The 144,179-nt window shown below is 42.0% G+C and overlaps 5 protein-coding genes and 1 long non-coding RNA gene across 13 annotated transcripts; 4 read left to right on the top strand and 2 right to left on the bottom strand.

Moving 5' to 3' along the window:
• Window positions 1–3,050: 3,050 nt before the first annotated feature.
• Window positions 3,051–9,184, top strand: LOC133106268 (uncharacterized). Its single transcript, XR_009704441.1, has 6 exons — window positions 3,051–4,844; window positions 5,279–5,456; window positions 5,891–6,068; window positions 6,503–6,680; window positions 7,115–7,292; window positions 7,597–9,184. It is a non-coding gene; the product is annotated as an uncharacterized LOC133106268 (long non-coding RNA).
• A 5,987-nt stretch (window positions 9,185–15,171) lies between these two features.
• On the top strand, window positions 15,172–43,970 carry cep170ba (centrosomal protein 170Ba). Its single transcript, XM_061250357.1, has 19 exons — window positions 15,172–15,216; window positions 16,358–16,494; window positions 20,064–20,153; window positions 21,829–21,907; window positions 23,308–23,366; window positions 23,513–23,651; window positions 28,541–28,654; window positions 29,983–30,489; window positions 30,570–31,519; window positions 34,345–34,536; window positions 35,304–35,442; window positions 35,612–37,523; window positions 38,309–38,465; window positions 38,907–38,945; window positions 39,204–39,326; window positions 39,471–39,559; window positions 40,464–40,557; window positions 40,706–40,757; window positions 41,067–43,970. The coding sequence occupies exons 1-19, from the start codon at window positions 15,192–15,194 to the stop codon at window positions 41,318–41,320; spliced, it is 5,151 nt and encodes a 1,716-aa protein (XP_061106341.1). The 5' UTR covers window positions 15,172–15,191; the 3' UTR covers window positions 41,321–43,970.
• A 376-nt stretch (window positions 43,971–44,346) lies between these two features.
• Window positions 44,347–49,514, top strand: LOC133135273 (5'-3' exonuclease PLD4). Of its 3 annotated transcripts, XM_061252168.1 has the most exons (11): window positions 44,347–44,568; window positions 44,814–44,885; window positions 45,253–45,425; window positions 45,581–45,764; window positions 45,867–45,987; window positions 46,080–46,207; window positions 46,348–46,548; window positions 47,124–47,263; window positions 47,491–47,656; window positions 48,407–48,503; window positions 48,654–49,514. In XM_061252168.1, exons 2-11 carry the CDS (start codon window positions 44,835–44,837, stop codon window positions 48,866–48,868), a joined length of 1,476 nt encoding a protein of 491 aa, XP_061108152.1. In that variant the 5' UTR covers window positions 44,347–44,568; window positions 44,814–44,834; the 3' UTR covers window positions 48,869–49,514. The 3 variants fall into 3 exon arrangements, with proteins under 3 accessions (XP_061108152.1, XP_061108162.1, XP_061108144.1); XM_061252178.1 differs by lacking the exon at window positions 44,814–44,885 and having other exon boundaries at window positions 44,350–44,568; XM_061252160.1 differs by lacking the exon at window positions 44,347–44,568 and having other exon boundaries at window positions 44,579–44,885.
• A 611-nt stretch (window positions 49,515–50,125) lies between these two features.
• Window positions 50,126–54,143, top strand: srp14 (signal recognition particle 14). Its single transcript, XM_061217657.1, has 5 exons — window positions 50,126–50,334; window positions 51,330–51,402; window positions 51,591–51,703; window positions 51,818–51,850; window positions 52,818–54,143. The coding sequence occupies exons 1-5, from the start codon at window positions 50,311–50,313 to the stop codon at window positions 52,905–52,907; spliced, it is 333 nt and encodes a 110-aa protein (XP_061073641.1). The 5' UTR covers window positions 50,126–50,310; the 3' UTR covers window positions 52,908–54,143.
• A 154-nt stretch (window positions 54,144–54,297) lies between these two features.
• On the bottom strand, window positions 54,298–68,737 carry xgb (x globin). The gene is made up of 5 exons (XM_061217644.1): window positions 68,236–68,737; window positions 59,180–59,287; window positions 58,103–58,223; window positions 57,500–57,580; window positions 54,298–55,111 (listed from the first exon to the last, which is right to left on the bottom strand). The coding sequence occupies exons 1-5, from the start codon at window positions 68,403–68,405 to the stop codon at window positions 54,989–54,991; spliced, it is 603 nt and encodes a 200-aa protein (XP_061073628.1). The 5' UTR covers window positions 68,406–68,737; the 3' UTR covers window positions 54,298–54,988.
• A 2,664-nt stretch (window positions 68,738–71,401) lies between these two features.
• On the bottom strand, window positions 71,402–143,839 carry LOC133107932 (pleckstrin homology domain-containing family G member 3). Of its 6 annotated transcripts, none has more exons than XM_061217288.1 (20): window positions 143,587–143,839; window positions 140,459–140,517; window positions 123,895–125,154; window positions 100,257–100,705; window positions 89,178–89,278; window positions 86,826–86,895; window positions 86,640–86,686; window positions 85,182–85,332; window positions 84,925–85,056; window positions 84,378–84,560; window positions 84,190–84,282; window positions 83,763–83,849; window positions 83,614–83,647; window positions 83,173–83,271; window positions 82,361–82,393; window positions 80,708–80,718; window positions 78,986–79,357; window positions 77,130–77,243; window positions 74,873–76,415; window positions 71,402–74,123 (listed from the first exon to the last, which is right to left on the bottom strand). In XM_061217288.1, exons 4-20 carry the CDS (start codon window positions 100,656–100,658, stop codon window positions 73,135–73,137), a joined length of 4,461 nt encoding a protein of 1,486 aa, XP_061073272.1. In that variant the 5' UTR covers window positions 100,659–100,705; window positions 123,895–125,154; window positions 140,459–140,517; window positions 143,587–143,839; the 3' UTR covers window positions 71,402–73,134. The 6 variants fall into 6 exon arrangements, with proteins under 6 accessions (XP_061073272.1, XP_061073255.1, XP_061073263.1 ...); XM_061217271.1 differs by having other exon boundaries at window positions 125,087–125,154; XM_061217279.1 differs by lacking the exon at window positions 140,459–140,517.
• Between the last annotated feature and the right edge of the window lie 340 nt (window positions 143,840–144,179).

Raw genomic sequence — 144,179 nt, 5'->3', positions numbered from 1 at the left:
CGCTAACGTTAGCTACAACGTTAGCGGGGTGCTAACGTTACACTAGCTAGCTAGACCACATCGTATAAATCATATTTTTTTTTAAATTCGTTCAGTTTTCACAAATTGTTTTTATAGTCCAACATTGCCTTTTTAAAATGACACGGAAATACTGTCCGCTATTCATATTCCTCAACATCAGTAGGCAGCAAAGCCAGAGCCGTTATCCACCCGGAAGTAAGTTATTTGCTGTTGTGACGTCACGCTGATTCGTCCCATAGTGTTTTAAGGGTAACGTTACAACATCGCATAGGAACGGACGTTCTAATCCATTGTACCCAATGGGGGCGTGGCCCAGTGATAGGCCACTTCTGTTAACTTGCATGACGTAACAGTCGCGACAACTATAATATAAGCGCAGAATTATCTTCAATTCTCATATATCTTCTACATTGCGATAGGCGTACTTACAACGTTGACTTACATCATTTCATACCTCTGGCTGAAGACAGAAATGGCATCATTTGGAAGTGTGCAGAGCGGGGTAAATAAAGCAGTCCTGAATTGTTACAGAGAAGAGGCCATGGCCAAACTTGCAGAGCAGAAGTTCTATGAAAGTGACCGGGTTAAACAATTCCACAGCAAACTCATAGTGTCAGAGACCATGAAAGAAAGAGACCACCAGATCAGACAGAAACAGGTGAGAGCTGATCATGCTGAAGAAGAAAACAGGAAGTTCATGGAGGAGATCAGGGGTAGGAGAATTCAGCTCATGGTGCAGGAGAAAGAGAGAGCAATGCAACGAGAAATGCAGAAAAAAACAATTGCAGCTTTTGTCAAGCAACAGATGTGGGAGAATGAGCTTATTAAAAAACAAAAGAAGGTGGACAAAGAGAGAGACGTCAACAAGAGGCAGCAGATTGAACAGCAATATGAAAAGGAGATTGAGTTAAAGAGGCAAAAAGACCATGAACAGAAGACCACCGTTCAGAGAGGTTACACTGAGCAGATCTTGGCCAAGAAAGCCATGGGAGCTAAAGAAGCAAAACAAAAAGAAATGGAGGAGAAGTGCCGGAGGAAAATTGTAATGGAAAAAGACAACTGGAATGCAATGGGCAGAGTTCAAGTCGATAGGAACAATGAGCTGCAGAGGCGCAAGGATATTGTGGCACAGAAGCTGGCTTTGAAGATGCAGGAGACCAAGCAAAAACAGGAGCAGTATGCAGCCAATGTTCTGGCTGCAGCCCAGGCCAAGGAGAATGCGCGGTGGGAGCAGACTCTACATGAGAAGAACGAAAAAGGGAAGGCCATGAGGGATGCCATCGCAGCTCACCGGGAACACGAAAAGAAACAAAACCAGCAGATCAAAATGGAGGAGCAACAGAGGGCCTTGTCCATACAAGAAGCGTTGAGAGAGGAAGACAAAATATACTGGGAAAATGAAGAAATTTTGGCACAGAACAAAATGGAGGAACTTCGCTTTTTGGGCGAGGAACACAATCATCAAATGAATGTAAAACACGCCAATGAAAAACGACGGAGAGAACAAGAATTGGAATTTGATGCACAAAATGCTCAGATACTCTATGAAAAGGATGCACAGTTTCAAGCATACACAGCAGCGCTTATCAGTGCTGCAACAGCATCTAAGATGAACACATTCTCAGTGTGCAAGGCACGCAGAATGTGCATGGAGGGTGGCGTTACTCCTTTAACAGGAGGATTGAGAAGAGACTACTTGGTTCCTGGCACCACCTATACCAAAATTTCAGATGATACCAGAAGCGTGAGATTTTACAGACATCATGAGGATCTCCAGTCCACAAAATTCAGACTCGGATTTGCATGATGAAGGTATTACACACACATTTATTTGACAAATAGTGTGGCAGTATGCCAACGTTGGCCTTACTGTGCCTTGTATGTGGATGGTATTTAAAAGTTTACTATATTTCTTGTTCTCTACCTGACAGAATTCAAGCGGATGCAGAAAATGACAAAGAGGAAGGAGAAGACAGACAGACAGACGTTTCAGTGGTTTTTAATATACAGTCCCCTCCAAAAGTTTATTTTAATTTTATTATTATTATTTTATTATTTACTTTCTTTTTTCTATTTTTTATATAGATTTGTTAAACAACTTAATACACTGAGTGCATTTGGGGTTGAGATAAGAAGATGAACACAGGACAAGTTCCGAATTTCAGAATAGACAAACTACTTAGAACATAGCACCTTTGGTATCAGACAACCCAATTTTTAGGTGAGCAAAAGTATTGGAACAGAGAGTACAAAAGGTGATATGTTCTAAGTTGTTTAACAAATCTAAATAATAATACCAGGACCTCAAACTCAATTGTGTTCAGTGTATAGCAAAAACAAAGGGAATTGACCTTGCTGTTCCAATACTTTTGGAGGGGACTGTATTCTCTTCAACTATCTTCTCAAAATTGTCACTTTCCGTGCCCATTTCCATTATTCCTATCATCTCTTCTTTTCCCTGTTTTATGTATTCCTTAGTTCCATGTTCATGTCTTCCTTGTCATGTTCTGAGTCTCTATTAGTTGTTTTCCTTGTTTTCCCATTTCTATGTGTTCTCTGTCTTCATGCTCTGTTCCATGTTTTCTGTTTCTACCTGTTACATGTCTCGCCCCCCCACACCATGTATGTATTTCCTCTAGTAATCGTCTCACCTGTTTCTCGTGTGGCTTATAAGACTGCCTGTTTCGTTGTTCTGGGCTAGTTCGTTATGTCTCTTGCTTTTATGCTTGGTCATTTCAGTGGTTTCTAATATACAGTCCCCGCCAAAAGTATTGGAACAGAGAGTACAAAAGGTGATATGTTCTAAGTTGTTTAACAAATCTAGATAAAAATACCAGGACCTCAAACTCAATTGTGTTCAGTGTATAGCAAAAACAAAGGGAATTGACCTTGCTGTTCCAATACTTTTGGAGGGGACTGTATTCTCTTCAACTATCTTCTCAAAATTTTCACTTTCCGTGCCCTTTTCCATTATTCCTATCATCTCTTCTTTTCCCTGTTTTATGTATTCCTTAGTTCCATGTTCATGTCTTCCTTGTCATGTTCTGAGTCTCTTTTTGTTGTTTTCCTTGTTTTCCCATTTCTATGTGTTCTCTGTCTTCATGCTCTGTTCCACGTTTTCTATTTCTACCTGTTACATGTCTCCGCCCCCCCACACCATGTATGTATTTCCCCTAGTAATCGTCTCACCTGTTTCTCGTGTGGCTTATAAGACTGCCTGTTTCGTTGTTCTGGGCTAGTTCGTTATGTCTCTTGCTTCTATGCTTGGTCATTTCAGTGGTTTCTAATATACAGTCCCCTCCAAAAGTATTGGAACAGCAAGGCCAATTCCTTTGTTTTTGCTATTTTTATCTTGATTTGTTAAACAACCTAATACACTGAGTGCATTTGGGGTTGAGATAAAAAGATGAACACAGGACAAGTTCCGAATTTCAGAAAAGATAAACTACTTAGAACATAGCACCTTTGGTATCAGACCGCCCAATTTTTAGGTGATCAAAAGTATTGGAACAGAGAGTACAAAAGGTGATATGTTCTAAGTTGTTTAACAAATCTAAATAATAATACCAGGACCTCAAACTCAATTGTGTTCAGTGTATAGCAAAAACAAAGGGAATTGACCTTGCTGTTCCAATACTTTTGGAGGGGACTGTATTCTCTTCAACTATCTTCTCAAAATTGTCACTTTCCGTGCCCTTTTCCATTATTCCTATCATCTCTTCTTTTCCCTGTTTTATGTATTCCTTAGTTCCATGTTCATGTCTTCCTTGTCATGTTCTGAGTCTCTATTAGTTGTTTTCCTTGTTTTCCCATTTCTATGTGTTCTGTCTTCATGCTCTGTTCCATGTTTTCTATTTCTACCTGTTACATATCTCGCCCCCCCACACCATGTATGTATTTCCTCTAGTAATCGTCTCACCTGTTTCTCATGTGGCTTATACGACTGCCTGTTTCGTTGTTCTGGGCTAGTTCGTTTTGTCTCCTGCTTTTATGCTTGGTCGTTTCAGTGGTTTCTAATATACAGTCCCCTCCAAAAGTATTGGAACAGCAAGGCCAATTCCTTTGTTTTTGCTATTTTTATCTAGATTTGTTAAACAACTGAATACACTGAGTGTATTTGGGGTTGAGATAAAAAAAGATCTTGTGGGAGAATGAGCTTATTAAAAAACAAAAGAAGGTGGACAAAGAGAGAGACGTCAACAAGAGGCAGCAGATTGAACAGCAATATGAAAAGGAGATTGAGTTAAAGAGGCAAAAAGACCATGAACAGAAGACCAACGTTCAGAGAGGTTACACTGAGCAGATCTTGGCCAAGAAAGCCATGGGAGCTAAAGAAGCAAAACAAAAAGAAATGGAGGAGAAGTGCCGGAGGACAATTGTAATGGAAAAAGACAACTGGAATGCAATGGGCAGAGTTCAAGTCGATAGGAACAATGAGCTGCAGTGGCGCAAGGATATTGTGGCACAGAAGTTGGCTTTGAAGATGCAGGAGACCAAGCAAAAACAGGAGCAGTATGCTGCCAATGTTCTGGCTGCAGCCCAGGCCAAGGAGAATGCGCGGTGGGAGCAGACTCTACATGAGAAGAACGAAAAAGGGAAGGCCATGAGGGATGCCATCGCAGCTCACCGGGAACACCAGCAGATCAAAATGGAGGAGCAACAGAGGGCCTTGTCCACACACCAAGCGTTGAGAGAGGAAAACAAAATATACTGGGAAAATGAAGAAATGTTGGCACAGAAAAAAACGGAGGAACCTCGCTTTTTGGGCGAGATCATGAGGATCTCCAGTCCACAAAATTCAGACTCGGATTTGCATGATGAAGGTATTACACGAAAACATTTATTTGACAAATAGTGTGGCAGTATGCCAACGTTAGCCTTACTGTGCCTGACTATATAGCCTTAACTCCAAAGCTAAATTAAAGGGGCATCCTTTTGGAATGGCCCCAACATGAACAAAAGTAATGCAATGTTACAGGAAGAATAAGCAAAAGACTGCTCCAAATTAATGGTTAAATTGACAGCAGACCAGAAAACATTTGCCATGTTTCTTTCCGTTGCTCTCAAGTCATAGCTGGACATTATTTTGTTATTCACTCAGAGGAAAGTGAGACATGGAGAGAAGATATGTTCATACTGATAGACACAATAGATATGTATAAGAATCGGTTTGCATTCCTACAACATAGCATGTTTTAGGTTAAGTATGTGGATGGTATTTAAAAGTTTATTATATTTCTGGTTCTCTACCTGACAGGATTCAAGCGGATGCAGGATTTGACGGGAGGATTGAGAACAGACTACTTGGTTCCTGGCGCCACCAATGCCAAAATTCCAGATTATACCAGAAGCGTGACGCAGGATGTTCCAAGATTTTACAGAGATCATGAGGATCTCCAGTCCACAAAATTCAGACTAGGATTTGCATGATGAAGGTATTACACAAAAACATTTATTTGACAAATAGTGTGGCAGTATGCCAACGCTGGCCTTACTGTGCCCGACTATATAGCCTTAACTCCAAAGCTAAATTAAAGGGGCATCCTTTTGGAATGGCCCCAACATGAACAAAAGTAATGCAATGTTACAGGAAGAATAATCAAAAGACTGCTCCAAATTAATGGTTAAATTGACAGCAGACCAGAAAACTTTTGCCATGTTTCTTTCCGTTGCTCTCAAGTCATAGCTGGACATTATTTTGTTATTCACTCAGAGGAAAGTGAGACATGGAGAGAAGATATGTTCGTACTGATAAACACAATAGATATGTATAAGAATCGGTTTGCATTCCTACAACATAGCATGTTTTAGGTTAAGTATGTGGATGGTATTTAAAAGTTTATTATATTTCTGGTTCTCTACCTGACAGGAATCAAGCGGATGCAGGATTTGACGGGAGGATTGAGAACAGACTACTTGGTTCCTGGCGCCACCAATGCCAAAATTCCAGATTATACCAGAAGCGTGACGCAGGATGTTCCAAGATTTTACAGAGATCATGAGGATCTCCAGTCCACAAAATTCAGACTAGGATTTGCATGATGAAGGTATTACACAAAAACATTTTTTTGACAAATAGTGTGGCAGTATGCCAACGTTGGCCTTACTGTGCCCGACTATATAGCCTTAACTCCAAAGCTAAATTAAAGGGGCATCCTTTTGGAATGGCCCCAACATGAACAAAAGTAATGCAATGTTACAGGAAGAATAATCAAAAGACTGCTCCAAATTAATGGTTAAATTGACAGCAGACCAGAAAACTTTTGCCATGTTTCTTTCCATTGCTCTCAAGTCATAGCTGGACATTATTTTGTTATTCACTCAGAGGAAAGTGAGACATGGAGAGAAGATATGTTCATACTGATAGACACAATAGATATGTATAAGAATCGGTTTGCATTCCTACAACATAGCATGTTTTAGGTTTAGTATGTGGATGGTATTTAAAAGTTTATTATATTTCTGGTTCTCTACCTGACAGGATTCAAGCGGATGCAGGATTTGACGGGAGGATTGAGAACAGACTACTTGGTTCCTGGCGCCACCAATGCCAAAATTCCAGATTATACCAGAAGCGTGACGCAGGATGTTCCAAGATTTTACAGAGATCATGAGGATCTCCAGTCCACAAAATTCAGACTAGGATTTGCATGATGAAGGTATTACACAAAAACATTTTTTTGACAAATAGTGTGGCAGTATGCCAACGTTGGCCTTACTGTGCCCGACTATATAGCCTTAACTCCAAAGCTAAATTAAAGGGGCATCCTTTTGGAATGGCCCCAACATGAACAAAAGTAATGCAATGTTACAGGAAGAATAATCAAAAGACTGCTCCAAATTAATGGTTAAATTGACAGCAGACCAGAAAACTTTTGCCATGTTTCTTTCCGTTGATCTCAAGTCATAGCTGGACATTATTTTGTTATTCACTCAGAGGAAAGTGAGACATGGAGAGAAGATATGTTCATACTGATAGACACAATAGATATGTATAAGAATCGGTTTGCATTCCTACAACATAGCATATTTTAGGTTAAGTATGTGGATGGTATTTAAAAGTTTATTATATTTCTGGTTCTCTACCTGACAGGATTCAAGCGGATGCAGGATTTGACGGGAGGATTGAGAACAGACTACTTGGTTCCTGGCGCCACCAATGCCAAAATTCCAGATTATACCAGAAGCGTGACGCAGGATGTTCCAAGATTTTACAGAGATCATGAGGATCTCCAGTCCACAAACTTCAGACTAGGATTTGCATGATGAAGGTATTACACAAAAACATTTATTTGACAAATAGTGTGGCAGTATGCCAACGTTGGCCTTACTGTGCCGACTATATAGCCTTAACTCCGTAGCTAAATGAAAGGGGCATCCTTTTGGAATGGCCCCAACATGAACAAAAGTAATGCAATGTTACAGGAAGAATAATCAAAAGAGATATGTTCGTACTGATAAACACAATAGATATGTATAAGAATCGGTTTGCATTCCTATAACATAGCATGTTTTAGGTTTAGTATGTGGATGGTATTTAAAGGTTTATTATATTTCTGGTTCTCTACCTGACAGGATTCAAGCGGATGCAGAAAATGACAGAGAGGAAGGAGAAGACAGACAAGCAGATGTTTAAGTGGTTTCTAATATACTGTCCCCTCCTAAAGTATTGGAACAGCAAATCCAATTCCTTAATACACTGAGTGTATTTGGGGTTGAGATAAAAAGATGAACACAAGACGAGTTCTGAATTTCAGAATAGATAAACTACTGAGAACATAGCACCTTTGGTATCAGACAACCCAATTTTTAGGCAAAAGTATTGGAACAGAGAGTACAAAAGGTGATATGTTCTAAGTTGTTTCACAAATCTAGATAAAAATACCAGGACCTCAAACTCAATTGTATACTCAGTGTATAGCAAAAACAAAGGGAATTGACCTTGATGTTCCAATACTTTTGGAGGGGACTGTATTCTCTTCAACTATCTTCTCAAAATTGTCACTTTCCGTGCCCTTTTCCATTATTCCTATCATCTCTTCTTTTCCCTGTTTTATGTATTCCTTAGTTCCATGTTCATGTCTTCCTTGTCACGTTCTGAGTCTCTATTAGTTGTTTTCCTTGTTTTCACATTTCTATGTGTTCCCTGTCTTCATGCTCTGTTCCACGTTTTCTATTTCTACCTGTTACATGTCCCCCCCCCCCCCACACCATGTTTGTATTTCCTCTAGTAATCGTCTTACCTGTTTCTCGTGTGGCTTATAAGACTGCCTGTTTTGTTGTTCTGGGCTAGTTCGTTATGTCTCTTGCTTTTATGCTTGGTCATTTCAGTGGTTTCTAATATACAGTCCCCTCCAAAAGTATTGGAACAGCAAGGCCAATTCCTTTGTTTTTGCTATTTTTGTCTAGATTTGTTAAACAATTTAATACACTGAATATATTTGGGGTTGAGATAAAAAAAGATGAACACAAGACGAGTTCCGAATTTCAGAATAGATAAACTACTGAGAACATTGCACCTTTGGTATCAGACAACCCAATTTTTAGGCCAAAGTATTGGAACAGAGAGTACAAAAGGTGATATGTTCTAAGTTGTTTCACAAATCTAGATAAAAATACCAGGACCTCAAACTCAATTGTGTTCAGTGCATAGCAAAAAACAAAGGGAATTGACCTTGCTGTTCCAATACTTTTTGAGGGGACTGTATTCTCTTCAACTATCTTCTCAAAATTGTCAATTTCCATGCCCTTTTCCATTATTCCTATCATCTCTTCTTTTCCGTTTCTTTCTTAGTTCCATGTTCATGTCTTCCTTGTCATGTCCTGCATCTCTCTTAGTTCTGTTTGACCTTTTCCCCATTTCTATGTGTCTGTGTATAACCCTGCCTATTTCGTTCTTCTGAGATACTTTCTTTTGGTTCTTGCTTCTGAGCCCCTCCACGCTTCCCTGTCCTGCACGTTTTTGTTTCTGGTCCTGCCACCTGCCGGCTCCACCGACCTACCCCGGATGCGACCCTCGCTCACCCTGGACCTCATCCTCCGCCCGGACCGATCCTCCAGCATCCTTCTTCGCTCCGCCTGCCTTTCGACATCTACCTGCCTGATCCCCTGTTCACTTGGATCCTGACCCATTGCCCTGGACTTTACCACAAACTCTTTATTAAAGCCTACCATTTCACTTCACTCCCAAGTCTGCTCCTGGTTCTTCTGTCCACAACCCTGACAAAAAGAAAGCTGTATTATGAATCAAATCCTGTTATTAAGGGGGAGGTGTATTTTATTGATGCTTTTAAAGTCATCAAAGTCTTAGCAAAGTGCAATTAATTATTTCAGGTTCAGTTTGGCTCTGTAAATAGAACAATTGTTTGTTAAGGCTTGTTACGGGTGCAATCTGCTTGTATTCAGATTCTGTCTTTACTCTGTAAAAATGTATATATAAACATATGGTCTCCATTGGACTCAAATGAATTCAGCTGAATTAGCACTTGACATTTTACCATGTAGGGTATTATCTAGCATAGGTAGCTTGCATTGGTGCTTTAGTGATGTGACATATGTAGTTCCTGGTCTGGTACTAATGTGCATATTAATTGAGTGAATGCACTCATTTTTCCTCCATACACTGTGAATTACTCTGGATAAGAGGACCTACTAAATTCAACGACTGCATACTCTGGCTCAGTCATGGCCCTCCCTATATAGTAAAGGAGTAAAACTAAATAAAGTAGTAAAACCACTCGCCAGCTCTCTCAAATTCAACATCGTCCCTAATACAATTGAAAAATGTTTCTTGTTTCTGATCTTAAATAAGCCATTCTAACATATACAGGGCAATGTATGGGGTGACATGGCTCAGGCAGTAAGAGCAGTCGTCTGGCAGTTGGAAGGTTGCCGGTTCGATCCCCCGCCCGGGCTGTGTTGAAGTGTCCCTGAGCAAGACACCTAACCCCTAAATGCTTGTGTCTTGCCCTAAGTGCTCCTGACGAGGAGGTTGGTGGCTTGCATGGCAGCCAATCGCTGTTGGTGTGTGAGTGTGTGTATTAATGGGTGAATGAGAAGCATCGATTGCAGTTATTTGGATAAAGGCGCTATATAAATGTCAACCTTTTACCATTTATATACACAAGTAGGAGAAAAATGAGTTGACATAATTTAATATTAATTATATAATTGTCAACTTACATTTTATGATCCGATTCTTCTTAATGAGGAACCTGGGGCTTAATCATTTTAATAAGTCTGTCAAAATTTGGGGAAACCGAAGATAGTGGAATCCGGAGGTCATGTCCAACATTCAGTGTGTTTCTGATTTTGTTCTTTAGCTGGGTTAGAGCAGAGAAGCCAGCCTCGCATAAATATGTGGTAGGCTACTGAAAGGCAAAAGCACTCGGATTGCATGGTTAGCAAGAGCAGGATTCTTGCTTGCCACACTGCACCAGAACTGAGGGAGACTCAACTCTGGGAACTTCTTTTGAAGACCACGATCGCATGATAAGTCAACCAGTTGAGTTTCTTCGTCAGACTTCCACAGAGTCAACTTTTCATGAAGGAATTGATTCTGTCAGTTTGCATAGGTCATCGTTACAATATTCTACTATATCTGAATTCTTTTCTGAAAGAAAAGCTGCCAACTCGCTTCTAAGCTCGTAAACACGGGATAACACTTTGTCCCAGGAGAGCCAGCGAACCCCAGCGTGATAGAGCAGTTGTTCGCGCCCACTCCCCAACTCTTGACAAAAAGCTTACACCTTGCGCTATGCTTGATGTAGTGAACAACTTTCACCGCCTCTCACAGTGTTTCGTGAAACTCCCGGTACCATGTATTTAGCAGCAAAGCTTATCTGTGTAAAAAACAGTGCTTCCAAGTTGCGTTCAGTGCAGCTACATCCACATTTTGTTCTCACAACCCCTGAATGTTTGCTTGTCATCAAGGCTGCTCCGTCCGTTGCCACGCCAATAATCTGTCCAGCTCGGCCCCACTGAATTCAAGTATGTATCAAACGCAGAACAAATCTCAGCTGCAGTGGTGGCTTTCGGCAAATCAGTATTAAACAAAAACTGCTCTTCAAAGTCATCATTCCACACATGCCGGATATACACAGCAGAATTGCATAGCTAGCCACGTCGGTGGATTCATCGAGTTGGAAAGCGAAACAGTCGCTTGCTGAGAGAGGGTCGGCTATCTAGTGCTTAATGGCATCAGACATGTCACAGACCCTCCGATGAACTGTATCGTTTGACAAGGGAATTGGCTTTATTTTTTTAGCTTCTGACAAGGAAGAATACGCTCTTCTGCAGTAGTATGGTCCTTTTTGCACTAGCTGGCTGGTTTTAAAATGTTTCTCGGATTCGCCACCTGGCCACAACCCAACTTTGGTTCAGTGCGGTAAAGTCAGTTTTATGTTTGATATTTGATTTTCGGAATTCAATAACTCCTCAACAACACAGGTCACAGTGACGTGGGACCTTCCAACATCAAGGCACAACATTTCACTCATCCATTAAGCCCATAATTTATTTTTATAATATTTATATGTTCGCAACAAGTCAACATGCGTTTCTTTGTGTTTTAGCAAATATTTAAAAGGAAATAGTAACATAACATAAGGTAATGGCGCAAAGTAAAAGCTCACCCTTTCCTAACTCTAAGTGTACTACATACTGCTTAGTTTGCCTAAAAGCAAAATAGTATGTAGCACCGTATCAAGTCTGGACTTGAAAAACCTCCTAATGATTCCTTATTGGTTTGGAGTCTGTGGATCATGTGACCTGGAAGTTATTGAAAAAAAATCAATTATTATCCCACTGAAATAATATAAATCTATTATTTCCTTTAAAATATTTATTAAAACACAAATAAGCATATACTGACAATATCAATAGGTTTGCATCAGGAAGCATTAGTAGTAGAATTAAAAGGCATTGGTTTGGTGTCAGTAAGTCAAATGACCTGGAAGCTATTGAAATATTGATATAATAATTACAATATTTGCCAAAAATGAAACAGTCTTATCTCCATGTCCCCCTGATTATTTCCTATTGGTTTTCCTAATGAATCAATGTAAGACTACTCCTTACATTGAGAACACTTACATTGCAATTGCCATTCCTCATGCACTGTGGGTCTTCTGGCCTCTAATAACAGTATTTAATAGTCCAAGTGGCTTCTGCAGATTTCACGCATTTCATCTTTTTGTTTGTGTTGTTCTCCTTGTACCTCACAAACATGTCAAATAGCAACAAATAGATCAAGTAAAGAGTTACGCCCTCTGAAAGCACAACAGAAGAAAACAATTATTATTTTCAGTTGAGGCATTGTTGGATCCTTTTTGAATCTAAATGAATAAACAAAAATATGGGGATGGTCTTCTATATGGAGAAAACTTGCCTTCCTGAGTCAAAGTCGGGCAGGTGTAGAATGCAACAAGCTCGGCGTTTGGTTTGTGGGGCAATTGCGTCACTCACCTAGCGAAGTCTTCTGGAGGCGGTGCTGGGCTATGTTCTGTGACAATCAAGCGCAAAAAATGCCATAACAGTGTACTCTCTAACTGCTGATCGGGGTGTGTGTCATTCACCTGGACTTGCCACGGCTGCATTCTTTTTGTATTTGAAAAGGGGACCGTTGTACTCTTCCAACAGCTGGATATACAAGGGGAGGCAGCGTCTGACATTATTTTAATGGTGGCATCTTTGGCTGCTTTTCGGTGGGAAGCGGGATCCGGATTATAGGTAGGTTGCGGGAATGGGAATTGTAAAATGCTGGTTGCATACAAGGAAAAGCCTTACTGATTTCCTTGTTGGTGTTCGGCCTTCAGCAAAGCAGGTGGCTAGCTAACTTGTGGTAGTACCTACTAACGTTAGTTAGAACGGCGGAGTTGTCGATGTGTCTAGCTTTAACATTAGCTAAGTTAACGTCGTTAGTATGATTGGGTCGATCTTCAATAGACTGGCTGGCTATCACAAGCTAAATTAAACAGCTTGTTCATTTTAGCTGTTATATGCCTAATGATAGCTAATGTTTCTCTAGCGATATTTCCTGTTAATGTTGGCTAGAAATGCTAGCTAAGATAATTTTGATTATGCATTTAATGCGAAACCTGGCATGCTGAAATATCGATGTAGCAATCCCAGTGATTCCGGGAGAAAACGGGACATTTTATTACGTGTTGCTGAACAATTGATGGGTTGCTTTCTGGTTCGCTATAAATCATTTTATTTGAAATCGTGGAAGTTGGCTAAGTTAACTGTTAACTTGGCAATTTTATCACGCATGCCAAAACAACAGATGCACAGTTTTACCGACTCGCTAGCTATAATGTCATATTTCAAAATGTGCTTGTTTGCAGACGTTAACGGATTGGTTTATCTTGCTGGCAGTGTTCTTTGAAAATGAAACGGGTTAAGGTAGCCTATATGATGGCCAACGTTAGCCAAGTAATCTAACTTACTATCTGGACTTTAGACTGCAGTGAAAACTGTCTGGTCCAGCTGGTGTGTCTCTGCGCCCCCCCCCAAAAAAAAAATTAGTTCGCGTCGCACTCCTTCGATCCAAACTGAATAGTGCTGCACCGTATAAGGAATAGAACTAGCACCGGAATGGTGATTTAACGAGCTAATGTTGGAGAAATAAGAAAATACTTATATATAGAAAGCAAGCTAGTTAATGTATGCGTAAGTTCAGCTAACGTTAGGTTGCTGTTCGTGTTAGCTAGGCTCTCGCAATAATGTAGCAATGTCAATGTTGACTCGGGTGTACAATCAAGGAGATTTGTAAGACCTCATTGGCGTAAGATCTTTTAACCTACTTGCATAATCATGGTGGCGTGCTAACCGTGTAGAATTTTGTAATTAATCATACTTACAATCGAAGTGTTTATCCAACGTTATGCTTATGGGATGTAACTTACGCGTTCTGTATGAATGAACGTGCTTAGGCTATATATTCCTTAAAATTAGCCGTGCTCTGTAATGCTGGTGAACAGCATATTTACGATAACTTCCCAGGCGTGTTCTGTTTTGATTCTGTTTGGTGAGGCAGACCAGGGTTTTGAATTTTAGCTACAAATGGCTAACTTAAGTCCACGTAATTTGTATTGTGATTGTCTGGCCTGGGCTGCTGGCTGTCGACTGATCACACTTGTTTGAGCCGTGTTAGTATTTCCATATTGAAGGGGTGTTTTTCAAGTTAGCCAGCGTTATGAATTCCATGTATTGCTCACAGATATGGACAGAAACAGCCTATCACACGGTTGCCGCGATTTAGATTCAGAATGATATTGAAGCCGATTCGTTTTTCTCCATCATAGTACTAGATAGCTCGAGACCTCTGCACTTGGGACTTTGCAACGAAAGACAGTTGGGGATGTTGAGGGCAGGGAAACCAAAAATACACTAGACTACCTGATAGTGCCCTGCTTTGCCCTTTTGATACGCCGTTTGATCGTTTTGTAGATTCGGACAGAGGCAGACATTGTAGTGACTGTAGTCCTGTATTTGCAGTCAATTACTCATAATACCCGAGTTTGTGAATGTATAGGGTGTTGCATATCAGGTCTTATCTGGTTAAGGATCAATTGGTACGTTTCATGTTTAGTGGGATGTGTTTTCCTCTGAATTAAATAATCTATATTTGACCCTATTCGTGTATCGTTAAAACAATGAAACAAAGTCTGGCCACGGCACTGCTTGCATCCCTTGGTGTAAAGTAGGATGCAGGGCTTGTGGTCTGTGAAATTTTCTCTTGGGAACTAGTTTGGCAAAATGTAACTGAGTAGCCACAGCAAATGATCGCTGAAGTGACCTTAGGAGATAATGTGAATAAATGCTGGTTACAACAGTTACAAGCCTAAATTAGGCTACAACCCCATGGAGTGGCTTTTTTGGTATTGGAGGCACAGTAGCTAATGTCTCTTGGGTTCACATTATTTTAGAGCTGAGCAGTGTTCAGTAAGGTGGACAGCCCTCCATTAACAAATAATTTAACTGATTTTTCTGTCAATTGTCTGGGATTAACATTCCCAGACCCAATGTTATGCTGACTTTTGTGGCACTGGTGCAGCATTATATGTTGCCTAATTTGCACTGTGATTAGGAGAAACATGGTACAGACTAGCCATGCATACCAAATGGTTGTGTTCTGTGTATCGAGGTTACCAGCGAGGGAGTGGCGTATGGGTCTTCTTGTGACAGTGCTGGGTGAGTAGGCAGATTGAACTGTAGGCTATGCATTTATTGCTCAGAGACATTCTGTGGCTTCCGGAACTGATCATTTGAATACCAAAACCTTTTTATCAGCAAGAACTGCCTTTGTGAATCACTGAAACAGTAGGTTACGTGTCTTTGACTGAGCAATGAGAATGTGAGATGTCTTGTCTCCTGTTAATGTATTTTGGAAAGAACAGGAAAAACTAGCAGTATTATACAGTACTTCTGTATACAGTATCTTCCAGGAGAGGCTGACAATATTATTGTCACAATATTATTATTATTAATATTATTATTACAATATTTTTTAAAAAGAGGAATTTAATTTTGCAAGCAAAATGCTCAAATGTCTCAGAGAAGAGAAGCTATAATGTGACAACTGGGGAGCTGAATGTCTCTTAGAGTTCTGAGTCTATCTGCTAATATACCTGCTTGTCTGTGATGGAATCATTGTCTGTGATGGCCTCAAAGGACAAACCAATCATAAAACACATGCAAATCAGCATTTAAATTGTGATGGACATACAGGCTAGCTGTTCAGTTGGCATCTGCTGAGGCCATGAGCTCTGTCTTACAAACAGTATCCAGATCATTCTTAGAACAACATCCGCTCAGCATGACTAATTGAAATTGTCTCTGCACACAGACCCATTGTGATTACACTTGCATGAGCTAGCCTAGTCAATTGTACAGCCACCTCCATCAGTGAGATGACTATGTCAGGGGGGTAATGAAGGCTTGTGAATGCTACCTTTTTTGTGGAGAACTGTGGTTGCTGACCCGAACAGGTGAACGAGTAGCGCAGTAGCATTTCATATAAGGCTACTTTGTTACAAGAAGCAGCTGAATTAGCTGAGTAGCACAGCAATCTGCCAACATGTTTGATGTCATATTCTGTTACAAAGTACAGTTGAGCTTATATTGGTATTTAAGTCCTGGGTTGAAGTATGTAATTTATCAGTCACTGTCATTTTCATTTTGGCTGCTTTTTCTTTGCTGTTTCTTTGTATCCTGTTTGTCATTATAGAGAAAAGAAACCCCAATATGAAATGAAATGTACAAAATGCTCTCGATTACAGATGTGGAAAACCATGCAAGCTCTGTGTTGATATCCATTTGTCATGTTTCCCAGGATGCAAAGGGGGTTCTGACGAGCGTGTTAAGATGAGCGTGACATCATGGTTCCTGGTCAGCAGCTCTGGCACGCGTCACCGGCTCCCTCGGGAAATGATCTTTGTGGGCCGGGAGGACTGTGAACTCATGCTCCAGGTCGGTGAATATACTCCTGAAACTTGTGAATATGAGTTCATTTCTGAAACACTGCATGTTCATTCTCAGTCTTACATTTGGACATTGGTCACACGAGAGTGACTTGGACAGATGATCTAGTTGTATGCAATGTGTATAGCTGCATATTACTGATAACATTTAAGTTAAGCATCTTGTGCTTCCCCAGCTGGTGGTAGGGCCACTCCAGGAAAAGTAATCAGATTTCATCCTGAAAAAAATTAAATGTAGGGGGTTTTTCACTGCTGTTAAACTCAAGAAAGGGTCATTTTGACCATGAGGACAACAAGAGAGTTAAACCATTTGTAAAAGGTTTCATTACAGATGTAGTGAGAGCTAAAGTAACAGGGGAACTTCTCCTCTGGCTACCTGAGAAGCCAAATCCTGTTGATTCATGCTATACTCTACCCGGAGTTATACATTTGCGATCTCTGTGAAAAGCTCTCTCTCTCCCACTCTAGCTGTACACAGGTACCATAAATCCTCAAATTGTGGCCGGGGTCTTTTATTTACTTAGGCTGCACAAAGCACAGGCCTTTATTTGGGGCAGGCTTGTATTTGAGGCAGGCCTTTATTTCTTATTAGGCTTCTGTTGTAGAATTTTATTCTTAGAAATAAAGTAAAAGGCTACACTTAAAGTGGGCCAACACTGTTCAACACTTCCTGTAACCGTTCAGAAACGTTACTTGAGTAGCTAAACCATTAATGAAAGCCAAAACGGATGCGTCTTCATAAAATAACAACTTGCCAGAAACGCCTTAATGAACAATAACAAATTAGCGTAGATAACAGCAAGTTAAGGATCTTTTTTTATTATGAGACAGCATGGGTTATAGAGTGAAAATTGCAGGCCGTTTCTCAGAATAGGCCAAGCTACATTTTTTATGAAGCAAACAATATTTGTCACTGGCTTAAATCAGAGTCAAAGTATTTTTCTAAAAATACTTAACAGTCTGGCCAGTAGCAAAGACAGTGGGCGCTCAAACTGACGGTTTCACATGGATGAATGGGCCAGTCTGTGCCTTGGGAAATAAGTCTTCTTTCTTGTGTCATAATGTTTTTGACAGAGTGAAGCATAGAGTCCAATACAGTGCAATGGAGCCAACCAGCATCTTTCTCCCTCTCACAAGCTGTCCCTCCCTCAATAAAGGCTTTCATTTTCAGACCCTGGAAAAAAAGGCTGCTTAAAACTGTTTATATTCCGGTGTCAGTCCGTGGTTTTCTCTGAAAGCCCTGCCCACCCGCAATGAGGTGCATTGAATTCTAAAGATTCCCTTGTCAACATTCAAGTCTGCTGTCACTGGCCAAACCTCAGCCTCACCCATTTCTAGCTACGGTTAAGCACAACCTCTCTGTTTAGATGCAAGCTGTGTTCCTTAGCTTTGTTTGTATGTTCATCAGCATTGTACAGCTACGCTACTATGATACTATGCAAGCTACCCATACCTAGCTTTGTTCCTTTTTGTTTTATAAAACATTTGAGCCGTTTAATTAAGGCAGACGTTGTCAGAACCTCTGTGACGACTCTCTTCCAATCTGTTGCGTGTCTCAACAAGCCTTGCAAGTAGGTCCTTAGTTACCCATGTAAATGGTAACTCTAGTTGTTACTGTGTTGGGCTGGTTTATGCCTGGGTACACGTATTTCACTCTGGTCTGAACATGCGATGAAAAGGGTTCACCTGAAATGTAATTAATTCCCCTTCACCAATTGTAAATGGATTAGAATTTCCTCTGCCAGATGTTGGTAGGCAATTGGCCGATTGCCGGTGTTTTTCACAGTGCGCATATGTGATAAGCAGATAGATCTAAACAAGGCAATCCCATCATCAGTGCTGTGAACATTAAGCAAACAGAATTCATAAACTAATGAGATAAGCCTACAACCTGATCAGTAGTCCAACACGAGGATAGTGCTGTTTACAGAATACACCAGTTGCCTTGGAGGCTTGGAAAAAAGCCATTGGAATGAATGAATAAGCGATGGTAATAACTCTGCTCTGAGCGCGCTCTCCTTTTGATGCTGTGGTGCAGAGGGCTATAGTGGGTAATGAGGGGAAGAAGAGCTTACTCAGCCTCTGTTAATTGCTGGTCTTGTTTGGGGGATTAATTTAGGTCACGCTGAACAGGAATTCAGATCTGAAGGACAGTCAGTTTTATGCTGCGCTGAAGTCTTACTGAGGAAAAGGACCGTCATGTTGTCATGGTGCTGATTAACCTGGATTTTGGTGCTTCCTATTTAAGATGTGAATTGTGTGCACTCATCCCAGGGCTTTATAATTAAGATCATTAGAACACCTTATATAGCCTATTGTATACTATGTTTGATTATGTCTGTGTGCTGGGCTTTTTAGGGGGTGAAATACTAATTAAGCTGACTCAAGTTTGTGAAATTCAAGTACAGAAATGGCACATTCAAAACTGTGACCTTGCTTATTTTGAAATCTCTTCTCTTCCCTTCCCGGGAAAGGGGACATACGGAAAGCTAGCCTAACTGAATCAAGGGAGTGATTGTACTGTTTGTCATCTGGAGGCATTGATTGCGTTGTCTTGCGTAATGGGAGAATTACCTTGCTGCATTGCTTAGAGATTCTGGTGGTATTGATTTGTTAACTGAGAGATAGGCAGAATCTGCAGTGTAATTAAAGCTGAGAAATTAGTCCGCCATTTTTAACACTAGTGAGAGCCAGAAAATGAGGCTTCTGGACATATTTATTCACGCATCTGTTATTGCCATGTTTAAATCATTCTTATTTATGCACCACAGCAAAGTTATGTTTCAATACTGTAGTGCTGTAAGTACAATCAAAATGGTCTGCCTAAATTAAAAAGGAAATTACAAAATGGCGCCTCACAGCAAGGAGGTCCTGGGTTCGAATCCCCGTCGGCCGGGGCCTCTCTGTGCGGAGTTTGCATGTTCTCCCCGTGTCTGCGTGGGTTTCCTCCGGGTACTCCGGTTTTCTCCCACAGTCCAAAGACATGCAGGTTAGGCTGATTGGAGAGTCTAAATTGCCCGTAGGTATGAGTGTATGAGTGTATGAGTGTATGAGTGTATGAGTGTATGAGTGTATGAGTGTATGAGTGTATGAGTGTGTGAGTGAATGGTGTGTGTGCCCTGCGATGGACTGGCGACCAGGGTGTATTCCTGCCTTTCGCCCAATGTATGCTGGGATAGGCTCCAGCCCCCCTGCGACCCTGATCAGGATAAGCGGGTTCAGATAATGGATGGATGGATGGATGACAAAATGGCTGTTGTCCTGTTTTCAAGGAAATTCCTTGAAACAAATAGATATTCACACAAAGAGACTGGCTGTGTGCTGGCACTCCCTGTACAGGACTGGAGAAACCTGAGGGAGAGGTTAAACCCAGGACACGCCCGGGTCTAATTATATTCTCTCTGCCAATAAAGCTAGTGCAGACTGGTTGCATGTTACCATAATACCAATTTTCCTCACATTTGGAGGTTATTACAGGTGTGTGGTGACTAAGTAGGTGAAACCTCCTTAGTGGTGCCATGTGTCTGAGGGCCTCACCCCTGCTGTCCTGTCTTGCAGTCGCGCAGCGTGGACAAGCAGCATGCTGTCGTCAACTACGAGCCATCCACTGACGAGCACATGGTGAAGGACCTGGGCAGCTTGAACGGGGTGAGTCCTGACCGTTCGAGGGGGGCAAGCAGGGTGTCTGGGAGCAGATCCAGAGGAGGCCCAAAACTGAGGCCTTGAGCCCAAGGCACAAAAGAGCACTGTATGAGTGCCAGTTCAGGTTGACGGAGCAGAAGCAACGAGGGTGTAATTCTCTGCTGCATTTGGCCCTTTTCTCAAAGCAGTCTGCGAGGCCCGGGATAGAATGCGGCCCTTGTTCCCGTGCTGGTTTTGTTAAGGTCCTGCGGGATGAAGCTTGCTGCGTCCATCTTGTACATGGGCCAGAGAGGGAATCTATACTCTAAACCATGGATAATTGACCCGAAATGAGCTTGGAACCATTTCAGTGGTCCGTGTCCAACCACTGAAACGTTTCAGTGGTCCGTGTCCAACGCTTTCCTCAGCCGAAGCCCTTGTACGGGGCTGAACTTCAGTGCAAATGCAGTGCAAAACCCCAGAGTTCCTGTTTGCTTCCAATTTTAGTGGCAAAAGCAGCTGTGTGACATTCATTTCTTGCCTATTTCTGCTCCTCTGAAGAGGGAATTTATCACCATTGGTATTACTGTTCCAAAGGAAATCATGAACTAAAATAGCTTGTCCTGCATATTGAAATGACTGCTCTCTTATATATTTAAAAAATTAAAATGCAGCTATTTCATGATTTAATATTATCTAGTGTAAGAAATGTGTAGCAGATGCATGTTGAACCATTCCCTTTCTGGATTGGGCGCTGTTAGCTTTTCAGCTAATTATAGAAGTTCCTACTTTGGGAGCAGGTTATCATGTCAATTAGCATTCGGTGTCATTGCTCAGAGCCCTGAACCTTGGACCATATGACTGCCATTTTAGTTCTCCTGGTGGGACAACCGCAGTTTTTAATATATTGTGACTGACTGTGGCCTTAAGCCCAAAAAGGAATCCACCAAGTGAATGGTTTCATAACTAATAATTAAAAGGTTCCTGTGTTCTGTTTTCACTTTGGGAAATTAGGGGTTGTGAGAGTTCTGGAATTTTGCATAGTGCTTAGTCTTTCCTTCCCCAATCCCCAATCCCCAATTCTTCTGTAGCCGTTAATAACAAAATCCTAATCCTGTTGTGAATACAGTTACATCACTGTTTTGTTTTTCAAAGCTATCTGATGACCTTGTTACAGTGTAAGAGTGGCATTCACAATGAAAGGTGTGTCTTGTTAATGTTTTATTAGCTTATACACACAGTGCACTTGAACTTTCCAAAAGGTTTACAGAAAGGTTTCCAAGATCCTTGATTTAGGAAAAATCCTTGATTTTTGAAATACTGTCGCTGTATTGCTCCTTCACTCTGTTCTGAGCATTTGGGAATGGGAGAGTGATTCCACCTGGAGGCCATCCCATGATCTGCTCTGAGCTCTGAGATGCATTACATAACCAGCTCTGAAGGCTAATCTGCCATGCTAATGTTTTAACCCACGTACATGGGAAAGTGTTTGTGTTACTGAACAGCCTCTTTGACAAGACAAGGAAAAGGCTAATGGATGGCTTTGATAGCTCTCCGTTGATATTGGAATCCATTTATATGTAGCACATGTAATTCGGTTATTAAAAACCTGTAATTAATGAATAGTGCACTTTAGCCACCCTATCTTTGTTGTGTGTTTGTAACCTCCAATTAACAGATGTTCTATTCTTTCTCTCTGTAGACGTTTGTGAATGATCTAAGAATCCCTGACCAGACCTACATAACGCTCAAGCTTTCTGATGTCATTCGCTTTGGATATGATATCCTTTTATCGTGGTTTATTGCCGTAAACAGTAGCTGTATACAAATCGTATGAGAAATGCACTTTTTGTTCCTTTTTTTTTTTTTTGCTGAAATGTTACAAAATCCTTTTGATTGGGAATGTTTTGTCCTTCAGGATTTTTAAACCAGGTTCTAAATCTCTTGCAAAAATGTTAATCTCTTGTGGCTGAAGCTTGTGGGCTTTAGATTGCTCTGCCCACTGAACCAAATACCTTTGTTGCTCACAAACCCTTTAGCTAAAATCCATAACTAAATTTCCTGGGGCAAATCAGCTTTCTTGTTGGTTGGCTTGCCTTTCCAGGACCCAGCTAATTAATTTTGGTCTGTTGCTGGTAGACCAGAGAACGCATATTTCATCCTCCATCTCCCATTTACGTGTTTATGACTGAGGGCTGAGCGCGAGTTCGGTGCCCTGAGGCCTCCACTGTTGTGATTCATGGGATTGAATTGGCTTATTCCAAAATCGACAAATACAGTACATTTTTGAAGAAAATAGACGAATAGATTTCCCCTTCTTTTCCAAAACGTGTCACGTGGGTGTGCATTATTTTTGTATAACCTTGCTAAAAAGAACATATCAAACTGGTGTATAGAATTTTGTCTGTGATTCACTCTGTAAAACAACGGACAAAGCTGCAAGCGTAGAGGAATATACTTTGACATGGAACGCCCCGAGATGCTAAAATATAATGTTATTCAGTATTCTCTGATATTCTCTGTAAACTACATAAAGCGTGAAGTTTGTAATAATTTTATCTGTTGTTTTCTGGGACTGGCTGCAAGAACGAGACATGCCAGCTGATTTTGACAGTCTTTCTATGCTTCAGTTCGAAATGGGATAGGCTTCATTCAGTTGCATGACACTGAAGTCTGGAATTCAGCATCAAATTACTAGAAATGACTTACTATTATTTTGCGAGCTAACATTAGCTTAATAGCTTAACATATTATTTCTGGCAATGGTAAGCTTGTGAATTTTTCTTCAGTGATGATGCAGTTGGCTTTTAGTTGCAGGCAATTTTAGGCTGTGTGGATATTTTATTTTTCTCAGCAGCAGGGACTATTTTTTCTCCCGTTCCCATTGCGTTTCAATTCATAAGTTTCTAAAATAATTTTTTTTTTTTCCATAACTACAGTACTTTGGCAAGTTAGCCATGGTATAAGCGGGATAATACCCTGTGATCGAATCAGTTATGAGGAAATGATTGCCCTTCAGTGTAAACGGCCCTCCATGTCGGGAAATTATTTCCTCATAACTGACGGGTTCATAGGGTTTTATCCCTTAGTTATCCTTTATAGCAGATGCTAACTGTCTGTGGAGAGGTGTAGCCTACCTGAATTGGCCCATACCTTCATGGTTCCTTAACTCAGTTCTCACATTCTCACGTGTACACTCTGGAGAGGAGTCAACACAAAGTTCCAGAAGAGGCACTCAAAGTAAGGGGTCCTCCAATGTGTGTGTCCGCTCTTGTGTGTTTTCCCATTGCGTGTTTGTTCTTGACATTGCTGTGGGGAAATCTTGGTCGATCAGTGTCAGCGGTATCTGTAGAAGTATTTGACCACTTTCTTTGCTGCTCTTGTAGCATGAGAAGTACACCAGCCAACTCCAGATGGGATTGAAGGCGTCGGAGGGGAAGAGACGGGACCGATCACACGAGAAGGGTGGAAGTGGGGACTCCCCTCGATCCAAAGTGGAGAAAGTGGAGCGCAAGGCCCAGCCTGGTAGGCTACATCTCTGAGCTCTCACCTACAGTCACCTATATCCTATTGTACATTTGTGTTCTAGTGTCCTTTTGCTCTCCGTATAATAGTGTAGTTTTCCCTTTGAATCATGGGCTTTGCCTGTTCTTATAGACCTCTCTGCAGCTTGCCTTTTTAGCAGTAGAGATCCCCCGGAGTGGTTTTTGGTTTCTCGGCCTTGGTTTATGCCCTCTTGGCTGTGGGCACCATATGGCCTGGGAACGTCAAGACTGGCAGTGGCTTTGTCTCCCCGGTATTGTAAGCCGAACAGGAAGCTGGCCGTATGGGTATCGTATGCCTTCGCTTCAGCAAACTGGTGAAATTTACAGCGTCGGGGTACAGTGCAAGAAACTGCTGTCTGGCTCCAATGAAAGAGGCCTTTGTGCCTTCGGCATAGTAAAACACTGCAAATATATCTGAATTCTCAATGGATCTGCTTGAAAAACTGTTCACAGTGAACTATACACTGAGCAGACGGTACAAGCTATCTCCCAGTACAGCTTGCAAGTGCGTAATGAGGCCTGACTTTGTTTTCTTCATAAAGAAACGTTAATCCGTTTTTATGAAGCCCTTTAGCATGAGAGCAGGACCCTGTCAGAGATGGATCAATGTAGCTGTCTGCTTATGTGTGCAGTTTTTATAAGATACTGGACAGCCCATAACCTAGTGGCTAAGGTGCTTGACTGGGACCTGGAGGATTGGAGGTTCAAGCCCCAGTGTAGTGTTAGTGCAGCCGTTGGGCCCTTGAGTTTGGGCATGAAGCTAACTGGCTCTGCCCAGCTGCACAGCTCTGAAACTGCACTGCCAACATTTGCACTGGGCTATAATAGTCTTTATTTATCACCTCTCTTTGTCTGTTGTTAACTGTGGTCTGGTATGGCAACAGTGTCCTTTCAGTTGTCTAGCGGTTCCTTGGCAGCAGAGTATAAACAGTTATTACCTCATTTCTATATACATAGGTAGGGGAAAGAGTTCACTCTCACTTAGCCTACAGTACTAGAACACTTCATCATACTTGATTAGTATCTTCGTTCTGCAACGGTATGTAGCTGTGCTGTTTGTACATCAGCCAAGTGTATTCTATTCTGTGTTATCCAAGCGTGGTTGCACGAGTAGAGTGAGTAAATCCCTGAAACCCAGCTGATCCTCTCTATAGATTATCCAAGCTCTCATCTGAGATCAGGTTACTTGGGAAGGGGCGGGCTATCACACAGCTTATAGGTCGTGAAATCTCCCACCTGCACTTCGTTGAGCATGCTGTTGCTTGCAGTTTCTGGAGCCTGCCAGGCTAATGGCTTCAAAATGTCATCACTGCCTTCTCAATCGACAAGAAATGGCATATCAATATCAGCCTCCTCAATTGTATTATACGTTCCCGTTTGCCATAGTTAACTCATTTAATGCTTTAGTGATTAGTTGCACATACACATGCTGGTTTGGAATGTCGTTGGCCAGGTCTGATACTACTGCTCACATTACTTTGGTAGATGCACCTTTGTTCTGTTGCACTCCTGCTTTGAATAAGAAAAACATTAAATTAATTTAATGGAATTACTGTGTGGTGCCAGAGGCTCCTATCCAATAAAATCTTTGCTGCCGAGGCTGTGGATTAGGTCATACCTGATATTCCGGTTTAACCTAATGCTAACCTAATGGATGGATATTGTGCATATTAGGATATGGTCGGGCCAGGCTTTAAAATGTTGGTATCATCATCATTCCCATGTATACGATTTTCTTTCTACTTAACTGATCTTCAGTTGCTGGAACATTGTCAGCCTGTCATGATTATTGAAAACAGAAAAGGTTATTGTTCTCAGGGTTTGAAAGAAACGTGCGGGGTAGAGGTGTGCAACAAGGACCATATCGGTTTCTGGTTCCGGCCTTAACTACTTATAACTAATTACTAATTTACGCCAAACTAACTTTTTTTGGTACATTTCTTGATAACTGTATGCATGACACTCAAAGACTGTTCTTGTTTCCCTTTGGTAAATGTTTTTAAAATCTACATGTTGATCAGTGTTTGTGTATACAGCCAATTAGCTCATTCAGGCAGGGTAATTGGTGGAGACAAAAACCTGCATACACACTGCCCCTCCAGTACCGCCCACCCCTAGTGTAGGAGGTTGGCACAATGACAGAGGACAGTCATTTGGTACAGGATGACACAGCCACCATAGCTTTATTAAAAAAAAAAATTAAAAAAAAGATTTTGGAGGCAAATGTAAGGTTCCGGTTCCGGTAAGCCGGTTTATTTCTGATTGATAAATCAGTCTCTTTTTACACTGATTTAATGCAACACACGGTAAAAGTAAAAGTGTCCTGCTCAACGTCTGAGTCACCCCACTCTGTTATTGGACACCAGTGATCTAAAGAAATGAAGGAAAATCACTGTGATCTGTACCGTTATGGCTAAAACTAGTGCTGTAATGTGATTGTGTGGTTCGGTATGACTCAGTCCTCCTTCGGGGTGACTCAGACAGGCCTAGTGATGGCTGTTCCCAGAAGGCAGTCTGCTGTGTGCCGCAGCCAGATGGCTGGTCCCATGCCTGTGGCCCCACTGTGGGCCTGCTGCAGGAGGGCGACTCAGCATTTCCAGCACAGACACACTCTGGAAAGAGACTGGTTGGGACTCGCTGCAGATGCACCAGCTCTGCCTAAGCCTATTTATAGCTTAAAACTCACATATTCTGTTGTGCATAATGACCTTTGCTGTTCAGTATATTACAGCCATGCACAATCCCTGTATGGGTTTTCCATCCTTAAGCTTATGTAATAATCTATCCCATTTAAGTGCTGTTTTTCATAAGAGTACCATCGAACATTCTTGCTGTCAATAATTGAAATATTGTCTGTTGTGAACATTGTGGTGGAATTCGTTTTGGAAACAGAACTATGTAATTCCTGTAATGGGTCAACATTTTGAAAAACAAAGAGATTTTCTTTGCAAGAATAATTTACAATTTCCTGTGCCTCTTCTTGGCTATGCAAACCTTTTCATTTTTCTTGGATGGAAAGCCCTGGATTTTTCTCTGTCAAACCATCAACATTGGCTCATCATACTGGCATTAATACCCTGTCTTTCTTTCAGCTCCACTGCTGTCAGCTTGCCTTTTTTCTTCAGTAGTCCCTCCGCATAGTTTCCAGCCAATTCCTGTCTTCCTATCTGCCTTATCCTGTGACTGATTGTTGCTGTTGCATCAGGTCTCCATGGCAACAGTGCGGCAGAGCCCCAACGCCCTGCTTCATTTTGCCCTGTGCTCGCTGGGACGCCCACGGCTGAGCCTGACTGACGTCAGATAATCCTCAGGCGGTCCTCGCCACCCAGAGCCAGCCGGCCAGCTGCTGGGCATTATTAGAAAAATGAGCCTTTCTCTGGAATCTGCTTTCCCAACACCACTGAAATGTTTTTAGTGCTATATCTAAGTCAGCCTGCAGAAATGAAACTGGTCTGTATTCAAACCAGTGCTGAGGTCAGCTTACTTGTTGCCAACAGCCTGGAATTCTTCTAGATATTATTTTGATGATGCAGAGATATAGATGAGGAAATGTATTTGTGCTATGAATTTTGAAGCCGTATTGCCGCAGAGATGGCTTCCTTCTGGACAAATTTTGTTTTCTTCTGATTGTCAGATGCAAGTAAATATTTGTCTGGTGACTGTAAGCACAGCACATTATTTTTCCTGTGTCACCTGTAAGATTATCGCTGTTTGATTTAGTTCTGTCATGTCTGTTTGAATTTCACACCGCCCAACCAACTCCAAAAAATAGTCAGTTGTATTCCGAACCACTCCCTATTCCTGGAGCAGCGCTGATCTCTGGTCAGTGCCCAGACAGGTGGAAATAACAGTAAGCTCTTGGCTCCTGTAGCAGCGCTGATCTCTGGTCAGTGCCCAGACAGGCGGAAATAACACTGAGCTCCTTGCTCCTGTAGCAGCGCTGATCTCTGGTCAGTGCCAAGACAGGCGGAAATAACAGTAAGCTCTTGGCTCCTGTGGCAGCGCTGATTTCTGGTCAGTGCTCAGACAGGTGGAAATAACACTGAGCTCCTTGCTTCTGTAGCAGCACTGATCTCTGGTCAGTGCCCAGACAGGCGGAAATAACACTGAGCTCTTGGCTCCTGTAGCAGCGCTGATCTCTGGTCAGTGCTCAGACAGGTGGAAATAACACTGGGCTCCTTGCTCCTATAGCAGTGCTGGTCTCTTGTTAAGGGCGCAGTAACACTGAGCCTTGATTTGAGACTGTGGAGTCGAGGGAGGGAGTGGTTCTGAATGTGACTGTGGTCTCTCTGTCAGTACGCCCAGGCTCTGGACAGATGCTCGGTTCTCTGTGATGTGAGAAACGGTATGATAATCCGTGAATAATGCCACAGGGATTTTTTTTAGGCCTTGCCCTTGCTCTGCCCCGCCCCACTCTGCCCTGTTTACGATGATGTGCTTTATTCACCACCCTCCTCCTGGGACAGTGTCCCTCTCCTGTGATGCCCTTTTTAAAAGCTTTTTGTGGAAAAACTGCATTCATCACCATGGTTGTCGCAGTTTCTAGTATAGGAGTTTTTTTCACAGTTTTTCCTTGTGGCAAAGTCCTCAAAAGTTATGTTGCGTTGTTTTTATTTATTCAGGACTGAATGAGACCTGAATTTAGATCAATATTAATAAAAATGGCAGAGTTTGGCAGGGTTTCAGGATCTGTGGAAAGTCCAGCGTTGTGTGTTATTGTGAGATAAACACTGCGGAGGTCACAGTCACGTGACCACTGGAGCTTATTTGCTGCGGTGTGGAGTTCATGCAGTCTTTCACAGATTACCCTTTTGTGTGCGCGTGTGTGTGTGTGCATACGCGTTCATGTGTGTGTGTTTATATACACAGAGGCCCCCATCTCCCAACCCACTCCCCTATACGGACAGCCCTCGTGGTGGGGGGAGGACGACGCCGGGAACAAGGGGCAGCCAGATGGACGCAGGCCCGACGAGAGCCTCTCCGGTCAGTCGCCGCCAGCGAGAACGAGCTCATGTGTCAGTCAGGCAGAAGGTCCACTCCTGAAGCACATTTTCATCCCCCTCCATGCTTCTGTCGACTATTAAAGCTCCCACTCCAGACCCTCCCATTCTATATTTCTTACCTATGTATATAGGTCTCACTTGAAAAAGAGATTCCTATCTCAATGTGACCACCTATTAAAATAAATGATTAATAATAATAATAATAATAATAATAATAAAGGCCCATGCCTCAATGCTGGGTGCCAGTAATTTCACACCCCTGCCACATCCAGGTACTCATCTCTGGGGATGAGAAGCTGGCACTGCATGGTGCTTTAAAACAGGCGCTGCAGAAGAGCCTCGTGATGGATTAATCCCTAAACCAAGGGGAAAGGGTCATTGTTTTTCCTCATACTGCTCAGGGTGAAGCAGATTAGTTCGAAATGATTTTCCTTAGTAAACAGAGTTACTGAATCGTCCTTTCTTTAATTCCATTTGTCACAGCATCAGGCTTTGTTTTGTTTCTGTGCGTGTGCGTGAGTTCAAGGACTAAAGCAACCTTGTTTGTGTTACCACATCAGTTTTCGTACATTCAGTTTCAGTTTAGTATGTCTTCTGTTGTAAGAGGTCTTATTGTTCTGCACTGGAAATGTATACCTACTTTTACCTACCTGAATTTAATTATGAAAACTTTATACCATTACAAGCAAAGTACACTCAATTATTTTGAGCCAACATGATTCGGCTTATGCTATGAAGTGCAGTTTTGAATTACACTGGTAATACCATTTGAGAAGATTGTTGCATGAATGACAAATGGAATGGCTCACATCTCCTACCATGATAACGTGAGAGTACTATAATCGGTATGGATGCAGTGTAAACGCAAATGCACTTGGCCTCTGCATGGCAGTGCGAACCTTACTTTACTCACTGTAATTGAATGCATACTTTTACTTTCACTGCTCTATCAACATTAAACATCACTTACGCTGCCAGATAAAAATGTCCGAGGACACTGAGCTCTTCAGATAGTAGGCATGTTGTGGATATTTGAATTTTGTGTCTCATTCCTAATGAATCTTGTCAATTTGGTTCACAACATTCATTTATTAACCTGTATTCATACAAGGTAGGTTGACTGTAGAAACATAAACTTGTTAACCAAAGTGGGTACATAACTGTTTTGGTAAAACCCTTACCTTTTATCTCTACCCTGGGTCTAGTCTAGCACCCGCCCAGTGACTTGGTTGTTGGCAGCAGTGCTTGCATCCTCTTGAAATGTGGAGGTCAGCTTGTATTAAGGTCATATTTCGGGTTTGCCTACAGAGAACCTGAAGGATGGCTCCAAACATGAAACCGAGATGAACGGTTCCCTTACTGACTACCAAGACTCCCAGGGCAAGTCCATCTACTCGTACCGACGGGAGCCCAGCTACTTTGAGATCCCCACTAAGGAGTTCCAGCTGCACCCCAAGCCCCCGGAGACCGAGGTCCATGAGATCCCCACCAAGGACACGGACACCCTGCCCCAGCCCGCCCCCACCACGCCCACACCCCCCGTGGTGCAGAGCCACGCCTCATTCACCATTGAGTTTGATGACTGTACGCCGGGGAAGATCAAGATCAAGGACCACGTCACCAAGTTCTCCTATCGGCAGCGGAAACCGCCAGTCAAAGAACTGGCTGCCACGCCCACTGAGGTGATGTCAGCGGAGAGTAAGGTGGCCGATTGGCTGGCCCACAGCGACATCAGCATGATGAAGAAGAAGACCCCATGCGAGGATGTCTACAGCACAAAGAGTGACTTGCCTCTGCACATAAAGACTCTCAAAGGTGACGGCTCTTAAGACTCTTAAGTTGCTTATTGGCCTGTATTGTTGAATATCCATCTTAATCCCTCTGTCTCTCTGTAGGACACCACCATGACGATGGGACCCTGAGTGACTTTGAGGAACCCACCCTGAAAGGCAAACGGAGCAAGCTTCAGCCAACCACGCCACAGGAGCAGAGCCCTCCACCGGTGAAATCAACAAATGCAACCAAATCACAGAAACCTCCTTACACCCCAGCTCACAAAGAGCCACCTTCCCGCTCTCCACCCCGGGCCACCTCACCCCAACAGGTCCAGGGCAAGCCCGACCCCCAGCAGGCTTTCGTCATCGAGTTTTTTGACGACAACCCGCGCAAGAAGCGGTCGCAGTCCTTCACCCAGAACTCCGCCAACGCCGAATCCTATTCCACCCTCAAGGCCAAGCTGGAGAAGCGGAGGAGCGTGGCCCCACCCGGGGAGAAGGGGGCGGCCTCTCTGGGTCACACCCCACCCACGCAGCAGTTCATCCTCCCACTGAAGGGCCAGGGCCCCAGCAGCACCCAAAAGACCACCATGCTGAAACGGGAGAAGACCGACGACCGGCTCCGCACCAGCGCCTCCTCTGCCTCCCTCTACTCCTCCCGCTCCCCCTCTGCCATCACCATCAGACCCTTCGGTAGCGTGGGCAAAAAGTCCAAGCTGGCCGAGGAGTTTGTGGCCGAGTTCCTGAGGGACTCGAAACGCGGCGTCTCCCCCATCAGTGAGAAGACGTCCCCACCGACGATGGTGCAGACCCCCTCCCGCTTCCACCTGCCTGGCCCTGCCCACTCGCCCCCCGCACCCTCTACTCCTACTCAGCCCGCCTCCCCTGCCAAATTGCCCGTGCCCCTCATGACCTCCCCCCTGTCTCTGGGCCTCCTTAGCATGGAGCTCAAGACCTCCAAGACCTTGAAGAATGAAGAGGAGGACAGCTTGAGTGATGCGGGCACCTACACCATAGAAACTGAGTCGCAGGACAAGGAGGTGGAAGAGGCCCGCACCATGATCGACCAGGTGAGCATACCTTCCCCTTTTCAGCAGAATTTGGCATTAAATAACATATAAATATACATGGAGTTATTGTTCACCAGGCCAGCTTTTACATCTTTACATCTTTTAATATGTAGTAAAAGTATTACAGAAATTAGGGATATTGTCTGGGAAATGGAATAAAAAAAAGTTGGGATAAAACAGGTTGGGCCAGAACAGCTCTGTTTGCAGTTAATATGGCGAGAGTATAAACAATGGTCCTGTTGTCACATGCTACTTACTTATTGGAGGTTTCACCTGTCATCAGTATCAGGTGTTCAATTACTGTTTTTGTCTTGTCAGCTCTCAGCTCAGTTTATGCTGTGAATATTGGTTGCTTGTTAATGTACCTGTGTGTTTATTAAAATTTTATTTGCAGCTTTATCTTTTAGTGGCTTATTTTAGTGGAATGGTTAATTGGTCACACAATAATGTTCCATGAATCGGCATGAGCTAATGTACTATTGAGAAGTTCATCTGTCCAGCTCTGTTAATGTATTTTGTACATCATTAATGAATGTTAACAACTACATTAGTTATTGCCAATACATATTGCAATGAAAACATCAGTCAATGTATTTGTTGATGGTTAACTTACTATCGTTTGCTAATGTATAAATATTAATGTACAAATAGTATAGTTAGTGTTAAAAAATGCATTAAGTAATGAAAAGTTAATCTCATGCTTAATTTATTTGTCCATCATTAATTCATGTTAGCAACTACATTAGTTAATGCCAATTCATGAACCTTATTGTAAAGTGTGACTGGTTAATTTCATTGACCTTATCATAATGATATGTAATACATATTGATTGCAGGCTAATTTACTGTCCATTTAGATTTATTTGCATTTTCGGTGGTTGAATTTAGTGATTTTCATTAATTGGCTTTGGAAGTTGTCTTAATCAACCTGTCTATATAGACATAAGTTGTAAATAGAAATAGAATGTACCTGCATACATGTATATATTTAACATGCAGCAATTTCATTCTTTTAAATAAGTTTCCTCAAAGAGGTTTACAGTGGCTGCCATTTTAACATGGCTGTAATGCAGTCACTTGCTACACCATCTTCCAATCCTTGTGTCACTCCAAGATTGCTGACAATTTAAGCTGGAAAAAATGGGTCAGCCTTTTTTTAACCTAGCTGTGCTACGGTCTTATCAGCTTTGACAGTGCAAACATGGCCCATGTGACTTTCATAAATGTGCTGGAAAGATATGGAGGTCAGGTGGTGCTGAAGAGCTGTGACTCCAATTCAGTCGCTTCTCCTTTTAAAATCCCAGTGCGACACAGACCGCATACCACAAACATCCTACTATATGGTATTATTTTTGGCTGTGATGTCATTGAGAGTGTATGCGTTCTCTCTCAATGACATTACCAAGCACTCTGTTACGCTTTCTGTCGTCTCTGGTGCATGAATAGGTTGTGCCCCTCCGTGACTGTTCAGCATGCTAGGCCCCTCCCTTTCCCCTGTGGTACCCAGGCTAGGCTAACCGCTGCAGCTTGCGGTGAGCCGTCAGTCAAACTCCGTAGCCGAGCGTCTGAATCGCAGATACCACTGGCTTCAAGGGCAGAGCAACTCCTTGAAAGGGTGTTTCTCAAAAGGCCGAAACATTGTTTGGAGCAATAATGAGTACGACAGAGGGGAGGAGTGTGTTAGCAGTTTGGGCTACCAGGGCTTGAGCATCTTGCTACTGGTCTTTGTGAAATTACTAGCTCCTGCTCCTGTCTTTTATTTGTGTGACATTTCATTCTGATTGAAAAGTGCTGTTTTATAAGTGTTCTGTCCTGTCAGTATTCATATTAACGTTTTGTGACAACTTGATGTAATCAAAAATGTTTTGAGTACGCATTTATTAGTACAGAGTATTACAATGAGCTCACGCTAATGTTCGCTGTAGGAAAAACTCAACTTCAGCAGTCAACAAATTGTCAGCTGTCAACATGTTCTGACTTGTAGAGTTAAAGACACTGCCCTCTGCCTGCAAAAGACAGAATGACCATGTTGTGCTGTGATCGAAAGCATGCAGTGGGCTATTTTGGAATCTTAATTACGAGCTAAAAGATATAGACACTCATCCTAAAGCACCACGCAACTTGTGCCTAAAATCCTTGCCATGATTGTCATATCTCTGTGCTTTGAATTATTTTATACTATGAAGACCTGGTCACCACAAAGCTTAACTAATTAAACTACTGAAATTGTGAGATCACCATCTAGCTTATGCTACCTACAGTCATTTTCTTTAATTCACACCGTATGTAATTCTTTATTTACACACTCCAGTTAACATTTTGTAAGCGGCAATAGTACCATTAGCCATGCCAGTGCATTCTGTTTGGCTATAGCAGGCTAAGAAAGGGCTTCTGTTTGCCATGTTCTCTGTGCGCCTTCTACTGTACCCTTTTTGACTACATCAGAGCCCAATGCAACCTCACAACTTTGTCCTGTGCAATGGATTTAAGCAAGCGCGCCAGTTTGTTCTTTCTCATCTTAAGGAATCTTGTGAAAATCAAGTGAAGTTGAATATTGTGTAAGACACAAAAACATTTTTTTACATTGTTTAAACTGAACAGTCAGCACAAAGTGCTGCAAAATGTGATGGTGGTCTGAGTCCCTGTTACAGATTCTCAAACAAGAACTCCTAATATGAACTGGTTGAAACAGCCCTCCTAAGAGGCATGTTAGTTGGTAGCACCAGAACCACTTAATGGATGCAGGGATTAGCCATTCTTGCTGCACACCATGGCCCACTTGTTGACGCTGCCTCGTCTACTCACACATGCTTTGTTTCTGACAGGTGTTTGGTGTTCTCGAGTCCCCCGAGTACACCGGCGGGACTGCGGCACCATATAGGCCCGTAATTAACGATGACAGTGATGAGCAGGCTAGCCTTTGGATTAGCAAGGGTAGTTCTGTGGATCTAAAGGCAGCTCCAGTGCAGGGCTTTAACCCCGTTGCCCTTAGTGGCACCCCCACCGGTCCAGTGCAGGTAACAAGCAACCTGGGCCTAGTGTGTTTTCACCCTCATTGACGCACACTGGGCTCAGCTCCACCGCATCAATCAACCAATCAATCAAATGAGCCAATCAGTTAATCAGGCAGTCATATGCAGAACAGAAGCACAATTCTGCATGCTCTGCTCACTGTTGATTTGACATTGTGTTTCTCCATTGTTCTTTCATCCTTTCCTGGCCATATTGTGTTGTTGTTGGGCTTGACTTGTGCTGTCCTCCTCCTTCTCTGGTTCTGGGTTCTCTATACTGTGGTGAAATGGTCGAGCTGCTTGTAGAGACTCAAATCACAAAAACGACGGTGTCTAGAGGTTGGAATATTTATTTATCTTGTTTATTTGGTTGTTGACTGTGAGTACCCACAGAATCGTTTGTTCCTGACATTGCATAAAAAATGCATTCTCATGACATTCTCATGTGTTTATCGAAATGAAAATATCAAGTATTCCAACCTCTAATATCAGCATTTTTGCTACAGAATACTGCTATAAATTATTAAATATAATTTCACAAAATGTTGAGATGACATTTGAATTGGTTCGAAGACTGGGCGCTAACAATTCTGAAATTGAAACTATTAGAGACTTGAAAATTTCTGTATGAAAAAAGCATTTGGGTATTGGGCATCTAGCAGGCTTTGTGAAATTATTCACATTCAAAATCATCGCCATCAGTGTTGTATATTGTGGGGTTGTATATGTCTGTGGTTGATTTTTCTGTAAGAGTGGTTTGATCTCCACTGTAGGTGCAGCCAGTTGGTCCTGGGCCTCAGGGTGGCCCCAAGTGGGTCTCCCGGTGGACCAGTCTGGCAGATGGCTACGGTGATTCAGGGCCTGAAGCTGGGCTCTTTGACACCCGACCACAGCAGAAGCTGTGTAATAGAGGTGAGCCAAGGGAGGGTTACACTGACTGAGGAAATGGCACCTTTGTTTTTAAGTCACTTGCACTTGTAAGTCACTTTGGATTAAAAGTATCTGCTAAATGACTAAAATGTAAAATGTAATCATGATGAGAATGATCAGTCATGCTTCTCGTTCTTGCTTCTCTGTGCAGATAGGGCAATTGCCCATCAGGCAGTGCTGAACCGAAACTTGGAGAGCACAGAGTCAGAGGGGAGCCAGGGTTCTAGAACCAGACGGCTTCTTCCCCAGGTGCCACCAACCGACAAGACTGAATGTACCACTCCCACCATCCTCATCCGACATGACCCCTACACAGGATACGAGGTCCCCGAGAAGGCATCGGGAACCCCCCGCCAACATGAGAGTGTTCAGAGACTGAGCGTGCAGGACGACCTGGATCCTGACAGCCTGAGTGACGCCAGCAAATCAGACGATGGCTCCATTGTGGAGCGGGGCAGGAAGCTCTGTGTGGGGCAGGCTGAGCGCAGAGCTGAGGTGACGGGTGGAGTAGTCACCAAACCCACCTCCTTTTACATTGGGTCTGACGAAACCCCCTCCATATCTCCGCAAGCACACAGCCCGGTTCTGTCCCAGGCAGAGAGACAGCGGAGCATCCCCCCCAAAACATCCTCGACAACCGTTCTCACCAGACGCCTGAGCAACCACGAGTCTCGAAAACCGGTCAAGCAGAACTCCTCTGCCCCCAACCTCCACTCCCGAGACGAAGACTTGTCGGCCACCAAGGAGCCCCCCAGTTCATTTGTGAGGCAGGAGAGTTTCACCAAAGACTGCACCAGCAATGACTCCCAGGTGAACAGGCTCCCTCACATCTCCATTCACCCCACCGTTGACCCTGGGGACCTCGACAGTGGTGACTCTCACCATGACACACAATCTTTCCTCAAGGAGACTGAGAATGCCCTAGCCGCCCTCGAGGCCAAGTTCCAGGCCCAGGCCCAGGGTCAAGGCCAAGACCAGAGGCAAGAAGGTTCCTCCGGGCCAATAGAGGACTCTCTGTCCGCTGACTCGGACGTGGACACATCCAGCACCGTCAGCTTGGTCAGCAACAAGAATGACCCCCACATGGCCTCCAAGAAGCACTCCACTAACAGTGGCTCACAGAAGGAGAAGTCCTCCTCCAGCTCATCCACCTCAGCCCGCGAGCGCCTGTCGGAGAAGCGCCAAACTCATGGCTCCGACAGCGGCACCAAGGCCGAGCTGGCCAAGCGCTACCAGATGCGCCGCAGCGCTGGAAACCGCGGTTCTCTGGACCTCAGCGACGAGCCCAACCTGCAGTACTGGCCTGACACGGTCTCCTCTGACCACGAGTCTAGCTCCAAGCCCACCACCCGCAAGAAGATCATTCCTCTGCAGAAGGAGGACTCCAGCAAGTCCTCCAAGAAAGTGTACCAGGCACTGACCCGCTCCAACAGCCTCTCCGCCCCTCGGGCTACCCGTGCCTCCATGCTCCGCCGGGCTCGCTTGGGCGATGCCTCCGACAACGAGGGCACCGAGACCGACCGGACCTCTCAGAACTCTGATGCCAATGCCCCTGCTAAGGCCCCAGTGGACAGCAAGAAGCTCTCACGGCTGGACATCCTGGCTCTGCCTCGCAAGAGGACAGGCTCCTTCACCACGCCCAGCGACACCGAGTCCTCCACAGGCAAAGCGGGATTCTCTAACCGCAGCTCCGAGTCCAGCAGCTCTGTACGGAAGGCATCCGTACCCGAGCCCAAGTCGGGGGCGAGGAGGAACTCAGGAACCGGGTTGAAGCAGCCGGTGGGTCGCACCCGCTCCAACGGTGCCAAGTACGCCAGCAGTACAGCCAGCTCCCGACGGAGGCAGAAGGGCTCCGATTACACATCAACGTCGGACGAGGAGTACGACTCCAACCACAGCACCCCCAAACACAAACGCTCCCACTCCTCAGCAGCTACTCAGACGTCCCGGGCCCCAGCGGTGGCCCGGTCGAAGGCCTGCTCCCGTGAATCGGAGGATGATAATAATGATAACGAAGGCGACCCCTTCCAGAACTGGACCACTCACAGTGCTGAGATCGCAAGGTAGCATGCAGACCGAGGCACAGCTAGAGAACTATCTTTTTATACGCTTGTCACAATGGGACTATACTGCAGCTGCGTATGCAGTGGATTTTCTGAGTCTAGGGAGTTGGATTTGTGAAAAGAATGGTACAGGGATGGAAACCCTGGTCGGCCATTTCTCTGTACCTTGTATCCCCATAAACAAAGTACTTTTCGTAAATACATTCAGAATTATTCAGCTTTTATGTGAATGAAGATATATACTAATAATAATAATTACAAATCATAAGAATGCATATGACAGTTGTAAATGAACTCCACTCTATGGAAAATATATATATTTCCCTAAATATTCTTCCCCTTTTCTGCTGCAGCATAGTTTTGTTTAACTGGACTGCAGTCAAACAAAATGCATCTTAATATGTATATCTTTGCATAGACAAGCTGCTGCTTAAGCAAGTCTTGTTTGCCAGATGGCTTAACGGCTTTATGGTTCACTAATTAGAGAGCAACATACATGTACACAGAAATTTTTGAGGTATTGGATGCACTGTGAGTTATAGAAATTCTGGCCTGTTAGAGCTTGTGTTAGACCCTTTGCAGATTACATTCTTCAGTAAACTTGAATGTCGGCTTGGGTAGAGTGCCATTTCTGTCAGCTGTTCAGCTGTGCCAGGTGCCAGACAGGATGTGAGAATTTTGGCTCAATGGATATGCAGTGTTACTACAGTAGATGGCGTGGTTGCTTTATACCTATATATCAGTGGTAATGTGGTGTGTTTGTGTGCATTTGCGTTCATTCCCAGGTTGAGTCAGGACCTTGCTAAAGACCTAGCCATTCTTGCCCGGGAGATCCACGATGTGGCCGGGGATGGCGATGCACAGACCTCCACAGCTGTCATTGAGACCTCGCCCACCTCTGTGCCCAGCACACCTGCCTCCACTATCTCCGCCCGGGAAGAGGTACCATGCCCATGATGCACCCTTCTACCCCACTAACCTGAGCCGGCCACAGCAACACATCATATATTCCACCAAGAACAAAACATGTCCAACTTCAATGACCGCTCTTATTTCTCTGCTGTAAATGTGGTACGGCAATGTTTCTGTTTAAACTGAGTAAAACCACAATGTAACACTGTAGATTTGTGCGGAAGAGAATCTCTGAACACACAATGCGTCAAAAATAAATACTTGATAAAGTGCTCAATGAGTGTACTGTAGATAGATTTTGCATTAGTTGAAGTTTACCCCCCCCCCCCCTTTGGTTTAGCATGCTCTCCTTTTTACAGATTTGAAGCTACTTTTTTTTTTTTTTTTACCATCACCAGCACATGGAAACAAGACTGAAGTCAGCCATTTGTCATATGTTATGATTTTTTTTCTTTCTCTCCTTGTGAACAGAACACAAACCCACCCTCACGAGTCGTCCACTCATCTCAGGTGCAGACTCCATTTCTCCCCCCATTCTGTGTTTTCAGCTCACCCCCCACCCCTCTGTAGTACTGATTGATCATTAGTTTTGCCCTAATGTTCTTAGAAACGGGCCATAGGGCTCTACAGGTTGTGCATAACAGGTTCCACTTGAACCATTTAATCGCTCTCATATCTACAGTCGATGCAGAAATGTCAATCAGTGCTGCCTTGGTGACTTATTTAAGTAAGCCGTTGTGATGCCGTGCTGTGTCTGTTGCCTTGTAGCTAGTCCAGCACATTCCAGAGGCCAGTTTGAATTACCAGAAAGTTCCGCCAGGCTCAACAGCTGTCAAGGACTCTGAAGAGAGTGCGTGTGACCCAAAGCGCCGCGTGTGGAACAGAGAGGAGGTGATCTTTTCACATCCCGTTTTACTGGAAACATAGAGGAAACCTATATATGCACACATTTTTATAGCACCAGTAGTGGATTTAGGTCATGACTGAATAATCTTGGTGCAGCATGATGATTTCTATGCATTTCATTCTCGCCAGGTTATCTTTGACAATCTGATGTTGAACCCAGTTTCCCAGCTTTCCCAGGCTATTCGGGAAAACACTGAGCAGCTTGCAGAGAAAATGAAGTAAGCAAAAAAATGTATTCCATTTTTTTTCCCCCCTGGCTTTGCATATCTTGACACCCATGAAACATGATTTACAGTAGATGCTGCAAGCAGCAGCAGTGATGATAAGAGATTTTGGAGCTTGAGCTGCAAACCAAGAATTGCCAAAATCATTCTGCAAACATGTAATCAAAGTAATTTCTTGAGTAAAAAATCTATGATATGTTAGAAATGTAGGCCACCGTGATACAGCTCCGAATGTCATTGAAAAGTAGACACTGGACCTTGCTGTGCTGCTGTGTTTACTACTTTTCATGTTGCTTATCTGCCTGCTTCCCTGTTCAGCCATTAGGGTTTAACGGTCCTTCTCAGCTGCCTCTTTCTCAGTCTCACTGAGGCCTCTCTAATGTGAAGCTGCTTGGCAGTGCCTTTAGTGGCTGTTACCAAGCTTACTGAAGCAAGAGGGCAACAGAGAGCTTCTGGCTTGGCCAATGGACCAAGACGCTCACCGAATGCTACACAGATGTTTCTGTCTGCCAGTTTATTGCATTACACTTCTTATTTCCCCACATGAACGGAATTGGCTCTTACTACTTGGACTGTAAACCCTCAGAGATGCAGACCGACTCATCAGTCAAATTGGCATGGACCCAGAAATAGTATACAATTATGCTTATTATGCAAAGTTATTTATATTAAAGAGTGAAAATGAAATCAAACTGTTCCTTTCAGAGTCCAATGATGAGCCAAACTGAAAAGAGACATTATTCAGAAAGCCAATGTAGAAGATATTTGGATGTGCAAATGAGATGCTCGTCACCACTGGTTTTGTTATTGACTGCATAAGGATAAAAGTCGGCCATTTAATAAAATTAAAAATAAGTAAATGTCAGACCACACTCATGTCATTTATAAATGTTCTCAGGGTGCTGTTCCACAACAAGACCGAAGTGTGGGAAGAGATTGAAGCGAAGGTCAACGCTGAGAATGAAGTTCCCATTCTCAAAACCTCAAATAAGGTCCTCACCTCTTCCCCTTTTTCTGACATTCAGGACTCTGATTTTAAAACACTCCTCCTCTACAGAGCGATTTAAACCAAAATAATGTTTCAATGTGTCTTGTTTTCTTTCTTTTTGGTTACCAATTTCTTTTTAAATATCATTTCAGGAAATCGCATCCATTCTGAAAGAACTAAGAAGAGTTCAGAAACAGCTTGAAGGTCAGTGCATAAACTAAACATCTGTTTGTATTAATGAGGGGATGACTGTTATTAAAATGTAGATTTTCTTCAAATCAGTGATTTTATTTTTGCATGATATTGTTGAACTGCTATTTGAAATGGAAATATTTCCTGAAATATTTTTTTGCTGCAGCAGTCCATGTACGGGGTGATACTGTACATTATTCTGCTACCTTATTTTCTGTCAAAATGTACAAATAGTGTTCATGTTATTGGGGGGGACCCAAATCATGCTGCAGTACTGGACTATATTAATTACTGGTACTATGTGTCTTTTCCCTTCGTCAGTTATAAACCTGATTATTGAACCAACTGGGACCCTGGAGATGCCAGCCAAGATCGTCCCTACCCCTGCTAACCCCTCAGTCGGGGAGAAGCCCAGAGCACCCTTCAAGGACAGCAGGTCTTCGTCCCAAATCCTTGGGTCCTCCCAGCACGGGGGCGGCCCTTCTGCTGGCCCCAGCTCTGGGCATGGGAGCAGTGCCAATGAGCACGCCAGGGGGCCCATGGTGGGGCCTGGGGGAGAGAGCTTTGCAGTTTGAACCTTCATGCAGGTCGCTCCCTGGTGGTGGCTGCCGCTGCTGCTATTTTGCAATCAGTGTGTACCGTGGACACAATGTATGTGTTATGAGTGGGAAAAGATGTGTTGCTAAAAATTGCACAACAAGGCTAAACTATACAATACACAATATGAAGTTTGCTTGTTCTACTGTCTGTAAGTCTTGTTCAATGAATTGTAAATATGCTTTATCACTGTGGAGCAGTATCTAGGATCTTTGCAATTTTTTGCCAGATTGTGCCAAGAAGCATTGTGGGAGGGGAAGACTCATACCTGCTTTGTCCCTTACCTGCTTTGTTTTCATCTTGCATTTCAGAAAAGAAACATAACCGGTACTATTTGTGTGCACATTCATTTTATAAGACTGCTACCCAGTTAATGCTAACAGCAAACGGCTAGCTATTTTGATGGAACATTCTCCCAAGCCTGTTGAACTGGAAAGGGCTGTCGCCTCTTTATCTCGCAGGGGCTGTGTGCTTGGTTCAAGGGGTACCGCTTTCCTGTTAAAGAATGTCAAAGAAGCTGGCTGATTGTGCATTGCTGACACAGATTTATTTAGAGTTATATTCCTGTTTACAAAATTGCAGAAGAATGGTGTTGTTGGTGCCATGCAGAGTAATTGTATGCTGAGAAACTCATTTGCCTGACTACCCTCAGTGAAGCAGGGGTCAAATTCATTTTGGTGTTTGGGAGTTCTTGTACTGTATAACGTATTAAGATATCTGCATCTGATTTGTTGAATATTGTAAAGCACAGTGGATTGGCATTATACTGTAGATAGAAATTGTATATGAGTTAGAAGGGAAATATGCTACATTTATTGAGTTCTCACGCTTTTTTACTTATTCTAGCTTTGGAGCACAGATGGAGAAGAATGCTTGAGGTTTGGGCACCAGAAAATGTGCAGAGCCTAAATGTACTTGAAGAAAGTGTGGATGTTATGTCTATTGCTCTAAAATGCACCCTGCCATGCCTTTAAGAACATACTATATGTTCCTATTTTACTGCGCCATTGAATAAAATACCCACAATGCAGTTGGTCTTCAGAGTAGCCTGACTCCTTAGAATTTAGAAGCCAGGTTTGTGTCCAGGCTATTCTGTTGTGATTAAGTTGTGCCACTTGGTAGACATAATCCTTATTGTAGCCATTATCTATGAGGCTTGTAAGTTGCAGCTTCAGTTCCTGGCAGTGGGCACCTAAGTTTTACATTTCTGTAGGAGCTTTTGATCATTTCATTGTGTGGTTTAAAATACTTTAAGCTTTAAAACACAAATTTTATTAGCTTCTACGTTACTTGTTTGGGAGGCAGTACTTGTTTCTGTGTAGTGTAGTTTATAATTGGTAAGGCGCGTCTGCATTGCACAAAGCCAAAGAGCACCTTGTTGACCTGACATTTCTGTGTACAACCATACCTACTGTACACTGTATCATTAATGCCCATAAATACTCTACTGATTTGGTGAAGTGAAACTCTGTTGAAACCAATCAGGAAGGAAGCTTCAGTTTCAGCTGTCAGGCCCATGTGTAGGTTTTTCCCCATTTTGCTACTCTGCAGGTGGGTCCAAAACTAACAAAGAAACCTGACTATGCAATTACTGAGAGCATTCCTTATCTTCTCCTTTATGTGATATACTGTATGTACATATAAAGAGCTTATATTTCCTCTTGTCTGCACTAACAGCATACCGCTGTGTCCCTTCTTTGTGTTAAATCTTAAAGCTGTAGCAGTTTGCTTCTCTTTTGGAGAGGGGAATGCGATAAAAAAAATGAATGCGATTAATTCTGTTGAAGTAAAGGATTGGAAGATCTTATGGACTATTCTGTGACAATACAAATGTACCTTATGTCATTTACTGAGGTAGGACTCTTGGATTGTTCACCAAATGTGCACTTCATTTGCACGTCACCTCGTTGTCAGACTAGTTAGTGGGTGGATCAAACGATGAAAGGGTAAATTGAAACGAATTGGGAACACGTCACCTGTGCACTGTAAAAGCCCAGCTGTTAAATATATCCTTTTGGTTTCAGATAAATATATCTTTTTAGTTTCCATATTGTGACTGACTTTGCAAATTCATGTTTTTTTTTTTCTCTTTGTGTTAATATTAAGGCTGCTGTGGAGTTCTGAATTTTCTCTCCCACAAACATTCACGAATGTATTGATGTTAATGTTTCTGTTGTGAATTGCTGGCCTGTCTGGAGCCCCTGTGCTCAGTATCTTTTGTGTCCAAGACCCCTGATTGGTTTGATACTGATGATGCAACTGCTGATGCTAATGTCTGATGTCCTTGCTGGGCTTTTCTTCCTGTGCATGTTACTCAAAATAATACTGTAAAAAAGAGAGAGAAACACAAAGCATTTCAATTCTGTATACCACAACGGTCTCGTATGTTCAATATTGGCTTCTTACTGTTTAGTCACCATTTCCCTGGTATTTTATCCTCTGCAGAAGTTTTAATTTATTTAAGGTTAAGTTCTTCCAGATTTGTTTGTCATTGTTATTGTTATATTTTTTGATAATTATTTTCAAATGTTTTGAAGATGCATATACATATCATTCTATGCTCAATGTAGAAAACATGATTTTACCATGACCAATTTTTTTATTTTTAATAAAATTATCTCAATCATAGACTTTGTCATCTTTAATATCATTGTTGCTCCTTGCTGCTACTGAATTGCATATCACCTAGCAAAGCGTTGTGAGTGAATATGGAACCATCATTGAATATGTCCCAGAGCAACAGACTGCTTTTCACTGATTTGTACTGTGGCTTTTGACAGTAGTGTGCTTCTTGCACTTCTTCACGGTTGGGAAAAAAAAAAAAAACAGCTCAAGTTAGGTTTTGAAACAGCTGGTAGCTGGTTGACCAATTAGACCAGCTCGAGCTATGTTTTTAAGCTGGTCATAGCTGGATTCTACACCAGGGTTGTTACTCAAACTGACCCATAGTCTTTTACTACAAGAACCTGCCCTGTCCAGATAAATGTGTCAGCATGTAAAGTTTAAAAAACGATCTTTCTGACCATTGTGTGCTTAAAAAGTACTTGCACACAGTAGCTTAATAGATCTGATTTGTATCAGTGTCCAAACAAATTTTGCTTGACCAAGAAGTAACCTTTTCATTTGAATTGAAGCCAAATTGCAGAACTCGAGAAACAAAAAGGGAACCGAACACTGCATGCTAATTTAATACAGCAATGTCATATTAAGCAGACGGACTGAGGAGGTGCGTACGCCTTTAATGCGAGGATTATACCTACAATGTTGTTTGTAAAATGTTTTTTTTTTCGGTATTTTATGGCTTAGTTCCGTTTTATGACATTTCTACTTTCGTGCGTGGAATGTTTTGGTTTGGGGTTGCTGGTTAACAAACTTGTAGGCTACTGCGCACACGTGCTGTTTCTCGGTTTCATTGCAACTGATAGTTTCATTATTGAAGCTTTTAAGGTACTTTGTCGATTTATTTTAAAGGATAGGTACAAAAAAACAAGAATGTCCTCACCATATAAGGATTTACATGACAATTACGTTCCTAATCGATGGGTAAGACTGCTTCTTATCGTTAATTCACTCATCATTGCTTAAAGTTTGCCGTGATATAATTGCGGTTTCTTCCTTCCATTTTCAAAACAATTATTTTACCAACAATGACTGTTGCCAATCATCAAATCAGAATGTGACAGTAACGTAATCAAAGAGCAGAGGTTAAAAGCAGGAGTCACTGAGTCATGAATGTTTAAAATCTATTTAAACATTGTTTTTAGTTATGTTTACTAATGTTTTTTGTTTCTTTTGTTTCAGCAATTTAAATTCATTTAAGTTTTAAGATTTTTTTTGCAGATTGTACAAGCTCTGCTTCCGGTGGAGGGAAATATTTTAATATTTAGGATATTTTCTCTTGTGTTCTCAGAGCTCCAGTAGGCGTGGAACTTTAGCCATTATTGTCTTGTTGATGATAATAGGTAGTATTCCTCTTATGGAGCAATGGAGAGGATCTAAAGTAAGTCTACGACTTGGAGACCACGATGAAGCCAAGGTGGAGGGGAATACATTGAATGTTCCTGTGTCTGATGAGCAAAGCAGGTGAGAGGGTAATGGAGTTGGAAAGAAATCACAGTCTCTTCTTTAGCCTGGACTTAGCTGGAGGTTTATCTACACTGAGGAATATCAGACTATCATAAGAATTTACACAAAGCTGTATTGCAAATGAGAACTTAATATGACATTGAACTCTGCAGGTTGGTTCTTACTGAGAGTATACCGCTTTATATGACATATGATGCTAATGCCACCTTTGGAACTCCCCTGTATGAGGCATGGAAAGACCTCCTGGTCATGGCGACAGAGAGGGTCGATGTAGCCTCTTTCTACTGGTCCCTTACTGGCAATGATATCATGGTCAACTCTTCCACTGACTTACCTGTGAGCCAAAATAACTTCAATAACTTCCGGAATAATTTGTCAGTAATAGGCACTAATAGTATAGTTAACTTTATTCTCTGTGTGGCCTTGTGCCTCTGAAAGGGAAGGGATATACTGGAGCTGTTTGGGGACCTGACACTGAGGAATGTGTCCATACGTGTGGCCAACAGCATTCCCTCTGTGGCGCTGAACTCTACAGATCTGCAGATTCTCAGGCGTAAAGGTAAAGACGCAAGTTGCATGTCCCATCTATAGAAATAACTGATCAATCAGTTGGTAACAAAGCAAACTCTCTATTCTCATTTATGCTAATAGGAGTCCATGTCAAGAAGGTGAATTTTGGGCTTTTAACAAAAGGTATACTTCACACCAAACTATGGATCATAGACATGAAACATATTTACATTGGAAGTGCGAACATGGACTGGAGATCATTAACACAGGTAACCATTCTGGCAATGGTTAAGCTCAAAATACTGCCTTTTAGAAGGTGTGAGCATAGTATATAGATTATAGCAAATGGTCTATAACCATATTTTTTTTACATTCTTGCCTTACTATATTTTATTGTTCAAATTGAAAGGTGAAAGAACTTGGAGTGGTCATATACAACTGCTCCCAATTGGCTGAGGACCTCCAAAAGATCTTCCGGTCATACTGGGTGCTTGGCCATCACAATGCCTCCATCCCAGACCCCTGGCCCTCTGATTTTGACACCACCATCAACAAAGATTACCCCCTGCTGGTGAATATGAGTGGTGTCCCCAGCAGGGTCTACATTACTGTGAGTCGTCTGTTTCAGTTCTTCTTTCCCCCAGTTTCACATGGTAGGTTCTCAGGTGCCTTGTACTGATACACCAGGTGCATCCATTCTATTTATAATTACTCACAAACCGCTTGTGGGAAGTCAGTTTAGTAAAACTGCTTGGGAGATAATATAATGTTTCTACAATAAAACAGTGAAAGAGAGTATTATTACACTACATTACAGATATTTAGCAGACGCTCTTATCCAGAGTGACGTACAACAAAGTGCAAATTGAACACAGGGACAAGTGGAATGGGGACCCCAGAGGAAAGTACGGTTCCAAGTCCTAGCGTGACCATATAGACACAATTTGAACCCTTGAAGAGTACTGAGTACTGAGCATATAGATCTTGTGTTTATTGCACTTATGATGATTCCTATATGTTTAGAACAGCATTCCATGTGTATTTTCCTAGTTATGGATGTGATACTTTGACTTGTGGAAAAACCTATGCACTTGTAAGTTGCTTTGGATTAAAAGCGTCTGCCAAATGACAAAAATGTAAATGTAAATTTGTGTATTTTATTGAAAAATCTCCACTTTCTCTTAGGGCTCTCCTCCCTCTTTCTGCCCTGCTGGTAGAACTAGGGATTTGGATGCCATTCTTTCTATAATCGAGGGGGCAGAGCATTTCATTGATGTGGCTGTCATGGAGTACTTCCCCACATCTCGTTTCACTCACCCCCGAAGGTGAGACTGCCTGCATCAGTCAAAGCAATGTCTGATTTGGATGATCTTTTATAAACTTTTCTGTTTCGTCATATTGTTCTTTTCATAATTCAACTGCAGTAAGACCTTGGTTAAAAATGGGTCCACCCCTGAAATATGTCATTGCAAAATAGTTTTGTTACAATGCAATTGTCATTTACACAAATTCAATGCATTGTTTTCAGTTGTCTGCCTTCTGTTCTTTTTAGCTACTGGCCCACCATCGAAAATGCACTGAAGCGGTCAGCTTTTAACCGTCATGTTACAGTCCGCCTCCTGATCAGCTGTGGAAGAGATACAGATCCGGAGATGTTGCCCTTCCTGCAGTCCCTCAATGCCCTGCACCTGCCCACTGAGAACATTGGCATTGAAGTGGTACACCCAAGATTTACCTCTCCCACTGTCCCCAAATTTCTCAGTTACAAACCATTGTTGTCATTTGAAATAATGGCAGATTACCTTTGGCAAATTCATACATACAAGACACATCTCTTCAGTATGTTTATTGTCTGAACGTAGTTTAATTGGCTTATTAATGTCCTCCCTCCCTATATCTAAGCTATTGTATGGTGAGCATTCTGGTGCAAAATGGCTGCCATGCATCACCCAGGTGGGTGCTACACATTGATGGTGATTGAGGTGTTTCCACCCATCCATCCATCCATCCATTATCTTAACCCGCTTATCCTGAACAGGGTCGCAGGGGGGCTGGAGCCTATCCCAGCAGACATTGGGCGAAAGGCAGGAATACACCCTGGACAGGTCGCCAGTCCATCGCAGGGCACACACACCATTCACTCACACACTCATACCTATGGGCAATTTAGACTGTCCAATCAGCCTAACCTGCATGTCTTTGGACTGTGGGAGGAAACCGGAGTACCCAGAGGAAACCCACGCAGACACAGGGAGAACATGCAAACTCCGCACAGAGAGGCCCCGGCCAACGGGGATTCGAACCCAGGACCTCCTTGCTGTGAGGCGGCAGTGCTACCCACTGCACCATCCGTGCCGCCTGTGTTTCCACCCATCACCCTAAATAGTTTTAGATCTTTTAAAAAGTCCTATATATTTAAATCCATTATTATAATGCTATTAAACCGGAGTTCTTTTTTTTTCTTCCAGAAACTCTTCATAGTGCCAGTGGGGAACCAATCAGATATCCCCTACTCCAGAGTCAATCACAATAAATATATGGTGACAGATAAAGTGGCATATATTGGTAAGAATACCATCATAATAATTCATCTTTCATTTACTGCCGTTCCCAATTGATTAACTTGTATCTCCCTTTATGAGAGTACACAGTTATGACTCCATGTCCTGAAGTTTAATCAATTTAGGGTAATTCAGGCTTCAAAATTCCTTCCAGGAACATCTAACTGGTCAGCCGACTACTTCACCACAACAGCAGGGGTGGCGATTGTGGTCTCCCAGGATGCACCTCACCCAAGCTTGGTGGAACAGATGCTGCAGGTGCAGCTGAGAGGAGCATTTGACCGGGACTGGCACTCTCACTTCACTGTCGCTCTGTCTGACCTGGGCCAGAATCCTGACTGTGCATTCTCTGAAGCATTTGGAGACTGAACTATGACAACAGATCTCTCTCATCAGAGCCCCAAGAGATCATTGAAAGAAAGGTTTTCACTTGAACCAAAGGAATCATGTAAGGTTGAGCTCAGATAGGAGTTCTATTGTGCAGGGTATCAATTGATTATCTTTATTGTCAGCAAAATATTATATGACTTTGTACATAACAAACCACAAAGAGGGTGTATGTTCTTTTTCAAATCACTGTAATGTGGCATGTACAAAGGTGATACAACTACATAAGCTACAGTTCAATAAGGATCTGCTGATGGGTGATAATTAATTGCAAAATTGTTCATCAAGAAAGACAAGTCTACATTTGAATAAATTAAATACTCCGTCCATTCCATTGAGTAAAGCAAACGTTGTACTCCCATATCCTATTCACCCATCCCAGCTCACTCGCTTTTCACTTTTGTTTTGTCAAACAAAATGTAGTTAACAGAATATCACAATGTTACATAACATGTTTTTCAAACTGTTTTTCATTGGGTTCGAATGAAGCATCACAATGCTCTTTACCTCTGCAACATCTTCTGTGTTTATTAATATTTTTATTGCATTTTATTTACTTGCAATACCAAATTGTTGTTTGCATACAGTATTATCTGTTTTTAAAGTATCAATGTTTTTTTGTGATGAATGGGGATAGTTTGTGATGAATTCATTTGGCTTGTAATTACTTTTTTTTCATCTGTTCCTTTGGTAAATCTATAGATAATTAATATTTTATATTTTTAAAATATGCCATAATTTTTAGTAATTTGTTGATTATGTATAATTAAGAATGAGCACAATATAAATATAAACACAACAAAAACGTGTCATTGAGTACACTGCTGTAGTTTACCAGGACAGGCAACACAATAATTGTTTATTGTGCTATCAGAGCCATTTCATTGCAAGCCCGCTCTTGATTGGATGATCAGAATCCAGAACCACATTTTTCCACAAAATGATATGGTTTCCTTAAGTGAATAGTATCAGGAATAACACAGCAAATATTTGCATGTTTGAAAGCAATTGTGCCGTTCTTTTTATTGTGTCATTACAATGTGTGACGCATGCATGGTGCCTGAAACTGCGGATGACTTTTTGTACAAGCCTAATGTGAACAGGAACTTCACGGTAGGTATGACTCTGATACGTCCATGGCTTTCCCGGTCCCCATTCCTGCTCAGTAGGTGGCGATATACCATTTTACGTTAGTAAGTGAGTAGTGTAAACATACCGAAGAAGAAGCTTTCATGTCAGCTGGTGAGGTTTAAGTGAAAAGGTCAAAGTTCAGTTATCGGCTTCCTGTTGCAGTACGTGTGCTTACTGTGATTGATGATTGGGCTAGTTTGTTTCGGTTAACTAGTTGGTATTAGTCTAGGAAGCTAAGATCTTTCGGATCTGTAAAATAGCAGTTTACCGGATCCCGACGGTCTTGAAAAACTATGGTGCTTCTCGAGAATGACTCGGTAAGATAACATGACTCCTTTGCTTCTAACGTTACCCGAATTTGTGTTAGCTAGTTGCTGCTAGACATCTGGTGGACGCGAGCAGACGCTAACTAAGTTAGCTATTTAGCTACTCGGTGGACAACGAGATTTTGTCGCTGTCCAAAAAGTTGGTAGCTATCTACTTACCCTCTGTTTTAATACGTTTATGGTTGAAACCACATGTAAATAAACTTAATGAAATTGAGCATATGAAGTATTGTACGGTAACTATTATCTATTATCTATTTAGTAAAGCGGTTGCTGCTGCATATGTGGCTAGCAAGCGTAAATGCATTTACGCACCCACTTGGTTAGTTAACGTTAAAAATGTAAAAACTCCATGGCCATAATTGTTCGCCAACCAGGGAGCTTTAAGTTGGTTATCGGTTAACTTCGCTAACACGTGTGGAACCTTATGGGTAACATTTCCTGTCAAGTTGATTAAGGTTCCCAGAACGGAATGCTACAACGTTCTATTAAAATATATATAATAAAATAAGAGCCAAGAGCTATTCTCTTTCTAAATACAATAGTTTTTTTAATGATAACATTCTGGCATTCTATGCAGCAGTTCACAGTATACACCCAGTGCCAACTCGAAGCAAAGCCATGATAATGGCGACCCCCCTCCCTTTTCAAATTAATTTCTAATTCTTTTTGAACATTGCTGTTTCATGTTTCAACTTGAGGATATCAGTGGAATTTAAACTGAACATGCTTGTGCAACGTGAACTTGGTTACAAGTAGTAGCTAATTGGCGATAATAGAGAAATGTAACCCTGTCCTGAGTGTTTAAGAGTGGCAGTTTCGTTAACGTAATGTGACTTTGTATCTAGTTATTTAGTACAATGAGTTGTCTAGAATGACGTCACTTCATTGTACGTCGCTCTGGATAAGAGCGTCTGCTAAATGCCATGTAATGTAATGTAATGACGACACGAAGTTTAGCTAACTCTCTTTCCCCGCCCCCCCAGTTCTTGACAGAGCTGACAAGACTGTTTCAAAAATGCCGGACAACAGGAAGTGTTTACATCACATTAAAGAAATGTAAGTTCTGTATCTGAAAACCCTATTGATTTGTGAGTGTTTAGAGCATTTTAACAAATTGCACCATTTGAATAGATATTTTCATTCAATGGCTGTGGCTGTGTTATGGCTGTGTAGTTTATAGTGAATTGATCCTGCTTGACTTCTAGCTACAGTTTCATCAATATGCGCTCTGCATTTCTCTGCAGATGATGGGAGAACCAAACCAGTGCCGAGGAAAGGCAACCCAGAGAATTTTGAACCCGTTGACAACAAATGTCTTATCCGCGCCTCAGTTGGAAAGAAGAAAATTAGCACAGTGGTAAGCCTGCTGCATGCTTTTGCTGTTTAAAAAAGGAGTAATGGAAGGTATTAAATGATGTGCTTCAGCACTTCTGTGGTTTGTGCTGCAAGTCATTTGTCTTTTGTTTTCCAGGTCAGTAGTAAAGAAGTCAATAAATTCCAGATGGTGAGTGTCTTGAAACTTGTATTTGTAGCTTCTAATATTGTGGTGGATGCACCATGAATGCAGTGCTATTTAGAAAAGCTTCACAAGTAAATTCTTAATGCAGAATGACATCACTGAATTTCAAACAAACTTTCGGGGACATTAGCTCAGGAGGTGGGTGATCTTCTGGCAGTGGGAAGGTTGCCAGTTCGATCCCCTGCCCTGGGTGTCCCTGAGCAACCCCAAGCTCACATGGTCAGTGCCTTGCAAGGCAGCTTATGGCTGTGTGTGTGTGTGTGTGTGTGTGTGTGTGTGTGTGTGTGTGTGTGTGTGTGTGTGTGTGTGTGTGTGTGTGTGTGTGTGTGTGTGTGTGTGTGTGTGTGTGTGTGTATATAAATGGCTGAATGAGAAGCATTACTTGTAAAGTGCATTGGATAAAAACACTGTAAATGCCGTCCATTTACCTTTTACCATTTTAGAAGGTTTTTCAGCCAAATAGAGCAGAGTACACAGCCCCTTTGCAGTCCATGCTCGTCACTGCTGGAGTCAGATGTAGCATTTACTTTTAAGTCCTAACTGTATCATCAGACTTGTAGTCCTTTTTAGAGTTGGACACACTAAATTGTTTTCATTTGAAAAGAGTTGGGTAAATGTCTTTTACTTAAAAAGAGTCTGCTCCGATTTGTTCTTTTAAAAAAATAAATACTGTACCTGTACACAGCTTTGGCAACTGGCCTTGTTAGGGTTTCAGATTTTCAACCTAAAGTGGGCACTGCTATGGTACCCTTGAGCATGCTACTTGGACTGAATTGATTCAACAAAACTAGTTTTCTAGTGTAATCGTTTTCAATGTTTCCATGTGTAATCCAGAATAATAGAGATGTAAGAGAGCATAATGGTTCCTTTGGGTAAAAGTCACTTAAATAAATGTGGTTTAAATATTAGTAAACCATGTGATATCTGGCCGCTCTCGCCTCCGTTTCCCTAGGCCTACTCCAACCTGCTTAGGGCACACATGGATGGGCTGAAGAAGAAGGACAAGAAGAGCAAAAGTAAGAAGAGCAAGGCGACCCAGTGAGCCGCAGACCGGCAGGGCGTGCTGGAAACACCATCCATACAGACATCCCCACCTGCCTCTGCCTCCCATCCACGCCCTCGGCACCCGCCTGCACCACCACCTCCAACCAATCAGCCGTGAGCTGGACGGATCAACCCGAGAGCTCGTGCAGACCACCGTGGCATTAACGTCTGTCTTAACCCTGCAGTGTTGTGTGCCACAGACAGGCGGCTCCCTGCCTATGAAAACTTGTGAAGGCTCTTGTAGTTCATGCCACCGGTGCAGGCTTCCGTGCTTTGGATTTAAGATGTAGAGAAACCTGTGGCCCACATGGTACAAGCAACTGTGCAGAAAGTGTCAGAGGTAATCCGAATGCTGCTGACTGTCTTAAGTTTTTAAAAACACACACAAAATTCCTGTCTGCTTTCCCCTTTATAGGGGAAATGCCTCCATCTAGTATTAATTTGCCTGCTAGTTCAGGTCTTCACATTTTTCCATTGAAATCTTCTGCACCATGCTGTCTTTGGATCTTGAATTTAATTTAGATAGAAAAATCACATACCGAGGTAAGTTAAGAATTTTGAATGGAGTTTTGAAGTAGGGCCTTGTGTGAACTCATGGTGTCAAATAAATACACAATGTGATTGATGCCAATATCTTCTATATTTAACCAGCTATAACAGGGAGGGACAAGGCTAGTTGACTGCACAGACCTACAGAGGACCTGGACTTCATATTTTTGTTTTTATCTTGAAAATATGTTTTTGTTTTAATTTTGAGATTCATTTTAAATTTGAAATTGCCATATTTTCAGATTTAAGAGTTATTTTATCCTAAGTGCATTTGGAAAAAGAAATTGCTTGTTTGGGTCTGTATGGAAATTTTAATGCACTACTGGGTTACAGTAATAACATGGGATTCATTTTGATTTGAGGTTTGAAATCAGTGGATGCATTTACTACATTTGTTTTGGTCCTGATATAAAATAAATCATACAGTGAATGAAATTAACTCTGTCTCTAGTTGAAAACGCTTGAATTAATTTTCCTCTTATTGTCATTGAAAGTAGTTTGATGGACCTTCAGTGTGCTCTGTGGGATGAAACTGACATATGAAGCAGCCTTCATAAGGGATATTTTTCCATTGTAGACTGAGCGAAAATGCTGTTTTGCCTTTTGTCAAAGGTAGATCAGTATAACCTTTGAGGGAATTTTTTTGTTTTCTGCACCTGACAATAAAATGACATTTTAAAGTAAATTACTTTATTGAAAATGTTACCTTGATTTTTGGCCTGAACACTTAAATGTTTGTGTTTCTTTTTATTTTCACATATTTGAAATCAAAAATCCGTGCTTGGTTTGAACTATTGTGCAACTTTCACCTGCTTTGTTACACAAAGTGCGGTAGAATATTTGAAGTTTCTGAATTGAATTTTAATTCAAAGTAATGTAATGCTCAGTACCATTGTAGAGAATGTGTGGAATACAATCAGTGCAATAGAGAATGCATTGCATGGCCTTCATTCAGTGTTATTCATACACAGGTACATATAGTACACTTCAACTACAGGACTTGGTATGAAAACATGGTTAATTCTTACTTTGCTGTGGAATAGATTGACTTATAGGGACATTATCATTTTATTTTTTATCAAATGAAAAAGTCTAGGTTGACATTCATCAAAGGTAAATACTACTGAGCCAGTGTGAATAATCTAGTTATTGGGTCATCATACCTGCCAGATTTGACTTCGAAATTACTTGAATATGAGCACCCAGCATAATAATAAATGGCTTGCTTTTGGAGGATTTTTTTGAGCTGCAGAATCTTCATAGATCTTTCATTCCAGTGATGGAGCTCTGAAAGAGGAATGGTTCTTATTTTAATTCTTAGACTTCCAAACCAAAGTATGGCTTTGGAAGAGGAAATATTTGAATTTTGAAATGGAATGTCTGTTACGCTTTGAAAAGAATTGTGTACATCACTCAAAATGAATAAAAGTAATAAATACATTATGTACACTGCTAAGCTACATGTGACAGTCTCTGATTGGTCACAGTCTGGAGATGTCAGCCACTGGGGACCTCTCCACTGCAGGAATTCTACAGGGCTGTGTTCTTCTTTTCGGGCCTCTCCCCACTGGAGATAACCAGGGTGCTGTGCTTGTGTTTCTCCTCCTCCAGGTAGCCCTGCTTCATGATCCTGGCCACATACATGAACAAGGTCTGAGGGATAAAAGGAAAGCGCCACTTGAGGAATATATGCACAAATTACAGTAGGAATGGGCAATTCAGGCTTTTGTGGATTTCTGACCAACTTCTACTCTTAATTATTTAATTAGCCAAATAATTTGCATGATTCCTTTACAGCCTCATTCTGTGACAAACAGCAGCTGATAAATGTTCTTGTCTTGTAGCATTTTATTGTGGTCTAATTTACAAGTGAATGTATCATGGTTCATTTGACTAATTAGATGATTGAGCCAGGGTAACTGGTGGCTGCAAAATCCTGCATACTCACCAGCCCTCCAGGACTGGAGTTGCCCATCCCTGAATTACACTACAGCACAGTGCTTTCAAACTCAGTTCTGTGGACCCCTGTGCATGCTGGTTTTAGTTTACTCCAATATTCTGATCAATTAGTTACAACCAAGTTATTTCAGAATGATTTCCTTAATACGTTGCTGGTTTGGCCAATCAATCAATCAATCATTTAATATTTCTAAAGTCATTGTAACACATTGCAAAAAAAACTCAGATGTGAATGGACATGCATATGCCTACAGTTATTCCCAGAGGTGGAAAATCCAGGTTCAGAAATGTAGTCTTCCTCCAATATTTTGTCAATTCACTTGGATTTGCTATTTAACACAATTCTTCAGCTGGAACTAATTTGAGAAATCAGCTGGCTGAGTTAATGGGTGGAAGAAACACATGGCAGGACTTTCACTTTCAGACTCCTAGGCTGTGTTCGAAATGGCTCCCTAACTAGGCTGACATCCATTTTCTTCGAGTGTCCGAATTCAAAAATCCAATTTTACTCACATTTTGAGAGCACTAGAAATATCCCACAATGCATCGTAAAATTTAGTGAACAATTGTCGATATGAACCACTATACTTTGCGATCAGCTTTTTCCCTAACTTTATTATATGCGAACTTTTTTTAAATTCTCCTTTAAAGCTGTGACAGGCGAGGGCGCGGTTCAGGAGCAGTTCTAATTAAAGAACAGCTCTTCTGGGTTTTGTCACCGTGATGACAAATTAATTTCCCTTGAGCATTAGTTTAATAAAGTACAACTACAACTAACCTATTATAACCTAACATGTTCATAATTAAATTGTCCAATTAGCCATTGTATTCTGACTGCACAGCAAACTATATAGCTGTTTATTCGAATGTAAGTTACCTCTCGAAAGATCCATCGTAAGTTTCCGAATTATTTGCAGCTTGCTATCTAAGTTAGTTAACCGGCTAATTTATTGACATTGCTAGCTAATTGGTTGCTAGACTAGCTATTTAAGCGTTATGGAACGAGAACCTGTGGTATATCGTGGATATTAGCACAGCTAGCGGGGTTGATAGGCACGACGCGAAGAGTTTCGTTTACAAAGGAAATTCATGCTTATTTTATGAAGTGCAACTATATAATTCAATGGGAGAAGAATGTATGGTCAAATGTATTGTCTTGACAATGGCCATTCAGAATTTTCATTAAGGCTTAATTTACATCCCAGCAGCTAGTGAATCTGCTGTACAGACAAGGTCAAAGGTTGTGAATGACCTGTGGGCAGGCACTTTCTCAATGCATTTTGATGCTTGTCGAAGTGCATCTGGTGGACATATCCTCCATGCAATCCTTGTTCTTGGAGCAACAATCACATCATCTGTTCTGCCAGAAGCATTCACGTACAGTGTATCAGTGGCATAAATTCAGGCATAGCACCCTGCAACCAATGAGTTCTGTTTTGTTTCTTTATGGTATAAGAAATGTCTCTCTATATCCAAGACCCACCTGGAGAGAGAGCTGGATATAAAATGAGAACTGGTACAATCAGAGTCCCCTTCACATTCTACAGATGAAAATGAAGATTGGAAATAATTGTGTTCTTTGTCTAAATGTATGACTTGGCATAGTTCCTTCTCATGCCATTTCAGTTAGTATTGCCTCTGGGTGGAGTCAAATTCATTGTTGAGGGTGTCACTTATACAGGAAACAATTTTGTTTTTGGTAACCAACTTACAATATCTAAATGCAATTTAGAATAGTTAAAAACCTGTTACTGAGAACAATGCAAAAATGTATCACTTTATTGGATAATAGCTACATTAGCACTTTTTGCCAAATACCATAATATGGTATGTTAAATGTGATTCAACACTTTTTTTTCTTTGAACTTCAAAACAAAATGTCAGAGAATGGGTCAGATCAGAAGTCCTTTTTAAGTAAAATCTGAAAATTAGTTCTGGTCCCCATGACACATCCTCATGTCAGCAAACTGAAATGAAACTGAAATTAGAGCTACAGGAATTTCAAAAATTTCCTTTCATACCGAGAAACATGGGTCACGTCACCATCCTGCAGGAATGAAAACCATGCAGATTTGCTTGTACCTTCCAGGCTTCCTCCAGTTCAGGGGTCCACTTGTCCTTCAAAATTGGCTGGACGGCACAGATAAACTCAGCCCCCACATACTGAAAAACAATGTAGGATTTTTAGAATTCAGACTGAAACAAACTTTTGAAATGACAACTGAAAATGGTCTCCATGAATAATTCCATGCCAACATGTTTCACAAATGTAAAAAGACACAGCTAAGCCCTCTTACCTCCAAATATTTCTTACTGAATAACTTCACAACATATGAAAAGTCATTTGGAGAAAGAAACCAGTACAAAGCTGTTGAAGTATACAGAAGTATTGTGATAAATATGCACAAACAATACTATAAACTATGCTTTAGTAATGATTCAATGGAATAAACCAAAGTTTAAAAAATATATATTTCCCATAAAAACAGGTTTCATAATTATTGGCATACAGTGCAACCACCTGGCAAGATGAATTTCAGAATTCTTATCAAGGGTGCAAATCATTCTGGAGCCCACTGTATGTACATGCATGTGGTGCAAATCATTAGGTCTGTAATGAGTTACAAGAAAAGGCAATGTCCCCTGATTTGGAGGATTTGAAATGGTGGATTAATCCAGTCCTACCCCATAGTACTTGGGTGGAGCATTGTATCGGTAATGGCTCTTCCCCAGCTCAAGGGCAAGCTGCTCCAGCCTCTCCATCTGGTCCAATCTGGCCACGCTCTTCTCAATGAAGGACATCACCCTATGTAGACAATACAGAGTTTTGCAATGGGACTGCAACAGCCTCAAATATATATATCAGGAAATGACGGAGAAGGTGGCATAGGGCATATGTGCATGAGCATCATTAGAATGTGAAGCACTCTAAATTACCTAGATCCACATCAAAATACCATACAGTGTACTGAACATGTATGTTGTACCTGTTCCATAATAGGTTATGGAACATGCACAACATGAACATTAAATAGTGTGAGCACTGCTCCTCTCCTACTCCCCACAAGGACATCCATTCTACAAATAAATAATTTCATGAAATTGATCTGATAGAAGGCCACTGACATTGACAGATGAAAATAATGTAGAATGTATTGTGCAATTTTGTGTCAGGGGCACTTTCTTATCTCGCAGTATATCTTGCTGACAGAAATGTTTCCAAATCATCTTGCAAAGTTTTACTGCATATTTTCAATGCATACAAAATGAAAAATGGCAGGGTCCATTTCAGCCTCTCAGGTAAGGATGGTATTAATATAGTGTCCAGCTAAGAGATTAGAGGACCGCTTGGCCTTTTTCACACCTGATGTAGTACAGCACATTTACTGGTCATCTCCTGTTACATCACCTTGGTAAATGGAACCATCTGGATTAATTCATTTTATTTGACCTTTCATGGTAGGAAATGGCTGATGTACTTGGGACCTAAACAAAGTGGCAAATGTACTGTGGTGGCCAATATTTGTGTTAAGTGTGTCATCAAATGAATAGAATAAAATTAATAGAAATTGTCTGGCAAGTTGTTGTCAGTCTTTTGCTTAATGTATGTGTGTCGAGTTCCTAACTTGCCCAATTTTCAGTATTTTCAGTATTTGACCAAGTTGATTTTTTGTCTTCATGGCCCCATCATATCTATTCATCTGAAAGTATGCCTTGAAATATATGTTGGAACAAAATCTAAAAATGGAGTTTTAGACTAACCGCAGCCCATGCGCTCGGAGCTCCTTACTGGTCCGCAGCCGCTCCAAGTCCTCCACATCTCGAAACAGGAAGAAAACGTCTTTGCATTCTGGATGGGTCTCAAACAACCTGTTGCCAAGACAACTGGTTAGCCTCCATGAACATAAATCATATAAACCACTTAAATATATCTATATTTTGTTGTCTTTATTATATTACTCATAACTGCAAGGTCATAGGTCTTTGAGATTAGATTACATTACATTATTGTCATTTAGCAGACGCTCTTATCCGGAGAATAAAGTGCAAATCAGAGCCAGGGACAAGTGCGTTTAAGACCCTAGAGGGAAGTGCATTTAAGTCATAGATAAAACTTGAACTCTTGAAGAATAATCAGATAACTTTCCAAGTAGCTTACCACGGTTGGCAGCTAGAATACCCCAAATACTAAAATATAAAATTACAAGTGCAATTATAACCTATCACACACATAGCGTACATAGCTAATCATAACAATGAGGTAGGGAGGGTAAGGTGCAGCCTGAAGAACTGGGTTTTCAGTCTGCGATTGCGAGGTCTTGGTTATGAAGATGAGATTAACTGTTTATTTTTAAATGGAAACTAATAACATGCGCTAGTTATATGTATTTTGCCATTAAGCAGGATTTAGCTTTTTTTAAATGGCATAATGGAGCATTAAGATAGTATATATTGTGAAATATAATGTGGGCAAGGTTTCAAGTTTCTACACCAGTACTGTATTTGGGAATTTTTGAATTTGCCTTCCATATTGGATTTTGTGATCCAATTATGTGACCATTGGGCGTCATCATAATGTGATTTATTTTTTGCTGCCAAACATGTTGATGTTGGTGTGTACGGCCAAAACGTTAGATTTTGGTCTCATCTGACTATAACACTCTCTTCCAGTCATAATTCTTGAGTTTGGCAAACTCAAGATGCTTGATTTTGTTTATTGTGCTCAGTAATGTGCTCAGTTTGTGCCACCCTTTTAAAGAGTTGCTGGTATGGAAGTGTCATTTTATGGTTACTTATGGCCTCCCTCCCCATCTTCCTTACCACTCGTGGGGATAATATGCACTTGCATCCTCTTCCTGGTAAGTTTGCAACCATTCCATATGTGACCCGCTCTCTCATAATCAGTAAGTTGTGACGGCCAATTTCACATAAATAGATGTAAAATTGTTTCTTAATTTTTCAGAACAATATCTTGGGTTTCTTAATGTGCCAAATTCAGAGTAAAAATATATTTATTAAGCTTTTAAACTCAAGATGTCAAATTGAATCTAACACGGAGTTGTGCATTGTTTTGACTGAAGGCTAGCCAGCTTGTCACCGTTCACCAGTCACAAACAACCACATAAGCTGCGTTCGTGGCGACATGTTAATGTATATGCTTTCATGGTCTGTATGTCTTAATGCTAATAGTAAATGTCCAGAGTAGAAATCTAATTGTAAAGGGTGTATACATAAGATGACAAGTTATAACCCCGGAATTTTGTCGGTAGTCTCCCGACAAAACTCGCGACAAAACTTTGAAGCCGTTCTATAAAACTTCGTTTGGTGGCGCTAAAAACGAAACGGGACACGATATCTGGATTGCAGAGATAACTTTCGTATCGTTTGAAAGCTTACATTCTTCTCTTTTGATTAGTTGCTAAAGGTCAAAATACGTCAATACGGTCAATACGACTGATTAAGATAGAGCAGATCACATAGCTATGTTTCATGCCTTTTTTTATTGCCTTTAAAGTGCTAAGTGGTATGTTTCACCTTTTATGAATCTCTTGTAAATTATCCATTCTCCGACTTGTGAAGGGCCATTATCACCAGTGTCTTCTGAATTTACAGTTCTTTGGCTTTCTCCATCCTGATGGTTGGACAAAAGGATTTTGCATGCTTGTTACCTACTTTTCCTCAGCAATGTACCTCTTCCTCAACAAGAAGTAATTTAATGACACAATATAGTTATTTTAGACTGAGATCAACTAAATTAAAGTAAAATTGTATGGAGCCAATAATTTTGGCAGCTGTGGTTTTCAGAAAAAAATTAGACTCCATACTGGATCTGGACTGATAATGACCCAAAGCTGGGCCAGAATCTTGATTTCAAAAGGTCTTGATTTGGTTAGTGTTACAGAAATGTTACGCAACTGTGAGGAGTATTTGCAGAATGTACCACCGGCTACTGTGCTAGTTAATTACTGTTGCTAATTTAAATGTACTGCCATCAGTGAAAATAATTCCTACAAAGGTTAGGTCAGTTACTGTATAGAGGAAGTCCTTTTCATGTGCACCGCCAAATGCATTAATGTATGAGGCCATGAATGTGGCATAAGATTGTTCAATGTCAAATTGGCCCACCATGATATTGAAAAGAGTTAACCTTCTAAGATAAGAATCCTCTGACGATAAGGCTGGAGGAACTGACATTTTGGCAACAAAGAAGGCCAAAGAAGCAATCCGCTGGAGATGGAGGCCATTTAAGTGTGCAGGGCCAGTCGACCGGAGATATGGTCTGTACTAAGACTGCTGCAGTGAACTGACTTACTGCCAAGCCCCCCACACTTTTCAGTGACCAGAGGTCTGATTGTGGTGAAAAGCCTTTAGCATTTGGCAGTTCGCTCATTATCAAGAGCCCCACTGTGCTTTATTCCAAGGTGCAATCACAATGTGGAGTGCATAGATAGCAGAAAAAGACATGCTCAACTAAAAAACGTATTGAATTGCTTACGGGTGCTGTAGCCCAGGGATCATTCAATGTAAAAAAGGAACGGCCTGCACTCACAATATAGATAATTTTATATCTTTTTAATAGCAGCAGTCACAAAGACGCATTAGGCTATACAGCCTTCATCAGCTAACAGCCTCAAAGGAACAAAAAATAATAAAGGAAATATACTGCCATGATGTACAAGTACAGTGCTCTGTGTAATCTGTACTTGACATATATTAACTTTGTCTACATAAGAGGGCATAAATGTCCTATGGAGAATCCAGTGTACTGGGTGCATGCTAATGCACATAATTTATGTTAATTACCTGTCACCTGTGTGACATCATGGCAGTGTATTTCCTAAGTTCTCAGATGGAGGCTATTAGCTGGAGAAGGCTGTATAGCCAAAACAAGTTCTTGTGACTGCTGCTATTAAAAACATATAAAATTATGTATATGGTGAGTGCTGGCTGTTCCTTTTTTAGAGTGTATAGATTGACCACAGTGCTTCTTCACCTCTTGAACGGAGCTTGTAGGGTGTATCTGAGCCTGAAAATTAATTGGGCCACCTGCTTGAACTTTTGAAACTTTTGCCAATGCACACGGAGCAGAAACAGAACATTCCCACTTACAGCCTTCTTACGGATATTTTTATCCATTTCTCTGCTTCCGATTCCCACTCAGATATATGAGGATGCTTGTTCATAACAAGCTGTGCAAATCTAATCCCACTCAAGATGAGAAGACCGATACAGATTTGACATGGGATGTTGATGCTGCAAGATGTTAATTTACATATCAAGGACTGCATCTTCAGTTAGAAGAGGTCAAGAACTGTTCTTATGCCTTCTAAAGCTATGGGTGTCGTGGCAGGCTGTGTGCACATCAAAAATCAGGCTTAAAGACTGTCAATATTCATTAAGTGTTATTTCTGTCTTGCAGCCTTGCGGGGTGCCTTCTACCTTTACTCAATATGCATATGTACAATTAGATCTTTTACAGAAACAACAGGGTGCCCCCACCCCTGCCGCGATGTATCAAAGCTCAGATACAGTGTCTTTCCTCTGACTGATTCCACAGCTCTGCACAGGCAATCTGCACACACACTATGTGCCATGTGCCATGTGCCTGTTCCCTCCGCTTGGAAAGATCCATTGAAACAAGTTAAAAAAAGGAACTGATCTGATGTCCCTGCTTCAGCCAATTATCTATGTTAGTACTCTCCTTTAATTTGATCTTCAGCTCTTGATGTTCCACTATAGTGGCAGGACATGCTGGTCATGTTCCCAGCTCATGGCATTGCCTGTGTAACCTTCTGACTGCGGATGTGTGTTAAACATTAAACACATACAATACAATGCCGGATTTAGAACTTGAAAATATCAAATAATCATGCTAAGGCATATCTACAGTGTAATGTACTGGCAATCTCTGTCATTGTGTAAGTTAGGGAAAGCAATGCTCCTTATTCTGTAGTTTTTTTATTCTAAATGGGTTTGGGACGTTTCTGGGCGTGGTGCTCTTCTCTGTGAGCAGAGTGTGGAAAAAATACAGAGAATTCAAACTAGAAGCCGAGGGGGCTCATTCAAAGACCAGATTCAACATTGGAATTGTTATTCCAGCTATCAGAAGACGGAGGTATAAAGATAAAAACAGTCGGTTCAGGACAGAGGAATAGATTTTAGATTGTAAACACAGGACCACAGCAAGGCTAGAAAATCCAACATAATATACCTTTAATCCTCCCTAATGATAAAAGGCTGACTTCAGGATAGTGGTTAATAGGTACAAATAGCTATCTACGTGGAAATATATATTTTTAAAAACCGTCTTTCTCGGTTTCTCCTCACATTGACTCCTTGCACTGCTGCTTGAAAGCCTGGCTCTTAGCTCTTCAGCTACATTGTCCTTTAGTGGCCCCTGATAGGAGGGCATGAAAGACTTTTTAAGACAGATGTTTTAACACTGTTCCATTTGCACCCACTGCATTTCTCAATTACCTCATGTGTGAAAAAGACCACATTTGCACCTTCCAGTGACCCTGAGAATAACTTTGCACTCATCCCTTTGTGGATTGCATTTAAGCACAGGTTACATTTAAAAAATTTTATAGCAGCCCCCCAGCTGACCCAGTTCCCCACCCAAATCTGGAACATGGACTGAAGTACAAAGAGCAGGTTTTACTTTGTACAGTTACCAGACTAACTCAGTAATCCTGCTTTGTGGAAGAGGCCCTAGTTTCCTAATCATTATACAAAAAAAATGTTCTACATGTTTTTGTGAACCACTGAGGGACATCAAGCAGAAGTATGCATAGGTGAACTAGGAGGTGAAAAACAAATTCATAAGGAACCATTGACAGGAACATGTCATAATAGTATAGTAACACATACGCACATTAATGTTTAATATACGTGTGTTATTTAATTTGGCAGATGGGGGGGGGGGGGGGGGGGGGGGGTCATTTGACCCATTAATGTGACACAAAAACAGCTGTATTTCTAGTTAGATTGTTAGAATTAGATTACCCCTCTGAACAACAAAGCACATTTCATGTACATAAAAGAGCAACTTTGCAGCTATGTGAACAGATGGATAGAAAGAAACAGATCTACAGACTGGGAGGGAGATGCAGAAAGATATATCAACATATACATAGATGAATTGTATGTCTGGCTTGTTCCTTGCTCTGAAGGGTACTTTTTGGTTCAGCATATTCTTTACATCCTGGAAATGACAGTTATATTCTCATTCCCAAACACAGTTCCCCACTGGTTTGGCAAGAGTAAACGCACTTGGATTTCTTTTAGTTCTTGAAAAAAACAAAACAGAAGATGAATCATATTTCTGCATGTGCAACCTTCAAATATAAACATCTATAAATAATAAGTTCTTGTCTCCTTTATAACAAAGCTATAATAGCTAAAATCACCCCTCTGCAATTAAGGCTTGGTTGAGACAAATAAAATAACATCCCAGTATAAACTCTCATGAAAAGCATGGAGCTCATCAGCATTGATTGTAAACAAAAGAAGGCTTAACAGGATTGACCTGAGCTGTGTGGAGCCTGCTGTTGATTTAACGTGAGTTCATCTTATTTAGCGATACGCAGATCAATGCTGAGGTTGCACAAGGCCACCACTTTCAGTTAATTTCCCTTCTGTTTCTGCATTCTCTCAGATGCATTCACGCTAGTCCCAATAATTCCCTCCTCCCCTGTGTGCTGGAAAAAAAGGAAGAATATATTCTCCTAAAACTGAAATGATTGAAAGAAATAAAGGTCACATTCAGAGGTTCTTCACATGAATATAATAAGCTTTCCTCTCCAAAGGAAACTGTAAGGAATTTGATGTGGTTTTTGACTCCATTAAGCTCAACTCCTGTAACATAAAGACTTGTGTGAATATGGGTTTGCGTATACGTGTGTTGGCTGGTGTGTGCTGAAACAATGGGTGGCAAGACTTTGTACCCCAGAGAGTGAAATCTACTCAGTCGTTCATCAAAGTGCTTTCTTGACACTAAGACCTTCAATCCTAGGAGGTAGACATGCTGCTCGTCTGGGAAACGACTTTTATGCTTGTCTGAGTACTGAAAATGCAACTGCTGAACCAGTGATCCCTAACTAAGATTACTTCCGGTGAGAGAAGTTATATAAATATCCCTAACTATGACCCCTCTAAGTTTAATTCACTTACAGTGTCTATGTAATTAAGCTGCAGACAGCTACCTGGTTCCCTGGTTATGGTTATGCACTTTGTTGTACGTCGCTCTGGATAAGAGCGTCTGCCAAATACCAATAATGTAAAGTAATGTAGCTGATCAATTTAATCATCTCATGTAGCGTGTGCATTACTGTTGCATGCTCTCCAACATTTATTTTGGTGAGTGCTAAATGTAATGCTATTTTCACCTACAATTACTGCTGGCTGTTTTCTAGAAATATCTATTTAGAACCCATCAACACCTTAAGGCTCCCTTCATCCTATTAATTAGTTTCTGCCATGTTGTGTTATCTGTCTCACACTTGTAATGATTTTCCCTCACTTCCATGTGTATTTAATGCAGATACAGCACTACAGTTATATCTGCACTGTTATTCCATCAAATACACTTCTGAATATACTTTTTGCTTGTCATTTGTTTTTATTTTATAAACATTCAATATTTCCATTATGGGTGTTGACACCAAAATGTTAAATAGTTTTGCCATCAAGTTTTTGCAAAACAAAACAAAAAAAGGCATTTCATAGCATTTTCTCAAAGAAACAGCTAATGGCAAGCCAATAAAAGAGTGTGCTGTTCACGAGAGGATAGACATTAGGTCTGCCTGGTGCCAGGAGGAGCATCTAATCATGGATGGCTATGGCAATGGTGGTCTCAGGGCAACACGCTAAGGTCAATCATTTCAATGGCTTGGATTTCCTCCAGAGGCAGATAGTAGTTCCACAATTGCATTCACAGCACAGGACTGTCTGCCTGCACCTTCCTCTAAAACCAGTCTGATATCTTGCACACTAACACCTCCATTTGTGTCACAAACCAGCTACAGCCTCTAGTCATGGTGTTTTAAGTCAGAGCTACATTAGGCTTACTGGGCTTATTGACCAGTGGGTTCATTATAATCAAAATGCCAACACTCCTGTATACATGTCTCAACAACTTTCACAGTTCTTTGAGACAAGTGAGAAGAAATATCCTCTAGGTGGTTTTCCCCCCTGTCTATGTCCTGTGCTTGTACAAGTTGCACTGCTTATTTTATTCAGTATGCTATCAACATACATTTAAAAACGCCCATTAATAATAATCAATCATAATAATATCACGTCAGTGGCTCTTATGATAGAAAATTACCATATTACCATATTCTCTTAAGTGCATTTCTCATTCTCATTTTTCTCTTAAGCCAGCTAGCCCTATTCACTTTTCTACGTACAAAGAAATTATCCCCTCAACTTCGATGTTTCTGAATAAACTCATACATTTTGTAAATAGGTCTACAACTTACAAATAATTCGTTCATATCTTTGTTTAATATTTTCAACAATCTGAAACAAATGTAATTTGAAACGAAAAAGAAAGGATTTTGACAAAAGTACCATTAAGGTGCAGAGCAGACGTTTCCTTTATTCGCTGATGGGAATTTGGTGAAAAATACAAATAAAAAGCGTTCCAGCCACAAAAATACGATTGCGATATATGATATCTAATTTGGTTAGTTCATGAAGTAGGGGCACAATACTGCAACTGCAGATGGTGGCTACAGACTTTTTCCCACATCAGCGAAAGGCGGTGGAACACTTTGGTTGTATAATTTTCTCACCAAAACAGCAAGATTGCACGAAAACAATCATCTAATTTGGTTGAGTCATCTCAATATAAACATAAAACAGAAACGCTAACATTATGGGCGTTCACTGTTGATTAATTGATAGCTCAATATCTGTTCTTAAATAGCATCGCCTGCGCTCAAGCAACTGTCAAGCGTAAGTGAATGACAGGCGATTGTAATGCATGTTTGTAGGCCTACTCATTGAACTGTACTCTGACAAACTAGGCTATGTGCGGGTAGATCAATATGGATTGTAATAAAACACTGGACCTGTCCCGACGCCCGTGCAAAAAATTATGAGGTGGATCAATTCGTGCACAACTTTGGAAGCACCAAGCTTGGAGCCAGACTAATCATGGGTCTAGTAGACTAAATGCGTATCGGAAGCCAACCAATCACACTGAGAAAAGTACTAGGTAAAGTGTCCTTAAATATTATAAAGCTGGATTATTTTTATTTATTTGTTTATGCCTATTTATTTATATTTGATTAAATGTAGGTCAGTTCACAATATTTTTTCACGCATTCTTTCAAATGTAGTGTTAGTGAGCCTTGTGAAATACATTTACAGTTGTACAGCGCTTTGGATAAAGGCGCTATATAAATTCCAACCATTTACCATTTACATTTGTATAAATAGCCTAGTGTGTGCCTCTGTTGGGGGAGGGATTGTACATGCTTTAGCTATAGCAACAAACATACATTCGTATAGAGGTAGATGCAGGTCCATCCTATTTTAAGTGTAGGCAAAAAGTCGATTTCGGTTTAATCGAACAATATTTGTCAAGCCAATTTGCCAACTGGTCTTGATAGCCTACGCCATACTAGGTTAATTATCGGTAATCTGCTTACAATATAAATAATAATAAAGATATTATATATTTGTGTTGGGATATGGTTTATTATCTCTTTAAACCCACGAGCAACCTTTAAGTGCAAAAACGAATGGGCTGTGCAATACAGCATCCACAGCAGCCTGCTACTTGAAATGAAATGCAGAATATCACTCACCTAACAAACATAATGATACCAACTTTCGCGATATCCTCTTGGATAACTTTCCACGACTCCTTGATCATTTCGATTTGCTCCTCGCTGAGGTGCGTGGCAGCGGCTTCCTCATCTTTCGCTTCTCCAGTTGGTTTCGGTGCCAAGCCCAGTCCTGATATTGCGCAGCCCATCCTCGGCGAGGTATGGCCACAAAAATATATTTATAACAAAAACTGAAGTAAACTAGTTGTTCTCCGCGAAGTAGAAACTGATGTATTGCGTTTTACTTCAAGTGTAGGCTAATGTATTGCGTTTTACTTCAACTGTTTCTCTTGTGCGTTCACGGTCCGTTCCCATAAGGAATCGTGTCTGCGTTGTGCTGAGCGCACAAATTCAGAACTGACGGTTTATTAATAGAGTTCATAACCTGCATTATAAGGAGGGAGGGAGCACACACTAGGCAACATCTCAAAACATCCTCTTGCAGCCAGATGTTTTAAAGGAGCGAATTCCCACTCACTGCACCGGCTCATCTATAAGAAAGAGTACAGGCAATGGTACGGAATAAAGAAAGCTGGGCTCATTACCGACCCTTTTCAGTATCCAAAGGGGATGCAATTTGCGACCCACAATGCTCCCAAGCGTCACTTCAGTTATGAACATCATACAGATAGGTCACATACAGACACCGTGTTAAAGAACACTCTAAGATAATCCTTATTCAAACGTTAACTGACAGCACTAAGTTACCAATTAAATCCATATAAATGCAGCGAAATAGCAAGTGGATTTGAAAAGGTCACAGGACTACGGTATTTAAAATGCCAGTCTGTGACGTCAGATCGTTGTAAAATATACCGTAATATGCATCAATGTAACCGAACCATCGCAGACTGAAGCTAGGGAAATCCATTTCGATTATGGAATAGAATATATTGATCAGTGGACCATATACTACAGATATAAATAACCTGTTTTCACAAAAGTACTTGTGTGCATGCTTTATTCTCTCTATTGTTGCGAGAGCTAACTTCACCGTAATGGAACCCTTTTACAGAGACTACACGGATCTACATTGAGTCAAGCCCTACAAAATGGTTCAGGTTATAGAGTCAATTTCAAGCATATGTGATGTAGGAAAGCAGTGGCAGAGAGATTGGCAAGGGCATGCCACTGGCAGATAAAGTACAAGATGGGTGAATGGACAGCATGTGATTTAATGAAATGTTGCTGAGAAACATGAAAACAAAAGGCTATTGACTGATTTTCCAGTGCTGGGCCACCATACAGGTACACCTTTTCTGTCTTTAGGTTTTTGTAAACGATTATGTAAACGCATCATACCAGGTCACAGGTAAGTGAGCAGGAAATATCTGTGGTTGGTTGAGTCTGAGAATTTACCAAAAACACTCATTTTTTGAGTCCTCTGGCAAAATATGTAGAAATGTAGAAGAGATAATGTTTGGTATTGGCTGTCATGTAATAAGCTCGTGTAATAAATCTAGACACATGGAAAGGGGTGTTCGTAAGGTCCTTTGTATGGTCATTCCAGTGGCGATGTTCATTCCCAAGGCCAGGAGTCTGGAATCATGGTTCGGGACAGCTAGCTTGTATTCCTTGTTCCACTTACACCTAATTTATGAATTAAAGCAATGTGTTACAGTTAACCCACCCAAATAATCTGAATTCAAATCATCGCGGATCAGACTTAACTGCCAATTTAAAGAAAAGTCCATCTGGTCTAATATCCACACTGTTTCAAAATAAATGTAGAGCAGTTAAAATGAGATATCTGGAAACAAAACAGAATAATCATAAACATCTATTACCTACACATGCTTCATGGCTCTAAATTGGGTGACCTTTCGATTGAACTATCCCAATACTGTAATATGTATTGATGGTCTTTTATTTGACCAAAATGATGACCGCTCAAATGGAGAGCCTAGCAAGAACACACTGATCTCCAAGGAATTATGGTTACACACAATATTTCTGGTCTGATCTCTGCAGGATGTTAGTTCTGAATCAGGCCAGATGTGGCATCTCCATACATTTTGAAGGTTGGCTCAAATCCATGAGAGATTTGATTGAATGGATCTAATTGTTTTAGATGCAATCATCCATTATTATTATATTACGCAGTGAAAACCAAAACAGATAATGGCTTAGAAGAGGCTCATAATGAACTAACAGGAAACCATGAAATGCTCTAATTTTTGTGATAAAGAAATCTGCTCTCACATGTTTCTCTGAACAGCACATGACCCCCCTGCTGTTCATTAATTTTACCCTCTTTACAGTTTTGGAGAGCTGTTCTAATCTCCTTAATATTGTGCAAACTGGTTTTGTAATTATATTAATTTCGAAAATGCCCTATTGTACAGACTGACTGACTGGCTGAGGTACTTTAGGTTGCTGTTTTTGGAGCTAGGACATTATAATGGACCACATGGACAACCGAAAGACCTCAGACAGCCTCGTCTATTTATCAGACCAAAAAAGCTGTTAAAATGATCGAATATAATATATGTACAGTGCACCCTTAATAATAATTGAGGAAAAAAAGGCTGCTTATTATAAAAAATAGATCATTATCAATGTTGTTTATGTTTTAACAGGAAACACAGGGAAACTATATACTTTTATTGAAATATATTTACTCTCATGTTTCAATGCTTTTTATTTAGTAATCATATACCTTCTGAAAACAACAGGTGCCAAAATTATTGGCACCCCTATTGTAAACCCTAAGTATTGTAAATAAAAGGGAACAAAGTGAAATTGCCAAATTGCCAAAGCTTTGAAGTAACTTAGATTTTTTAAATCCTAAAACTTTCTGTTTATTTCCAGGAGTACATGAAACCCCCCCCCATTTTTAATGTGGTCTCAGTCTTTTGGACCCCACTGTATTTCTAACACCTAGCTCAATCATACCAAAGTATATTATGGTCTTATTTACACCAGGGTTTCCCACAAAGCTGATAATAATATTGCCTATTGTCAAAATTCAACAAAATATCACATTTTCTGTAAGGTAAATATTTAAAATGACATTGGACTTAAAGAAGCAAAGTTTTTTGTTGCTTCAAATGTTAATGTCTCCATGAAATGCATACCCACTACTGGGACATGTGTGTTACGAGCAGGACTGCTTTGAATGGACAAAAAAACCCCACTATCATAGTCAAGGTCAAACATTGGTTGTTTTAATACGGAATGTATGCCCCTTCCGGGAAACAACAATGACAACATTTCTGTACAGTAAGTTTCTGATATGGGATAGAATACAATATATATAGGTAGATATGTATACAGTATAAAGACAGTTGATCATTGTATATCAAATGTACACCGACTTAATAAATAAGGAGAGAAATATACAATGATTAAGGGAAATAATTAGTCCCAAAAATAATGGAAATAATTACAGTCTTGAGTGGTGGAAAATAGTGGAATACACAGTGCAGGTTAGGAGAGCCCCACTGACCAACAGCTCAAACTATATATATATATAATAATTACAAAACTGGCACAATCACACCACAGGTCAAGTCATGATGGGTAATTCCTAATAGTAAAGAGTCTTCTGTCAGACTGCTGGGATCAGTTGGATTGCAGCCTCGTGTCTTTGCACTTGATATTAATGATATTAACTGAGGCCAATATGCTTTTCACATTCATATAAAGGATACTCACTTATAAGGGGCAGAGGTGTAAAGTGATTGAACAGAATCTGCTGTACTTTTTCCATTGTCTGGTTGAAAAAAAAAAAAGATATACTAATATAAATATTTTGAATAACATAATCAATCGAATAGCTTTTACATGTAATACAAAACCAAATTTTGTGTTTTATGTTCAACTCATATGAGTCAGGTGAAAAGGAACTGGTGTTTTTGTTTAAACATAAATAAAGGTTTCTCATTCTCACAGATCATGGATGCAAACAGTAGGTGCAGTGGCTTAGCTACAACACTCCACCTCAACAGACTAAATTGCATCTCTTGGTCTTGGCTTGTGGTCAGATCCTGTTCAATCAATGACGCACAATGGTATTGTTTAAACTTCACAGACATGTGTCTGTTATTTCTACATAGGTATAGCAGTTTCAGAGTTCCTTGAGAGTGTAAATTAAGGTTTGAATGCAATTCAAACCATTGAACAATTTTCAGATTTCAATGGAATCGCGACCAATCAAAAAACATTTTTTTTGTCGGAAACTGACAGCAGTAACGGAAAGCATTTGAGGTTTAAACAGCTCGACTAAACAGAGAAATGAAACTTATTTACCTACTTCCCCATATTTACATACGTATGTGATTAAAGTATGTAAGCACCACTCCCACTACCACAAACAACCACATGAATGAATAAATATTCTTTACAACTGAAATATCCAGAGTTATGAGCAAATATACAAATATTTACATTTTCCAAAACTACATTTCATCCTGCACTAAAACCAAGTAATTCATATTGTTATGACTCGTATAATTGCTCAGTATCCTTTCAAATTTGCACAGAGCACTGTATGGTAAACAAGCAGATTAAAACATAAAATGTGAAACAAAATTTAGTTCATAATTTTGTCATGATTAACTTGTGAGATCAAGTTAATACGGAAAATGTAGACATGAGAGGATGAAGGCAAAATGTTACCAGGTAGAAATTTGACAAATGATTTCCATGTGTATACTGGCACATTATGAGGTTGACTTGCTTTTATACGTAAGCTGCAACAGTAACCTGCACATAAGGTTGACAACTTGAGCACATTCATTCCATTTCAGTATTTTACACTTACTTATGTACACAAAAGGTCAGACTAAGCCAAAAAAAGTTAGGAAAACAAAAGGATAGTAGGCTAAATTCAAGGCTCATACCTCGTCTGAACTTAAATAAATGTTCTAGAAAAACTTAAAGTGGGTTTGAACTCATGTTCTGAAACTTTTCTCTTAGGTTCTTCACCAAGCTGTGCTGGCTACTCTCAATCTTTTTGCTAGAATTCACAAGGGAATGTTTGGAACTGTCCAACTCATTGGGGAGTGGACCTTGGTCTTGGTCTATTGCCTTCACACTTTCAGTGGCCTGGTCAGCCTTTGCCACACCCTCCTCCCTCTGTCTGTATTCGTCAGACTCCTGGTAGGCCCTGCAACGGTCAATGACAGCCATGATAGAGATTTTCTCTCGGGAGGTGGGTGAGCGGATTTGCACATAGTTCTTGTCAGGCTCCCCCTCATCCTTCATCTCCATTCCCTCATCATCCTCTCTCTCTCCCCCTGATGACTCCCTGTGAGCCCTGTCATGCTTCTCCACAATGATGACGTTATGCTGGTCAGGCAATGGGGCCTGGCCAGAGATGTAGTAACTGCTGCTAGCCTCATTGTTCTGGAGATGGTTCAGCTCATTCACGTCCAGCGTGCCCAGCCTCTGATCCAGGGAGCTTGATCTGCAGATTTGACTGGGTCTGCCCTCCTCGGTGGAGGCTTTGTTCAGATGGGGCCTGTAGGCCGGGAACACGGAGGGGGTGTGGGAGGCTGTCTTTGTGTCCAATGAGGCACAGTAGCTGGAGCCTGGAGAGTAGCTGGAGTGCCTCCACACAGATCTAGCTGTAGCAGAGTCCAGCATCTTCTCAGGCACGGAGGTGCTGCGGTTCACGGGTGCGACATGAGGCGGGGTTCTCTCAGGGCTAGGGCGGCCGTATCTGGACCGCAGCCTGCGCACGTCTGGCCAGTTGAAGTTCTCAGTCTGCACAGGACTTAGGGGGCTCTTTGAGCGAAGAGGGCTGGGGGACAGGACACGGGGGCTTCCCACAGACCTTGGGGTGTTGGCCGAACTGGGTGACTTCAACTCCTGTAGAATCACATTGTCGTAAGAGTTGACGGGCAGTGTCAGGGTGGGCTTACCTAAAACAAAGACCGAGAGAGAAAATATGATTTTAATTGCAAAATACTGTATATGAAACAAAATAATGTCAAATAACATATATATTAAAATAATAACTAGATTTTAAATGAAGATAAAGCAGTTTGCCCTTCATACAACAGGTAGTGACCAGTCCTTTAGATGCTTTTGAGATGGCATGTCTTAATGAGAGTAAAGAAAATGCATAACGAGATGAGTACAGTGTCCATTTATGTTTTTAATTGTGATTTAACAGCCACTCAGACTAATCATATGAAATACAGAGAGAGCAGACACAATGGAAATGTGTTTTTGTGAAAAGGTCTCTCCTTCCTGGTTTCCTCCTCTTCAGGCCCATTCATTATTTTTGGCCCAGCAACATTTGATGAGCAAACAATTGGTGGTGACAGCAAACACCACAGCCTTCTTTCATGGGCTGTCTTGACAAATATGAAAAATTACCATTGGCAAATAAAAAAATTAATAATAATAAAATTAATTTGTGATGAAAAGGGTAAAAAATCCTCAAAACATGTTACAGAATGTTATAAAATAGACTATTCTCAGACTTAGAGGGAAGAGAAAGACGTTTTATGTACCCCACTAAGAGAATGTGCCCTGGTTAGAAGCCTTGTCTTTGTAGCCTTATGGGGATAAAAAAAACCTGGATGCCATTTTGAAACCTCAATGGCTTAACTCTTGGTAAATTTGCACATACGAAGTCATCATTAAATGGAGACTGCAGTCCTACCTTTGTCTTCCTTCTCCAGCCTTTCCTCCTGGACAGAGGGCAGGTTCCTCAAACTGAACTGGCCCTCTGCCTCCCTGCCCCTCTGTTTCACCACTGGCCTGCTGTTCTTGATGCGCTGGCTGTACTGCCGTGCCAACTGGAACACCTTATTCTTCATCTTCTCCACGTCCTGCAGGAGCAGGTCCTCCTCCATGTTTGCCCTAAGGCTTATGACCCTAGGGATGGGTGCCCGGGGTACCCTTACCTCTGGCTGGGGCTTGTGGGTCTCTTTCTGGCTTGCTGGATGCCCCAGACCCACCTCCCTACCTGGTGAGGCCTTAACAGCTGGAGAGACTGGAGAGACTGAGGACTCCTCTGAAATCGTGCTGAGGTCACACTCTTCAAAGATCATCAACGGCTCACTGTATTCGGCTTCTGGTTTGCCTTTGTCGGATGAGTCATTCTGGTTCAGGCTTGGGCCAGCTTCCCTGCATTGGCTCCCCTCCCTGGTTTTTGATGCCTCTGAAGGTTCTGTCAGGGTCCCGTTGACCTCCATTTCCATCTCCTGCCACACCTTGATCATTTCAGAGGAGGGCCGGAACTCCTCTTCCTCGACACTCTGGGATCCGGCCTTAGCGTTTTGACTATCTACGGACACAACAGTGTCCAGCTCAGAGGGCTTTGTCTTCTGGTCTTTACCAAAGCCTGGAAGGTTAAACACTGCCCAAGAAGCAGGGCGGACGTTGGGAGCACCCCTCGTCTCGGTAGCTACGGACTCGTCCCTGGGTTTACCGTTGAGTTGGCTGCTCAGATTCCTCACCAGGCCGGCGGGGATGTAGGACAGGCTCTCCCTGCGCTTGATGCTGAAGCTGGCATCCTGGTGCTCGGCGTACTCATAGTAGCTTTTGATCTTGTCGATGAGCAGCCGGTCTTGCTTGGAGAGGGTGGAGTCCCGCCGTCTAAGCGATCCTCGGTCCACCTCAAAAAGGTTGTCCGTGCTTGAGGAGAGTGTGGTTGTGTCGACCACGGGAGTGTGCAGGTCTTGGAGGCTTGCCGGGGGTTCAGAGGCAGTGCTGGTGAACCTCTGCGTTTTGTCCTGGACCTCTGTGCTGAGGCTGAGGGCACTGCCGCTTCTGCTGCCCAGCCGGGGCGAGGGGCAGCTAAGAGAGCGCACGTCGTCAGCGATGAGGCTCTCGCGCCGCGACAGGTTGACGAAGCGCTCGGCGATGATGCTAGCCTGGTCCAGCACGGACTGAGGGAGGATACTGCTGGGTTTCACCTTGGGTGCTGCTTCCTCTTCCTCCTCTTCCTCAGAAGATTCCCCACTGCTCAGGGCCTTCACCTCCGCCTGCTGGTGGACAGGTGGGGTCTCTGCCTTCTCCTCCTCATCCTCCACCTCATCTTCCTCCACCTCGTCCTCTTCCTCCTCATGCTCTGCCATCTTTGGGTCTGCAGATGAGTCTTGGGGCAGGATGGCCACGGCAACATGCTCTATATCTGAGATGGCACCTTCCTCATGCTCCTCTGTTGCCCCAGACTGAGAAGGCAGCTGTTCTCCAGGGGCCTAAAAAGGGAAGACAGGAGTGACAGTAAGCACAGCACTGTAACACAACGAGTAACATGGACCCACAGTGTCACAATTTATTTTTCTGCTACTCTGATATGAACTCAAACGCAAACAAATAAATGCATAAACAGCTCATTTAAAAGACTAGCTGAGGAGGGTACACTCCAACGGGACAACAGTCTACAGGAACTGGCCAGAGCTGTGAGCAGGAGATAAGACTGTGAGACCGATGCTTGTTTGTAGAACAGGTGCATTGCACAGAACCCAGAAAAGGCATAATCTACCAGACTCCACCGGAATTGATGACAGGCAGCCACACACGAGGAAGCCAATTTCATGGTCATAAGAGGGCTCCCTGCCACACTGTGCATTACTAAAGGACGGATTGTGGAATATGTAAACAGGACAGAACTAGGAATGAACCCCTTTTAGGAATTCTATTTTTAGCAATAATGAGTTTAAATAGTGGAGATTTACAAAATCAGGCAACAATTTTCAGGAAAGACATGACAGCAATAGGACCAAATGGGGGAGAAAAGAACCGCAGTATTCAAGTTTTTGGGTCTACTGAAGATTCAGTGTGGGTGTGGGGGCGAAAGAACCATGACTTTAAACTCTTTGCTTCTCACATGAAACCACACTGTCAGTTCTTGTAACCACAGAGAATTATCTCCCCAATCCCCCCTGTCCAAACTCCAAACACAGGCTCACCTCTTCAGTCTGGGAACCACCAACCGCTGTCGCAGATGTATCCTCCTGACCAGACGATTGGTTATCCTCCATCTTGAGGTCATGCTCTTCAGTGATGTCACACCCATCTTCATCCTTACAGTAACATCAGAACATGTGGCAAATGGATGAAGGAAAGCATTGTGGGATATAGAAGATTTAACATGTTACAGGATTTGTTAATCTTTCAAACACAGAGACAGTTAAGGCTCTTTTAGTACACTAATGGTTTTTATATGTAAGACACTGGTGCAGGACTAGATAAATTATCTAAGAAAGCTTGCATCTATATAAGTGGTACATCCATTTGTTGTTTCAGGAACAGGGATATTTTCATTAAATAATTTCAATAAATAATTAATATTTTACTAATTAAAACTGGGCAAAACTGCCTTTGAAATGTTAAAAATCAAAAAGGAAATCTGTAGCTACTTTTGTTGCCAGAGGCTAAATGCATCAGATTTTAAGGACTACAGGCAAATTCACCTTTGATGTTTTGCATTAATTCTGAAGACCCACTGATCTATTGTTAAGAAAGAGGAGATGCATTAGCCCAATCAATTGGTTGACTACTTGTACGAGACTTACTTACAACCAATGCTTCAAAACTAGGCCTTACAGTAAAGTAAAAAAGTCTGCTGAGTCACTATCACACCAACTAATTAATGAGGGCTCCAGGTACAGCAGGCTATGAAATCCTTCACAATTTTTTATCCAAAATTTACAGTTTGTGGCATTTGTTGTGAGAGGTTGTGTAACTTCAAAGAGGTTTAATTCTATTAATATACAATAGATCACATTGCAAATTACCCACCCAAAATGTATTGGTCAGTGTTCATTAAATATGTTAATTTAACCCTACTTTAGAGTGATAAAAGCAGCTAACAATTAGAGCTTTGGTTTCTGAATGTCTACATGCCGTTTCTGTATCACACAAGGCACTGTAGGAAACCATTATACATGGTCACATTGTATATAATATTACATATGCTCAAGAGGTTTATTAGAAAAATGCATACATTGCACCATCTAAACACAAATTTACATCCTCTTTGATTTGTATTTCTTGAATATTTCCACACAAGATTCAAAGTTGCAAGTTATGACAATTAGAGACGAAGGTATTGAGTCTGAACATTCATGCAGGAAAGACATTGACACAGCAAGCCAGTAATGAGGTTTAAAAATACAGGGTGACCACCTCTTCCTGGGAAACACCAAGTTTTGAAGAAGGGTGAAACCCACTAATGATGGAACTGTTTCCAACCAGCTTCAGGAATTACAGTAACTACTTTGTATAAAGTCAAGTTCACCTTCAATGGCCAGCATTTGTGAAATAACTGACCGTGGAGAGAACTAATTAATGGGGATATGAAATTTAGTGTCAACTTTAAACAAACCTCATTATTCCAAGGCTTGTGATGACACCAAATACTACATCCCTGTATGGCACGGATGTGCATGTCATTACATTCTATGCAATGTAATGCCTTTTCTGGTAAAAACTTGTAATATATCACACCAGAGATCGGGTAGCCACCCTCGTTTTGTGCCAAGACCGTGCAAATTCAACAACGGTTCTTGATTCATATTTCCTGGTAGGTTATGTCCACCATGCACTGATTAATGTGGGAAGCGGAGAAAGAGATGATCCATGCAACATCGACATGCATTGATTAGCAAATGTTGGTCAGCGCAGTGCGTTTCCACTCGTGTTAGCGGATTATGACATGACGCGGTATGAAAGCACAAGCGAATGATGATGAACGGCCAGGCAGTGATGGTAGGGGGGGATGGGATGGGAAAATAGAAAGCCCGTTGGTGGCAGAGAGCCTCACCGTTGTAAACCGAGTGAAAAGCAAAGCCCTGGCCCTATAGTGCCAGCAGGAGATGGCTGCCAGCATTGAGCTGGCAAAGTCGGCTACCTGGTCGTCCCCCATCAGAATATCGTCCTTGTCACTCTCCCCCTCCTCCTCCTCCTCCTGCTCCACCCCACCCTCACAGGGTGGCGTCCCTGGCCTAGGCTCCTCACTGTCACTAGGACTCAGCCGCTCGGGTGTGTCCTGCCTTTGGCCCAGTTCTTCCTCATCGTCCTCCAGACTAGGCCTCTCAGCCTCAGGCTCGTCTACGCTTGAGGCCAGGGTGCTGACACTAGCGGCAGCCTGCAGAGAGCTCCTGCGGGCCTGCAGCATTCCTTCACTGTCTGCGTGCTGTAGTGTGAATTCAGACATTTTCCGTCGTTATCGCAAGGCTGGTTCAATTGGAAGCAATTTGATTGCAGCTGCATTAATATTTTAAAAAGACACAAAAAGGTCTAAGAAACTGGAAAATAAAATGTATTTGATCCAGTGCCTTGTCAGGTACGAAAAAGTTAATATAAATAATCTGAATGTCCTTCATAATACAATCCCTTTTCATTACCATTTTTTAATTCCATGGTTATGCTTTACTTTAAGATTGGACAATCCGGATTTTGGTGCAGGCAAAGACATAATATATGTAATTGCGAGAGTGGATATGCCGATTACATCTGTACAGTCTGCACTTTTTTTAAAACAGGTCTCTTTCCTCTTTTGTCCTTGGAGAGTCCAATTTACAGAAAGCATTCTTTATACTTGTGTATCTACTGAGACTGTTTTTTTTTTTTTTTTTTTTAGATTTGATCAATTTCTTCTGACACCACTTGCTCGAAGTTGTTCACTCAGTGTCTCTGTGTATCTGCCAACTGTACAGTCATATTTGAACTCTCCAAATAGCTAAAGGCGTATTTCTGTCTGTTGCTATCCGGTTTTACTCCTTTTTCTCCAGATAGAAACAACTTTCTGTTGCACCTGCAAAAGTAACCAAATCACACATTTTCTATTTTTCAGGACCAAAGTCCTTTGGAGTGTATGAGCACAGGAGGGTAAATTAGCTTAGCTCTGTAACTGCATAATCACTATATTTATGACAAAGAGAAGCAAGCCGTCAATCCATGTCCAATTAAAATTAAAAAGGCATATATGAAAGTATCCTGTACTAAATAAATGGAAAGTATATATATTTTGCCATTTCATCTGGTTTCTTGCTTAACTGCAAGATACATATGTCAAACATTTATAGAAGCACAGAGTGGCACAATGAAGACCTGGCATGAGAACAGAGGTGAGGGGGTGTGGAATGTGGATGACACAAATGTGGTCCATGCAAGCTGACGTCTCCAAGTGGTGCTGGAAAAAGGACCCTCAAATCGGACTAGAAAACAACATGTCCCTGCATTTAATGGATTAAACCGAGGACCTTCACCATTCATGACCGTCTTCAGGTATACCTTTAAATAGCTTTGAGGTCTGCACTTTCTTTTCAATTTCTGCCTGGCCCTTGCCACCAGACAGTACACGACCACTTCTGGACCTTCATTCCTATTACACACATGACGGTTATCTTCCTGATGCACATTGGCAGTCACACTCACTGTTACCCGGATATTTGTTGAACCCGGAATCGGCCTGAATCCATTAATGAGAAACAGCACAGAAGAGTAAACACATGTACTGGAGTTCAGGCTTATCTGGGCTTACCTTGAGCATGGCTGCAGAATTCATGTAGGTAAATGGGGGAAAATAAGAAAAAGAAAAAATACATCAAATTTGAAGCATCACACAAAGAAAGCAATCAAAAATATTTGATAAGATTTATAAGAATGCATGATATAAAAGGTATCATAGCCTGATGAGTTAACATCAATGCTCTTTAAATGTGGTCTGAGCTGAATAAAGCAATGATCTGTTAAGAGCTGTACAAACCAATCTTCTGAATATAAAATTTAAAAATAATAGGACTGCCTGCTACCTTTTTTAACTTCAATACAGATTTGGTGATTTACACATTCCCAATCTGCTCAAGCCCAAGAACGGACCTTCATGCCATGAAGGTTTTTATATTTTAATCATTAAATAACATGAATAATACAGCCTTCTTTCAAAAACGAAATCAGCTTCAACACAAGTGACAAGCCCCCACCCACTCCATTACCACAGAAGCCAGAAAAACAGAAATGAAAATGACAACTTCATTAAGCTTGCGTCCAAACTGCAGGCAGTGGGAGGGGGGAAAAAAGAAAGGGTCGCACAGAACCCGCTTCTCTTCCTCTTTCATGGCTGGCAAATTAAAATTCACAAAAGACCAAACCTACTGATCAGAGGCCAAAATCGAATGTGACAGCTGAAAAGACCAAAAGCATCGTGGAGACTTTCAATAATGCAACATGTTATTATCATCATTATTTGCGTGGGCAGGGAAGGAGAGAACCTGGCCTTTGATCTGCAGAAGAGGACTGCAGTGCTGGGGCTGTCTGCTACTGAACTGCCTTTGAAGCCGGATTGACAGTGGGTGAAACATGATGGTCCTGTGTGCTGGAGCATGCTGGTCACTAGGCCTTTATTTTACACTGGCTGCAGGTCTATGAAAGGGGCCTCGTGGCTTGGCTTTCTGCAAGTAGCCTTCATTTCAAAAACCGTTTACCCCGCATCACTCTAGGCTTAGTACTATGAAGCAAACAACATCTGGTACAGTTTTATTCAGTCACTGGGAACCTATATCAAGGTATTTATAACTTCTTCAGGCAGGTAAAAGCTATCACAGAAAAAACATACAGTGCTATGAATTATTTCTCCAAATATAATGCAAATAAAAATGAGACTCAAACATCTTCAAAACTCAAAAATAAACACGAGCAGAACTAGGGTTGCAATTAATGTCATCATCTTATAAATTAAGCTGCACTTTATATTATCAAACCAATTCTGCCTGAATTTGAATTGCCACTCTGCCATGCCAATTATAGGCCGATGTATCTGTTATTTGTAGAGCGCGAGACAGGGATACAACTGAACGCAATAATCCTGGATTATAATGACACCAGGAAAATATGTTCTTGGATAGAATTAAGGAAAGTGTGTCCTGGCTCATCTTTCATGGTAAGGAACTGAAATGTGTTCCCAAGAATGACCCATCCTGGTTAGTCAGGGGCCATTCGCTCTATGTGAAGAAGCTTAGGTCTGTGACGATCTGTGAGGATCTGATGAAAAGAAACGCAGCGCAAACTGAAGCCGGTTCTTAAATTGAATCACAATTTTCAATTACTGCAGCCCGCTCATGTCGTAAATGCACTGGAGTGGAGGCGTCATCACTGATTTCAGAAAAATAAATAGAACATGCCATTACTTCCTTACCTTTGGTGTTCTTCATGATCTGCTTGGCTGGTTCTGAAAGAAATAAATTACATGGAGATAGATGATAGTCAATGAGTTGTGAAACACAAATAAGCACTGCATCATTGTTTACAGTGGATGATTAAATACTGTCCTTGTTTTGACGCAAACCCGGTAAACAAATTCATTAAGAAATCCGGTCACATTATAAACATTGCCCTCCGACCTGTTAGTGGTAATAGCCAAGATGGAAAATGCAGTCCTATTGAGTGCACACTGACTGAGTGAGCTGCATGACTAGTCAAAGGCTCAAGACACATCATTTTTCTCACTTAAATTATGTACATTTCTAAGAACAGTTAATGTATGTATGAATGTTATGGCTTTGGAATAATAGATTAATAGAGTATTCTTGGTTTAATTAACAGTGTGTTGTAACTTTATCTAGGATCTTGTGAGACATTTTACTTGTTCATATTTTTGTTGATAGGAGGTGACGAAATAGATTAAGGAGCGCAACTTGCACAATCTGTGTCTTACCTTACTTTAATGTAATTGACTCACAAATTTTTCTTATGGCATCAGCTAAATATTGAAAAATGTTGCGACTCTTTTCTAACAAATTCCCTTGTTTAAAATCCCACCAATGCGATTGATGGACCGAGAATTCATACATTGATTAGGGGATATTGGATAAAAGTAGGGGTAGTGAAGGGATTTGTTTTTAAAACAAAACCTGGGTATTTCACCAGTCCAGACGAGAGAATGTTCAGTCTAGCAGATGAGACATGAGAGCAGAAGTTTAAAGTTGAAAAGAGGGGAGGGAAAGTCACCTGACCGCCGCCTTCCTTGCCGCTCTCCACCTGGGAAGTCCTCTGACTGAGACACCACTTTCTTCAGTCTCTCTGGACTGTACCGGTATTTCGATGGGTCTGGGAAGAGAGAAGCTGCACTAAGTACACTCATCAGCCAAAGGGATAAGACATTTCCCTGTAATATATCTACTGTATGCATCCCTGCGGCCTATGACACCACTATACGACTCTCACCATTTTACTCAGTTCCCACACCATTTTCATTTCATTTAATTTTCAACCCTCAATTATTGTGTTTCTGGAGCTTTTATTCCCAAATCCTTTTAACCTCCACATCAGCAATGCTAATCTCTGTTACATTGTCGGCAAATATTTCATTCTGGTCTGTCTTGGGAAATGAATACAGATAAGGGAAGAAAAGTCTCTATTAATAGCAAGCATATTTCAGCTGATACTCACATATGGAGTCCATCTCTAGAATAGCCTCTTTAGCCTGAAGGAAACATGAATGAAAAACTGTTAAAAACAATAAAAAAACAAGTCAACACTTTGTTAACATGTGTAGTACAGAAACTTGTTAAAAAACCTTGTAAAATATGCACACATACCTTTTGTGGAATAATGGCATGGTGGTTTTCTAAAATGAGCCTCTTTATGTGATGAGCCCACAGTCTTTTCTCCTCAACAGTCTTAGCCTGTAGGCAAATAGAATAAAAAAGGAAACTGTAAAGTACTCGTTGGTAGTCTGTGGCCTTTATGTATTGAAATAAATACATTGAACATTGATAAATTTATCACACGAGACAATATTTGCAATATTTTAACTCAAACCTACAAATTAATCTTAATGAAAGCAAATTTTTTATGTGACCCAGTAGTAAAAGAGAACACGTAACAGTAACACGTAAGCAATAGCATTAGTGGAGTTAACATTGATGGGTTTTTTTATGTGCAACTGCAAACACATCTGCAAAATAAAGACAGTGTTTGCTATAAAGGGAAAGCTCTTTCAGCCCAGTCGCTGCGCACACTCACCAGTACTGTTTGAGGCTGCTTGGGGTGCTTGAAGTGGGTGACGCTGAAACACAGGGAGTCCTTGGCACTTTCGATCAGCATCAGTGTGGAGCACTAAGACGGCAGAGATGGCCCACATTACAAACAGGATGGTGAAACCACATATTTCTCATGGCAATGCCGATGGCACTTCACTCGAGTGCCCTTACCGAGAAGTGTGACTTGTAGACATAGTGCTCCCCTCGTTTCTTGGTGAAGATAAGCATCTTTTCAAAGAGGAAGAGCGTCTTCTCCTTCTTGGCACGGTGGACCCGGAACGTTCCCTCCAGGACCAGCTCCCCATAGGTAGTGAGGTCAGGCCCTTTCCAATTGATGAGCAGTGATTGGACCTCCTATGCAAGAATGGGGGGGGGGTAGTAATATATGCATGAAATCAATTTGCCAATAGAAAGCCATACTCATATTCTTTACTTCCTTTTATTACTCATATGATTTATATTTTGCCAAGGCTGCACTACAATCTGCCTGGTATCTTCTTTACTGAATCTATACAGACTTCTTTTGGCTGAAATATCCCTTTGCTTGTTTGTGGCATCGTTTCATCTGAAAAATGAAAAGGTCAGAAAAGTACAAAAAGCTAGTTTCCTGCTCCATGATAATATTCACAGTGGATATGGAACAAGGCTCAGTGTTTGCCGTGTGTGTGTGTGTGTACGAAGCACACTGTATGAATGTGTGGAAGCACAGGCCACACACCTGCAGTCGAACGGCGTGCTCGTGCTTCCTCTTCATGTCGTTGATGTACCAGGCCACGCCCGTCATGGTGTCGATGGCCTCCTCGATTACCTCGTAGCCTTCCTCCTGAGGGTCAAAATGCTTGGCGATCTCCTGCAGGGGCAGAGGATAGGGGAGTCATGCATGGCTCATGGGGACTAACTCCACACAGTGAACTGATGCCCAGCCTTGCTGAGTGACATTGAGGAAGCTGGGAGAGGCTACGGAAGGGAGCATACCTGAAGCAGCAGGTGGTATTTGAGGATCCTCTGCACTGGTTTCAGCAGGTAGGAGCCCAGCGGTAGTGAACGTTTCAAGGAGGCCTGACGGTCCCGGAAGAACTTGGCCAGGGCCTTGCTCCTCATGCAGTCCGTTAGAGCAGCAACGGAGCTGCAGGCAGAAAAGAAAATAACAGCATCGATTAGATACAGGTGAACAAAACATACACATATGCAAATCCATTGGTTTATTTCAGCTGGGCCGCACAGAGCTCTAACGCCCAGTTCAGATAAAAGACTAGCAGTGCAATGAAACCATTTCAGAATGTTGCAGAGAGGAGTTGCAGGAGCGTGAACTACCAGTCTCAGATGTCTGATGTCACTGCAAGTGATTCAATCTAATCACAGGCGGTGAGTTTTAAAACACCACTGTCACTGGTTGCAGCTCGCCATGTCACAATGTTTTGGTCTTAACTAGGCTTAAAACTTACTGAATTGTGTATGATAAACGATTCACTCCTATTGGCTTTTCGGCACAATGCTCTGGCTGGATCCCAGACTTGAATAACCAATTGCAAGAGACTGTGTAGGTGGGGGAGTCACATGGTGTGCAGAATCCCCAGCCTTACTCTCTGAACTGAAACTCTGCCAAAAGTGACAACCAGGCCAGCCGCCCAGTGATTTAAAAACAAAAATATTATCAAATGGCGCCGAACAGACACTGGGAACTGCTGACAATTCAATACATTTCCAGTACATCTGCTTCCGGCAGATGCCACACAGCCAACTGGGTCTTGTTTCTAACAGTCTGAAGTCTTTTACATCCCAGAAATAGAGTTAATTTGTGAAGTTTATCCTTTGCAGTTTTGTTATACAAATAAATTGAAGCTTGTGGTGATGTTGCCTGGTTTATGTACTGGCACACGTATGCCAGTCTGCCATATCAGTCACTGTCACTTCAATGAAGTAACGGCAGATGCAGCCCATGCAGTGACATGTTTTACCAGTAGGTGGCACATAGACATCAATCATAAGGCTTATCTTTAAGCTTCAGCAATAGCCATTTTAGCATAAGAGGTTTATGGAGGACATTAAATGCTAAGCAAACATGGCAGCTGTGCCGTGGAAGTCCTGCCAGGATTCCCAGGCTGGGTAAGTATATGAATGCTAGGCAGCACAAAATCGCTTTCATGCTCCAGTGGTAAGTACATTCAAGGAATGAAAAGTAGAATTACAGTCAGGTCAGGACAGAATAGGTTGTGGTCAATGGAGGGCATCTCCAGGTTCAAGTGGCACAGGCTAAGTGTGCAGGAAGGACTGACGTTTCCCTCTGCAGTGGTCTCATTGAGTATTCCTAATCATGTGATGACCCTCGTGTGCATCACATGACCTCCCCATTCATCACATCACGCAACAAAGGTGGGGGCTCAGACTACCCCACCAATCAGCTGAAACTCAAGTTACTTGTCGCTCACTTACTTGGGGTAGTTTGTGCAGTACTGCGTGTAGATTTCAAAATCGTCGCTCTGTGAACAGAAGACAACATTTTTAAAAATTGGACCCCTGTCTTCCCCAACAATTCGTCACACGCATGCACCAGATTAGAAAATGAATCATGAGATGTAAGGAACAGTGATTGTCAGCTTCAGAATGAATTCTGCACACCTTGTCCACAAAGCACCTGGCGATGGCCACAGGGTCGTTCTCACACATAACCAGAGTCTGCAGGAGCTCACTGTAAAGGCAAAAGGGGGCACAGTCAGTATAGTCTTTGAGTCCAACAGCCTGTGAGGCAAATGACAAAAAAAAAGAAAAAAAAAGACTGCTCACAGCAACACCACTGGTCCCAATGCACAAATACAGCCTCTAAGGAGCAGTTTTCAGTGGCTACAAGCCCTCCATTAGTGATTACTATTCAACCATTGGTAATAATGCTGTTCCACTCAAAGAGCAATATTTGATTGTTTTGGGCAGACTGCACAGAGCCCATAGTCCCACAGGGATAATCCCGAATGGAGGACACACACAGGGGGAAAAGCCTCCATTAACACGTCGCACTGGAGAAGAAAGCCCACGCAAGAGCCACTGCAAACAGAACTTCAACCTCGGCATGCACAAATTCAACCACTACTCTTACCGTCCAAGGTCATCCCAAGCAAACAAAGCGCTCCCCGCTCCATCCACTGGATAATGAAGGATGACAACACAAAAATTTGCTACGGCAGCATTGAAAAGCACACAAGCCCATTTTGAGGTCACTACCCACATACAGTTATTGTCAGCACATGGAGACAACATTGGAGTCTTAGAGCAGGCCCCAGCAAGCACAACTGAAGGCTTGTCAATCAAGTAAAGGGACACACAGATCCAATGAGAAGACCAAGACAGCATTGTGCGGACAGGCCTGGGCCGGAGGAACACAACGTTGATACAACATGCAGGATGAGAAAAGGCTTAAGTACGGAGCTCAGAAAGGGTTGGTTCTGCGTTGTATGCCTCTTCAGTTTCTCAGAACAGGCATCATTCTACTGTACAATATCCTGGTTTAAAAAAAAGAAAACAGTAGGCTACTGGGGACAAATACGTATTTCAATGTATTATATTCCGATTTGAATTCTGTGTGACAAAAAATAGAAAATGGCAAAATGTGTGTCTATATTCGATGTTTATGCTTTTCAGCGAGACTGTGTACGCTTCTCAAAGCAGTGCTAAAGCAGAAATGCAGTCAGTGCTCTCTCTTCATATTAACATTTAAGAGAGAAGTGGAGCGCTGGCACACGTCCCTGAGCAGTACTCTATTGTGTTCATCTGTAATGTGTTTTACAGCTTTCATTAACGGCCTTCTAGTAAAACGTCCTTCCTTTCGCGAAGATAATATCCATGTAAATGATCCATTTCCAAATAAAATCTACACAAAAGGGAATAACTCTTCCAATTCAGTCGCTGTATTATCCACATAAGTCTGTTCCTCAAGTTCACCAGCAGTGGCTGGGGTGCAGTAACAGTAGACCAAAGCTGGGACAACCTCGCCAGCAGGTGCTACATGACAATGGTCGCTGTGGAAGAAATTCAAGCCACGGCATGGATCAAGCCATGACCAAAATAAAAAGCTGCCAGTCAGCCGAGAACATTTTCGTTTTTACAAAGCAGCTTTATAAAGCATGGAAAATATGGGGGTGTGAGACAACGCCATGGCATTTACATTTTAAAAACATGCCTGGCTTTGCCTCCCTGTGACCCTCAATGCTATTCTGGGATGTGTCACCCTGTGATAAAATAGTACAATAAGCATACTTGACATAAAATGTAATTATACTTCAAGTATAGTTCAATGGTTACTTCAGGTATACTTCACCAACTATTTTTCTCAGAATGCATTTGCCAACACAGAAATAGTTGCATAGAAATAGCGCCATAGTCTGGGCTGTGTAAACACCTTCACAAAAGATGTGGAAACAGTGGATATGGTGGATTTGTGACCACAGTACATTTATTTGTGATCAGTGTAAATTGAAATAACCTCTCTCAGGTCAATTCGGCCTTGCCTTTTGTTTTTTGCTGATTCTTGCAGGCCTTCAAAATAATCATAATAGACGCATGTTATTTTCAAATTCCACTCTGCCAAAAAAAATCAGCCTCATTAAAAAGATTAACTAAAAATAATTGGGTATTAATGGGAATTGGGTGTATAACCATGAGGGCTTTTTTAAATCACAGTAAATAGGTTACTATATGAATGCATATAAAACGTAAAGTAGGTCAAAGCTCATAAGGACAGTTTTGTAACTTAATATAATGGTCAATAGGGAAATGCTCAATATTAAATTTCCAGTTATTGCGCGCGTTGCTTCGCTTCAGACAAGGATACCGATCTTTGCGCAGTGTTTGAATGGTAAATCTCACTGGATTACACAACCTGCTGAATGGGAATAAAATAAAGAAAACATATTTAAAATGCCACCTTAAACAACCTCCATGATGGTGTCTGACAAGAGAATAAGTGTAATAACTTCTTACCTATTGAACTCATAGATGTCCTCAATGTTTCCAAACAGGTCAGACACCTGCTCAGGCCTGATGGGCAGGTCACCAATGTCAATGATATGGGCCAGGTAGTCCTACAACACAAACGAGGTCATAGGGTCAGATGATTACAGGGCTTACCAGACTTTATGTAAACATCCGTATATTGTTGTTGTTTTTTTTACCACCAAACCAGTAATTACTATACAGACATGTATACAAATCAGGCAACTGAATTAAAAACAGTTATGACTGCGACTGGTCAAGCATTTACTTCATAACATAATAAGTAGTAAATTGTCAAACGCAAGCATTGTGACCATAGATGTGATGCATTTCTTTCTTCAGGTCAGTAGAGGGAGTGTGTACACAACAGATAAAGCCTTTCAGTGACACTATTACAGTTATGCTTTAATTACTTATAACTGATCATAAAATACAGTGAATACATATTTCCCCATGGAAACATTGGACAGGTAACCAAAGTTGACATATTCACAGTTATAGTTCTTGTGTAAGGATTTTATTCTGGGATCAGACGGGAAGTGACACTCTGCTCAGCATGTTGTCATTTCTAATATAATCAATACAAGTTCTGTTTCAGTACTTATATCAACAAGCCAGAGATGAAAGCTGGCTAAACTCAGTCCAGTGGTCTCTCTCTATACTCTGTTCCTCTCCCATGATCAACCGGTTACTGATAGTTCAGAGGAAAGTAGATTTCAGTGCCGTCATAACAATTTAGTTGTCATTGTAAGTTCCATATCATTTCAGAAGCAATGTTCTATACAGAACTGAACTTGTTATGTTTGGTGCCCAAACTTGCATGATTAAGTAACAGTGCTCAGGTAGCTTGGGTACATGCGAATGATGACTTGATAAGAAAACCTGTTTACTCTAGTTTGTTGAATATTTCTCTCAAGGTCTTAGACGAGAGGCAAGCTGAGACTTCAGACCCTAAGCGACTGTATCCGCCTCTAATCTTGCCTCCCTTACTCTTATACACATACAGCGCCAAAATCTTGGGTGGATAAGAACCGCTCGGGAATGCTGCCATTCTATTGTCTGAAACGGGTCGAGATAACAGACTACCAGGGTGCAACCTGCGGTAATCCTTTAGGCGTTTCACTTCTGCTTCGACTGCCTCGACACAAATCAAATGGCGCAATGAAAACATCCCCGAGGTGCTTCACGACCACAACGACAAGCAGCTGCTGCGACCGCAGGCTATCTGTGACAAATGGTGTTTGGCGGGGCACGGCGCTGCTCAAACCCATCTTCTTCACTTGGGTGGCTCCGTGCAGGCTGTGGGTGTGGAGTGGCCCTTTCTGCTTCACGTGCACGGTACATTCTTTCACACTCCTTCAGACGTACACCAACGATGCGGGAAATACGTCTTTTTATGTCTCGGTGATGGGTGGGGAGAGTGTGGCAGATGTGAAATATCAGGTTCCAGGCTCCCCTAGTTATTTATTTCCAAATGTATGCATAGTCCCTGAAATACGACTAAGTACAATATATCCGTTTCACTGCTAAAACATGGTCTTGGAAAGCAGTCTTTGGGAAAACATGGTCTTGGAAAATGTTCCCCAATTCCTGTATCCCCTCCGGGAAGTGTCTGACTGTCCCACTCAGTTCTGGATGGGATTCTGGTTCCTGGCGGGATGAAGACCAGGAGTCTGGATATTCAGTCCCAGCTCGTAGGCTCAAACCCAAAACACACAGGGTCATTAAGTGACCTCACAGTTCACCATCAACACTCACTCTGCATTCAAGCTCTGCAACCACCGTGTTAACATCTGGGCAACTACAAATATTATGATGGACAGTCATGAGATCCTCACCCCTTAACTCAAATTTGCACAATGAGAGGCAACTTCTGAGACTGACAGGGCATTAGACCTGGATTTGAGTCTATATGCGACCAAAGATCATGGGGCTTTTCCTTGACTCACACCCTTACAAAACAGTCTTATATAAATGATTTATTTAAACTATTTATGATTTATATGACAACTACATTCAGTACATTATTTCTTCATACAGTTGCGTTCAAAATAATAGCAGTGTGTTTAAAAACGTGAGTAAAGCTCAAAATCCTTATAATAGTTTTTATTTCGATGCATTGGGAACACTGCACATTATATCCTAAATCAAAACATTAAGAAAAATGTGTCAATTTTTAAATTACTTTACAGAAAATGAAGAAAAATGAATATTGGGCTGTTCAAAAAAATAGCAGTGACTGCATTTCTTTACAAACTCAAATATTTACTGTATAAACTGAAAAATCTTCAGGATTTAGTATTCCTGTGAATCACTAAACTAATATTTAGTTGTATAACCACGGTTTCTGAGAACTGCTTCACATCTGTGTTGCATGGAATCAACCAACTTCTGGCACCTATGAACAGGTATTTCAGCCCAGGATGATTTGACAACATTCCACAATTCCTCTGCATTTTTGATGTCACCCCACAAGTTTTCAATCGGATTAAGGTCCGGGGATTGGGCTGGCCCAATTTAATTTTGTTGGTCTGGAACCAAGATACTGCTCGCTTACTGGTGTGTTTGGGGTCGTTGTCTTGTTGAAACACCCATTTCAAGGGCATTTCCTCTTCGGCATAAGGCAACATGACCTCTTCAAGTATTTTGATATAGGCAAACTGATCTATGATCCCTTGTATGCGATAAATAGGCCCGACACCATAGTAAGAGAAACATCCCCATATCATGATGCTTGCACCACCATGCTTCACTGTGTTCAGAGTGTACTGTGGCTTGAATTAAGTGTTTGGTGGTCATCTGACAAACTGCCTGTGTCCCTTGGACCCAAAAATAACAATCTTACTTTCATCAGTCCACAAAATGTTTCTCCATTTCTCTTTAGGTCAGTTGATGTGTTCTTTGGCAAATATCCTCTTCAGCACGTGTCTTCTTTTTAACAGTGGACTTTGCGGGGGCTTCTTGCCGATAGATTAGCTTCACACAGGCGTCTTCTAATTGTCACAGTACTCACCGGTAACTCTTTGATCACCCTGGAGCTGATCATTGGCTGAGTCTTTGCCATTCTGGCTATTCTTTGACCCATTTGAATGGTAGTTTTTCATTTTCTTCCACGTCTCTCTGGTTTTGCTTTCCATTTTAAAGCATTGGAGATCATTTTAGCCGAGCAGCCTATTATTTTCTGCACTTCTTTATACGTTTTTCCCTCTTCAATCAACGTTTTAATCAAAGTACGCTGTTCTTTTGAACAATGTCTGGAACGACCCATTTTTCTCAGGTTTTCAGAGAGAAATGCATGCAAACATGTGCTGGCTTCATCCTTAAATAAGGGCCACCTGATTCACACCTGTTGAACACGCCTCTTTCAATTAATTATTCAATTACACAGACTCAGGAGCATGTGTATCATGAATGTTGGGTCTGTTGGTTTTCTATGACTCTGCTACACCTACTGGTAAATTATTTGTCATGTAGTAATATATTTTCTACCAAAAACAGTGATTGATCTGGTAAGTCATGTTGGACTGCTATTATTTTGAACACAACTGTATTTAAGACAGCCTTCAATAGAATTTTCAATGGGTCCAACGAAAAAGTTCAAGTTGGGTGTGGCGTGTGAGAATACGTTCAGGGTTGGGGACCACAGTGACAGACGCACACCGGTCCCCCACCGATGGCCCCCGCACACACAAGCATCAATCCACACACCGCAATCTCAACCGAAAAATACACGTTCACTGAGAGCCTCTCGCTCCACCGAGTGTAACAAACACCGGCCCGTGCGGTACAGTGCCTCGCCACCCTGGTCAATATTATTTGGGGAGGAACGGAGCCAGGGAATGCTGACGGCGGCTGAGGGGTGACCGCAGACAGCTCGCGGCCCAGCTAACGTTACCGCGCGGGCCCGGGGCGTGTCACTGGTTTACGGGCGGGAAACCGCAGAGGCCGGCCACCTCCCACTCTCCAGCGGAAACAGGATTTACAGTGCCGCCAGCCCTGTCGGTTCAAGGCTCGTTCACCCCCGCCATCGCACATATGGAGGCACTAAAGCCGCGCCGGCACTGCCTGTGACCAAAGAGCAGACCGTCCGGCCACAGCGGGAGAGCGGCTTCCAGCCGACGTTTGATGAGCTCCACGTCGTTTGTCAGTTTCCCTGCCCGTAGGTCTCAGGAAAGGCCTCTCCGTGATACGGTGCCAAGGCCCTGCTGTTCGACTGTCAACGCAATACAGTGCAGCTCCCAGCCAAAGCATGCCTGGGAGATGATGGCCTGGCTGCTTGTCAAAATACCGTTTGTGTGTGCCCGAAGCGACAGGCTTGACAGAGAGTGTCACAAAGCAGCAATGCAGGTTTAGATTCATAACGCCTAATGCATCAAGAGGAGGACCCATCACAAAGTTAACGCCAAAAATGAAATGACATCAAAGAGTCAAGGAGGTGTAGAACGGCAGCTCTTGAAAAGGCTCGGACTCACAATCCCATCATTGCTCTGTGTTTCCGGGGCAGCTGTTACCATGGAGGCTTAGACAGGGTCCACCTGAGCTAAACATCTGCTTAGACCTGTGATTGAAGGGTGTTCAAAGACCAGAGGCAGCTTTTCCTTTATGAATAGAGGGCTGCCAGGCACTTTTCCATTCACAGCACAACCAACCATAACAGAAATAGTCTGCATTGTAAGAGCAGAGTGAATTAATATGCTAGTACAGCAGATCTGAAGTTCATAAGGGGAATGTTAAACAAAATTTCATAATCCTGCATGCTACATAATACCACTTTGGTATACATTCCAAAATAATGTTTTCTTTAAAACTAACATAAAACATTCTTGTCTAAAAAACACTTAATGTACTGTAGAATTGCATGCCATGGGATCCCGTGCATATACACCATTTCAACAGCAAACAGCCATATAAAAAAACCATGGCACTTATCCAAAAACAACAGGGAAAAAAGTATGTTACTCTTATGAGGTACAATGTCAGTATTTGTTCTGTGCTAGACTTAAAAAACAATGTAAAAATGATATTAAAACAGTGCTGCCCAACCCTCTTCCTGGAGGTCTACCATTCTGTCGGTTTTCATTTCAACCCTAACATGACCCGATTCCACAATTTAAAAGCTCAATGAAATTTAGCTAGCTGTTGAATGAGGTGCGATTTGTTAAGGTTGGAGTGAAAACATACAGGATGGTAGATTACCAGGAACACGGCTGGACAGCCCTGTCTTAAAATATTCCTGGTCCTTCTTCCAGGTCATGGTGGGCAAGAGAAGTGCCGTTTCAGCGTGGTTCGGAGATTGGTTGGCTTGGATAGCCTATGGGCCAGCATGTCCAGCTCATATGCAGGGCTCACAGAAGTGAGGAATTGAGGAACTGTCTGCCAGCAGTGGGCCATTACTCAGGCTCCACCTTGGGCCTAGTGGCCAGACGGCCTTCTCCATGTCAAACTAGTGCCGTTAAATCACCCAGTCCTCAGGAAGTACACCACAGCGATACTGCAATTCTTCATGAGTGTAAAACTGGACTGTAGTCAGTTGCATAGTGCTGATCCTTTTTGTATTCTACTCTGTGTTAGGGGTGGGTGGATCGATACCAATGTATCAATACTGCCGATACTGCAATTTTGTTTTTGGTATCGATCTCTCCCATAAAATATCAATACCTATGTTCGCAAAAATAAATATTAAAAAATATATTTCAGGGGTGACACAAACTGCTCCACTTACAGGACAATGCCAACCGTTGCTGTAGAATATGGTTCAGTGTTTATTGTTTATATTAATACAATGTTGCCAGCCCTTGCTGTAGTGTGGTGCAAAGGTGACAAAGAAAAAACTCATTCTGTAACACAATGCACGTGACACCAACCACCTCCACTAAATCATCCATTTATCATCTATGGAACAGGCCTATGTTTACCGCAGCTTTCTGCCACTTCGAAAGAATGCCGTAAGCATTGCATAAAGGCAGCTGAAAAGAGCCAAATAATAGAGACCCAACCCTTTCTCAAACTGAGAACAAAACTAAACATGTTCAGCTCACAAAGACAAGCTGCAAACCAACAACTCTACACACTTCACAGCCACAAGCCAACAGCAACAAACCCAAAACTACATGCTCAACAAAGACTGTTTCATTCTCTACAAAAAACTACAAATTCTACATTATCCACAGCAACAAATCAACAACCACATACTCGGGAACACTAACAAGCCAAGTTTTGGCACGGGGGGGAGGGGAGTATTCACATAAATAGGCCAGTGACACTATTGTTCATTTACACTGGTCTGGAAAAGCCATTTTCATACGGCATGTTGAGGGTTAGGGATGACACAACATGAAAAATATTTACAGCAGTGCCCACTGTTTGCAAATTAGGTTCACAGCTTAAAAATTTTTTTTACTGTGCATATATTAACAACTAGAAGCTCCACAAAGAGCTTAATGGTAATCCCTGTCCTGTAAAACTACAACAGTGCTTCAGGGCTCAGATTAGTTCTTCCTTTTCCCAGGGAGAAGTGTTCTCGATAGCAGAGCTACAACACTCTGAGATGTCTGATTAAGTCAAGTGGCTTTACACCAGGGACATAAAATTTTGTGCTTCCTCCTTTGTTCAAACGAATTTTTCTGACCTCAGTAATGCATGGCCAAAAAAATACTCCAATGGTACTGTAATCAAAAAAGGAATACAAAACACTTAGTAAAAATCAATTTGCTCATAGAATTTTAAAACCGACAGTAATTGGGGGATAAGGGGAAACAATGATTGCCCATAACTTACACACACGCACACACATTTGTGTAAATGTAGCTGTTCACAGTTACTGAATGATAGATGATGCATTTCTTAGAAACACTTTGATCGCTGTTGTTCAGATCGTCAGTATGAATTGATCGTGTGGATTGAGGACAATACAGAAAGGTGAGACTGCTGGCAAACACAAGCTTTTGAAGCTCTGCCCTTTAACACTGAGCATCAGTGAATCAACACAGACATTGCTCTCTTTGAAGACGAACTGCCTCACTGGCTCTGGTCTCGATGTTTTGGGTACAGCGGAGTAATCCCTAAAATTACAAGGCTTGCAGGAAGAGAAGCCTTTGATACAAACTGCTTTTAGATTATGAGCTACAATATGCTGTTTTGCATGCAGCATACAGATGCACTCTCAAAATGAGTTCCTTATTTTAGACACTAAAGGTCCGTGAAGCGTGCGCAATGGACAGGAGCCCTACAAGGCAAAACTAACTTTTTATCAACATGATTTGTCCAAAATAAACACAAGTTTATGGGTATAGGGAAACTCCTAACCAAATGACTCAAGATAAGAAACACCTACTTCCAAAGAGACAAAGTCCTTCCAGCTGTAGCAGATATGCCAAAGACTTCATGGCTGCTTCTGATAGTAATAATAATTCGCTGCTGCATATTGCCTCTTCTGCTGCACAGGAATGGGGCCCACATGCTGTGACGGTATCTTTAGAGCTAGAGCAGCTGCAGTAAAGTGGCAAGGACGCCAATTTGCTAATTAGATAGGTAATTATATGGATAAATATAAAAACACATCTTCAATACCAAAACTCTTTGGAATAAATGCCATGGGATAATGAGCACAGAAAACCAAGGCATTACTTTTGTCTGAATCAAGACTAGGCTTGATACGGTCCTAGATACTATTGAGCATTTAGGCACTTAGGGGTAGGAAAAGGCGAGCATTGCTGGGCTAAATGGCCTGTTCTCGCCATTACCTATGTTATGTTATGCTATGAATGATGTAGCAAAGGATTCTGAGAATTTTCAACTGGAGCATGAGCACAAAGGGGGCCTTCCAGTCCCTAGCCAACTTCCTGTTTGTCCCATTCATGTATTTACCAAGTCCTATCCAAGCACTGACTGTGCAAGCCCAACCTAGTTTAAGAAGGATTCTATGAAAGAGTTGTGAAAGTGTTCATAATCAGAGCAGGAAGAAGCGTAAGGAACCACAAGACTGCTTGTGCTGCAAATTCCAGTCAGGAAGAGATGAAGTTAAATTCCATTCAGAAGGTATTTGGCTGAAAATACAAAACATGACATCTCCGCAGAGATTGCCACAGTTCACAACACTTATAAATGCACGATGTAGGTCTGTATGTGTGTGGGTGAGGCTGCATTTGGGGGGTCTGTTTAATTCACCCCACCTCTCCGGTATCGTGCAAAGGGTGAGTGCAATGCCTGTCATTTGCAACCAAAGATGTTTCTGAAATTACACAGCACAGCTCTTGGCAGCTCCTGGGATATCTGAACTGCCATGGGTGATGGAGGTGGGTGGGGGGGCCAGGGGAGGGGGGTGCAGACGGCAGCTGGAATAACACGGTAAAGAGGTGTTTCTGAGGTGCGATCCAGGTTTCTGTTTCCAGGTGGGAGAGCGAGTGGGTGTGCGATACCCTGCTCTGTCTGCTACGAAAAGGAGCCGATCCTGCTTTACAGGGAGGTCGGTGAAAGCTTGTACTTGTCTTGTACTGCGCTGCAAGTGTTGATCGACCAGTCTGGGTCCACCATGGTCACAATTCTACAGCTCTTCCATATCTCTCTGAATCACTCTCTCAGAATGGTGAAGAGGGCTGAAACTCAACCTGTAATGAGAAACTGACCCTGTAACTAGCAGAACTAGACAGCCAAAAACAGGGATAGATAAAAGGCCAAATAACTGGTAGCTTTTCAAAGGGATTGCAAGGATACCAAAATGTCCTTTCGTTCATCAGACATTCATCCCATTGAACAGATGTGATTGGCTGTTAATTGTTCTAAGCAGATCAGTAGTATATACCTGCTTAGGTTGTCTAGCCAGCATTCAAAAAAGTAAGCATATAGTACCTAATGCTTTGAGGTATTTCCGATTATAAACCTGTACCTGGCCTATCTAATTACCCCAAGCCAAGAAACCTATCTTTAACATCCTGATTCATATGTCGTTTTGTCATTAGTCAGTTTATTTCAGACTGCAGCAAAGCAAAAATGTAATTCAAGGAGTAAATACAAGAATGAGAATGGTACCTAGCCAGGGAGCCTCTGTGGAGCAGACAACTGGCTCTCAGGTTTTCATTACAAATTGTGGAATTGGACTTTCCACTATGGACTTTCCAGCCAAGACCTTGAGAAGGTTTTCATTTCCTCCTCTGGTGTTGGAGCACTTTCCCACATCACCTCCAGTTAAACTACAGTGCAAAGATGCAATGCAGCCAGAAAAAAGAAAACCATCTCTCCACACACACTCGCACACGCATGCATGATTTATGCGGCTATACTGCATTGATTGCTGGACTAAATGGATTATCAGTAAGAGAGAATGGCCGCTCTCCAGGGAAGATTGTTGACTCAGTTGATTAGCCTTTGTGGATAAACTATGTTGTAGAATCTACATCAAACTGACTACAATCAACAGGCCTCAATATAAGCAAAGGGATGACAAGCGCTGTATCACATTAGTACCAGGAATGCCATGTTACTGATACTCCATTTCCCAATGGAGAGGAGGTCAGGGAGAGTGTACATACAATTACGACTCAAGCTGAAGTAAGCCATACAAGTCACAGAGCACACACGTCTGCCTGTACATTTCCTTTCCAGGAATGCAGGAAACTGCTCAGGATCATGGGGTGGGGACTAATTCTGAATGGCTCTGAGGAAGCTGAATATCCTTGCTGAAGCAAACAGGACACCACTTTTTTTAATAAGCACTTTGCATTCGTCTCCAAAAAGCAAAGGCCACTTCTGCGACGCTATGGGCCTATTAAATATCAACGACAAGTCTTATGATACCCCAAGCACTCATTACTGTATGTTTTCGGTCTTATTATACACCCTGTTTAATGTAGAGTAAAAGTAAATTAAGGTTTAACTGCAAAAACAGCATCCCCATGTGTATAAATAGGCACTGTTCCACAGTACACACATTCCTTACACCTATTGACTCCAATTGCTTTCCCCTGCAATGTGAAGTTAATGTTCTGTGGAATGCTGCTAAGGAAGTTAAGTGATTGCTGGTCTACATTAATCAAGATAAGCATAACTTATAAAGAACCAAAGCAGCATTTTCCAAAAAAGATATCTAACGATATGTAAATTGATTTATTAGACAGTAGATTCCTTGTTACATTTTTCACTTTTTATACAAGACCTAATTTGAAACAAGACATAACATTTGGGCACTTGCGGAGCATAGCTGAACCTGACACAGCCCGAAACTTGTACCAGGATTAGCAGGAAATTCAGCATGACGTGCTGGCAGAGAAACCTGGAGGCTATGAACTGTACAACTTCATTACTTCAACAGCTCATGAATCCTTGAGCTAGGAATCCTGAGAATTGCACTTTTGAATAGACCGCACCAAGAAAGGGCAAGGGCTGAAACTTACACAACTCAGGCACGCTGAGGGCAAACAGCCAACAATAAAGCTTCCATCCACCTGGTTCACTACAAAGCACAGCTTATCTGGTCATGCCCTCTACCCCCCCAAGGGGTCCCAATATGGCGGTATTTCCACATTGAATGTGTCCATAGATAACCTGGGACACTTTGTGCAACGTGTTCAGGTTCTGTGTTCACTAATCACATTCAACCCAACCAACAACAACAAAAAGAAAACACACATAATTCTGCCCATTTGCTTTCCTAGAAGGGAGCCCCATGATAAAAATTCTAATGCCGAGTTTAGCTGGTCGAGGGCATGAAAAATAGCCATCTGATCAAGCCATCATGTAGTACAGCATACCACCACAGAAACTTACTAGGCCATGACTATTTATAACAATGATTTTAGAAAACACCAATATCATAACCAAAATGCTGGCCTAGCTAAACAGGAATGACATTTCCGATTCACAGTGAAACGTCTCAAGACCATTTCCTGTGCACTTATTCCATTTTCTGATTGGAGAAATGAGAGAGAGAGCCCGAGGTTCTACCCTGTCTGCTGCAATCCAATTTGACATTACGGCCACTGATTGGATCCGATCTGCACCCTCAGTGATGTAATCAGTCTCCATTCAACCCAAGAAGCCCTGTGCTCATGACCCATCTTAATCGCCACTCACCTCCGCGATGCTGCGCAGGTCCCGGACGTACATGCGCTCCGTCTCGATTATCTCCATGACGACGCGGTCCACGTAGGTGAGCTTGGGGTTGGGGGCCATGGCCTTGGCCGCGAAGGGCGAGGTGGGGGCCTCGTGGGCTCCTTCGGTTGAGCCGGGGACGCAGGCGTTGTTGTTGTTGTGCTGCTGCTGCTCCCTGGCGCCCCCCGCAGGGCTCAGCTCCAGGTCGATGTCGTCCCTCGTGCAGGGCGCAGCGTTGGGGAGGGCGGCGGTGCTGCCGTACAGGCTCTGTCCGTCCCTGGACGAGCCGGAGGAGAGGGTGGACACCAGGCTCACCGGGCGCTCGCCGTCTGCCAAGTCTGTGCCGAGCGAGGCGGAGCAGTCCGGCACAGTCGCCGTGGACATGCGCTCATTACTGCTGACCGAGGAGGCCGTGGACAACCGAGGCGATTCTGAGAGAGAGAGAGAGAGAGAGAGAGAGAGAGAGAGAGCATCTTAAGGCAAGAGGAAAGGACTGGTCCTTCATACAAACATTGATCAATACGGAAACATATAAAAACAAACATAGCACAAACAGAACGGTCCTGAATTCTACTTCTAAAACACACAAGAAAGCCACCAGACTCACATGGATTTGGCTTGCTTCACACTCAACATGGACCTGGCCTACACACTCAACATGGACTAACCCTTCACACTCAACATGGCCCGGGCCTTCACTCTCAACATGGACCTGGCCTTCACACCCAACATGGGCCTGCACCTGGCCCAGCTAATCTCTGTAGTGACACAGCACACTTTTCCCAACCAACTTTTAACAACTCCCACAAGGTTCCACTGTTAATGTACAGGGGGGTGTTAAAGCATCCGCAGACCCCCACATCTGGAGTAATGATTAACAGTGGGGGAAGGTCAACTCGGGCGCAACCCAAAGAGCTCTTCACTCTGAAGCACTGAAGGAGCTGGTGTGATGGCAGCCAGGCACTTCTCCCTACAGCTGGCCTGCTTTAACGCGCTGCTGTCCCAATCCCATGGCAACTGAACAATGGGGGAAACTAAACTCATGCTCATTTCACACGAGAATGGTCCTATGCTACATACTGGACAGAACATAATTTGAATGCATCTGTCTAAACAAGCACACTCATCCAAGTTATACAGATAACAGCTACGGTTTGTCCTTGGAAAAATGATTGCGTGTGAGGTTATATCCTGTGCATTTTCAGAAAGAACAGCAATGATATATGGTATTTCTAAACAGTGCAATATCAACTGGTTTTACAAAGTGAACTGCCTTGCATCCATCATATTGCGTATCATGAGAATATATGGAAGAAAAGCACTATGTATCTCTGATGACACTTAATTTAAGTGCTCTTTGTGTAAGACTATACTCTCGATGGGAAGTTATTTATTATTGCAATGTCATCACATTTTTAAAAATATCTTTTCTTTTATCCTGCACTAAATATAGTACACTTGGTAACCCTACAGTATGTCATTCAATTATAATGAAAAGATCATACATATGCATTTCTAAGAAGCCATTTTGCAGATGAAATGGACATTAGTAAAAGGTAAAGCAGGTTTACTGGTTTATCATTACAGCCAAGACCAAATTACGGCATTTCACCTCCTGTGGAAAACCCAGGCATTTCCTGCCAGAGCTGTGACAAAAGTGCCCTGGATCTTGGAAAAGTTAACAATGGGAAAATTATCTGGGCAGGGCAGCGAGGGAATTCTGAGCCACGTTTATGTCTCGCCGTTAAAAAGGAAAGTAAAAAAGAATCCAGGTAGGAGGCTGTTAATCCCAAATGTGACACCATGACTCTGCTCCTTCACAGGTCAAAACTTTCCCAAATAGCGCCACTGCTGTAAATCATAGCATTGCTCTGGGTCTTTCACAAGACAAAAGGGTACTGGATAAGCTTGCCTTCAATCAATAAATTCATGATGGCAAAAACAGACCTGTTCAAAGGATCTAAATAGCTGGATGACATGCAAACTGAAGACTGCTTCAGGACACAAAATTCACTCTGTGGTTTCAATTACAGGTGTTAGTGCATCTAGGAGTCTTGAGTCTTGTTAAGGAGCCTAAGAGCAAATGTATTTTCTAAACCTGATAAATTAATAAATCTGAACCGGAACTAAGCGCAAAGTTATGTCTGGGAAACCACAATCACAACATGAAATACAGGTCAGAGAATACAACCACAAGATTTTACATCCAAGTGGTGCATCTACACTATACCTGCTAGCTAGTATTACCAATCCGAACAGGAAGCAAAGGAAATGGTGACGCTTCCAAACTGATTTTTTTTTTAAGAAAAGAAGAGGATTCAAAGGATAATGATGCATTTTAGATAACATGAAAGATTATAGGATATATGGACTTTATGATGCATGGCATTTCCTAGCAGACTACACACAAAAACAAAGTCATACTTTCTGTAAATTAACTTCCTGAGTTACACAACAGAGCAAGCAAAAAATCCAAAAGATTGTCTTTAAGGCACGGGATTTTGAGGGAGTGAGACCAACTCCTTTTCGGGCACTCAGTCAAATAAACTGCACCCTGTGTGGCTTCAAGTGTTTGCAAATTCAATTAGGAACTGGAGAGGAAAGTGTGTTGAAAAAGCCACTGCAGGCCCAAAACAGGACAGTCAGAAAATATTTTTTTACAGAACTGAAAACATCTGCCACAACAAACAAAAGTTTAAATCATTCTGCAAAATAACTCAAGCATCCGTTAAGCTGTAACCACTGGAAAAATCATCAGAAACTCACACAGGCAGTTTGAACAGAATGCGGTCATAGACAAGCCAGAAAACAGCCATCCACAACAGTTAAATAGAGCCAGAGGTCAATAGGTTTGACCACAATTGTACTAGCTATTGAATACTTTCCTCAATTTCACTGCTATAATAAAAGATAAGAAGATTCCCAGGCATGAAAGTTTGGCAGACAGCTGTAGACAGAGGAAAGACAAGAATAAACACAGGAAGGTGTAGGCACTCGAGTAATCCATGACTCCCAAACAGTGATTCAGAATGATTCGGACACAAAGAGCTGCACCAACCTTAAAGGCCAATATACAAATAAAACACCCAGATCCTGTTTAATGCCAAAAACAATAGGTTTCATCTCAGGAACAATCTCTTAAATTTGTATAATCAACATAATAAACATTTTATTTGTTGGAAAAATTATGTTTTTACACGTAAAGGGAGCACCTGGTTATGTGAAACCATACTATTATATAAATATTTATCAGAGGCCCATGTACCCAATGTCAGGCAGAGCAAAACATACGTATAATAAAGTGTGATATGTTACATATGGCCTCTGTGTTAAATACATTATGCAGGAAGTCTGACACTACAAATAACAGTGTTGGGCATTTCTGCTTTCAAACCTCATTCATGGACACAATATCATTTTGAAGCATTAATCAAACTTTGTTCATTTTTTTCAGTGACATGAACAAAAGGGTACATAAAATGGAACAAATCAAAACCTATGAAATATTATAATTTTAGTAAATGACACAGACATGCCCAATATGTTCTGGGTAGGTAGGTCTGAGACAAGACCAGTTATTAAACACACACACACACACACACACACACACACACACACACGGTTATACAACGATTGGCCAAACAGTAAGGGCTACTTGAACTGCATGACATTTCTCACGTTTCTGAAAGCTGGGTGAATGTCTGGCAAAGCCAATGCCAGATGCAGAAGGTGAGGTGATCAAGTATTTTAATGCATTCCTAGATAAAGTTGCATCCAAACGTTTAATAGTAACATTTTAACCACTTGTATTTTTAGGGGGAGTAACAGGCTTTAAGTAAAATTTTACCGCTTTCTAATGCAGCCTGGTATTAAAGGTATTACAGGTATCTTCAGACTCAGTTTATTGTAGATGTGGACTCAGGAGGAGTACAACAATATATAATGCCTGTAGACAATCCTGTTTCACCTGTGAAGCATCCCAAAGCACAAACACTCAAAACTCCCTTCACAAGAAAACATTCTCAAACTAGACTGGAATTTCCATGTGGAGATCCCCAACATTCTGAGCTGGGCTTTCACCTCCACAGTGACCATCATAAAAGGAGTAAACTCCTCCTAAGTACACACATACACATATACACACACACACACGCATACGCACACACAGAACCACACCATGGTAGATCTTTCAGATCAAGGAAGATCCTTGAACTTTCCCCAAGTCACAATATGGAAGCAATGTGGATGTCCCATTTCCCATTATTGGACACACAGCAGGAAGAGAGAGTCATGTTTACTCCACTCCTAAATGAGTGACCTCACTACCTAGGGATGGCGGGAACTCCGGCCAAGTGTTTTCAAAGAAACACTCCTATTGAACTATCATACTAATAATAGCGGTCTTAACAACACAAACAGTAATTATCATACTCATAAATCATTACCCTTTCCTGTTACAGAGCTACAGCCATTTTCAAGCAGTGGATCACACCTGGAAAGTACCGAACCAAGCTCCACACAGTTCAATGAGTTGACATTTAGAATAGCAGGGTTTTGTCACATTGAAGATACAATAGCTGGTTGCCTTAAGTTTACCAACAAACATAATGATACAATAGACCACATGGTTAACTACATTTAACCTACAGCCTCTGTATTTCATCTGTCAGTCTACATGCACTAAAGTTGATCATTTAAAGCCAACAGTACTGTACTGTCCAAAACAGTGCAGTTATGAAGAGGTGTTTTTGAGTTTCTTTTCTTCTGGGAACCAGACATCGTTGCAGGGGTTGTACAATGAGTAACCAGCAGAGGAGGAATTAACTAACACTATTCCTGTCGGAGCAGGCATACCACAGTGTGAACTTGCAGATGGTTGATGTCAGTGTGTTCTCACATGGTGAATCACACTTTTTCCAGCCCATGAGTTGAGTTTTGCTGGAGAGCCAAGATTCAGGTCTGTACTCGAAATGCCCATCCTCTCTGCGCAGGATCTCGCTGCAGACACCGCAGTACAAAGTGCTCTGTGCAGTAGGCTTAAAAAACTTCTCGTCTGCGCAGGCTGCTACAAAACATTTCACAAGCGAAATGGCAGCATAAAATTCAAAATTAACCGTCCTCGTTTATCAAAGACGAGTACAAACACAGAGCCAAAGACTCACCGAACCAACGGGATATCCTCCGGTTAAACCCATTCAGTAGGGTCCGTTCTTCCCAGCCGTTTCTGCCGGCGGCTACGTCCACCACACCTGGCCTAAGCGTGAACCCCCAGCCCCACTCCTTGGTTCTCCCGAGCAGACTCATGGGTCTTCACTCCCCACTGGGGGGCAGCGCAGTAGCAGGGACCCCCCCCCCCAGTCCTCAGGCTCAATGTGGGACAGCGCTCAGGGAAAACACTCTGAGGCTCACAGGTGAAACGCGAGTGACACCGCAGCGCTTTGGCTGAGGCTCACACACACACACACACAGGAACACGCCCCGGACGCTAGGGGTGGGTGGGGAGGTGGGGAGGGGGGGCCTGGGGGCGGGTCTGAGGGCAGGAATGCAGGGCAGAAAGCGCTCGCTCACATTTTCAGCGTTGGCTATGAACTGACCCTCTCTCCGGCGCAATGGCGGACCGGCAAAAACGCCGTGAAACACAATAGCATTCAGTGCCTGAGCCTCAACAGGGGAGACATTCCTTTTCTGCACATGCCGGCTGAGGGTAGACTGCACCGTAACATAACTGTAAACTGTGTTATATGGTTATTGTTACATCAAAGTCGATATAATCGACCTGGGATTTTTATAATCTGAGAGAATGTGGCGTAAGATATACGTGATTTCAGCTACGAGTACTTTGAAACACATTTTTCTCAACATAATACAAATGCATGGGAGATTCGTCTATACATGCATGGGCCTATACTGAGAGGCCAAGGCCTTTGAACTGAAGATTGACATTTAGGTATTTAACATAGAACAAGGCATTGACTATGTGTGAACAGTGTAGACTCCAGTTTACTAGACAGCAAACATTTGGAGCAACAAAAAACTGTCAGCATAACCACCAAGGTAACATGGATGAAATAATGAATTATGTAGACTCTAACCTATTAGATCTGATGCTTGAAATAAATGCCACCATGGTTTTTGCTTGACTTACAGGGTGTACCTCATTGCATAAAAACAATAGCGATCTGGAAGACGTGTCATACACAATTCATAGTGCACTCATGACTCCTCGTGCTCCACCCAGACCACGCATGGCAGTGTAATCACAACAGCCTCAGATCAAACACAATGGCAGGCAATGGTGCTTAAGATTTAAACTGACACACCACAGGAACAACTCAGCACATGGACTATTGAGTAATACGGGCTGCCAGGAACAGGAAGTAAGAGACAGTAATAGCTGACCGTAGTGTACTGGGGCACTCAGCTATCTGTACTGTGAAGCATATTGATGTGTATGTGCCACAAAGTATGTGAGTGCACAGCATAAATAAATCTGATTATGTCTGGAATGCACTTTCAAGTCATTCATACAGCTTTACCTTTGATGATATGGGCATTATTTATATCTATCAATATCCCATATCAATATCAGGAATAATAGTAGTCATTATACTATTATATAAGGGTGCGAACCAGGTACAAGCAGCACATTTTTCTTTGTCTGACTTTGTAAAGTCCAATCACAAAACAAGGCCTTCTGGGTATGTTGGGGTTAAGTGCTTCATTGCGTGCGATGACTTTCTATCCTGCCAAGTATGCAAAAACACATTGGTTGGAATTTTTATGCATACTCTACGTACTTGAGGTTTGGAACAGAACTCGATGCCTTCACCATAAAGATCTGTAGGTCTATGAATTATAACTAAACATAAGCTTGCCCTTTGGAACAAAGCCAGGAGCTAATATGTCAGCTATATGGGGAGGGAATTGGACTCATTCGAAAATATTGTTGAAAATATTAATTCAATCCTCAAATCGGCTCAGCCATCTGAGCACCACATCTCCCGTCATTAAGAAAACAAATCTGACAGAAATTAGATCAAGTAATTAGGTGGAACCTCGCGCTAATACCTCACGTTCCTGGCTGCATTAAATCATAGAGAAATGCATTGCTTAGCTCAGATCAAAAAAAGATTACCCATCCCTGCAATAAGCCCTTCTCCCTGTCCGATGACGTTCGCTGGCAGTTTGAAGCCCACGACTTCATCCGAGACATTCTGCTGGCTTTGAAGCAGATGGCTCTGAAACGCAAATCGTGGGCTCTGAGAAAAGGTCAGAGCTGGCCTATAGTGAGCCGGTGCCTCTCCCACCCTGAGTGACACCTCCACAAGCCTCCTATAGCTGACACATTCAGTTCCTAATGCGTTAACCTGCAGTACAGTATTACATATTCACCTATTCAGGTCTGGGAATGGAGACCACAGGAATATAAGCAACCAACTCAACAAACGTACTCAAGACTTCTATTCAGCAATATTCCTGTTCCCAGTAGTACACCCATGAATGCCATCTTCCTGGTGTTGTTTCACTTCTGGCAAGACACATTCTTTAATTCACTAGAAGCCTCAGATTTCCTGTAAAATCTGTGAGCATTTAGATGCCAATGACAGGCTTGGGGACACATTCTCCCCAGGGTTTACCAGGGGAGGACAGATGCAGCCACTGAGTGTTTTCATTTCAGTATACCAGCACCATAAGGTTCTGGTACTGGACAGGGAAATTACACATCTTATGATAATAGCATATCATTCCTCCACTTTCCTTCCCTTCAAGCACAGAAAACACTTTAGGGTAGCACCCACAATGAGGATATGCCAGAACATACAGTCCAGGGATTCGTGAAAAGAATAGCTAAGGACTTTGGATAGAAAGACATAAAGAGCAGATTATTCATTCGCAATAATGGAACATTCCATAGATAGTCAAATATTAAATCACTCATTAGTATGTATAGTACAAGCACACTTAGGTGTCTGAGAACAAAAACAGGTATTAGGTATCCAAGAAAGCATTTGTGGACTTGATAATAAATAAATAAAGATTTTGTTCTAAGAACAATATACCATATCTTAAAAGATTGGGATGTTGAAATTTACTTGAGCATTGGTTTTCCACTTGTGTCAGACAGTGGGAGGCAAAACCACAGGAAAATTCTACACTCCCACTACTCTCCCATCGCCCACGTTTGTGATCCAGTTGCCTGGAATTCCCCAAGCACCTGCAACTTGGTATTTACACGTCAACATATTGAGCAGGATATGGCTAAATCCCAAGGAATGTGATACTTTGCCCTCCTCAGCCAAGGTAAACTGATCCACTTTGTTGACTTACTTGCCAGTGAATGTGGGTTTATTAAAGCTCTGACTGAAAAATTACACCGTACTCTAATTGGGTCAAGTGCAGTCCTCATACTGGTACAAAACCATTTCAAAACTGATTAAAGTGTACTTTTTGCTGCTCACGCACATCATGTATTTGCACTTCTATAACATTACATTACATTACATTACTGTCATTTGGCAGACGCTCTTATCCAGAGCGACGTACAGTTGACTAGACTACACAGGAGACAATCCTCCCCTGGAGCAATTCAGGGTTAAGGGCCCAATGGCTATGCGGATCTTATTGTGGCTACACCGGGATTAGAACCACCGACCCAGTCATTTACCTTAACCACTACGCTACAGGCCGCCCTCTATAAGTATCATTGTACAATAATGCATTTGACGATGCTGTGCAATATCTTTTCTGTTGTATGTGAAGTGTCCATTAACCACACGATTAAGAAAACACACTATATAGTATATAACAATACAATTTCCCTTTGATGTAAAACCTTTCGTTTCTAAACACAAGCTCTGGAGGTGTGACATGGCCTGTCTGTTCTGTATGGAGAATCCTGGCAGCCTACTAAAGGTTGCATTGCTGGCTGGTTGGTCCAAATTACCAATATCAAATCCACCTCTAGTAGGCACTGTAGGAACTTCCTTGCTTTCACTTTTTAAAAAAAGAACTTGAAGGTACAATAGGCAATTTCGGATTTCTAATGGTCAAGAGAGGAATTGCAGCAACAAATACGCTCAAACCGCAACACTGTTAATCCCACCCCCTAATCCCACTGTTAATCCCACAAAAATCTTACCTATTGTACCTTTAAAAGTTCAACAACTGAATAAATAGGCTTTGAAGGACAGTATTTGTTTTCTTTGCCTCTTTATGTATAATATAGCAAAAGGAAATGATTGATTTTGATAACACAGGGTCTTTAAGAATAAAGTGATTATGACAGATACACTCAGGTAGTTTTGATTGTTTGTTGGGTTTTCTGTGGTGTTGAGCCAGGCAGGATTACAAAATAGGAAGGTGGGGATGAATCCATAGACCACGTCACAGCACAATGCCTAGCTGTCTTCTGAATGGGAAACATAATTAGTTTACCAGGGGCTTAAGTCAACACAATACAAGCAAGTAACCTTGAGAAGGAGGCCAGGGGGCACATCCAATTATAACCTCATTGTTAGTGTGTGAGCCAACAACTTAAAAGAATAAACAGTCTGTTCAGACTCTGTTCAACAGTCTGTCTGATGGTGTGTAAGGATCCGCTCTGGTTTGGGACAATAAATCATTTCCCATCCTAAATAAATCAGTAGGAGGGAGCCATTCTCTACTGACAGCTACATACCAGCAAAGGTATTTGTAAGGGGATACTTCTGACAGAAGGCTGCATTTACCGTCAGAGGCCTACACAGCAGAAATTCCTCAAGCGTGCGAGGGGCCTGTTATGCGTTCCTCTGCAGCCCAAAGAGACATAAATATATTTTAAAAAGCAATGCCTTCAAATGTAAAGCACGGGAGACTCACGTGCGTGAAAAAGGCCACCCTTCACACCAGCGATCGATTTGTCGATCAGCGTCCACGGCTCTTTAGTTATGGCAGATGACACACTCAAAGCGTGTCAGGAGAGGGACTTAGGAGGGCTTATCCCAAACTTGAAAGAATAGAGTTCTTCACTCTTGTTGGGTCTTGGGAGCGCTAATCTCATGAGTAATACGTCATTTTAATTGGTCAAAATCAGGAGGAATGACCACTACCTCCCATTCCAACAGGAATAATTTATACAGCAAAGAAGAGAAGCTATATATTTTAATTAAGCTGAAGCACATTTTTGTTTATTGAAATAGTTTCGGCATCCCATTGTGGATCTTCGGCTATTGAGCACAGGTGTGGTTATCGCTAGGTAAGCAGTGTTGTGAGTCGTGCTCACAGAGCACTATCTGTAACTGCAGATTTGCAAGGGCATTTGTTTATCTCGCTGCTCCATCTCTGTGTCCCTCCTGCAGCAGCATAATGGAGCTCTGTTCTGGGATCACACAGGTCATCTCGGCGTCTCGTGTGCCAACAGTAAAGGATTTCCAATTTACAAGCCCAGATAGGATTTATAAACAGCACGGCACGAACGGGTGCCTCGAACACTCGGAAATTGTTTTTGCGACCGAGTATGAAAGCATAAATATGCATGTCAATCTGCATATTGATGTTTAACAACACCGCCTTACTCATGCGCATAGCAACTGTGCAAATTCTTGTTTGACCGTTCTCAGTAGCGTCATAGCCAGATGAAGTCAACATTTAGAGTCTCTATCCATGTGAAAACAAGCCAATCAGAGAATGAGTAAGAATGTGAAAAATACAGGAGAATGTAGAGCAAAAGGTAAAAGACTTATCTTTGTTTTGGCTCTGGTTTCAACATTCAATCATTAACTCAGTCAAGGTTCTGAGTTAGCATAGTGCTGCTATACGAGGTTCTGTAAAGAGGAGATTTATCTGTGATAGTAAAATCTGAGGACAGGGGATGGAAGGACCTGCTTGGTTATCCAACCATAAAAACCTTCCGGTGTATACAGAACAAGCTGGAGTTGTCCTTCGCTTCATGTTGCAACTCAAAAACGCACTGGGGATTATATCGGATTAGCTGCTCGTGTCCAACAAGATTAGCAGATATTGCATTAATCAGCGGGGCTGCCGACTTGGCAGGGTTGGCGGGGTCTCCAAAACTGTTATTCCAATTCTTGGAATTCCTGGATGTTTTCTGTGGGGAAAATGCTCAAAGTGTGCTGGATGAAGAAAGCCGTCAACAAGACATACCGTCCCTCTCCCTGCCATTTCCCATTCCTGTAATCCCACACAACATGCGAGCCTGCCTTCAGGGCGCTCTCTGACAGGGAAATCCATATTAACGGGCTCTGTGTTTCTGACAGCCATGTCTCTGAACAGACCATAAAACAAATAGGTTGTTTCAGGGAAGCATGCTTTGCTGAGGTTGAGTTTCCTGACTGGGCTTTTGTACAGTTCATTTGTGGGCCCCCAAGGTGACGGTGACCGTTTCTGATAGCGTTAGATGAGTTGTTAGGCATTAATACAATCAGCACATTTTAGAAAGAGGGAATATTTTTCCAAAGGTTATTCCCACATAATAATTGATCCGTCTTTATACAGGCTACTTAAAAAAAGGGAAACTGGGAAAGAATCTTTCTGATAGTGACAGGTTTGGGTTTGTTTACTGACCTATACTTATAGACTACCAACTAAAATGCACTTGCTCAGATTTTCCATTTCAAAAGAATTCGGCTATATTTGATCATTATAGCTCTAATGGAGGAGAAAAAGTGACTTTTTCTGGCTATGCATTTTAAATATAGCACAAATCATGTCCTCGGCCCTGCTAAATAAAGACTTTTCTAAAATTCCCAAACTAACCATATCATGTCATCTCAATGGCATTTTCTCATGGGCACACTGCAGAAGTACATCAGACACATTAAAAAGTATTTCTTGGAAAAGGCCTACACTACTACATGATTAAAGCTAAAAAGACTTCTAAGAATTACTTAGACCATGTATATAAAATTGGTAAATGTGATAGTTCTGTGTCTTAATAGGCCTGACAGACAACATATTAGAAGTGTGACTGTGTTTAGCATACCGCATGCTTCCTCCATTAGCAAATCTGTATAAATCACAGAATGTGTGAAACTGAAGTGATTGTCTAGTAATGGACGTACAGTAAAAGGACACAGTGCATGAGACATTTCCATGAGTGAGAAAATGCATAAAGCTGACAAGAATAGCCACACCACTATTGGCCAGCCAACTACATAATGAAAGTTACAACCATGAGGGCTTAGGTGTGACCTATTATTATTACTGAACAAAATGGATTATGGTACACAGTAGAGTTACACATGCATTTTCCAATGTGACCCTGCAATGCCTATGACAATTACAGGATGCGTTGGTCCATTTGGGAAAAATACAATTTGTATTCCAAGTCTAAGTAGGAGTATAAGTACAAAACACACAGTACAAGGCATTATACATGTAAAACCATAAATGCACTTTAATAGACCCGGAAACCTGGAGAAAAGAGATTACTCAGACAAGGAGCGAACACAGCATTTCTGAGCGATTACCATATCCCTCACCAACTCCCACTTTTGCGCAACTCAGCTGCACTCAATCTAACACAGCAGATGGTTGGAACTAAATCATTTCTGATATAATAAATATGTATGAGCAAGACCTTACAAAGACAGCCCTCACTGTATATGAGGGTGTGATAGCTTTGCCATTCAGAACCTGCATAGCCCTGCACACCCCACAAGTTAACACACAGCTGTGCTTCAGTGCTTTTTTAATGTGGAGGAAATCATATGACATTTGCATTCATTTGCTTTATGCAAGGCCACTTCTACCCAAGTGATGAGCTGTAATAAAATTCAGACTTACACAGATACACTGGAGGTGCTGCGGAGCTTACAGTATGGAGGATGGGTGTTATCACAGTGCTAAGCCCTGCTAAAGCCCACAGAACAGATAATGCAGCCAAGTCTCCTTCCCAAGGCCCATTGGAAAAAGGAAAGCAAATTAGGGATGTGCGATAATATCAGGATTCTATGGATATCGGCCAATAATAGCTTTAAACAAACATATTTCCCTCGGACCAATGATAGGATTACGCCCAATATGAAAACGCAGCATCCATGCACCAGAAGACAAGGAATTAGATCTGTAGAGCACTTAAACACTTGCCTATGAAATGAATATTTCTGGTACTTAAAACCTCACAGGATGCTGCAGTGGAGGTCGTTATAATCAGAGGCAATCTAAAGGAAGCTTAGCCACAGTAACCTGAGGAACTCTGGCTGAAGCCCGGTGGAACAAAGCCAATTGTGTCCAGCGCAGACTGGAGGCTCCAACACTGCCCTGCAGCGGCTGCTGGCCGGGTTAATGCCAAAAATACATCTGCTCCAAAGCTAATTTCCCACACAATGGATGTGCCGTCATATATGCCCTTTCTCTGCCCGTCCCTTCTTCTTTCATTTGCGGGCCTAAAGCAGCAGGCTAGCATCGTGGGCTTTCTAAATTCCCTGCCAAGCCCGGGACTGAGGTTTCCCCCAGTCTCAGTTGATGATTTACTGGCACGATGAAACACAAATATAGTCAACGTAAGCATTCCCTCTCTTAATGAGGGCAGTGCTATAAAAGAATGGGCTATACAGTGCATCCGGAAAGTATTCACAGCACTTCACTTTTCCCACATTTTGTTATGTTACAGCCTTATTCCAAAATGGAATATTCATTTTTTTCCTCATAATTCTACACACAACACCCCATAATGAGAACATGAAATACGTTTTTTTTTTTGCACATTTATTAAAAATAAAAAACTAAGAAATCACATGTACATAAGTATTCACAGCCTTTGCCATGAAGCTCAAAATTGAGCTCAGGTGCATCCTGTTTCCACTGATCAACCTTGAGATGTTTCTACAGCTTAATTGGAGTCCACTTGTGGTAAATTCAGTTGATTGGACATGATTTGGAAAGGTACACACCTGTCTATATAAAGTCCCACAGTTGACAGTGCATGTCGGAGCACAATCCAAGCATGAAGTCAAAGGAATTGTCTGTAGACCTCCGAGACAGGATTGTCTCGAGGCACAAATCTGGGGAAGGGTACAGAAAAATTTCTGCTGCTTTGAAGGTCCCAATGAGCACAGTGGCCTCCATCATCCGTAAATGGAAGAAGTTCGGAACCACCAGGACTCTTCCTAGAGCTAGCCACCCGTCTAAACTGAGCAATTGGGAGGAGAAGGGCCTTAGTCAGGGAGGTGACCAAGAACCGAATTGAATCCGATTGAACATCTCTGGAGAGATCTGAAAATGGCTGTGCACCGACGCTCCCCATCCAACCTGATGGAGCTTGAGAGGTGCTGCAAAGAGGAATGGGCGAAACTGCCCAAAGATAGGTGTGCCAAGCTTGTGGCATCATATTCAAAAATACTTGAGGCTGTAATTGCTGCCAAAGGTGCATCAACAAAGTATTGAGCAAAGGCTGTGAATACTTATCCATCCATCCATCCATTATCTGAACCCGCTTATCCTGATCAGGGTCGCAGGGGGGCTGGAGCCTATCCCAGCATACATTGAGCGAAAGGCAGGAATACACCCTGGACAGGTCGCCAGTCCATCGCAGGGCACACACACCATTCACTCACACACTCATACCTACGGGCAATTTAGACTCTCCAATCAGCCTAACGTGCATGTCTTTGGACTGTGGGAGGAAACCGGAGTACCCGGAGGAAACCCATGCAGACACGGGGAGAACATGCAAACTCCGCACAACCTCCGACGGGGATTCGAACCCAGGACCTTCTTGCTGTGAGGCGGCAGTGCTACCCACTGCACCATCCGTGCCGCCACTGTGAATACTTATGTACATGTGATTTCTTAGTTTTTTTTTGGTTTTTTTTTGGTTTTTTTTTTTAATTTGCAAAAATTTCTAAACAACAGGGCAGATTACCAAGACATTGCTGACTAAAAACATTTAAATGACATGGTTGTATTGTGCAGTCATTCCATTTGGCTGAATGCTTCTCTTGTTCCAGTTCTTGGCACAGAAACAGGGACTCCACTTCCATGTTTAACTTGACGTACGCACAAACGTGCATGCTGACACCCATCAACAGATACTTTGCTACTTGCCAACAGAAACCAATTTCCAAAGCAGTGGGGTACTGCTGCCTGATTAATGTATGTAAAAGCAGGTTTCCTTAGCAATTAAGAGGGTTTAGGAGCTACAAGCCCCACGACATATGACCAGAGCTAAGTACATTAACCAATGAAAGCACTTGGTAATTGAGCAGAAAAATCTATATCCACAAGCAAAAATCTCAAGGTCTTATGAGAGGGCACAACTTGATGCACATATGTAAACATTAATAAAATCACTCGGAAAACCAAACCCATTCAAACCTGCCCCATCCAACCCTGAACACTCTCTTCCAATGAAGCACATTCATTTAACTTGCAAACTTTTGCTAAAAAAATGTCTGGACAGTGTAACATGGACAAAGTGGATAAAGATATCAGGACATACCTTTAGAATATGTTTTTAAAGAAATGCTTTGTTAGAATGGACCAGGTGTTCTCTCTCCTGAAGGTGAGAAATCCCCTCTGACCAGAGACACAGCCCCCCTTTAGAAAGACAGAGACCTTCCTTTCCATGGACCAGAGGAATAGTCTCCTTAAACAAGCTCACCTGATGTCCCTCCAGGCATGACCTTGCTGGTTGGGAGACAGAAAAGTCCCATCCAATTAAAATGGACAGTAATGAACGAGACCCCGCCCCCTGCCTGTGCAGCCCTGCAGACAGCCACTGCACTCAGCTGCCAGTAGACTGTTACAATAGCACAGCCCTGACCCAGGAACTGGAAGCACACTGATAATCAAATCAGGAGCGTGCGGATAAGAGCCGACATGCAAAACGGTCCTTTTCAGCCACCTTCAGCCACTGCTCAACACGCTTACGCACCCTTTCTCTTTACAGGAATACAAGCACGCAAAAACCTATATGTCTATTCATTAAGGAGATTGTTTTATTCATTATTTGCGTGATCCTAAAACGCACACAAACGCTTTCGGAAAAGGTCACGTCAGTCAAATTCAACTTGAGTGTTGTCGGAGGTCAGCCTGATAATGACCCACTATGCTGAAACACCAGTAGAGCAAGGGGAGGAAGCAGGAATCCAGGACAATACGAACTGCTCGCATGCAAATTCTCGTCGGGGCTTTTCGGCTACAGTACAGTGGAAATTTTTCATTATTTAATCTATGGCTGCACGGTGCACTACACAAAAGAAAGCTATTCAAGATGGGGAAATGGGTTGGGTGTCAGTGGCTTATTTTGAGGTCAGGCTGATCACTGTTGTCTCCACGGAAGAGCAGGTCCAACCTCTGCAGACAATTATACATTCATTGGGCTATTACATTGTGTATTGCTGAAGCAGGCCACTTTGTTAAAGTCGACACAGAGGCTTTTTTTGAAGGGAACCCAATGTAAACATCAATCAAGTAAGTCTGAACATGTCCTACATTCTCTTAACATTATCTGAGTTTAACAGAGGTCCCACTGAAAGCCTAACACCAGTATGGAAGAGCTTGTAAAGCATTCATTCACCTCACTAGCTGCTAATCTGCCTAATCCATTTACCTGCTCTAATTTACCCTTCCCAAGTCCGCACATTTACTGCTGAGTGGGTTCTGTTCCGCACAGGCCTGTTGTCATAGACAGCCAGTGGCCTGTAACAGTAATCCCAGATTTGGCCAGATTTGATCTACACTTACATAGACACATTTATGTACAGCAACATTTCTCTTTTTTTTTTCTCTTCACTGTATGCATTACGCAAGTGCATGTCTGCACACCAGCATGATTGCGTGCATTTGCCAAACACACAATAATTTAAACTGGATCTCTTGACAGCTAGGAAGTGTGCTCGGACCAGAAACTAAGCGAGATGATAGCAACTCATCATAAATCATGTTGCGCATTCTTAGTTTCATTGTCTATATTTTCCACAAAGGCTTAGACTTGCAGTCCTTATGAACGCATCAAGACTTGAACTGGGCACAGAGACCTCTCTGGCAGCCAGTACAAGTGATGGCATCTTGTCAGGTACATTTTTGTTTTTTAAGAGCATTTATGAGGGAGCAGGTTCTTGCCAGGGACACTAAGATCCTGGAGTGCAGAGACATGCTTGGGTGTTAATATACCCAGTAATGGGATCTACCTTGCAATTTGTTTATCAAAAGAAAAGGTGCCTTGGCCAACCAAACTCATATGCACTCTGTGAGCACTTTATTCAATATTTATTAGACGTATTGTTCTTCTGCTGCTGTAGCCTATCCACTGAGACGTTTGACGCATTGTGTGTTCAGAGAGGCTGTTGTAAAGCATGGTTATTTGCATTACTGTCACCTTCCTGTCAGCTTTAACCAGTCTGGCCCTTCTCCTCTGACCTATCTCATTCACAACACGTTTTTGCCCACAGAACTGCTGCTCACTGGATGTTTTTTGTTTTTAACACCATTCTCTGCAAACTTTAGAGACACCAGCATGAACATCTCGCCACAATAACGCCCATCACAAGAAAGTCTCGGAAGACAAAGACAAATTGTCAAGCTGCCCTTTTAGGCAAGTACTAGATAATAAGGCTTCTGAAACACAGCCATACAATGACGCCGAAATACAGACAGCTGAAAGATTTAGCTTGTTGTCACCCAAATAAACCGCAATCTTGTCAACATTCTTCTGCATGAACGCTTTCAATATTCTTAATTTTATTAAAAAGGAAACACTCTGTCTACAACTCACAAATGCCTTGGAAGAAATTATAACAAATTTAAGCAAACTTAACTTCTGGCCATGGAATGTCGGATTAGTAAGTATCCATTTCAGATTTTACAGAATGTATTCTCACAGGGTTAATTCCTCACAAAGAATAATTGTGTAGGGCAACCTCCCTCTATTCCAAAAAAAGCAAATTTAGGAGATGGAAACTCTGACACCAATTTACTGACTGGCAGTTTCATGCACTGTCACTCACAGTTAAAATTGCCCCCTTCCACCCATCCCCCAGAAGAGACCATTAATCAGTTAAAGTATCCAGTATTCACAGTGCCCGGCGTCAGGCCCATTTCCTTTGGGTCAAAAGTGAAATTACTGGTCGCTCTACATCTTGATTAACTTTAATCTCTCACTGGCCCTTTGGGTCCCCGCTCTAAAACGTTTCCCGAAGAGAGCCTCCTTCAGGAAATCAACTCATCTGCCAAACACATTTCCAGTAGGGATGCGAATTTCCAGTAGTTCAATTAACACTACGAAACACTGAGCTGGGTGAACTACACTGTATCTAGGCACCGTTTTATCAAGCGCATATCTATACTGTAGTGAGCAGAGAACTAAACAGGATCGATTATATCCTGAACCTATATAAATAATCCAGAAAACTCAACAACCCAAAAGCATAAATTAATTTTGGGATTGGGATTGTGTATATGATGCGCCTATCTGAGGTTGGAGATTCTTCTACAATGACAAGTAAATAGAAACTGAAGAGTACTGCACTTCCTTTGCATGGGTAGAAAACATAATAAACATTTGGCCAAATAGACTCACAACATGTATAGTACAATGACACATCTCCGAATTAGAGGTACATTTGTTATCGTCCATCACTGAACAAATGAAAGGAAGAAAACATGAACTCAGTCTTCCGGAATCTCACTTTACTAGTTGTTGCACAGGATCAGATGATCAGTATGAGGACTCTGGAGTCTGAATGATACCGAAATTCCCATTTGCTAAAAAAACAGGCACTAGTGTTCACTAGTTAGCTTGATAAAGTCTGCCACTGCAATTTCCACACAGCTCTTACGAGCCAAAAGGTGGATCTTCCAGATCATCATTTCTCCAACCAAAAACCGACTAAAACCGTTAAAATATTGCTAAGTTTCCCACCCTCAAAATGTCCCTCTCATGGGGATAAGGTCATCTATAAACAACTGTTCCTCTATGGATCCCAGCTCCTTTGACTATTAGTAACATAAAGGGGGGGGGGGGGGGGGGCATAGGGAGATTATCCCCCTGGGAAAAAAGGAGGCTGGCGTGCCTAGAGCAATGAAAAGTACTGACTGCTGAGAGGTAGAAGGCAGAACTCCTAACCACAGGCTCCTTAGGGACGATCAGGCTGCAGACACCACCAGTAGCACATTCCATCACATGCCATAAAGCCCAACTCAACCTTCCCTTTTAATTAGACACAGGATGAGATTTCTCTCTGCTAAAAGTTTCAAGGGACGATGCTTTTGGGCTTCTTATTTACTTATTTGTGCTGACAGACACTAGTATGGAAAACCCCATCATACAAAGACAAACATGTTTGAATAAACGTGTCAACTGTTTGCCCTTCTATCTGTAGTAATACGACACCCAACCCAAGTTCTTTTGGAAAGCCTGTAGGCCATTAATTTCAAGTAAAACAAAGTCTCTCCCTATTAATTGTTGTTGAAAGAGTTCAAGCTGGGTCAGTTGTAAGACAAATCATGCAGTTTTACAGTTCATTAAAAAGAAATGAAATCTTAGGATTCAGACAAACTGCAAAAATACTTTGTTGTGGGATTCTAAGCAACTCAGCAGTTTAACAGCCGTGAGCCCTTTGTCCATTACTTGTGAATTCCTGCCATTCATAAGCACTGTTAAACTGCTATACAGACATACTAACCAAGGACTCCGAGGTCAGAATGTATGCCTCATTGACACCAGTGACAAACCTACACATGACCTGGCCCACTCTGTGCTCTGTCCCACTGTGTTTAGGTTAGCGCATAGCAGGGCAAGAGATCAGGTCAATGCTTCAACATCCATTCCAAGTTCACACTATGGGTTCTTCTAGTAATACCCATCTGTTGCTAATTTTATGGAGAATCTCGCACAATAATTTTTTTCTGCAAGATGGATTTGACAAATTGGCACCCGACACCCGAGTATCCTCAGAAATACAACTTTCTTTTGGAACCTTGGCAGCGTGATAATGTTGCCGTATGTTTGTAACAGAGAAGTAAATATCGGTCTCTACATTTACATTTACAGTTGGTATCTTTCTTCACAAATAATCATTTGGGTATAGTGCATTCTACTTTCTCTCAGCTTTTTAAAATCAGCATTAGGACATTCATAATGACATTGAAATGATTGAGCCTCACACTTTTCACAAGGAGCCAATGCATTTCCTGTCTGACCTTTTATACTGTATACTTTCCAGCAAGATCATCTTTTAGATAAACATTCTGTAGCAGGAACAAGAGGAATTTTCCAATAAAGTGCTCATTTTAGATGTGAAGATAAACCTTGGAAAAAAAATGAAAGGTAGGCTAATATAACTTAGCTTACTGCAGTCTATGAGACATGCTAAACGACTTGAGCTGCCATTAATCAATCAACTTATTGTTTTACATTCTGTACATACTGCTAAATGAGATCTGCTGCATCAAGCTTGTTTATGAAAATATATTTAATGGAATTATTCCCATCTAGCACTAGCAGACATTTCAATGTCATTGCTTGCATCAACAGTTTACTGGAAAACTGTAATGCAATAGAGTATGTTTTCAAATTCCTGTAGCAATATACGGTCTTTACTCGACCACTACGTATTTGTACCTTTGGTCTTTTTTTCTGTTCACAGACGAATTTCCGACACAACTCCTACACACTGCATTTTCCTCATGCAAGAGTCTAGACCCAGTAATTAAGTTTGCAACATGGCTGCTCTGTAATTAAGCTGACTACCTGTCGAGTGCAATGTGGTACACCTCTCACCAGCTACACTAGCGAGCAGCTTTTAATGCCAGGCTGTGAAATGCTGAAATAGGTGAAGCAGATGAAAGTCAGTCTAGCCAAAGATAAACAAAGACAACAAACTGAACATTTCCAACCTAATAGTCATCAAATCAAACACATCTCTGAACTTGCCACCCCTGGCCCTATGGAAATTCCAAAGTTCCAGTCAGAGGTCAAAGGTGACTGTGGACCTGAATAATATACATGGGTGAAAGGCCATCAGATATGGTGCTGAAAGTGCTCCAGAGTTCAGGCTCCTTGACACGTATGATCATACTCAAGTGAGCCATGCAGCCCTGCTGAAGCCTGCTAATCTAAGCAGTGTGGTGTTTTAACTGACATTGACCCACCTTCACTAGCAAGAACAACAGCTATGGGTTAAGCACAGGGATACTCATTCTTTCTCAGAAAGGGCTGGTGTGGGAGCAGGCTTTTGTTCCAACCAAGCAGCTGCACACCTGATTCTACTAATAAACCACTGAAATCTTTGCTAATGGCCTTGATTAGTAGAATCAGGTAGTTGGAACAAAAGCCTGCACCCACATCGGCCCTTTCTGGGTGAGATCCCTGGGTTGGCACATACAACCTTCTCTGGTGAATAAGAGCAGATTCATGGGCAAAATTAAAGCAGCAGTTCAGTGTGGCTATGTGAATAAATGAGGTTACATTTTATACTACGTTTTAGACTACGGACCATCAGAATATAAGCAATAAATAATATTTTGACCTCAAAGCTTGTATGGACTCATTAATATGCATAAGGTCAAATCCTGTGTGGCTTCAAAATAATGAGGTGAAAAAGAAAAAACATCACCGAAGTGTGCGTAGGCCTCCTTTGTCTATTTCAGCATACAAAGAGTCATGTTGTTCTGCATTCACACTGGTGTACCAACAAAAGATGGATAAGAACTGCGTGTTTCCATGGCTGAAATCTCCCCATTGAGGCTTTGTTAGTTCTAGGTTTGTAGGAGGAGGTTCCAGACTAAATCCGGCACAGTCCTTGCAGCGATGACCTTTGATGTTGGTAAGCTTCACTCGGGATTTCAATGGACCAGATTCTGCCAATTAATCTTGGTGCAGGAAAATGCATAGAGAGGGCACCCTTAACAGCGAAACCTTTCACTTCTCACAAGTCGCAACCCCTCCCAGCCCCCACCCCCACCTCAGGTATCTCTCCTGTGTGCTCTCATTCTCAAATCTCCAGCTCCAGCCCACGCCACCTGTAGGATGGGAGTGATCATTGTTTGCCGACTGTTAACTTTATTACAGGGCTGTAAGGCGAGGTGTATTCCCTGTTCACACGTTGCCAAGGGGTCACGCTCCGGTGACTCACTCACACAGGGGTGTGTTGTTGCTTCAGTATAGTAGGGAGGAAGAACAATTCCACCTCAGAAACTCCAGGAACAGTTCAGAGATGCTGTCTTCATGTTAAACAAGAGACCCACGTAAACTCTTCTAGTCACCCAGCAGCGAGTTTGTCACAACAGACTTTGGCAATTTAATGTGACATTTTGATGTCGAAAATTCTGAATGAGAGACAAATCATCTGGAATCACCTCTGATGCAATTAATTAATACAGAGAACCTTACTGAAACATAATTTGTTTCTGATATATATATATATATATAGCAAATGACCCCATTGAATACAGTGCCGTAAAATGCAGTTTAGTCATAAAGAATGAAACTGCAAGGGTTTTATGGTGAAATGGGTGGTGAAGCAGGTGCAATAAAAGACTATGAATATGATGTTGATTATTTTCTTTGGCATGGGAAAGTCTGGGCAGTTATATATGACAGAGGTCGACAGAAAAAGAGCTGGTTTGTGAGGAACAAAAAGGAAATGACTCACATAGTGGAAACATTTTGAGTGACTGCGTCACAGCAAGCACAGTGCGCTGTCCTAACAAGAGCAAAATGAATGGCACTCCAACAGACACCAGTGTTCAAAAGTACTCAACAAAAGTGTTCAGCGTGCACTTTCCTTTTTCAGACAAAGCAGCTCAGGTAGAGTTAAAACTTCAGATCCATGCCTCTTTGAAAAGCGTTCATCCATGCTGGGGTCACTTTTCTTTTGACAGATTTCTAATAGTGTGGAAGAGCTGGTGAATGCTGCATCCTCTTCCTGTCTGAGAATTCACTTTCACACTCCATCTCAAAGCTAAATTCCATAGCACACTGCTTCTGTTTTGCCAAACTCATCTTCTGTAGGACCTGCAACATCTGTACAGTGATTCTATTGGACCTTACAGAGTTTAGCTTTCCATGGTGCAAACCATGGAAAACAATCTTTTGAGGACCCTGTCAGTGTTCTAACTGGTCAGAAGAGCTAGTATTTCCTTGGTTCAAGGGATGCAACAGAAGAATTGACTCAAAAATGGAGCTTTACACTCTTCCAACCAGCAGAAAAACACAGCCAAATATAGTGAAATGAAACATGCTTGCATAATATAGCTTGTTCTGTTTTGAATTTCCCTTTGGACTACATATAGGACATTTGTGCCAAAAGTGGAGCGGGAGAGACAAGATAGATGTTTTGTTGAATAGAAATAGTTTATCAAAAGACCTTCAAATGTAATTCATCATGCGACCACAAGCGACCTGATTCAAATCCCACACACACACACATCACACAAACACAAGAAAAACAGAGCTACAACCTTCACCTTCACTTACATGCGCACAGCTACACACACACACACACACACACACACACACACACACACATTCAGCACAGATTTCCCTACTCTTCTCAGAACAAGCCTTGCTTTGATGCATTAATGGTAACCTGACAGGTGCTCCTCAGACAAATTCACATATTTTAACCCCAGAGGTGAATTTGCGCTGGAATGTGGCTTTAATGGCAGCTTTGTTTACCTTAGCACAGAGCAGCGAGGCCCTTTAACGCAAGCATTCCTCCCGCCTCTTCACCCCCAACCAACCGTCACTCCACACGACCGCCTGGCTCCCAGCTGCAGCTCCCCTCACTCTAACAGCTCCAGGGCGTGGGGGGGGGGGGTCAAGCCCGGAGAGCGTCTACAGGCTCAAAGTCGACCCACAAGCTTAAAGGGTGCAGTTCGGTTTCGACACCAACATAAGCGAAGGGAAGCGAAAGACCCGGAGCTCAAGAGCTGGGAAAAGAAGTGGGGTGCAAGTGGCTTGGGGCCCTGCCCACCTGTGGGTGACAGCAGCACCCAGGCACTGGCCCCTTTTGGCAGCGGTGGTGGAGTGACGGCCGTGGCAGAGAAAAGGGGCCATTGACACACTGGAGTGCCCGGGCCAGAGTGTTAGCTCAGCACTAAGCACGCCCGCCAGCGGGGGAGCCGCACAGACACAGCCTTTACAGACATAAAGAGGCACTGTGCGCCTGCATCGCCTCAACACTGACATTTATCTTACGGCTGTAAAAAATCACCCCTTCCACGTACAGGACGAGAAGAGGAAACGAGAAGGAGGGAGCCATTCCGGCTCTGCGCTCTGGGTGGCTGAGCCGGCCGCACGGTTTCTGCTAATTGTCCTTGATTCAGAAGCATTCCAGCACTTGTCTGGGTCTGTGCATTAAAAGGTTTCAGCTGTGCAAACGGGCCGATGCGGAGAGTTGCCAGGAGTGATGCAGCAGCAGACAAAGCCTCTCTCAGTCCAGCTACAGTTGGCAGGCAGGGACAGTAGGTATTTGGCAGGCTGTGCACTCTATTTTTTGATGTTCTGTATGCTATTAAAAAATTTACAAAACCCATCAATCCAGATTAGGCCCTGTTACTGAGTGGCACTATACTTAATGTAGCTAAAAATACAAACCAGATAAGAAAAATAAACACTGGCTGATTCTGCACTAAATCTAAACAAAAGCCAACTTGCTCAAGATTATTCAACAAACTTACTGACCCTGTGAACTGCATATGGCTGAACGGTGAGCACACCCAAGTGGGAGTCAATTAGAAAGCATATAGTGAAGAGCAATCACCGAGCACATTTACTGACAGGTATACAGTAAGAAAGCACACATACTGAAAGAACAGACTATAAAGCACCCCTTGCAAGTGGGAGAGAAGGAGTTGGCATGTCTTACCTTCACCCATTGGGACCTCATATGGAGTGCTGCGAGATCCTTCTGGCATGGCACTGGGCCCTCAGGAACTGCAGATACAAATAAGGAAGAGGAGGGGTAAAGACTATGAGTAAGGTGAGTGTGAATCACAATGTCTTTAACACCAAGACCATTACTTACTGTATCTCAGACACCACAACACACAATTTCCAGCTGTTGAATCATTAGTCCCACAATGCATTGCAGATTTGCACATGGCACACAAAGGGAAAAGGGAAGTTCATATCTGCTCTGTCTGGATTTCAGGGATACCAAATGATGGGAAACCCATAAGGAGCATTATAATGGGATTTCAATTTTCACCTTGTTATTAAGGCCGTGCACTTTATTAGTAGTTTTTCACCTGGAAAAGATATGGAGCGTAGCCTTGTTTTTGCAGCTGGCCAATTTTACACGAAGCAATTACTCCTGTGAGTGATTTATAGGGTATGGAAAACCACAGAAAGAAGGCTATGGAAACATTCTCCACACTGAGCAGGTGTTCTGGGTGTTTAGAGACAAAGTGTGGAAACTTCACAATAGATTGAAGGAACTTGCCTTAGTCTCTCATTTCCTGACAGCAATGTACATGCTATAATTAACCTATAGATATATTTAAATCACATATAACAAATAAAATACATAAATGGCCATAATCAAATATCCCATTGCCTTTGTCTATTTGTCTTATATATTATGTAAATAAAATGTACACATGATTAATATTAGTATATATACACCATATGGCAGCACATTGGAGGACCTAATACAAGATCATATTGAAAATAATCCCCCAAGGTTTGGTCTTTTTCCCAGTCTTCTGATAGGGATGAGAGTGGTGGAGAATACACAGCTGGTTGGCAGCATTGCCGCCTCTGCTATTCCATTGATAAGTGATAAGTCCAGTGTTTGGTGCAACATCTGCAGCAGAGGTGTTACTGGAGCCAACAAACACTAGCGGCCAAGACCCAGACACAAAGAGGACACATGGCAGACTCTACGTCACACATAGTGTACGTGTGTGCCTGCCTGCCACCTCCAGTAACTCAAGAAACCACCACATATACGGGAACTATAACATACAGTATCCATCCATCCTGTTACTCAATACAAAAATCTAAAAATTGCAATTGGACTAAAGATGTTTATAGAGCATTCAGTTCCACAGTATTGTTGAACAAACTTGTTGTCCAGTAATTTCTCAACCCCAGCCAGCAGGTGATTTTGTAATTTCATTAATGTTTCTAGCAGTTTCCGAGTGGCTCCTCCTCTTACACCCAAACGGCCCTGTCAATCATGCAGAGGCAGTGGGAGAAATGACCACCATATCCTGGAGTTAAGCTGTTGCTTCCTGTCACACGGCCCTCTCCCTTGGCATTGTGGGGGATTTCTCAGTGCCCGGCTCCACTCACACATTCTTCAGTCAGATGTTCCCACAGACACGGCCAGCTTGCAAGAAGATAGCTTGCTGCACCACTTCAAAGGAATAGTGCTCATCCGTGGATGGATTCACTTTCCGGGCACAGATTCCTGATGAGATCATGTGCTAACAGGGAAGCAGCACTATATTTACATTTATATTAATGGCATTTGGCAGACGCGCTTATCCAGAGCGACAGTTTATTAGACTACGCAGGAGACAATCCTCCCCTGAAGCAATGCAGGGTTAAGAGCCCTGCTCAAGGGCCCAATGGCTGTGTGGATCTTAATTGTGGCTACACTACAGATCGGACCACCGACCTTGTGGGTCCTAGTAATGTATCTTAACCGATAAGCTACAGGCTGCCCTATACTACCCACTACTACCAATGCATAGCAGTGTGGACCATACCTGGTTACTCCATCCAGATTAATGCAGTGTGATGAGCCACCCACCACTATGCAACATGAGCCCACTTCCTGTAAGAATGCATCAAAATGCTCTACACTGGACAACACCCAGGCCCCCTTGAAAAGCTTTTAAAGGTAATAATAGGTGCATATTTTGGCTCAAGCAGTACAGTGGAACATCGAAAAATGCAAACCTTATCAGAAATATTGTCAAATGTTTTGCTCAGTGAATTGAGAAGCCAAAGTAGAGGCTCTTCCTGACATGCTGAATATCAGCCACACTTCTCTTCCTGACTGGCACAACCTGCATGAGAACCGCAGTCCCCACACGCTCCCAGAGGTGGGGGTAGGATGCTCACCCTCTCAACTGATGTACTTTTTGTTTTCCTTTCAATCATTTTCTCCTCCAATAACCTAAATGAGGCCAGAGCTAGAAATCAGGCAACAGCACATCTTTTCCTCTCATTTCCTTTTTCACTGCTCTCGCTCTCTCACTCGCTCTCTCTCAATCTCACTCATCGCCGTCATTAAAATATGAAGCATGTGGACGCAAGCGGACCCCTTGCTGAACTCGAAGAGAGGACAATACAGTCATCCGCCATTGAGTTCGAAGGCCGTCAATCAGTTATCCGCTGGCAGCCAGTCAGGAAGTTTGAAGGGCAGAACAATTTATTTAACCATTTGAAAGTAATGCTGAGGTTTGACCTCAAAGTTACCAGCATTAATGCTGCACTGAAACTCTGATGTAGAAAAAACCTGAGCTGAACACACCCAATGACCCTGAGAAAGCATAACCAAACATAGTACATCTGCACTGCAAAAGTACAAAACTGGTGGAGGCAGAAGCAACTGTGTAGCCTTGAGCCTGGAAACCAAAGGTTGCAGTTTTCAGAATCCAGTGTCAGAAAAGTCACGGCTGTAGTACCCTTGAGCTGAATATAAAAAAAAGCATTCAAAAACATTCTGTATTCTTGGCTGACACTAATCCAGGGCTTGGCAGTTAAATATACCTCACCAGACCACAGTACCACCACCTTCCTGCAGATGTCACCACCACTAAAGGAACTGTGGCTGGCAGTGATCTATTGCATTTCAACAAGAACCTTACTGGAGTCATAAATCTGTCTATCTGCACTCACTAATCCAGCTGTCAGAACTTCTGTTATGCAAGTAACCGAAACCTTTAGCCTCAGTTATTTACTGCAACAATTCCCTGTCTCAGACAGCTTCTTGGATGTGATAACCAGCAAGTATAGGTTTAGGAACAACACAAAACCCTTTCATTGTTACGGTACAAAATAGTATTCTTAAAAGAGCGAAAACGTCGCGTGAACCATGCCTCCTCTACACACCGGCCTGGCCTGAATGGATTGATTCTAAATGGAGGCACACGCGCTTGTGTCTTATCAGTGTGGTGGGGAAATTCTTCCCATACCACAGCACAGAGCTGCTCAGTGTTTGGTGTTAGTTTGTGCCAGGCACTCGCTAACATATGGCCTTCAGGCTGAGGCTGAACAGGCCTGTGTGTCCATGGCCCGGGCTCTTATGCCGGGCTCACAGCTAGGAAGAACAGCTGGGACTGCAGCAGCACACCAGGGAAGCGATCCATCACACCCAAAGGACACTGGGACTGGACAAAAACACAAGGTGAGTTTTGGGCACACAAAGCTTCTCTGGTGTAGTGCCAATACTCACCCATGATAACCCAGACTCCCCTGACATAGATAGGACTTCCTCCAGATTCCCAGGATTGCCCTTGGCCCAAACAGGATGTATTATCAGACAATAGATGTAATTGAATCCTTGAACCTGTGCATATTTGCCAGAGTTCAAGAGTTTGGGAGGTAATTCAGAGTTAATAGATGCAAAGCCATACTCCCTGATTGAAAGGTACAAGGTGCGACACAGTGGTACACATTTGACTGTTAGGCTCTCACAGCGGAGATAATTGGGGTGTAGCTCCATAAGCGTTTTTGTCCTTAACTGAATTAGCACAGATGACTGAGCCTGAAGACTGGTCTCCTGCGATTACCGGGGAGCCTTTTAGACTTGCGTATCTTGCTTTGTGAAGATCAGAGGTACTGGAATTCTTTTAGGATTAAGCTCAGCATTGTTCCAATTGCTCTCCAATGCTGGCCAATGCCCCATGCTGACAGCCAGACCTGCTTAGCCAAAACTGGCACAGGGGCTCACAAATTGAAATGCATGGGAACATAGACCACACATTAAAATCCTGGATGCAAATGCAGTGCACAGCTGAGTGTTAGAGTTTTTCAGATTACCTGTCATCACTGATGCTAAAAACACAAGACTCTTTATTTGAATTTATGCATATAGAGCCAACTTTCATCATCTTACCAAATGACATAAACACGTGAGGCATCGTTGCACCCTTTCTGGACAGTACGTCATTCCCAAGTGGGAAAGACAGGGACTGGGTGACATGACTGGGAAGCCACAATAAACAAACATGTTCAAGCGGCCCACTCCTGGTCACATGCACAGTTGCAATACAAAAGGCTTAATTTTGCCAGGCTACTCTAGCTTGCTGACCAATGGCTCCATCGCACAATGGCTTGCACACAAAATATACAATCGAGCACTTCCAGACACAACACCAGCACTGGTCAAATGCATTTAGTGCAGAAATAAAATTCTCCTACACATCCATCACCTGCTCCTACCTGTAACTGGACCACCTGGTGTGAGATACAGATGCAAGCTATCCAACAAGATTCTAACACATGACAATAAAACTACGGGGGTTTCAATTTGTATGATCTTAACACAAGAAACACAAAATAAGTGGAACCTTTAAACCATTAACCCATTAAAAAGGACTGCCGTGGCTCATTGACTTCCTGTGTTAACACCCCAACGCAAAAACACACAAATACACACAAAGCTTAAATAGCACACCAGCACACCTATCACATATGGTACAGGCAGAAATAACAGGTTTATCTACTGTAAAGGTGTTCTAAAGATAAATACACATTTATCAGTTTCTTAAAACTCTCCACTGCATTTCTTTTTTTTCTTTTTTTATTATTCTTTTTTTTATATTCCCCTCCATACAAAAAAAAAAATATATACATTGGTAAATTTCAGAGAGAGAGAGAGCTTGAGTTGAAAACAGCTGATGTAGAACCACTTTGACTTTGTTGACGGAAATGTCACAGCACAGAGTGAGCAAGTAACACACTTGACATAGGAGATAAGGCAGAGGTGAGCACTAAGCGAGAGCTAATAAATTAATAAGCGGAATAAGCTTTGGAATAAGCGAGAGCTAATAAATTAATACATAGCAAATACCTAATCCCAAGAATCCTGTGACAGTATCATTCCTTATTTTTCTTTGAAGCAAAGAAATTTGAAAGAATTTCAAATCTCTAAGAATTTTTATTTTTATTTTTTTTTAATAAAAAGTCAACCCAGAGGTGAGTTCCAGTATGTTCACCACACATCAGCGAAAGTGGGGAGGGAAATGATCATTACGATAACTAGGTGCTAGCCCATAACATGCCTTGGGAATGAACGGGAAGCCAATGCAGGGAAGCTAGGATCTAGGTGATGTGTGCTTTCTTTGAAGATTTTGTGATGAGTCTGGCTGGCTGGCAGTAATTATTCCAGGACTTGGAGTCCAGCAAAGGCTTCTTCAGAAGTGGTTGAATAATTGCACTCTTTACTGTAAGAGGCTGGGACAGTACTAGGCCCAAGCGATACATTTGTTATAGCCAAGATGTGTGGACAGTCAGTTCCATACTGCTTTAAGACATCTGGCAGGCAAGATGTCAAGGGCAGTAGGGTACTTGAAGAAGACTTCATTTTTATAATAAGCTCAGTGAGAGTCTCAATGGAGATTCAATGAAAAGACTCAAAGGAGGTGGGAGCCTTTATTAGAATAGTTACATCTTGCGATTGTCTAAATTAAGAAAGAAATTGAGACTAGTACACACTCAATGCTTTCTTTGTCCAAAGCTAAACACGAAACCACCTAATCAGCTAAAACAAGTTAGAAGAGAGAAAGACCCATCCTGGATAAGATTAAAAGGGAGCATGAAGGCAAAAAGAGGACTGTTGTCCTGAGCAAACATTCTGTGAAACATCTGTAATGGACTGAGATCCAGGCCCATGCCTTTCTCCACACAGCTGATAATTGTGCTATCCCAGATTTGACCTCCTAGGATGAAGGGCTGAAGATAAGCCTCTAAATTCATCACAGCTGCCAGTCAATTGCTTCTGAAGAAAGATCTGGGAAATTACTCCAAGAAATGGTAATCAGATGCAAAGTGTTTCTCTCTGTTGCTTTTTGCCTTAGCTGAAGATAGGATTCCTTTAATCTCCTCACATTTCAGCAGCCAGGTTGCCAACGTGTGCTTGCTTCACTGAGGTTGTGAAGAGAAGAACAGCTGTGTGGGCCACATCCAGCACAGGAAAATTGGCTTCTTCTGACCCAGGATGTCAAAGTGACACATAGTACACCATGGTATTTTGCCTGAACTAAAAGACAAAATGCTATCACAATGGATGCTTGCAGGGATTTAAAACCGCATACTACCCTCAGCATTCTAAATTGTTGAAGCTAATTGTTGTAGCCAACTGGACACATTCCAAATGAAGTTCCTTTGGCGTCATCGATCTTTGGCCTCTGGTACACATTAGAACACATTGCTGTCGAGTCTGACACTAATGAGGATCAGCACCTCCTACTCCAAGGCCACGGTCCTCTCCCAGAAAATGATGGCCTATTCCCTTCAGGTGAAGGGAGAAATTATCTTGAGGTCACGTATTCACAAGTGAGGGTAAACAGGATCATGTGAGCGACCACTGGTTGGGGGCAGCAGCTGCAGTAATGCGGGCGTTGTATCGGAACATACAAATCAAACCAAAACCTCACTGTAGTCATTAAAGATTGCATGGTACATTTTAACAAGAGCATGGGTGCTTACCCCAGTCAGAATTCTTACACAAAACTGTTTGTCTCCATCTGGCCATATAACCTTCACTGCTACAATAGTGTGCAAAACTTTGGGCACCCCTGGTGCCTTTTACAAAAAGCCAGTGAACAGAAACAAACCTGACCTCTAAATGGCACAATGTTAAACATGACACATTTCCTCACATTTTAAAGCAAGATTGCTTTTTATTTGAATTACACTTAGAATTTCGAAAAGGCCCTGTGCAAAGGTTTGGGCACCCTTTCAGTAAGTACTCTTCCTTGGGCAACTATAACAGCTTGTAATGGGCTTCCTGTAGCCAGCAAATAATCTTTCAATTCTAGCTTTTGGAATTTATCCCCCTTCTTCCTAGCTGAACACTTCTAGCACAGAAATATTATTCGGCCTCCTCTTGATATTTGGTGGAATCCATTCTTCCTTCCACCTGCACAATATTTCCTGTGCCCCCAGCTGCCACACAACCCCAAAGCATAATGGATCCACCTCCATGCTTCACAGTTGGCAAAATATTATTCTCTACAAAGCCTTCACCCTTTTTTCTCCAAGCACACCTTCTTTGGTGGTGGCCAGAAAGTTAAATTTTGGTTTTGTCATTCCAAAGCACATTGTTCCATAAGGCTTCAGCCTCCTCAATGTTTTCTTTTGCATACTTCAGATGGTTCATTTTGTGTTGAGGTCATTCTTTCTTGCAATGCTGCCACGTAGGTCTTTGTTGTCTAAAGGAAGTTTGTTGTCCTGTGAACAGCTATACCTGTGTTTGCTACTTTTTGCGCCCCACTGTACATCTAATTGGCTGGATAATGCAGTACCCACTTAGCTATACTCTGATTCCCCAGGTCATCATTGTAAACAGGGTGGCTTACCTCAACACAGATAAATTAAAATACATGCCAAATATGCCCTCTTTAGGTTATGATTCGTCATGGATCCCAGTTCACCGATATGGAGAAAAGGAGGCTCTCGAGGACAGGGACACCCTGAGGTGATCAGAAAGAGAAAAACTCTTGACTGGGAGGTTCATATCAACATCACTGCCTCCTGAGAGGGGCCTGATAGGGTCGCAGACAGCGAAAAGGAAGTGACATCACTGGAGGGGCATGTGAACAGTCACTCTCACACATACAATACTTTCATACATGGCTCACAGTCTATAAACTAGCACACAGCTACAAATACGAGGGAAGAAGAGGAACTTTTTCATGTGAAAAAACACATCTCCAAACAAGGCCTTTAAGAGTACTATACAAGTAGGGTGTTCCCATCAAAGACCGGCTGAATTGGGATAAACAATGAACAGTATTGTGAAACAGTAATAACATGAATGGACATGCCATTTTCTGTGGCATTTAAATGTAACACACCAATTTCATAACACAAAACTCGGAATTCTGCCATGTCTGCAACCAGGTTCTTTGTCTTCTAAGTGATTGAAGACAATTCTGTGATTTTCCAATTACCGCTGAGTTACAACATAGACATTCAACCGTATATAGGACAGCAAGACCATCAACGGAAGGAAATGACTCAGCTTTAATGCATAATTATACCTTGACAGCTACTCTAAATCCACAGATAAAAGCCAACTACAAGAGTGGAAACATACCAGAAGGGACTTTCATAATTCCCACTACTCTTAATGTGAGAGGTATCTTCAAATCAGACTCCGGAAAGCAATCTACTAAACTAGAAGACTTTCCAAGTGGGAGGCAAACTAATGAAGTGTTGGGAATCAGCTAAAAATAGTATTTCTGGGCATAACCCACCCCTTGGTCTCACAGCCTTCCTGCCAGAGAGGAAACCCAAAAATCTCATCCAAAAAGCATCAGCCCAACAAGGCCCAGGGGATTCTGGGAGTACAACACAAGTCATCTGGGATTCCATCAACCAATGAGAGGGCTTCCTTGGAGCAGTGTCATAATGTTTATATTATGGGAAAAACCCTAGAGCAGGCACACGGATAAGCATGGATGGAGTCTATTCGGCTGCAAGCTGAAACAAAGTCTTATTATTTCAGTGGTATGGTCCTGTGTATTTTGCCTGACCTCTTCCTTAGCCCCCTCTAGCTCTCTGGCAAACACACACTCTCACCAACGCTAACCGACCGCACTCTTTCCCACGTCACTCCGCTTGTGGTTTAGCCATGACACAATTCACAGGAGAGAACTATTTGCTCAGCCTTGGGAAGGCAGGACAAATCACACAAAACACTACAAAGCTGGCTATTTCCCCCATTCTATGCTTTCCTGGCTTATTTTTTGATGCGGAGGAACACTATTATTGGGATTTACATTGCATTACATGCATGACATTCATCAGAGCATATAGTGAGCTGGGAGAAATCGACTCTCCAGAAATCTACTCTCAACAGACATTTTATGGCAGCACATATAAGCTCTCACACAAAAAGTGTATCTGAGCTGCTATGATAAACAATATCAGACAATTTAATTACAAACATATGCAGGCAGTTAAACAGAAATGTAATGGATGATGGAAAGAGATTAATCTACTGTGGGCTCACTCCTGTGTTCTACTTAGAAAATTGCCCTAACATATTTCTAATATATAGTTTTTTCTGTATTAATCTGTATTAAATCTGGAATTAAAACTCCCAACAAAATGCCATTCTAAAAGCCATCCACTTTGTAATGTATTCTCCATGTTCTTAAATCCAGGCCAGTGCTTCGTAATCACAGCACAATTCAAAGGCTCCCACTGCAATCTAGACGATAAGCCTTCTACCCTTGTGAACACCCAAGGAGCCAGGCGAAGATAAACAGCCTTGGTGCTCTACTGGTGCACGTACGCCCCACCGCAGTCCAATTTGTTAATAAGCATTTCCTTTGCTGGTTACCAAATACGCTGGGAATGTCATGCTTCCCTTGAAAAACAAGTCCAAATGAGGCTGTGGACGACGACAACTTAATTTCATGTATTTATTTATTGTAGGGTATGAGGTTAATATAAAGCACCAGGGAAAACTTCCAAGTGCCACACATGCAGCTTTTATCTTGATTACCCCTTTCTTCCAGGTCAACAGATCGTTTGATTCCTGTGGGATAAAACAAGTCTTGGGAGTTCAGAGGCCATTCCGGCCAGTATTCAGATGATAGCTGTTCAAAGCCAGATACAAAGCTTTGAAAAGCACCTTTGATCAATAATCAATATAGGGCATCACTTTCCTAACTCCATGCCTGCCTCTGGGATAACAGTTCTCTCAGCCTCTCTCAGTTCTCTCAGTTCTCTCATGGATGAATAGCTTTTCTTATCTGTTGTGAGGTGCTGGACAGTGTACTGCTAGCGTGGTCTGAGGTGTATGCCAGACTGGTTTGCTGAACTTTGTACTCCTGAATAATTACAAGAGGCAAGCAGATTTGATAGTGATTAATTCACATGTGACCAGAGTAAGGCAGTTTATCTTGACTGCTTTAGTAAAAGAAAATGAAATGTGATGGGTTATACGCAACGGTAATCACTGCTAGCCACCAAGGACAAGGCTGTCTGTCAAGAAATTATCATTATAATCATAATTTTCGGTTGGAGCGTTGGATAGTGGTGAGGGAGGTTTCAGTGTCAATTGCCAGGTAGGGCATTTTTGGAAAAGAGCTTAACCCCTTAAGTATCAGGTCCCCTTAAGGTGGGGTTTTTTTCTGTATTCATTCCTTGTTTCACAGTGTAATTTTCAATCACTATGGTAGCAGGATATACCGTTTGATAAGCATTAAAACTCACAGTTCCCCCTATATAACCTATTTTAAGATGCCATTGCTTTAGCAACAACAGTTCCTCATTTTGTATGTGGGCGGTAAATCGAGTGTGGGGGGACCTCATCTTCTCTGCATTTTGGAAATCCACAGACTACATGCTTCAAGGTGTTGCAGTGCAATTTTAATGGCAAGGGTACAGTGAACTAAATGCATAATAGTTTCTAATTCTACAAAGCCACAATAATCTGCATATTTTCAGTGAGAAAAAAAGCTTCCTCTTCTATTGTGTTTGAGCTTCTGTAACTTTGTTTTAGTAATACCTAGAGTAATTCCGACCAATAGGGTAGTAGTCAAAAGGGTTCAAGAATACTAACCTTTTTTCAAGCTTGTGTTAAGAACAGGGTGCAATACATAAGACTTCAGACAATAAACTGAATGACTTCAGCAAATAATTGCCCTTGTAAAGCATGAGCTATGTGAAAAAACTTTCCAGGTGGAATTATCTGAAATTCCATATTCCATGTGATCAGTTCCACCCTTCTGCCCAGGATTTCTGGTTCCTGCTGCCTGTGATGTCAGTCCTGCGCTTGGCATTAACACAGTGCTCTGTGGGAACAGGGGGCTCCACTTTAGCCAGTTCTCGAGCTTCTGAAGCATGCAATGTGAATTTAAAAAGCAGTCCCTCGAAAAACACATGGAGAAATCCTTGGGTATGTTAATATCCCCGTGAGGCATGTAGAACCTGCACAAATGCAGTGCCAACACAGGGAGAAACTTTATATGCAGTACAGTAGGAAGTATAATTCTTGCCAAACTTAAATAGCAAACCACATGAAAGGAAACAATAAAAAAAGAAAAGAAAACTGCTGCAAAGACAAGAATGTGCCCATGTCACACACATAGTGTCTCCTGACAGAATCTGCTGGAAACATGAAGAACCAGATTATGGGGGTTAAATGACATGGGCTATGTGGTTATTCAAGTATTGCAGCTGTGGAAAAAAAGCTGAGCTACACATCCAGTGTACTGCCTTACAAGAAGGAGAGGCCAAGGTCTTTCTTCCTATGCAATGAAAGGATCGAGCCCCCCAACATGCAAGCCCTACTGCACCATTGTGCACTGACAAGGCCGGTAATCTAGCGGGAATGGCATCCGAAACCATCTGAGAATCTGTTTTTCGGCCGCCGGTATGAGTGCAAACGGCTGAAACCGCACACCCCCTTCTTTGGGAATGTTCCCAAAACCACAATGACTGCACGCCGAACCGCGATCCTTAAATTCTGCTTTCTGGTTCACACATTCCTGCTGCTGGAAACCAGAGAATTCCTGACATTGTGCAGCATGTTGCCAGTATGCCCCGTTTCAAAGCTCTTCACTTTTCACACATATTCTGCAGTAGTGTAAAAGGTAATTGGCCCTTTAAGAGCAGACTGCCACCCTATACAAAGTACCTTGTTGCCAGTCTGGCTTTACAGCTCTATCAGCAATACAATGATGCCAGCACTTAGATGCGCCTCAGAGATCCAGCCTGTTCAAACACACGGAGAAAGACACTTGGCAGATAATGTTCTTTGTTTAACTTCTAGGTTTACTTCAACATTTGCCATTGTAACACTGCCTCACATCATGCTGCAAGAATTTGCAGGTCTTGTAGGTCCCAGACTATGGGTGGAAGACTTGACTATTCTTAAACAGTATAGCTTACCTCCTATGGGCTTTTTTGAAATTCGGTTTATGTTTTCTGCAAAGAAAGTTTTTTTGTGGGCAAAGAAAACAACTTTTGTGCTTTATAATGGTAGGAAATATAACACTGCTGTATAAGCTTCTTCTGAAGTGTGTTTTTTTTAAACCACAAACTCACAAATGTCCCTATAACAGCAATTATAAAGGCTGCAGGTCATCAGAAACTTCTGCAGGTATCCAAATTATCCTTCCTCAGACACAAAAACCATTGACTGGCAGTCGAAAACAGATGTAACAATGTATATAATATCAAAATCATCAGAATATGTGCTGGCCACTGTACAATAACATTTTGTTTTATTGAGAAGCATCAAGTAGTTGTCATCAAATACTAGACTGTGTCCTGGCCAATTGTTTCACTATGGAAAGCCATCCCAATTTTAGTGCAATACCATATACAGTCAGAACAGATGTGTAGAAGAGAATTACTTCAATGGTTCAATTAACCATTGAAGTCCTCCATTCTCTACTTAAGTTCACTATAAGGTCAGGGCATGTGCATATCTGATAGCTTGCTATAAACAATTGGAAGTTGTAGATTACACCCTCCAGACGGTATTTTTGGAGTAATTCTGCAGCATGATAATCCGAGCAGTAGGTTGCACTGCACTTTGATCCCACCGCTTTCTCTTCAGATCCGGTAAATGACCGGCTTGCATGATAGCCCATGTTGTCTGCCCCGATATTTACAAAGCACAGACTGGCACAGACAAACTATCGGAGCAAGTGTGTGGAAATATCTTAGTTTCTGTTAGTTCTCTGATATCACAGCCGGTGTCCTCATGAACGAGATAAGAAACATTAGCTCTGGCCTCCTTCCCCAGCTCAGCCCTTATCTACAGTGAATCAGGAAACAGTGAGTGTGCTGCAGCACCCCAGTGCGTTGGGTAGGACAAGGGGAGCCAGCCTAAAGAGGAACTGGGTGTGCCCACTGCACTGAAACGCATAGCAGTGCTGATCCGAGACAGAGAGGATCCATTGTTCAGCACTTCCCAAAACCACACTGGCCTGCCCCCTCAGTACTAGAAGTGTGATGTCCATTAAGCCTAAATGTCACAACCATCGCAGGACATCAACAGTAGGATTAAAGAGAGTAATGCTGCTGAAGAGTGGAGACTGATATCTTACTAACAGTCCTTTGTTTCATTCAATCAATTGCTCATGGGAAAATTCCTACAACTTCTGATACACAGCCTGAAGCTTCCATGAACTCCCCTTTACTGTCGAAGAGCGGGGCTTGGTTCTCATGAACCGGCAGTGGAAAGAGTCCTTTTTATTTTCAGACAGAGGGCAAAATCGGTTAAGTTTGATAGGAACATTTATTTGTGCTTAGATCATCAATCCGGCATCCCTTCACAGAACCCTGACAATTTTAAGCAAATATTGTCCACCCCTATAAAACAGTTCTGTGTCCTACACATCAAGGTATCGGACCAAAGTTCAACAGAACAAGGTCACAAACTGTGAAACCTTCCTATGCACACAACTGGTCAACTGGTTATTCATATCAGTAAGTAGACTCCAGAGATCAGCTGTTGACAAAGCGTATGACAGTAAAGTCTAGACAAGATACACTGCTTCCCTGTTTGCTGCACCCGGCGTAGACAATAACCATTCATCTCTAGTTACTCAAGAGACGGGCCAATAACTGAATTATGACAGCAATACACTTTACAAGGGAAAGGGAAGGGAAAAAACTGTCTATATCCAATGCATGACCTCACCAAAGACTGATATTGAGTAAGCACAACTGGACACTTATATAACATGCCAAATTGAGAAGGAGCATGATACCAAACTAATATATATATACATATATATATATATATATATATATATATATATATATATATATATATATATATATATATATATTCCTACATGGACTCATATTCATTGGTAGCAGCAACCATTTTGAATGGAGCCTTCGCCAATACAGGCCCAACCCTCCTTTCTATCTGGGCAAAAATCTTCAGAATGGCAAAGCCTCACTTCCTGGCAAGATGAGGGCACGACAGGACGCTTTTCAGAGGCCTCCATAAAAAAAGGAATTCACAGGATGAAACTGTTAAACGTCCCCATTGTTAGAAGTAATCTCCTTTGTTCTGCATTGTACTTATTGAAACGAGGTGGCTGAGTAACAGACCTGCTTGTCTTTGTCATGCATTCCAGCACCCCCCCAAACGATGATGCCAGCGCACTCCCTGTCCATACAGGTAGTGGCACTGCTGGCCAGTCCAAATTATATTCTCTCTAATACATGGCCATCAACATTGACAAAACTGGAATATAACAAGCACATCCACAGTCATGTAAAACCAAAAATGACAACAAGCTCAGTTCAACAAAAAGCAGTGTGTGTGTGTGTGTGTGTGGGTGTGCGTGTGTGTGTGTGTGTGTGTCAGGTTGCCTTGATGGCCTATCTTTAATGCTATGTGCACATTACATGTAAATTAAAATACATGGCACAATGACTGCAAACCCATCGCACGTGGTCAAACAAAAGCATATGAATGCTGCAGATATAAATAACACATACAGGATAATAGCTGTGGGGAGCAAATCAGTTTAGGATCACAGCGCTTAAAAAGACTTGTGTTATTAAAAGTAGGAGACACAGGGGTCTTGGCCCCAAGTTGACCCCGGATCTTTGGGGAGTGTCACAACAACATTGCCATGTTGTGCTCGTCTTCTGAACAACACATTTGTTGATTTACATGTCTTTGCATTTTTGCTTTTGCAGATGGGCTACATTTTATTTAACTTAGGTTTTTATCCACAGAACTTTGAGACTGGACAGATCTGGTTGATTTGGAATGCTCTCATGTGTGTCAGTGATCCATTTGCTTCAGTAAATTATAATGAATACACATCAGCGGTGCTGCCCTTTCTTCATAGGATTACTTAATCAGAATCTATACGGACAGATCACCCATCTAGGGCCATTCTGTGAACTGACTGAAAAGCACAGATAATCCTCCATTCATAAATTCCATAAACGCAGTTAAGGGATCAGCCCCTGTACATATTCAATCACTTATGAAGACGTATACACCAGCAAGACCCCTCCGTTCAGCTACTTTGGGACGCCTGGCACCTCCCCCTCACCGCACCTGCACTTCTTGGTCACGACTGCTGTCTGTTCTGGCCCCACGGTGGTGGAATGATCTTCCTGTGGATATCAGAACAGCAGAGTCTCTGACCACTTTCAAACGCAGACTGAAGACTCATCTCGTCAGGCTGCACCTTTCACTCCCTACCTCACCACCATGATGCCTTGTACAGTCAGGTCCATAAATATTGGGACATCGACACAATTCTCATCTTTTTGGCTCTATACACCACCACAATGGATTTGAAATGAAATGATGTGCTTTAACTGCAGACTTTCAGCTTTAATTTGAGGGTATTTACATCCAAATCAGGTGAACGGTGTAGGAATTACAACAGTTTGTATATGTGCCTCCCACTTTTTAAGGGACCAAAAGTAATGGGACAAACTAACAATCATAAATCAAACTTTCACTTTTTAATACTTAGTTGCAAATCCTTTGCAGTCAATTACAGCCTGAAGTCTGGAATGCATAGACATCACCAGACGCTGGGTTTCATCCCTGGTGATGCTCTGCCAGGCCTCTACTGCAACTGTCTTCAGTTCCTGCTTGTTCTTGGGGCATTTTCCCTTCAGTTTTGTCTTCAGCAAGTGAAATGCATGTTCAATCGGATTCAGGTCAGGTGATTGACTTGGCCATTGCATAACATTCCACTTCTTTGCCTTAAAAAACTCTTTGGTTGCTTTCGCAGTATGCTTCGGGTCACTGTCCATCTGCACTGTGAAGCGCCATCCAATGAGTTCTGAAGCATTTGGCTGAATATGAGCAGATAATATTGCCCGAAACACTTCAGAATTCATCCTGCTGCTTTTGTCAGCAGTCACATCATCAATAAATACAAGGGAACCAGTTCTATTGGCAGCCATACATGCCCACACAATGACACTACCACCACCATGCTTCACTGATGAGGTGGTATGTTTTGGATCATGAGCAGTTCCTTTCCTTCTCCATACTCTTCTCTTCCCATCATTGTGGTACAGGTTGATCTTTGTCTCATCTGTCCATAGGATGTTGTTCCAGAACTGTAAAGGCTTTTTTAGATGTTGTTTGGCAAACTCTAATCTGGTCTTCCTGTTTTTGAGGCTCACCAATGGTTTACATCTTGTGGTGAACCCTCTGTATTCACTCTGGTGAAGTCTTCTCTTGATTGTTGACTTTGACACTCATACACCTACCTCCTGGAGAGTGTTCTTGATCTGGCCAACTGTTGTGAAGGGGTTTTTCTTCACCAGGGAAATAATTATTTTGTCATCCACCACAGTTGTTTTCTGTGGTCTTCCGGGTCTTTTAGTGTTGCTGAGCTCACCGGTGCGTTCTTTTTTTTTAAGAATGGTCCAAACAGTTGATTTGGCTACACCTAATGTTTTTGCTATCTCTCTGATGGGTTTGTTTTGATTTTTCAGCCTAATTATGGCTTGCTTCGCTGATAGTGACAGCTCTTTGGATCTCATATTGAGAGTTGACAGCAACAGATTCCAAATGCAAATAGCACACTTGAAATGAACTCTAGACCTTTTATCTGCTCCTTGTAAATGAGATAATGAGGGAATAACACACACCTGGCCATGGAACAGCTGAGCAGCCAATTGTCCCATTACTTTTGGTCCTTTAAAACGTGAGAGGCACATATAGAAACTGTTGTAATTCCTACACCGTTCACCTGATTTGGATGTAAATACCCTCAAATTAAAGCTAAAAGTCTGCAGTTAAAGCATATCTTGTTCGTTTCATTTCAATCCATTGTGGTGGTGTATAGAGCCAAAAAGAGGAGAATTGTGTCGATGTCCCAATATTTATGGACCTGACTGTATATGCCATAAATTATAATGGCACTTATATATAGATATTGTTGTATTGTATTAGATATTGTATTGTTGGACTCGGGGTATTCTAGCTGCCAGCCTTGGTACTGTATGCAAGTTTAAGTTGATGTATTCTTCAAGGGTTCCAATTGTATCCGTATGGTCACGCTAGGACTCGGAACCATACTGTCCTCTAGGGTCCTCTTCACACTTGTTCCTGTGTTCGATCTGCACTTCATTGTACGTCGCTCTGGATAAGAGTGTCTGCTAAATGCTTTGTAATGTAATGTAATGTAATACAGATTTTAAGATTTAGGCAGGTACCTACTCCAAGGATAAATTAATATTCAAATTATAGTGTCTATTAGAGTGAAACAGTTATAACAATACATGACCAGGTCATCTTATCAACTCCTGTAACAACAACAACAACAACAACAACCACAACAACAACAACAACAATAATAATAATAATAATAGTTTATTATGTGCTGTCAAATGGAATTGTTGGAAATACAGCGAATTAGCCATGGAGGAGAGACGTGACTTTACCTTATGGTACCAATTACGTGCATGGCATAGAAAGTTGCGGAACTGTGCAAGTAAAACCAACATACAAAATAGTCTAATTCTGTCGGCACCATTTCGTTTAACGTCCGTAATAAAACAAATGCATTACAAAACCACCGACATTGCGTAAATCTGAAATCTTATAAATCTGAAATCTTATAAATGTACAATGTAATACTGTATTTCAAATATTTCATTTTCTCAAAACCTACATCACTTCACAATAAACAAAATGAACGTTAGTGTTCTACCAATAGCTAATCAGTTACATTCAGTTATCCATGTGCCAAATCCACGCAAAGACGATCGCAACAGAGTGAACGGTATCTGAATTGGTAGCTACTTAACAAGTAGAATCCCGGTCTCGATAATGACACAACTTTTTGCATTAAACGTAAATCACTAGCTCGCACTTGACCTCCATATAGCCTAAGTCCAACTTAATGTAGATATAAAGGGGGATGACAAAGTGTCTGATAGTGACAATAGGCTATACATACAGTTTTAGAAACATTGAACACGGCTCGTTTAATAGCCTACTATAAACATGTGATATTCTCAAAAACTCTGCAGGAGCCCTACTTGCGCAGTGTACCGATCCGATCCAAAACAAATGCAAACATAAATTCACAGGGCTCGGATCTCGACTTCCTATGTCAGACAGATTTGAATGAATGACTACCCTAAATATTCCTTAAAAATCTAACCGTCTCAACCACAGTCAATTAACTTCAGTTTTGTCATTTTACTTACAAAATTCTAGTGTGGTGACCTCCAATTACCGAAGAACCAGCGGCGAAGAACAAAGTACGAATAATATCGAGCACATTCGGCGTTTCCTTTATACCTCCACTCTTTAGAAAACAAATCCTCGAACTACGATTTAATTCCGCACAACGTGGATACAGTTGCCTCAACTCAGTCCTAAACTAGTGGCGATAGCTTCACTAGCTTTCTGTGGAACTACAAGCAACGCTCAAAAGCGACACCTCCTTTGCGCATGCGTTGGAAATGTAGCTTCTTCTTTTTTTCAGAATTCAAATATCCTACTCGGAAAGGACAGCCCTTGATGAAAGCAATCTATTTAGGCTATATTTATAAATCTCTCACACGGGATTAAATATTTTATTTTCACACTATTTTAGATCTGTACAGAGCAACGATTAAAGAAATTACCATTCGCAGATTAGCATATAGGAAACCTTTGTCAAATTGATTCAAAACTTTGCGCTGCATTTTTTAAAAACTGGCTGGGCAAGTAGCCCAAGTCAGACAAAGATTTGATCGGACAACATAGCCGATAATACATTTCCCTTTTTAAATAAATAGTTGATGGCACAGTTTTA

Source organism: Conger conger, chromosome 1 (assembly GCF_963514075.1).
Source record: "Conger conger chromosome 1, fConCon1.1, whole genome shotgun sequence".
NCBI lineage: Eukaryota > Metazoa > Chordata > Actinopteri > Anguilliformes > Congridae > Conger > Conger conger.
The sequence above is the reverse complement of the archived record's forward strand: the minus strand, read 5'-3'. Positions and strand labels throughout refer to the sequence as shown.

Coding starts and splice junctions, on each gene's coding strand:
- cep170ba (XM_061250357.1), top strand. CDS start 15,192: ATGGGTCTTCTTGTGACAGTGCTGG. Junction 20,154..21,828: donor ACCTGGGCAGCTTGAACGGG/GTGAGTCCTGAC, acceptor TTCTCTCTGTAG/ACGTTTGTGAATGATCTAAG. Junction 23,367..23,512: donor TTCCAGAAGAGGCACTCAAA/GTAAGGGGTCCT, acceptor CTGCTCTTGTAG/CATGAGAAGTACACCAGCCA.
- LOC133107932 (XM_061217242.1), bottom strand. CDS start 105,578: ATGAGTCTGCTCGGGAGAACCAAGGAGTGGGGCTGGGGGTTCACGCTT. Junction 84,561..84,924: donor AGCACGCCGTTCGACTGCAG/GTGTGTGGCCTG, acceptor ATTCTTGCATAG/GAGGTCCAATCACTGCTCAT. Junction 76,416..77,129: donor GTGGTTCCCAGACTGAAGAG/GTGAGCCTGTGT, acceptor TTCCCTTTTTAG/GCCCCTGGAGAACAGCTGCC.
- LOC133135273 (XM_061252160.1), top strand. CDS start 44,658: ATGACATTTCTACTTTCGTGCGTGGAATGTTTTGGTTTGGGGTTGCTG. Junction 45,426..45,580: donor GTGTCTGATGAGCAAAGCAG/GTGAGAGGGTAA, acceptor TGAACTCTGCAG/GTTGGTTCTTACTGAGAGTA. Junction 47,264..47,490: donor CGTTTCACTCACCCCCGAAG/GTGAGACTGCCT, acceptor TGTTCTTTTTAG/CTACTGGCCCACCATCGAAA.
- xgb (XM_061217644.1), bottom strand. CDS start 68,405: ATGGGCTGCGCAATATCAGGACTGGGCTTGGCACCGAAACCAACTGGA. Junction 58,224..59,179: donor CTCCGAGCGCATGGGCTGCG/GTTAGTCTAAAA, acceptor TTGTCTACATAG/GGTGATGTCCTTCATTGAGA. Junction 57,581..58,102: donor CTCCACCCAAGTACTATGGG/GTAGGACTGGAT, acceptor ATTGTTTTTCAG/TATGTGGGGGCTGAGTTTAT.
- srp14 (XM_061217657.1), top strand. CDS start 50,311: ATGGTGCTTCTCGAGAATGACTCG. Junction 51,403..51,590: donor TTACATCACATTAAAGAAAT/GTAAGTTCTGTA, acceptor ATTTCTCTGCAG/ATGATGGGAGAACCAAACCA. Junction 51,851..52,817: donor AAGTCAATAAATTCCAGATG/GTGAGTGTCTTG, acceptor CCGTTTCCCTAG/GCCTACTCCAACCTGCTTAG.